Below are 144,179 nucleotides of genomic sequence, written 5' to 3' on the forward strand. Positions count from 1 at the left end.
GGCAGCATCCCCGAGGACTCCTTAGGAGCTGGGGAGCGATGCTGCCTCAAGAGGGAAGAGCGTCGGGCGGAAGCCGGCAGGGCAGTCCTGCACACGCGCGCACTCCCCAGCTGCTAAGGAGTGCTCCTTAACAGCTGGGGAGCGCGCGCATGCGCAGGACTGCCCTGCCGGCTCCCGCCAGACGCCAGCCTGCTTTTCCGGCGTATAAGACGACTGGGCGTATAAAACGACCCCCCAACTTTTGAAATGATTTTCATGGGTTAAAAAGTCGTCTTATACGCCGGAAAATACGGTACTTGATAAGCAAAGATACAAAAAAGCACAGAAATAGTAGGGAACATATTGTTGATAAACATAAAAAGAAACTGATAAATGAGATCAAAGGTTTTTTGCAACCAACCAGATGCACCTGGAAGATCCAGAATTGCTTTTCTTCTGCTAATCAATTATTTGTTTATTAAAATATATTAAAGATTGCATTCAAGTATCATCACTAGTAGCTCTTCAGGGCCAAGTCTTGCATGATTTTGGTTAATCCCCTAATCCAAGATTGAGTAACTTTGTTTTCAATGATCTGGATGGTATCTTCTTAGCTCCACCCCTTCAGGGACAATTTAACTTCTGAATGTTTTTGTGGTTAGTGGAAATTTTCCTTTTCATCATCTCACAATCAAGAACGAAAGGAAAAAAAGAAAAAAAGACAGGTTCCACAAATCAATCTAATCTATGGTTCAATAAAAATATGTTTCAACCATGATTTGTTTAATAAGTCTCAATTGGCTGGGTTCATGGATTGCATTTAGCCATAAAGATTATCTTACATGTGCTTGCCAAAATGAACTGCTCGTCAGTTTAATACGATGACTAAACCTAGGCTGGTCTATGACTGTATAAAACTTTGATTTGACTAAACCCATTAGGATATATGTGTGTGCTCATATGTAAGATGAAGAATGTGTTATTCTCTTTGACTAGATCACGGGTCGGCAACCCACGGCTCTGGAGCCGCATGCGGCTCTTTCAGCCTTCTCCTGCAGTTCCCAGCCATTTGCAGAGAGACAGAGACAGAGAGAGGCACTTGTGCTTCCCTTCTCTCTCTCTCTCTCTCTCTCTCTCTCTCTCTCTCTCTCTCTCTCTCTCTCTCTCTCTCTCTCTCTCTCTCTCTGTATATAACTCACGCTGTTCTCTGAGAAGCTGACAAGCTTATTGGGCGGGGCTCCTGCCTTTGCTGCATCTCCACAAGAAGCAGCAGAAAGCAGGGCAGGAGAGCCAGCCCAGTAAGAATGTGTGTCAGTTTGTCCAGAATAGTGTGAAGCCAGCTTGCCAGATGAGCAGAAGATCGGAGAGAGGTGGAGAGAGAGAGAGGCAGAGAAAGAGAGGGAGGCAGAGAGAGAGAGAGAGAGAGAGAGAGAGAGAGAGAGGGAGAGAGAGAGAGAGAGAGAGAGAGAACTCATGCACAGCAGCCTCTATTTCTTTTTAATTAAACTCTTCAATCAAGTTTCCCCCCCCCAATTGTGTGTGTGTGCGCACGCACATGCGCGCAGGTTTTTTTTCTCTGGGAAACGGGTCCAAGTGGCTTTTTGAGTGTTTAAGGTTGCCGACCCCTGAACTAGATTCTTGTTTTCAGTGACTTAAGGCTGATCTTTATCTCCTTGACGCTACATGGAACTTATTGGATGTATAGTATCTGCAGTCAAATGCAGCAGTACCTGGGGATTTTGATGCTAGTTCAAATCAAGTAGGATGTAGGGAAAATGTTTGCCTGAATTCCTAGAGAAATGCTGGTATCAAAGAAGTTAGTCTAAAGGAGAAATATAGGTAAGCTGATGCCTTCTAGGTATTTGATTCTTCATCCTATCATCTGCAGTCAGTGTGGCCCATGGCAAGGAACTGTGATGAGATAGAGTACTACATTTGCTAAGAATATCATCTGGCACACAGGTAGTCCTCGACTTACAACAATTCATTTAGCGACAGTTCAAAGTTACAGTGGCACTGAAAAAAGGGACATGGCCATTTTTCAGATAACTATCACAGCATCCCTATCGTCAGGTAATCAAAACTTGAATGCTTGGCAACTGGCTCATATTTATGACCATTGCAGTGACCTGGGGTCATGTGATCACCTTCTGTGACCTTCTGACAAGCAAAGTCAATGGAGAAGCCAGATTCACTGAACAACTGTGTTGCTAACTTAATGACTGCATTGATTCACTTAACAACTGTGGCAAGACTGGTGGTAAAACGGGGCAAAATTCACTTAACAAATATCTTGCTTAACAACAGGAATTTTGTGCTCCATTGTGGTCACAAGTTGAGGACTACCTGTACTGTAGGTAGGCTGATGCTCTGATTCTTTATATGGCAATAGGAGATGTAGGTCCAAATATATCTGAACTGTCCAGTTTGAGAAAAATCTCTTCTTATCACTGCACCAACCTGGCCCGCTTCCTCTTCTGGTTCAAAACCTAATGCAGGGCAAGGCATTTCAGACACTATAAATATAAAAGAGAGGATAATAGGGTGGATGATATCCTTGGAATAAGATCAGGCAATGTGTGTTCTTTTTTTTTTGCAGATGTTGGATATGGGTCAAATCAAAGAGACCAGCGGTGGAATTCAACAAATCCTTTTATATTGTGGTGCATCTTGTTGCAAGAGGCCTAGAAACTGACATCAACATCTTGATTTTTCTATAGAATTTGTCCAAGAGTTACCACCTGATTTGTTCTGATTTTGCCATTTTCAAAGAGGCATCTGTAGGAGTGCAAAAGAGCAATATGCTATACTCAGGGCTTTTTTTTATCATAGAACACTCAGAACGGCATTCCGGCACCTTTTTTTCTACAAAAAAAAAAAAAAGCTCCCTCTATTGGCTTTTGAAAGCCTATTGCAGGGATAGGCAATCTTGGCTCTTTTTTATGACTCGTGGACTTCAACTCCCAGAAATCCTGAGCCAGCCACGCTGAGGGGAAAGAGAGAGGTTTCCATGCTGAGCCATGCTGGCTCAGGAATTCTGGGAGTTGAAGTCCCTGAGTCACAAAAGAGCCAAGATTGCCTACCCTGCACTAGAGGTGCGTAACCAAAAGCCTCAGAGATATTTGCAGCCTCCAAATCACTTGAACATTACTGTAAAGCCCGTCCAGATTTTTCCACCAAAAAGTCATCTTGTTACACCATGTGAGCTAATTGCACACAACACACCGGCCTTGCAAGTCAATCATACATAAAGTTATTTCCCGTTCAAGAGCCCGACAGCCCACAGATAGAAGCTGTTCTTCAGCCTGTTGGTACGGCTGGCTATACTCCTGTATCTCCTACCCGATGGTAAAGAGGTACCGACCAGGGGGTGAGTCGTCCCTGAGAATTTTCCTCACTCTTCCAAGGCAGCGAGCCCTGGCGAGGTCATCCAGTGGTGTCAGGGGACAGCCCACGATGTTTTGTGCTGTGCTCACCACCCTCACATGGTGTAACAAGTTGGTGGATTTGTTGTCACTGTCAGTTGTGGTGGGGGCACGAAGGGAGGCTCAGCCATGTATACATGGTTGTACTTTGACAATAAAGGTTCATTCATTCATTCTTTTCTTCCGTTGTAGACAGCAGAGGGAATAGCTTTGAGGGAAAGGGGGAAGAGCTGCTACCAAAACAAAGGTCAGGTAAAAGAGAACTGAGTCTGGGCCAGAGATGTAATCTGAGAAAATATTTCAGACAAGACTCTCCTTGGTTCTCGCAATGATAAAGAGAGGGAGAGGGAACGTGCATTCAGACTTACAAGATCCTGTTATTATAATAGCTTTACAATAAAAATAGTATTGACCTATGTCAGGGGTAGGCAACCTCGGCTCTTTTATGACTCATGGACTTCAACTCCCAGAATTCCTGAGTCAGCATGGCTCAGCTTGGAAACCTCTCCTTTTCCCCTCAGCATGGCCGGCTCAGGAATTCTGGGAGTCGAAGTCCATGAGTCATAAAAGAGCCGAGGTTGCCTACCCCTGACCTATGTGATAATGGATTCCTAGTTAGTCTATGGAGATTCTCAGTCATCCAAGTCACGGTTGTCCCAAAGGTGCTTTTTCAAAAGGCAACTGGATTTTCTGTGTGTTTTTTTTCCTCTCTTGAAGAGAATACCTTTGGTTCTGACTGAATGGTGGAGAATGGAAGGATTTGATCATCTGGTTGCTAGCACCTCGAAGGGAATTGAGCTAATGGCCAATCTTCAAAGTGCTAACAACCAGATGACTGCCCAGAACGTAAATCCTTCCATTCCCCAGCGTTCAGTTAGAACTGAGGATGCTTCTTAGATGAGAAGTGAAACATCCTCAAGGGAAAAAACACAGAAAGTCCAGTTGCCTTTTGAAAAAGCGTATTTGGGATTCCTAGTCTGATTTACCTAGAAGACTGACACTCGTGGTTTTCGAGGGATGGTGCTGGATTTCTTCCAAATAGCTTTTCTAGTGTAATAAAAAGTGAACAGGAATTTCATGTCAGGAATGGGGACTGTGGGTTGTGCTCAACACCTGTCACGTTAATCTTTCTTCTTCTGTTTGATTAGGGCAGGTAAACACATCATGCTCCCTTTTCTTAAAATAGTGGTGTGCTTTGAACTTTTTTTAAAAGCTGAATACAAATTGCACTTTTCCCCACCTACCTTTTCTTCACTTTTTCCCATCAACAATTCTTGCTTTGCAGTTAGAGCTAAATATGGCAAAGCTGCTCGTTTTCCTTTCTCTCCCATTTCACTGTTTAAAATTTCAAGGGCTTGCCATTCTTTTACAAAGAAATCTGCTAAACTTGAGCAGTTCCTGTGCAGCCAAGAGCCGAGCCCTTTAGAACTTTTGCTTGCCTACACAAGTAATAACAATCCTATCTCAAGGTAGTAGCCATGATTCTTTTCTCCCCATCTATCAGTCCTCCTGGGTGAAGCAGACAGGAAACGTAAGTAGAATAAAAAATTCTACTTAATTGCAGGGCTTTTTTTGTCATAGAACGCCCAGAATGGAGTTCTGGCACCTTTTTTGGATGGAAACTTGTAGGGTAGTCATGGCAGGTTGTTTTGACGTAGGTTCCGGCACCTTTTTTTTTTTTAAACAAAAAAAGCACTGCTTAATTGTAAGGGTACATTAACAGAATCTTGCAAAGAACAAGGTAAAGGTAAAGGTAAAGGTTGCCCCGCACGTGCGTGCTAGTCGTTTCCGACTCTAGGGGCCGGTGCTCATCTCCGTTTCAAAGCCGAAGAGCCAGCGCTTGTCCGAGGACGTCTCCGTGGTCATGTGGCCGGCATGACTAGACGCCAAAGGCGCACGGAACGCTGTTACCTTCCCACCGTAGTGGTCCCTATTTTTCTACTTGCATTTTTACATGCTTTCGAACTGCTAGGTTGGCAGAAGCTGGGACGAGTAACAGGCGCTCACTCTGTTACGCGGCACTCGGGATTCGACCCGCCAAACTGCCGATCTTCTGATCGACAAGCTCAGCGTCCTAACCCACTGAGCCACCGCGTCCCTTGCAAAGAACAAGATTATGCCACAAAAGACACAAACTTCCTATCTCCACCTTCAACTACTTGTTCCATTAGGTGGGTCCTTCCTAAATTTCTTCCTCTGACCATTAAGCCACTAGAGGCTTCTGCTTCTCTTAGCTGTTTGCTTCCTAGGCAGCATCTCTATCCCTTGTTCCTGAAGGCCATTCACACATTCCATTACACTATCAGCTGCCTCGCTTCTTTATCCTAGACCAGGGGTAGGCAACCTTGGCTCTTTTATGACTTGTGGACTTCAACTCCCAGAATTCCTGAGTCAGCGTAGCTCAGCTTGGAAACCTCTCCCTTTTCCCTCAGCGTGGCTGGCTCAGGAATTCTGGGAGATGAAGTTCACGAGTCATAAAAGAGCCAAGGTTGCCTACCCCTATCCTAGACCTAGCAGCATAATATGATCCTATGATTCAGGAATGCCCCTAGGGGATGGTTAAAAAGATAAGTTGGAACACATGCAACATGCGTAAAAATTAGGCAGAGCTTGATTGCGCTGTTGCGGCTGCCATCTTGATTTTTTGTGACTACACTCTGCTACCAATTTAATGCACCATGATAGTGTCTGAAAGAACAAAAATCACAGGGGGAGGGAGATTTGGTACGTATGCACAATTTGCTACTGACAGTCACATTGCCAGGATTTTCTATATTTTTACTGATTTTATGTAAAACCATCATGGTGGTGCAGTGGTTAGAATACAGTATTGCAGGCTAACTCTGCCAACTGCCAGGAGTTCGATCCTGATCAACTTAAGGCTGACTCAGCCTTTCACCCTTCTGAGGTGGGTAAAATGAGGACCCAGATTGTTGGGGACAAGATGCTGACTCTGTAAACCGCTTCGAGAGGGCTGTCAAGCAATATGAAATGGTATATAAGTCTAAGAGCTATTGCTAGTGTTATGGGAGATGGGAAGAGCAGGAAGACCTTCCTTCCTTCCTTCCTTCTTTCCTTCCTTCCTTCCTTCCTTCCTTCCTTCCTTCCTTCCTTCCTTCCTTCCTTCCTTCCTCCATCCAAACATCCATCCAATTATTTAAACCTTATTTAACATAGCAGGAAGACAACAGTCATATGTTTTGAATTCCAAATCTCGTAATACATTGGCATTGTACTGTATATGCATGAAACTGATGTGGAGGATGGCAGTACAATGTTTTTGGATCTTTTCCACTTCCACTAGCAGGACTTTTGGCAGTTACCTCTGACAGCTGTGAAAAAGAGGATTCAGGAGATGCATGCCCCACTCCCTGGTGAATGGGTCTGGAGTTGATAGAACTGCATAAGGGATGGGATATGGCAATGCACATTTGTAGAATTGCACAATGCTACACTAGGTTCTTTGGGAATAAACCCCATTAAATATAAAAGGAGGGCTGTCCAACAATAATATGCATAGAATTGTTATCATTACAGTGTGGAATCCTATGTATGCTTAGTAGAAGTTATTGAAATCAATAGAAATAAGTAAATAAATTATTGTAATTCCTGTAAATAAGTTATTGCAGTTTCTGCCTGTTTAAATATTGCCGATAGAGGAATGAATGAATAGAGCAAGCACAAATGTTGGCTTTGCTGCAAGATGTACTCCCTAAAGATCACGGCATGAAATCTTGATCTAACCCCATTAATTTTGTGGATCTAAAATTTCCATTCCAAACCTGTTGGTCTATCTCCAAAAGAAAGCACACAAAAAAATCACCAGCATTGCCATCACTACTGCCATCAAACAGCCTGCCGAGTGAAGTGACTTGATTTCTGCAGGAGGGGAAAGTTTTTTTTTAACTGACCGGAAACTAATTCTTGGAGTAAAAGAAGCAAAAATGACAGACAACAAAAACAACAAAACACAACCCCTGGCAGCCTAACATTTTGCACTCTAATTCAGCTCCTGCTGAAAATAAGGGGGATATTTTATTTCTTAGTCTGCTCAGAAGGAAATGGACAGTTCCAGCTGGTCTGTTGTACTGACTACAGACTTTGGTCCTGGACAAATGTTTAATTTGATGCAGCTTGTCAAAACTCCAAATAAATCTTGAGTAAAAAAAAACATGTAATCAGTATGGAAAAAGTCAGATGAGAAGAATTCCATTCAAGCTATCATAAACAGCCAGTTCAGTGTTTTATACCAGAGAAAGGCCATTGCAGTCATTTAGCATACCTCTTTCCATTCAGACTGATTGAGATTAATTAATAGTCTCTAAAGGTTTCGAATGGTATGCATTTAAATCCATTATTTTAGCTTTTTTACATGTCCACCAGGCATGACAGAATCTCTCTTCCTGTTGTTCACATTTCCAATATAGATTTGAAGTATTTTTATACACAAATAAAGGTGAACGCACGTGTCCCAGGATAATGTTACAGGATCCAATCTGGGTCGGTCACCAGGACCAGAGATTTAATCTTCCAAGCTTGTTGATGTGGGGAAAATAGAAGGAAGAAAGTGTGAATTTATCATTTATAAAAAAATAAAGGTGGGATATAGATAGATGGATAGATAGATAGATAGATAGATAGATAGATAGATAGATAGATAGATAGACAGACAGACAGACAGACAGACAGACAGATTTCTCTGGTGTCATCTACCTCAAAACAAAGTTTTGAAGAGGAGTCACTTGCAACAGTTTGGAGAAATACGACTAATTTCTGTTTTGTAGAGGGTCACACTGAAAGCAAATATCAAACAGTTGTGCATTGCCTCATTTAACTGCACGGTCCTGGATGCTCTTGGGCTTAACGTCAAAACTCTTGAATATAACTGTATGTTTGAACAGCCCCACCCTGTTGAAGCAGCTGATACTTTGGGAAGTTAACTACAAGGAAACCTTATGAACAGGAACAGAAAAAGAATGGCTCGTTCCTTGAGTTAGTCACAGGACTTACCATCTGTAGTGGGCTACTGGGAAGTAAGTGTGGCATTCAGAAAGACCATGGAGAAGCCAGCAAAGTAAGTTAATGCATCTGAGATGGCAATCTGTGTTGGGAGGTTCAGAAGAGGAAGCAACCCAACCTAGCCATCTAGACGTTTTGGGAGAGACTACAGCATCCTGAATGGGAACACAGGCTTGTAATCCCCACACTTGGAGATTACAAGTATATTGGGCAAGCCTAAGTAATACTTGCAGTGTCTATGTGGCTGCCGTAAAATGCCAGTAGCAAAACAAAGGCATGCAGTTGCTATAGTTAATGAATACAAGGGTAGGTAGCTGCTTCTGAGTAACCAGCTTAGATTGAATACACTCAAGTGGTCCTGTTCTCCTGGGTACCACAAATATGTAAAACTTTAGCCCAGCTTGTGATATACAGCCACGTGATCTGTTTATGGTTTAATGTATTGTGTAAAGATAGAAAATTGGGTTGAATAAAGCAGGGTTTAATTAACTGAAAGGAAGCACGTTAGGGAGGCATAATATAAGCGGGACTTACTTCAGAATAGACCTGCATAACTGGGAGAGAGCATCAATGTAGGAGTTTTCTAAGAGGTACTTTATGGTTCCCTGATTTTAGGTTTTTAAGATTGGGTTTAGGATGTTAGAAGAATTGCTGAAGTTGATGCGCCTGTTCAACCAGTCTAGCTGTGTAAAAAATAGTAGCTTAATAGCTTTCCTCTTTTTTTATAATATATTTTATTGATTTTTTTAAAAAAACATAGTCACCTTAATATTTTTTTTCTCCACTTGGGTTAAATCATACTTCTTTGTTTTGTTAGCTTCCATCTTTAAGTCTCTATCCTCGAATTTGTGTTCAGTTACCTGTTTTATCTGCTCCTTCTCTACTGTTGTTTTCTGGGATTTTTCGTTTGTTCGTTTGTTTTTTGTTGTAAAGTTGGAGATGAATTGGTTTATATTTCCAAAGTTATTTTGGATTTCTTTGTGGTTTGAAGTCATTGTTGTTTGAATTAGTTGCAGCATATCATATATCTCCTCTTGAAGGGTATTTGTTTTTTCTTGATAAGTTCTTTCTGCAACTCTCTGATTTTCCTTTCCTCTTATTAAGGAAATTTTCCTCCATACATTAGAGGAAAGAAGCCTGTTACTTCTTTAGTTATCAAACTAAAATTCTCACCATACTTCGTTATGTTAACCAAGAATGCTGTAATGTGTCGGTCAGCAACACCTAGATCACGAGTGTCCAAACCTGGCAATTTTCAGACTTGTGGACTAAGCTGGCTGAGGAATTCTGGAGTTGAAGTCCACAAGTCTTAAAGTTGTCAATTTTGGAGACTCCTAACCTAGAGAGTTTGAGGTTCCTCATATTTAATGTCATCTGATGGCTGTGGAGTTGGGGGGAGTGGTTAGATGCACCCACAGCTTCTAATTTATCTTTAGGTTATTGCAGTGTGGATCAGAAATTAACCTGGAGAACAAGTAAACCTTTCTGAGGTTGAATATTGTCAAAAAAAAATAATAATCTAAATCTAAGAATGAGTTTTGCCACTCTGTTTTCCTGAAGAAGGGAGAGAGAAAATGTTTAACTTTTAACTTTTACCTTGCTTTATAGTCCCAATCTAAATTGCCAATTGGCATAGAAAAAAGAGGAATATTTAGACACAAGTAATATGTGCCAAGTTTGGCGTGGAATTGTCAAGAGTTTTGCATAAGGAGCTGTAGAGTGGAAAAGATCTTTCCTTCTCAGCTTATCCCGGATGATCAAAATATCTAGAGGTAGAATCTTCTTTTAATCTGATAGCCAGAATGGTGAACCCCCACTGAGACTCCAGACCTACTGGCAGAGCTAGATCTACAGGTCTTTATGGAAGGTCAGGAGGATGGGTGTAGATCTCACCTTAAGGGGCACAGTGTTCCAAATGATGGGAACCACGGCAGAAAAGGCCCTTCTCCTGAACTCTGTCAGCTGAAATTCCTTGAATAATGGGGTTGGTAGCATGCCCTTTCTGCTGGCACAGGCAGGGCAGTCCAATCCCATTGGGTGAAACGGTTCCTCACATAGCCTCTACCCATGCCATGCAGGGCTTTAAAGGTAATTATGAACACATTGAATTACACCTGGAAGCAAACTAGTAACCAATGCAGTTTGTGGAACGAGGGCTCCAAGAATTATCAGGATTTGAAGAAAAGGCATGTGAAAAGTCATGCCTCAATGGCAAAAGGCCTTACATTTTTTTGTGGGAAATGTTGGTTCCCATAAGTCTGCCTATGGAGTTTGGTTCCCTATATAAGCTCCTTTTCCTCTTTACCTAATTGTGCTGAGGGTGTGTCAGCAACTCACACTTAAAAGGTAAAGGTAAAGGTTCCCCTGCACATGCGTGCTGGTCATTTCCAACTCTAGGTACTCATCTCCGTTTCAAAGCCGAAGAGCCAGCGCTTGTCTGAGGACGTCTCCGTGGTCATGTGGCTGGCATGACTACACGCCAAAGGCGCACAGAACGCTGTTACCTTCCCCCCGCAGTGGTCCCTATTTTTCTACTTGCATTGTTACGTGCTTTCGAACTGGTAGGTTGGCAGAAGCTGGGACGAGTAACAGGTGCTCACTCTGTTACGCGGCACTCGGGATTCGACCCGCCAAACTGCCGGCCTTCTGATCGACAAGCTCAGCGTCCTAACCCACTGAGCCACCGCGTCCCTTTATACAAAATACAGCTGGTTAAAAAAAGAATGATCATGTGGCCGGCAAGACTAGACGCCAAAGGCGCACGGAACGCTGTTACCTTCCCACCATAGTGGTCCCTATTTTTCTACTTGCATTTTTACGTGCTTTCGAACTGCTAGGTTGGCAGAAGCTGGGACGAGTAACAGGCGCTCACTCTGCTGCGCGGCACTCGGGATTCAATCTGCCAAACTGCCGACCTTCTGATCGACAAGCTCAGCATCCTAACCCACTGAGCCACCGCATCCCTTTGGCTAATAGCAAATAAACAGAACTGATCGATTGAGTGAGCCAAGGATATGACTGCATGAATCATGTGATTTATAGCAATGAAAGAAGACTCTTGTCATTTAAGGCAAATTATTAACACATTTTCCTTCAGAAGGCACAGCAAAATGCAAGAAAAATAGTTGGCTTTCTTTGCTTCTCGGAGCCACTTGGGGGAGCCAGACAGTAATTTTGCAGCTGGACAATGAAAAGGCAATAGGAAAATAAATAAGAGTGCGAATATTTTGTACAGCGCTTGCTTAAAGAATGTACTTATTATGTTCTAGATATTAAATCATATGTATTGCTGCAGTTTTCAAGCTCTTGGATCTTACATTCTCCTAGTATTGCACTGGAGGATTAAATATGAAAATGGCTGGGGAATTCAGGGAGATGAAGTCCACACATTGTTCTATGTAGATCACTAGGAACCCAATAGAGGTTCAGATTTCCCAAGTAGCCTGAGTAACACTTATCAAACATTTAAGTAAATTTTGCAGAACCACCCATATTAAACACAATAGTTCCGTGCGGCAGACAAAACAACAAAAATAACATCAAAATAAAACTCAATAAAAACTTATGGCATTGTTTTTTATTGAGTTTTCTTCCATACACACACACCATCTTGGTGGGATCTAGCCTCATCCTACACCAAAGCTTATGGGAAGAACCACCTCTTCAAGGCCTGTCATAAGATAAATCTGCTGGATTCTGCTGAAGACTCCAGGAAACTGAGAAAAAAAACTGAATAAACATGCTATAGATAATAATATTTAAGGGAAGGGACTTGTAGTGTGTTTCTCATCTGTTTGCTAGGAAGTTTTATCTCCCCATTGATTTCCTGTTAAATAAGCATGAAGAAATCAAAGACATTTAACAGAAGAGAATAACAAAATAAGAGAATTGGATGGGACCTTGGAGGTCTTCTAGTCCAACCCCCTGCTCAGGCAGGAAATTCTATGCCAGCAGTCCACAACCCCCAGTACCAGGCCACGGTATGCCAGAACCAGTCCGCACAAACAAGCAAAGCCCCATCCATGGGATGCAGGCAGCACACAAAACCACGCACTCTCCGGTCCGTGGAAAAACCTTTCTCCATGGAACTGGTCCCTGGTGCCCAAAACCATCTATGCCATTTCAGGCAAATTGTTGTCTAATCTCTTCCTAAAAACTTCCAGTGTTAGAGCACCCAGAACTTCTGGAGGCAAGTTGTTCCACTGATTAATTGTTAATTGTTCTAACTGTCAGTGTCAGAATCCATTTATATCACATTCATAAATGTATGTTTAAAACATTATCTCCCCCCCCCCCATGGATTCTGCCATCTCCCGAGGAAGGAGGAGCGCATGTGGATTCAGCCTGCCTTAGGTTATTTCAAAGACCAAGGGAAACCTTTAGAACTGGGGGAACAAAAGGGGGGGTTAGAGAAGAAGGCATCTGGCCTGTGTCTCCATTTAAAGCTGTAGAGGAAGAAGGCAATAACCATAAAGATTCGAAGTTCCCTTTTTCCCACGAAAGGGATGACACGAAGTAAAATGATGGGGGGCTGACCAAATGGGGTTGAGGGAACGGGGGTTGAACCGGGAACTCTTTATAAAGTTTCAATTTGTAAAACAATACCAAGTCCTGTCTTGTATTTCCACAACCAAGCATGTCCTAGTAAAAATTCCTTTTGGACTAGAACTGACTCCAAGAGTTTTTGTTTTCCTAAGACATGGATTGGGGTGGGTCCTGACAGTCAGGGAATTTCTCCTTAGTTCTAGGTTGCTTCTTGTCCTGCCTTCAGGTGCTTTTGAAAATGACTTGACTCTCTCTTCTTTATGACAACCCCTTAGATACTGGAACACTGTTATCATTTCACCCCCTAGTCCTTCTTTTCACTAAAAAGATTTGTGCAGTGTGATTTGAAATATCTATAAACCATTCCCTTTCAGCTCTGTCTTACTCCCTAGTCTTACTCATCAGGTCGCTCACTGGAAAATCAAGAATATTGACATTTTCCCTATTGGATGAGGTAAAAACAACTACAGCAATGTCAAGAGATGGCTTATTATACAACACTTGTTTGTTAACAAATTCCTTTTGCCTTCAGTTCTTGTCTTTTCACAGCAATGCAGTGTTGCTGATGACAGATGTCTCTTCACAGTCAAAAGTGATGACAATGCCAGAGATTAGAGATGCTTGCTTGGTTTAGCCTTTACTTGATTTAGGGATGGTCTGAGATAGGTTAATAATTTAATCTACAACCTTAACCTTAAACATCTTGTGTGTGTCACGTGGTATATATATGACATGCACAAAGAAGGAAAGATAATAGTAGTCTTCAATTTCACCTCTGTTTCTCACAAGTGCGGAAGCAGAACTTCAACGCAAATTTATTGATTGATAAGTTGATATTCTGCTGTGGTTTTCCCATAAATTTTACCCAGGGGAATAGACCATAGATTTCCCTGCAGACTGGAGAATTTTAGGAGATGAAGTATTCATACATGAAGTGTCCATAATTGGAGAATACTAGACTATGTGAATGTTTCCACAGATCCTGCCGGGGCAATCTCCTATCCTAGAGTAAGTTGGAGAACCATTGACATCCCCAGCAATTTCACACAAAAATCCATCGTAAACCAAAGAGCATTTTATCTTTACATGAATGAATTCTATGCATCTTCCAAAATGGACACCTTAACTCATGGTTAGCTTATGTGGATGGAAAGACATTTCACCAACATCTCATTGTTTGCATGAGGGGAATAAAGTGATCCCCAAATACTTAGCAGAAACCATAGTGTAATAGGAAAAACCTTGAACAACAATAGTCACATAAAAGAAGTCTGAGTCTGGGCTAGAACAGTAACCCTAGTAAGTGTCCCAGACAATATATTCCTTGGTTCTCTCAAGGAGAGATGGTGGAAGCACATTCAGACTTAATGTCTATGGAGATTCTCAGTCATCCAAGTCATGGTTGTCCCACAGGTGCTTTTTCAAGAGGCAGCTGGCCTTTCTTTGTTTTTCTTTGAAGACCTTTTGCTTCTCGTCCAAAAAGCTTCTTCAGTTCTTCTTGGATGGGAAGTGAAAGGTCTTCAAAGAAAAACAAAGATAGTCCAGTTGTCTCTTGAAAAAGCACCTGTGGGCTACGTTCAGACCTATAAGGTTATACTGTAGTAACAGAATCTTAGAGAAGCACTAGCATGTATGACTCTGGTTTCCTAGTCTAGTCTACCTTGAAGGGCTGACAGATGCTGGTAACAGCGGTTTTTCGTCCTCCAACACTGTGGAGGATATGGTCCATTCTATCAAAAATGCAATTCAAAAAGAAGGAAGGGATGATATACAGATAGTCCTCGACTTATGACCACAATTGAGCCCAGCTTTTCCATTGCTAAGCAGGGCAGGGGTTAAATGAGTTGTGCCACATTTTACAACCTTTTTTGCCACAGTTGTTAAGTGGATCACTGCAGTTGTTAAGTGAATCATATGGTCGTTAAGCGAATCTGGTTTCCCCCATTGACTTTACTTGCCGGAAGCCTGCTGGGAAGTTTGCAAAGGCAGATCACATGATCCCAGGAGAGTGCAATTGTTATAAATCCATGCCAATTGCCAAGCAACCAAATTTTGATACACGTGACCTTAGGGATGCCGCAACAATCTATATATTTCATGTTTAGAACATGCATAGATATAGATATAGATATACAGGAGATATAGATATACAGGGGATATAGATATAGATAGAGAGAGATAGATATAGAGAGATATAGAGATAGAGATAGAGATATATTACCTTCCCACCGTAGTGGTCCCTATTTTTCTACTTGCATTTTTACGTGCTTTTGAACTGCTAGGTTGGCAGAAGCTGGGACAAGTAACAGGCACTCACTCTGCTACACAGCACTCGGGATTCGACCCGCCAAACTGCCGACCTTCTCATCGACAAGCTCAGTGTCCTAACCCACTGAGCCACCGCGTCCCTGAAAATTACCTACTTCCCTTATAATCACCAGAAACTCGAGGGAGACGTATTATTAAAAGAGAACCAGTTTGGTGTGGTCAGTAAGGCACCAGACTACAAACTAGGAGATTGTGACTTCTTGTCCCACCTTGGGCACAACCCAGCTAGATGACCCTGGGCCAGTCACTCTCTCTCAGCTCTAAGGAGGAGGTAAGGAGAAACCACTTCTAAGAAATCTTGCTTAAAACAAAATGCAGGGATTAATCCAGGCAATCATCAGGAGTCAAAAGCTGACTCAAATTTTTAAAAAGGGATGTTAGTGTCTAGACTATTTTTGCCTTGTTCGTTGTCTTTTAGAAAAGATAGCCTTTGGCATGAATTCGGATCTGTTCATTGTCATTCCACAGTGGGAAACCCAGAATAATGGATTTAAAGTGCAGAGGGAATCTGAAGGCTAGGGGAAAAACCAGTAATTTCCTAACAAAATGAGGCTTTTTGTCCAGAAAAAGCATGGGGTTCCTCTTTATTAGATAGCAGTCTACATCTCTGATGTTTTAGGATTTTTTTTTAACAGCTGTGTGATTCCATCTGTTAATGGAGCTTTTGAAAGAACGGAATGAGATGTCATGGTAACATTGCAATTCTCTCTGATCTTCCCCCCCAAAAAACATTCCTGCTATTAAGCAGATTAAAAATCAGTTAATTGTACAATGATGAATTAATGCCTGCCATTCATCGCCATAAATGCAGGTGAATCCCATCCTATTCTTTTATATTTTTCCTCTCTGTTTTTGCACACTGAGAGAGGTGAGTACAAAAGTTAAACAAAAATGTCTTTGTTTACAAAAGAGGTGTTCCATTAGGCGCTATGATAAATTTAAGTGGGGGCTCCACCTAGCCAGAAGTCATAAGATATTTATCATAGGCTGTGAAATTGAAAAGATTTCACATGACAAGGCGCTCCCACCAAAACCGAAAGACGAATCTCAAATTACTAATGTCCGAGGGACTCTAGATTGCATTACATCATAGTTGTGCAACATCTTTTACCTTCTGGAAAATGGTGTCTATCTTTATCAAAGTACATGTTATTGATTAAGAAATTCTACGTTGATGCTTCAGTATAAACCCTGAATGCTTAATCTAACAGGAAAGAAAGAAAGGCGATAGGATCTGCTAAGTTATTAGAGCCAGACATGGTATTTATTCCGGTATGCAAAGAGAGAGAAGATATAGCAATAAAGAATCAGAACTGGGAAATGTGACAGCTCTGAGAATAAGAGTATTAAAACTTTTTCTTTTTTTAAAGTATTTGTTTGCATTGCTTTTAAAATAATATAAAAATAAAAAGAACAAAGCATTAAATAGTTATTACGCCAAAAATACATACGAATATTATTCAGGCACATATATATGTATTTGTAATGCACTTAAATAACGATCATTCTTTTTTTAACCAGCTGTATTTTGTATAAAGGGACGCGGTGGCTCAGTGGGTTAGGACGCTGAGCTTTTCGATCAGAAGGTCGGCAGTTTGGCGGGTCGAATCCCAAGTGCCGCGGAGCAGAATGAGCGCCTGTTACTCGTCCCAGCTTCTGCTAACCTAGCAGTTCGAAAGCACGTAAAAATGCAAGTAGAAAAATAGGGACCACTGGTGGGAAGGTAACAGCATTCCGTGCGCCTTTGGCGTCTAGTCATGCCGGCCACATGACCACGGAGACGTCCTCGGACAAGCGCTGGCTCTTCGGCTTTGAAATGGAGATGAGCACCGGCCCCTAGAGTCAGAAACAACTAGCACACATGTGTGGGGGAACCTTTACCTTTACCTTTTTAGGTAATTTTCTTGGCATAATGCAAAAGTGGTTTGTCCTTGCCTCCTTGCTAAGACTGAGAGATAGTGACTGATCCAAGGTGATCTTGTTGGCCTCGTGCTTCAGATGGGACTAGAATTCAGTTTCCTGATTTCTAGCCTGTTACCTTAAGTCAGGGCTCTTCAAACTTGGCAAGTTGAAGACTTGTGGACTTCAACTCCCACAATTCCTCAGCTGGCTGGGGAATTCTGGGAGCTGACATCCATACGTCTTCAAGTTGCCAAGTTTGGAGGACCTCTGACTTAACCAGTTCATCAAAGTGGCTCTTTGATACTAAACACCAGGGTCAGTAACAATATTGGTAACACATTAGACATTAAAATACTGCCCCTTTATTTTGTTTTGGGAGCTGGGTAGCTTTGGGGCGCCAGACCTGATGCTTAAAATTTCTTGGAGTAGAAGCTAAAGGAAAGAAGGAGGCTTTTATCTAATGTCTGTTTGTTTGTTTTTTTTACAGTTTTTATAAACATATTACAGGCTGGTAGGTTGTAACATGCTCTGATTAGAAAAGCAGAAATAGAAATAAATAAAAATCATTTGATTATTGGAGAAGGAATCTAGCTACGATGAAAAAGGTTTTGCTAAATAAATAGTATTTATTTATGCTCTGTGGGAATATCATTCTATTGCTACTTCCAAATCAGTTCAGAAAAGTAAAAACCAGTAAACCACGTCTAATTTGCTCAGGCTTCAGCTTAGTTTGATGTGTGAATCCAGTCCTTGTGATCAGTTGCACTAACCACGGTTAAAATAAAACATAGTTTGGAGCAGTGCATAATCAGAAGCATTTTTGGAGCCAGTCTTTTCATGATGATGATGTTATTCATTCATTTAGTCACGTCTGACTTTCGGCAATTCTGTAGGCCAGGTCTCTCCATATCTTCCGATCTAGTTCTTTGACTTGTTCTGTGCTCTGGCTGGTGTCAGCTTTGATGGTGTCCAGCCACCATGTTCTTTTGCAGCCTGGTTTTCTTTTATTGCTAACTCTAATAATTGCTTTCTCCATTGAATTCCCCCGCATGACATGGCCAAAGTAAGTGAGATGCAGTTCTGTGATTTGGCCTTCCAGGGACATATCTGGTGTTATGCTTGTTAGTCACCTTTGCTATCCAAGTCTTCCCTTATTATATTTTTAATGTTTGAAGAAGGGAAGCTTCCAGCTGAACCAACCTGAGGAAGCCTGCTGTTTGCACAAGAAGCAGGTTAAACTTGTAGTGAGGTGTTCTTGGATCTGGCTAACCCTTCACTATGAAGCAGAGCTGTCTCAAATGCAGATATATATTAAGGAGAGAACAGATGTAAAAGACAAGGCCAGAAAGACAACCATTCACAAGGAAGATGGAGTCATCAGGAAACAGCCCCCAACCCCACAGGTAAATTTGAGAATTATTCAGTGATTCCTTAGTTATACTAACTTCTTCATAGCTGTGTGCAGCTAATGATAATTACAGCCCACTGGGTAATTATTTAGGACTAAGCTTCATCAAATAGAGATAAACTTGCTTTCAAGTAAGCAGGTGATGAATCTGGAGGTCTTTTAACCAAATAATGTGCTTGATTTGTTTTGGGATGTGGGAATTCAACTGTTGTGTCTTTTATTATTATAAAACTTTTATTCATAAAACATGAAACTCAGTCAACTGAACACTCAAATTGACTGGCACTAATGGTTGACACGGGCTGCTGCCAGCATCCTAGGTATCACTCAGGTATTGTTGTTGTTGTTGTTGTTGTTGTTGCTGTTATTATTATTATTATTATTATTATTATTATTATTATTATTATTATTATTATTATCAGAATTCAATAGTAATCATTCAACAAAAACATGTTGTCTGAGTATCTTATTCACTAATATACATTAAATTCCTAATCCCTAAATCTTTTCTCTAACCATTGATAAAATAGGTCCCAACTTTGAAAATATTGTTTCTTCTTTTTCTTTCAACCTTAAAGTAAGTCTGTCCATTTCCGCACAGTGTAGTATTTTTTATTATTATTACTTCTTCTTTTGGTGGTATTTCTTCCAGTATTGTGCAAATATAATTCTTGCCACTGTTATCACATGTAGAATCAAATACGCACTTTGCTTATCACGTTTTTTCTGGCATTATACCTAGTAAAAAAAATTTCTCTAACATTTGTTTCTCTAACATTTTTTTTAACCAAGTATGGATTGTTGTCTAATATCTCCTTGCTTTAACACATGTCCACCACATATGATAATAAGTACCTGTTTGTGTTTACATTTCCAACATTTCTCTGACATATTTTTAATAATGGTGCATTTCTAATTTTGGAAGTACCTTTTGGAAGTATTTATGTATTTTATTTTTTCCATACCATAAAAAAGGATGCTAACAAAGTTGCAGGTCATGTCCCTCCAAGAATACCAATCTTTTATTTCTAAGAGTTATCCATTCTTTTATCCATGTTAAAATTGATGCTTGATAATATAAAACCCAATCTGGCAAGCCAAAACCTCCGTTTCCCTTGGCTTCTTGTAACATTTTCAATTTAATTCTAGCTTTCTTTCCTTGTCAGATAATTTTTTTAACTAGAGAGTTTAAATCTCTTTACAATGCCTTGGTAAGGCCACATGTGGAATACTGCATCCAGTTTTGGTCACCACGATGTAAAAAAGATGTTGAGACTCAAGAAAGAGTACAGAGAAGAGCAACAAAGATGATTAGGGGACTGGAGGCTAAAACATATAAGGAACGGTTGCTGGAACTGGGTATGTCTAAGAGAAGGGTGAGGGGTGACATGATAGCAGTGTTCCAATATCTCAGGGGCTGCCACAAAGAAGAGGGAGTCAAGCTATTCTCCAAAGCACCTGAAGGCAGGACAAGAAGCAACGGATGGAAACTAATCAAGGAGAGAAGCAGCTAAGGACAAACTTCCTGACAGTTAGAACAATTAACCAGTGGAACAACTTGCTTCCAGAAGCGGTGAATGCTCCAACACTGGAAGTTTTTAAGAAGAGACTGGACAGCCATTTGTCTGAAATGGTATAGGGTTTCCTGCCTGAGCAGGGGGTTGGACTAGATGACCTCCAAGGTCCCTTCCAACTTTGTTGTTGTTGTTGTTGTTGTTGTTGTTGTTGTTGTTATCTTCAAAGAATTTTTTCTCCAGTATTTTGGGTAATATATTCATTTTCACCATAGCAATTCTTCCTAACATCGACAGTTGCAGATTCTTCCATTTTTCCAAATCAAGCTTTATTTGATTTAACAATTTAATGTAGTTATCTTCTTTTATTGTTGAACATCTTGCTGTCAAATATATTCCCAAGTATTTGACATTTTTGACTATTTGAAATTCTATTTTTTTCTAATAATTGCTTTTTTTGTTTATCTGTAAGATTTTTAACTATCATTTTAGTTTTTTCTCTATTTATCTTTAATCCTGCTATCTCTCCAAATTCCAACAGTCTAGGAATCATCTCTAAAGGTTCCTCTAGAATGAATACCAAATCATCTACAACTTTGTAAGTTTCACCTTTTATTTGAGGGAACACCTGCTGCCGGCATCAAATGCCCTTCGCCCAGTGCGCTCCCACAGGGAGGGTCTGCTCAGGGTTCCGCCGGTGAGAGATTGCTGGCGGGTGACACCCAGGGATAGGGCCTTTTCAGTGGGAGCGCCTGCCCTCTGGAACCAGCTGCCGGTGGAGCTGAGAACTGCCCCTGACCTCCGATCATTCCGCAGGGGCCTGAAGACCTGGCTCTTCGAGCTCTCGGGTCCAGGCTGAGGAGAAATTTTTAATTGGGGTTTTAATTGTGTACAGGGTCAATTTAATATTTTTTAATTTGGTTTTAATTTTTGTATGTTGGATTTTAATTCCCTGTAAACTGCCCTGAGTCCTCAGGGAAAGGGCGGTATATAAATGTAACTAAATAAATAAATAACTAAATAAATTTTCAAATGTTTAATTTCTGGATCTTGCCTAATGTTTCTATTTAAAACTTCCAAAGTTAAGATAAATAGCAGTGGGGATAATGGACATCCTTGTCTTGTGCCTTTTCATTTATCAAAATTCTCTGTGTAATCCCCATTTATAATCACCTTTGCTGTTTGTTTCTGATATATTGTCTGAATCATATTTATAAAGTTTTGACCAAAGTCCATTGTTTTTAGTTGTTGAATCATAAATTGCCAAGAAACATTATCAAATGCCTTTTGGGCATCTAAAAATCCTAATGCCAGTTGTTTCCCTGGATGGAGTTCATAATATTCCAATATATCTAGTATTACCTTCAAATTATTTTTTATTTGTCTCTTTGGCAAAAATCCGTTTTGATCTGGGTGTATAAATTCAGTCAAAAATCTTTTCAGTCTCTCAGCTATTATTGAAGTGAAGATTTTGTAGTCCACATTCAGTAGTGATATCGGTCTATAGTTTTTATCTAGATCAAATCTGAGTCCTCTTTTGGTATCAAAGTAACATTTGCTTCTGTCCATGTATTTGGGAGTTTTGCCTCCAATAAAAGTTTGTTACGTATATTTTTCAATGGTAAACTTAATGTATCTTGCAAACATTTATAAAACTCTGCCGGGAGTCCATCTGGTCCAGGTGTGTTTTCATTTTTTTGGTCTTTTTATTGCCTCTGTCAGTTCATCATTGTTATTTTTTTCATTTAACATAGTCTTGAAGTTTTCTGGAATTTTTGGTAAATTATTTTCTTCCATATATTGAGATTTTCTCCCATGGAGTTTCTTCCTTAACATATAGTTTCTCATAGTATTCTTTAATTATCTTTTTATTGGTTCATTTTTAAATTGTAAACCGCCTTTTTCATCTACTAAATTGTTTATCAATTTTTTTCTCCTTCTGTTTTTTAAGTTTATAAGCTAACCATCTTCCTGGTTTGTTTGCATTTTCAAAAATGTTTTACTTTGCCAATTTGTCTGATTCTATTAAATTTAATTTATGTTTTATTATTTCCATTTGTCTTTTCAATATTTTCTTTTGTGGGTTTATTTGTAGTTCAAGTTCTAATTTTTTAAATTCTTCTCTTAACAACTGACATTGTTGTTTCTTTTCTTTATTTTTTTCACCATGTATGTTATTGCTATGCTTAGAAAATAGGCTTTGGCTGTATCCCATACATTTTCTAATGTTGTATCTTCTTTTTTTATTTTCTTTGAAGAAACATTCCATTTCTTTTGTTGCTAAGTCTATAAATTCTTCCTCTTTTAATATAGATTGATTCAAAGTGCATCTTAATATTTTCTGCATTCCTTTCCTCACCATTTTTAAAGGATTAAAGTACCTAATTCTATTTCAATTTCCTACATATTAACCCTTAATTCAGGCACCATCCAAATCATATCAGTTCTGGACCAAGATTTATGACTATTAAAATAATTTTCCTGGGTTCATTTCTCTCCAAATATCTTGTACACCAATTTCCTCCAATCATATTAAAAAAAATCTTAGGTAATCTTTTTCTTCCTTGTTTCCCTGATTTACTGCTTTTATAATCTAATGTCCCATCTACTATTGCATTGAAATCCCCAATTAAGCATATATTTTGATATTCCATTTCTACTAATTTTCTGTGAAGGTTTTAATAAAATTCTTGTTTGTTATTTGGTGCATATACTGCTACCAAAAGTATCTGTTTTTGATTTAAAAATATGTCTACCATTAGTATTCTTCCTTCTTCATCTGCATAAATCATTTTGGAATATTTTGCCTCTTTAACATATATAACTACTACTGTACTTTTTTGTTGTTGAGCTGATGTGTAATAAAGTTTTCCAAGTTTTGGATTTTCCAAAAATTTATGATTTTTTTTATGTGTGCCTCTTGCAAACAAATTATATCAATGTTTCATTTCTGTAGTTGTTTGAAAATTCTTTTTTCTTTTTGATGGGGAATTCAATCCATTTATATTCACTGAAAAAAATCTGTTTTCCTTCTCAATTTTGATTTACTTATATTTAGGTCTTGTTGATCTCGTAATGCTCTGCTCTCTTACTGTTCCCTCATCTTCTTGATTCATCTTTTCTTTTTCATCTTCCACTTGTGTAATTGCTTCCTCTATTGTTTGTTCTGTCTGTCTCTGGCTTTTTCCATCCTCTTGTTGATATTGTATTCTTTCTCCCAGAAATGCTCTACTGTATATCTTTCATCAAAATCCTCTGCCTTCCACACTGAATCCAGTCGATATCTTGTATTATTTCAATTGATTAAAATCCCTTCTGGCATCAGCCGTCTAAAATTTACTCCTTTTGCAAGCAACTTTGTAGTCAAGAAATGATATTGTCTTCCAGTATCCCTTATTCTCTTGGGAATCTGTTTCAGCACTACTATTTCTTTATCTTTATGTTGTAATGGATTATCTCTAACTCTTCTTAATATCTCATCTCTTGTTGTTTTCTTCATAAATCTTACATGGACTTCTCTGGGCAATTTGTGTTTCCACGCATAACTTGAATTCATTTTAAATATTTCATCCACTTCTTGCTGAATCTCCAATTTCTTTCAATTTTTAGGGCCTGTGCTAATAGATTGATAATCACTTCCGCTATATCTTCCTCTTTATCTTCTGGTATGTTCTGCAGTCTCAAATAGTGTACAGCTTTCTCCATTTCCAAAGCAGCAACCTCTTCTTCTAAGTTTTGATTTGCTTGTTCTAATCTTTCATTCTCTGTCATTAGTGCTTCAATTTCCCCCCCCAGCATCTTCTGATTGATCTTCCACCTTCTGAATTCTTTGTTCATTTTTAAGAATCATTTATTGATGAACCTCACATTGTGTCTTTATGTCAAGCCTTTGTTCGTTTAGTTTATCAAAATTGGTTTTTGTTTCTTGATGATTCTTCTGCATCATTTCTTGCATTAGTTGTAAAGTCGTGTGCATCTCTTTTTGGAGATTGTTTGCCTTCTCTCGTTGTAACATTGCTTCAATAGATCCCTGATTTGCTGGACTAGATGTTCCAGAAGAGGGTGCAGAAGCAGGTTTGGGTTTTTTTTTGTAATTTTAGTGAGGTTTGGTGCATTCATTGTTCAATCAGGCAAATTTTGTAAATCCACAGGGAGAAGAGAAAAAAAGGGAAAAAAAAGAAACAAGCCAATTGCTTTAGGCCAGACATGTCAAACACAAGGCCCGGGGGCCGGATCCGGCCCGCGAAGTGGTTTCATGCGGCCCGCGAAGCCATCCTGGAAACAGTGATGGAACGGCCCCCACTGCCTTGGCCCACAGACCCTCCTTCTGCCAGAGACCCTCAAATCTGTCCCACTCCTGCCCAGGCCCCCATAGGCACCCTTGATGCGAACGATGTAGAGCTGGCCACGCCCACCCAGTAGGCCATACGCACTCTAGCCACGCCCATCCAGTAGTCCACGCCCACCCTGGTCATACCCACCCGGCCCCTTGAGGGCAACCGCAATGCTGATGCGGCCCTCAATGAAATTGAGTTTGACACCCCTGCTTTAGGCTATAATCCAATTTTAGAAAAAAAAATCCCACTACTTTAGGCTATAATCCAACTTTAAAAAGGAGCCAACTGCTTTAGGCTGCAATCCAAGTTTTAAAAAGGGTCAACTGCTTTAAGCTATAATCCAGCAAAAAAAAAAACACAACTGCATAAGTCTAATTCAGATATTTCTGTCAGTTCAAAGATATTTAAAAAAAGAACAACACCCTGTCTCTAAACAGTTTCTATAATAGTTATGTCTAGAGTTAAAAGATGTAGTTAAAAAATATTTGTTGTTTCTTTTGTAGAGTAACAGAATGTTCTTTGTTTAGCACAGGTGTTGTTTCAAGGTCATCACTCTTCTAATTCTTTCTGTATCCTTGTAGTGTCTTCCTTCACCACTAGATGTCCTCATTAATTGTAGTGTCTCTATCCAGTAATAAAACCTTTATTTAAAATGCTCTTTCACAACAAAGTAAAAAAATCTTCCCAAATCAAAAAAGATAGCCAACAAAAGATTATCATTTTTTTTCAATCGGTCTCAAATCTTTACTGCATGTTTTTTAATATTCCTTAATTTTGTTCCCCCGTTTCATATTTCTCGCAGCTTTTAACTCTCTTCTTCCCAAGTCTTCCTGGGATTTTCACTATTAAAAATTATCTAATTCACTGTTAAAAATTATCTAATTATCTAATTCTAAGTTATATTTTAAAAGTCCATAGGGAAGAGAAATAAAGAACAATCTTACCCAGATCAAACACACTGCTGACAGTCAGCTGTTCGGCGGTGCTGCCGCAGCTCTTCATTTCTTCCCTGGCTTTCTATGGCTTGGACTGTCTATGTATTTGCTGGCAGCCTTTCTCCCACCTGTTTAAAGAGTTTCCTCAGTCCGTTTGGGCCAACCGTCGTTGGCTTCAAAATCCCAAGGTTTCCCTTCTTCCTCATTGCCTCTGCAGGGCAACTTTCCAACCTCTCTGGGTCTCCAGACGAAGCGAAATCAGACTAGGAAACTGGAGCTCCGATTTCTTTCATCCATGTCGCCATGACACCCGGGGTGAACTCCTATTGTGTCTTTTAAATTATGATTTATCACTAGCATTTTGGTGAACCAGTAATTGAAATTTACTTAATAAACCATGGTTTTAAAAAATAATAGTTAACATGTGAATACAGTCTTACTACTTTATGGATTTAATAATCTATTTTCTCAAATAACTCATTCCAGTTATGTGCTTAATTTTTGAGCTGCCCAATAAGACTGGGTTGATTTAATCTTATATAGGGGTTGGACTTATTTTTATATATACAGTATATGCAGGAATATATTCTGAATTAGTAAATATCTGAACTTTTCAATTTACCTGACTGAGTTACTTGAAAAACAATCTCTACATCTTGCTAACATTTACTAAAATTTCAGAATGTATTTTTTTTCCTTAAATGATGTTGATTTTAAACATGTAAATTAGCTATCTAAATATTTAGATAAATACATGCTCTTGGTCATAAGGAATCTTTTTCTTGTCAAGTGATTATTTAAGAAATTGTGACTTTTACTGTATTCAAACTTCAACTTCCTGGAATAATTGGTGGAAATACAAATTAAATAGGGCTGTTCTACTCAATGCAGGTTTCAGGATTTTGATCTGTAGAATGTTTTTTTGGATGAAGGAGGACAGTGAGAAAAACATCTGGTTTGTTCACCAATAAGCTTTGTTCTAATGTAACTAATTTTCCGCATAATGACATGCTATTGCATTCAACAGTTCATTCTTGGACTACCATTTTGCTTCCTTTTGGAAACATCCTTAATCCCCAAGTGACCACAGATAGTCCTCAATTTACAACCTTTAATGTAGTGACCGTTCAAAGTTACAACAGCACTGAAAAAAGTGACATGATCATTTTTTCACACTTACGACTGATGCAGCATTCCCCACAGTCACATGGTCCAAATTGGGACGCTTAGCAAATAGCATGTATTTATGGCGGTTGAAGTGTCCTGGGGTCTTGCGATAACCTACATGGGGCTGCCCTTGAGATCCACTCGGAAGCTTCAACTGGTGCAAAGTGCAGCGGCACGGACACTCTTGGGAGCCTCCCGATACTCCCATATCACACCTCTCCTCCGTGCGCTGCACTGGCTTCCAGTTGCCTTCCGTGTGAAGTTCAAGGTGCTAACAATGACATACAAAGCCCTACATGGCATGGGTCCGGACTACCTACGGGAGCACCTTCTGCCAATGTCAGCACCCCACCGTCCTGTGCGCTCCCACAGAGAGGGCCTCCTCAGGGTGCCACCGCTCAAGGAATGTCGGCTGGTGGCCCCCAGGGGGAGGGCATTCTCAGTGGGTGCGCCAGCCCTCTGGAACAGCTTGCCAACCGAAATCCGGATGGCCCCCGACCTCCGCACCTTCCGGCGCGACTTAAAAACTTACCTGTTCCAGCAGTCCGGCCTGGCCTGATAGCTCTAATTGGGGTCCCAGTTTGTTTTTACTATTGTTTTTTCACTATTGTTCAATCCGTATACCTACCTTATTCTGTACACCGCCCCGAGTCCCTCGGGAGAAGGGCGGTTTATAAAAACAAATAAATAAATAAATAAAATAAATAAAACCTTCTGCATCATTCTGACTAGCAAAGTCAGGGAGGAAGTATAATTCATTTAACAACCATGTCACTAATTTAGCAATTGCAATGATTCACTTAACAAAGGGGGAGGAAAGGTCATAAAACGGGGCAAAACTCACTTAACAACTGTCTTGCTTAGCAACGGAAATTTCGGGCTTAATTGTGGTCATAAGTTGAGGACTACCTGTAATGAATTCACTAGGCTAAGTATTTTCTACATACTTTGAATTTATGAGCTCTAGGAACTTTTAAAAATAAATGCTGCCGTTTTCTAAAAGCAGTATTTAACATTACTAAAATTAAAGAAACACGCTTTCCAAGACATAGCTATATATTTTTCTGCTTGATTTATTTTTCTTTTTATAGTCAGCAAAACCATACGGTAATCCTGAAGTATATAGGTGATGGAATGGATGCAATATTTTTCAGTCACAGCAACTTTAAGATGTATGGACTTCAATTCCACAGTTCCCCAGCTCTCACTGAGATTAAAAAAAACACCAGACTAGAGAATTTATCTAAAAGGCACATGCATTGTTTGGGACTACTGCTAGAAATCCACAATCGGCTGATTTTTTCCAGTTGGAGAGAGTCAGATTTTTCTTTGCAACATAACGAAGCATTTGGAAGAAGTTTTATTCATATTAAACCTTGCTTCCAGTACACAGTTGGAAGCAATAATGCAAGATACAGCCAGAATAATGAAAACGATTCCGATCTGAATATAGTCATTAAAAGCAGCTTAAAAAATACCTAGAGATTGCAAATTCTCTTTACAGTAAGCTTTTGCAGATATCCCAGCAATATTAATCCATTACTCTTTGATTGACTTTTGATTAAATTGAGCAAGATATTGAACAAAAACTGGGTTTGAGGTATTTGAGCGTTTTCCTCAGGAAAATTAAGAGAGGTGTGGGAAAGTGTTTCAAACTCGTTCTCTTTACAGTAAGCTTTTGCAGATATCCCAGCAATATTAATCCATTACTCTTTGATTGACTTTTGATTAAATTGAGCAAGATATTGAACAAAAAACTGGGTTTGAGGTATTTGAGCGTTTTCCTCAGGAAAATTAAGGGAGGTGTGGGAAAGTGTTTCAAACTCGTTCTCCCAAGCCTTGGAGTAGGGTGTTGTGGGCACCTGTGTATGCTTAAGGTTTATCCTTTATTTCTCCTTCTGTATGTACACGACCTGTTCTTCTATTCTATTATTTCCTCCTTTTTAAAGGCTAAGTTGCCAAGTGGGATGGTGCCTAAATTATATAAATTAAAGTAAATAAATAAATAGAAGCGGAGAGAGCGATTCCTGCTTCTGTGCTGCTTCTGTTTCAGCTTCTCTATTTTTAATCATCGGGAAATGCTCTTCATATTTTTACAACATTAGGAACAACTGCTCAGCCACCGGCTGTTCTAGTGCTTGGGAACTGAGATGTTTGGATGGATGCGTGTGTTCTAACCCGCCTTGCCTACCCTACAAGGTTCCATCCAAAAAAGGTGCCGGAACTCCGTTCTGAGCGTTCTATGACAAAAAAAGGCCTGGTTCTAACTGTTTTGCACAGACGTGCCATTTGTTCTGCAGATGTGCTTTCAGTTGCCTCGGAAGCAAAATGCTCAGCTGGGTAGCTCTCAATATATTTGGGAATCAGAACTTTCTATCAGCAAGATGCTGGTTTCGTTCCCTGCGGTTTTTGCTGACATGTTCATGATACATCATGGAGGGCAACTCCACATGGATTCTGTCATACCATTGAGGGGGTTCTATGATTTTTTTAAAAAAAATGCATAAGGATTAACTGGAAAACATTCCTTAAACTCATGCTGTGAGCCCACAGGAAGAGTGAATGTAACTAAAACTTGCTTGCCAGTTCCTGATTCAAAAGAGGTCAAGATTAAACTATACCAGATAAATGCACAGGTATTGAACAAGTGGTACCTGGCTGAATGAGAGGGTTCTTGGAGTCCTAGTGGACAATCATTTAAATATGAGCCAGCAGTGTGCTGCAGCTGCCAAAAAAAAAAAAATAAATGCCAACACTCTTGGCTGCATTAACAGAGGGTAGAATCAAGATTGTACCAGTTTATAATGCCTTGTTAAGGCCATACTTGGAATATTGCATTCTGTTTTGGTCGCCATGATACAAAAAAAGACGTTGAGACTTTAAAAAGACTGCAGATACAGTAGATGATTTTGTATCAATCTATAAATCCTTCCATTCCCTACCATCCTGTCAAAGCTGAAGAAGCTTCTTGGATGAGAAGCGAAATGTCTTCAAAGTAAAACAAGAAAGTCCAGTTACCTTCGGGGCAAGAAACACTGTTGTGATCAAATAAATAGAACAAGGTGGTAGTGCAAAAAAAAAAAAAACACCAACAACTGCTGTTGGGTTCATATATCACACTAAAATATCTTTTCTCAAATTCTTCCAGGTGTGAGTTCTGGGAATTGAAGTCCACCTGTCTGGAAATTGCCCAGGTTGAGAAGCATGGCACTAATTCACAACCAACACTTTGGATTAGTCAAATTAGCCAGATTTGAAATGGTTTATTATTTGACCCTATTATTTTATAGTGGCATTGGTATGTGTATGGTGATAATCACTGGTGGGTGTGACCAAGTGATCAAATCTATCTCCATTTTACATATGTGCAATGTCACTTAAAAAAGAGAGACATGTTGATCACCCAGCTGTGTCTGCCATGTTACAGTCAATACCTATCACAGGGGATGATCCTAGTTATATCAGGACACGAATTAAGGATGGGATCTGTGCCCATTGGTAGCTAAGTTTTCTTCTTCAAAACTCTATGGAATTATTTTTTGTGCACATACTTTCTTGCCTAACTGCAGTACCTTTAAACAAATGTAAAGCATGCCACCTGTGCAATGTTTGTTTGTTTTCTGGGTGTGGATTCTAATATAGTCAGAAGAATACCATCCTCACTCCGAAGGAATGGTAGTCAGGGTCTATGAGAATTCGCTGTGGCCAACTCGCCACAGGAAAACTCGTTGCTGGACAAAAGTTACACTAATAACAAAGAAATGGCGGAGTAGAATCATTAAAGAAAGGATGCAAAAGGAGGGACAGAATGAAATGTAATTGACAAAAATTAAAATATTTTTAAAATTTATTTTAAATAATTAAATAGAATTGTTACATTGTTTTGCAGTGAGTTGTCCCATGGCAAGTTGGCTGTGGCGAGTTGGCCATGGCGAGTTGGCCGTAACAAATTGGTTGTGGCAAGTTGTCCCATTCCCTGGTGTTCTGTACCAGCCTGCTACCGGCCCTGCAGATAAGGCAGGGACAACCCCTTTTACAAGAAGGCAAGAGGCTGGAACTAAGCCTGCCAAATTTATTAACATAAAAACATAAACAGAGCAAAGAGAGCAAACACGAACCATGAAACAGGAACTATTCAAGCGGTTGCCTTCAGCAAACCAGCCCTCCCACGCATTCCCCTTTTATACAGTTCAGGGAGTGGCTTCTCTCTGCCTCCTTCCGAGGTGCCCCATTGCCTTCCTCTGTTTACTCCTGATTGACTGCCTCCTGCGTCGGGCGTCCTTGAACAGGGCCAGCTGTGGGTCATCTTCATCCACGCTGTCAGGCTCACACAGCTGGGTCTGCGTCGTGACCAGGTGGGAGGGGCCTGGCTGAGGGCTCTCATCAGCAAGCTCTCCAACCTCCTCAGCAAGCTCTCCAACACCCCCTCCTCTTCCTCTGAGTCGTCCGACCCAAATGCCGAACCCACAGGCTGACCCTGAATCACAGCACCTGGTAGTGGTGGTGGTGGTGCCACCAGCAGCTTTGGGAGAACCACAAGTTTAGCAGATAATAAAACAAAAGAAACATTAAAGAAAAAGAATTCTAGGGTGTGGAAGGGTCAGAAATAGCGTAGCAAAGACTGACTTTCCTTAAGAAGAAAGGAACACTGAGTAAAAATCGAAGAATGCCAGGGAAAAATAGAAGATAAAGAGTGGAAGTAGAATAGAATAGCATCTTGAATGAGGCAGCCTGGAATACTGTTGAAAGAATTAAAAGTTTTGTTTTGATACTTATCTCCTCCTCCTCCTCCTTCTCCTCCTCCTCCTCCTCCTCCTCCTCCTCCTCCTCCTCCTCCTCCTCCTCCTCACTATTATTTGCAGAAAAGGATTGTTCGCTGGAATAAAGATGAAGATGAAGAGAAAAGCAGACAAGGGATTAGTCATTGCAAACAAGGGAGCAACGGGTAAGCCTATCTAGTTTGAGATGATGTCATCTAATATCCAAATATTGCAGGGCAATTGCTTCCTTGAGACATCGGGTTTTATGTGCATAGTAAAGAGCATGATAACATGCTACCTTTGTCCAGGAAAACCTGAACTCTGAACTTAGGTCTCTTTTAAAGGGAAGATTTTTCAAGCATCAATAGCACAAGGTCAATAGATTATTATTTTTTGTTTGTGAGTTACAAGGTTGGTGCCATTTTCCATGCTGATTCACTATTGTCTAGAGCAGGAGATTTGAAAACTCAGAGCCTTCATTTATTATTTATTTATTTCCTTTTATTATTTTTTATCAATAATTCAAGGTGGCAAACATAAACTGTACTCTTTCCTCCAGCTATATTCCCCACTACGACAACCCTGTGAGGTGGGTTGAGCTGACAGAGAGTGACTGGCTTCAAGTCACCCAGCCGCCTTTCATGACTAAGGCAGGATTAGAACTCACAGGCTTCTGCCTTCTAGCCTGGTGCCTCAACCACTAGACCAAATTGGTTCTCAGTTGAGACTCTTCTCACCCATTGAGAAGATTTGCTTAGAGCATTTCTCCAATGCAGAGAAATTTCTAGAGCAGGGGTCACCAACCCCGGTCGGTGGAGCAGTAGTGGGCGTTGGCATGCCAGCAACCAATCCGCACAAACAAGGAAAGCCCCATCCTTGGGATGCAGGCAGCACACAAAACCACACATTCTCTGGTCTGTGGAAAAACCTTTCTCCACAGAAGCGGTCCCTGGTGTCCAAAAGGTTGGGGACCTCTGTTCTAGAGCATTTCTCTAGTGAAGAGGTAGGGAACTATGGGCCCTTTATGACTTGTGGACTTCAACTCCCAGAATTCCTGAGTCAGATGGTTGGCTCAGGAATTCTGGGAGTTGAAGTCCACAAGTCATAAAAGGGGCATAGTTTCCTAACCCCCTGCTCTAGTGGATTAGCAGAGTTTTAGATCAGAGGTGGATAAATATGTGATGGCTTGAGACTTTAATTAACATTTTTGGATGTCCAGAAACCACAATGGTCAAGATATGGATGCAAAATCCAGAAATCTTTAGACCTTTAAAGGGAAGAGAAAGAACAAAAGGGTTTGGCTTTTTGCTTAGAATATTAAACCTATTTTAGGGCCTACTACACTATTGAGCATTGCTTACCCAAAATGGCAGGAAATTTTTAACTTTTAGCAGCTTTGATCAGAGAAGATTCTCATAATTTGAAACAAATCAACTTTCTTGGCCACATAAGTTATAATGGATTATTGCTTTAAATCTCAAAGGTCCTCACTACATTTATCTACCTGTTTTTTTCTTCTTTGGGGATTTGTATTTTAGGGAGAGGAAGGAGAAAACTAATGTACAGTTATAAATCTAAACCAAAGCTAGCCATCAAGAGGCCTGATTAACTTGTCCACAATTTCCAATTTCCCTTTTAATTATGAGCAGATAAATAAGCAAAACGTCACACAGCACTTCATTATTAACCTTGTTAGGCAGGCATTTCAAACAAAGTAATGAAGTAGAATTCATATTATCAAAGCAACATTATATTGGATTAGAGTTCCAGTAGGATAGTCCATATACGTATTAGGTAGTCCTCGACTTCTGATCACAACTGAGCCCAAAATTTCCATTGCTAAGCAACACAGTTGTTAAGTGAGTTTTGCCCCATTTTACATCCTTTCTTGACACAGTTGTTAAGTGAATCACTGCAGTTGTTAACTTGATAACCCGGGTGTTAAGTGAACCTGGCTTCCCCATCGATTTTGCTTGTCAGAATATCGCAAAAGGAGATTACGTGAACACACACACACACATATATATATAAGATATATATATATCTTTCTTCCACAGAGGAGCAGATATCTGAACATTTACAGCATGCAGTTGTGAGTGGTCAAGATGGTGAACTAGAAGATATGCTGAATGATGAATCTGACTCCATCTGTAACTCTGGAGTTTCAGCGTCTTGGAGTAAAAGGTATATAGGTCAAAAAAAAAAATCTTTTCCCTTGCTAAATACTCCTGTCTCTTGTTGATCTAGCCAAAGACTGGAAACCATGGAATTTGTCACTTTTCTCCATCATCTGGCATTAACCCTTAGCAGGTTGAGAGTTGGAGTGCTTAAGTGTAAAACCAATATGCTTAAGTGGAAGCTCTTTGCGGATAATGACATGGAGGAGGAGGCAGAATCTATGTCAACAAAATGTTGCCATCTGAAGGCAAACTTGCATCAGATGAAAAAGTGGGAAGGAATAGTTCAACAATCGTGATTTAACCTTTAATCTTGTCTATTGAAAGCAAGTTGCTGACTTGGGTCAAAAATTGAATCCACCTTCTAGGTCCATGTGACAGTTGAAGCTACAAAGTACACGAACAGCGGCATTTTTCATATATGTGAGACTGATAGTTATATTTGATATCATGTAAGAACTCTTGTCAGTTTGGCAAGCAGGCGACCTCAACATTCCCAGTGTTATATCCTGCTCTTTGGGCTGATAACAGTGTCTTTGTGGTTAATATTTAAACATAAAGCAAATTTTGAATAAGTGACTATGGCTGTGCGATTGGTACAAATTGAGTTCCAAAAAGGTGCTTTTCAGCACATATGGGCATGAACGCAGCACCTGCCTGCTTTCCTGGAAAAGATGCAGCTGCTTTAAGGAGTTACAGAGGCTATGCTTGCATTCCCAGATTCCCACATACTTCCAACGTATTTCCAAACTATTGTCCAGTTCTACAGATGTCCTAGCTCAGGGATCCCCAAACCCCAGCAGCAGCCTATGGCCTGCCAGGAACTGGGCCGCGCAAGGGAGCGAAGCCCCATCTGTGCATGTGCAGGATCCAGGCAGCATGTGAAACCACATAGCCCTGGTCCATGGAAAAAACACCCTCCACAGAAACAGTTACTGGAAAGGTTGGGGGCTGCTATCCTAGCAAAATATTGGGAAGACCCGTCACCATTGTTATGGCCAATGAATGGGGAAGAATGGAAAGTATTCCCTTGTCAGAAAAGTATTCTCTTAAGAGTAACTGAGCAGACAGGGATGAACATTACTCAAAGCTTCTGAGTAAGGCAGATAGTTTATTCATTCATTCATTCATCTGGGTATCCAAGGCACATCTCAGGATACTAAAGAAAGGAAATCTACATTGATCATGTGCTGTCCAATTGTTGTCAATTTTTTAGCAACTACGAAGATAAATCTTGTCCAGGATAATTTGTCCTCAACATAGTCTCTCAAGGTCTCCAACAGTGTACCAGTTGCTACTATTATTTAGTCTATTCACCAGAAGCACAGGTAAATGCATATATTCCCAACAGACTCTTCCATTTCAGGCGAATCAACGTTGCAGATAGTCCTTGACTTATGATCACAATGGGGCCCAAAATTTCCATTGTTAAGCAAGACTGTTGTTAAGTGAGTTACACTTCAGAACCAACCCACAGTCTATTACAGCCACATGGCATTACTGTGTGGCACACCAGCCAACTAAAGCCTCCAAAACCTCTTAGGTAAGCCAAAAGGCCCAGTAGACCAAGAAGAAAAAAACAAAGACATCTACAACATACTACGTAAGGACGATAACAGCTACTCTGTAGGACAGTCAGGCAGAAGACTATCAGAGCACATCCATGAACACCAACTAGTAGTCAGAAAACACCATGCAAGCTCCTAAATCTCATCACACATGGACAGACTCAACTGTCTTCAACTGTGAAATTGTGACCGTCCTAGATCAGGCTAAATCCAAAAATACTAAGGAGTTCCAGAAATTTGGCATTCACCAAAATCAGCCATCAATAAATGCATAAAAACAAACCATATTTGCACACTCCAAAGAGACAATAAAAAGCGAATAAGGAAACAAAAAGACCAGAGCACATTATCTCTAGCAGCCAACACCCAGATAAGCAGGAATTAATACCCAGCAATCAATCAAGCAGTAAACAATGCCCTAATCAAGGAATTACCAAGGAAAAAAAACACACATTCCCAACAACAAAGTGCTCTATTTAAACAGGCTGCAAATTCCACTCTGATGTTACTTAATTGGGTAATGAATTACCTGCATGCAAACAACCAAGTTCAGAGAGTACCAAGGCTGCAACCCTGAGCTACATATATATATTCACTTCTATGGGAATTTTTACTTGGATGACGTACGTTCAGAATGTCCATGATATTTTCAAAAAATCATCTCTTTTCCATTATCCCATTCAGTACTGTGCTGAATGCAAGTATCACTAACCTACTAATTCCTACTTTCATATATACCCACAATGGCATAGATGACACCAATTTATAATTTTTCAACATGCATTTTAGCTTTTCCATCCATAATTAAACCTTTCTGTTTTCTCAGTTGATATGGGAGGGAGGTAGGGAGGGAAGGAAGGAAGGAAGGAAGGAAGGAAGGAAGGAAGGAAGGAAGGAAGGAAGGAAGGAAACATTTTTCTAGTTTTCCATGAAGGTCTGATTTATAAAACATTTTAGCCTAGAATAGTATGTTATGCAAACTCAGTCACTGCAGATTTCACATATGAAAATATACTAAACACTCATTCTAAGACAGTGAAATGTTTGGGCTGCCTGGTTTTAAAAACAGAAATCCTTCTAGCATTTGGCTGCTAGAATGGATGCTACTAGAAAAAGACTAACAGAGCACTCTATTGTTTGTCTTTCATAGTAAATCATGTTGAGGATGATGGTGCCTTTAATACAGAAGGTCATCTAGATGCACCATGTATAGTAGTGATTGATTGCCATTTTCTCCAAAGCTGATTAAAATTCTCCAACTGACTGAACATAGGACTTTTTGGATGCTGAAACCTGACATTATTATGAAATGATGGTTTCTCTCCAATGTTGTATAACATATGCAGCCATCAAACCTCATAATTGCTGGTATTATTTAATGCCCTGTACATCAGGCTCCCAAGGGTTCAGAAAGAGGTTGTTCCTAACTCTTTAGGGAATGAACTTGAAAACATAGTTTTGACTTTGGCTTGGCATTTTGAGTGAACTGAACATTACGCTTTTTGCTATACACGAACCAAGCCAAATTTGGTTCTCCTAACAACCTTTCTTAGAAGAATATATGTGAATCAGGGCCATAAGTGCTTTAATTCTGAAACTTGGATCATTGCCTATGTTCTAAAAGTTCTCTGAATAACTTGCAATTTTAAGTAAGCCCTCTGTCTAAATATGGAAATGGGCAACTTAAATCATATTAGACTTGTTAACCATGTAAAGTGTAGCTTCTGAAGACTGACTCCTGTCATTATCTTCTGAAATGGAAACAGAGCCAAGCTGCAGTTGAAGATCCATGAATCGGAAATGAAAACGCAGAATTATCAGGTAAAGTACAAATTGATGCCCAGTGCCTTTGGTCAAGGACCTGAACATCCTTTTCGATTTTGTAGGAGAAGGAATGGCAGAACCTTGGGGGGGGGAGTGAAAAAGAGGGATTGGCCTAGAATCCCTACGTAGCTACAAAGAAACTAAGCCTAAACCCCTTGAGTGCTGTTGACCTTTATCTAACTCTGACCAGATACAGAGTGTTAGTTGAGAAGATTCCTGCGCATAGGCTTTCAGCAATAAAGCAGCCCAATTGAACCTTCGCATGTGCACCTGGTCTTTCCTGCCTGACAGATTCTGAGTCAAATTTGCATTGCATTCTTGCAGATTGCCATAACCATCATCGAAGCACGGCAGCTCGTTGGAGAGAATATAGATCCGGTGGTGATTATAGAAATTGGGGATGAAAAGAAGCAGACTACAGTCAAAGAAGGAACCAATACACCGTTTTATAATGAAGTATGTAAACTGAGCTGAGTGGTTAGAAAACACAGATGTCCCAGCTGGTTTGCTTTTTGGTTTTTTTTTGTATTTTTAGTAAAATGAATAAGATGGTTAAAAGGCCAGCTGTGTCACCCGTTGGAGGGTTTTTCCCCATTTGGGGGTATACGTACCTACATTAGAGTGATATGGGGAAGAATACATCTGTAAGTGAGTCTGGAATTATGGTTGTAAGTCATGTCAGTCATTAAGCAGGTCACCATGTGACCATACTTGATTTTATGAATTTTTTTACAATTGTTGTTAAGCAAACACCTTGGTCGTTAAGCAAAGACTGCAGTCATTAAGTGCATCTATTATCTACAATAGGCATTTTTTTTTGGCAGAAATTAGAATGAAAGACCAGTTTCCAGCAAAAAAGGTCATATGTGACCATGGGGATGGGGAGTAGCGCTCCAAACTTTAAATCTGGATTGTACAAAGCTCTGGGAAGGTACACTGTAATTTTGAACGACACTAAGCAGACGGTTATAAGTTGAGGACTACCTGCACATTCTAAGATATCTTGCAAATGAACATGTAGCTTAAGCATGCTATGAATGTTTGTTGGAGTTGCCTAGTAGTTTCACTAAACTTTAGTTCCCAGATTTTTTTCCTTTAGGAGAAGGACTTATAATTTAATTTAGGGTTCAAGTGAAAAATATATATCAGGAATCAGAAATCAATTCTGCAATTATTATGATTCAAAGCTGATAACAATACAAAATTGCCTCTCAAATGGATGAGAAACACAGTGATGGAGAAGTTGAAATTATTATTTTTCCTTTTATGTTATTCTTTCATGTTACCCTTTGCTGGAAAATTTAAAGATATGAGCTCTAAAGATACTCTTCTAAATTCTGTTATACTTATTGTTTGGGTTTTTTTTTCCTTCTCAGTATTTTCTCTTTGATTTCATTGGGCCTCAAGTTCATCTGTTTGACAAAATTATCAACATCTCTGTAAGTATATATACATCTTGGGCAGACAATTACTGTAATTTGTTGTTTAAAAATCTAAGGAACAAACTTGGTTGTGTAGGAGAGAGATGGCTTGTACTTGTAAAAATTAAAAACTGACTGGATGACTTTATGTTAATAAGAGGCTTATGCATTTTTGAACACAGCCTCTTTAACTTTATTTCTAATTGGAACAATCTATTTTCTTCTCAGATTTATTTTCTGTTGGGTTCCTGTATTTTACGTATATTATGCATTTAAATCAGCATTTAAATTTGGGCTGTCAAGGTCAGGCCCACTTTATAGGAAATAAGACAACTTCACAACCAACATCCAAAATTTATGCCTCTTCCTGACATGGACACTGTTGTAACTAATTTGTTTGCACAATCAAAGGGACTGGAGCTGTTAACTGATTGATTGATTGATTCTACTGCACTGATAGAAAATATGAACAATCCGATTCCTTTTAGTGGTCCCTGTGTCATGGAATCAGGAGTGTCTGCAGGGTGCAGTCAAAAAGCCACAATGATGAGATCAAAGCTCTGCCTATTGTTGATGTAACAAATGGATGGCACTTTGATTGCACCAACACAGATATCATTGTGACTTTTTTGACCATGTTCTATCCTGCAGACACTTCTGCACAGAATGAATTACGGCAATGGATTAAAATGACAAGAAAGGGTAAAATGCAGAGGGATATGCAGGATTAAAAGCTCCCGCCAAAATAAAAGAAGAGTTGAATTATATTAATTATGAACAAAATTTCCAAGTCTCCCAGTATCTTGTTATTTCTTCATATCTGTGGAACATGTTGCACCAAATTTGCTATTTTAAAAAATGTTTGTATTTAAAGATATATCCATTTGGATAGATATTTCCCCAAGCACCTTTTTATTTGGAGATATTTTATATGTGGTTTTTACAGTCATTTTTTCCAAAATAGAGTGCAATTTATACATTAATTTTATGGATACTTGGATATTTGGACAGACTTTTTCCTAATTACTAATTGACCCTAATTGAATGGCATTGAGATTTTTTTTAAAAAAAAATTCAACTGTTTTGTTTCTACAATTGCCTGGAAAATATGAAATTAGTTAAATTCAAATTCAGTTTATTTTCTGTCATCCCTATACTATAGAATGATTAACAGACAGGCCCAAGAATATTTATTCCAAAGGTAAATAACTGCTCTGGTTCTTCTGCCTTTGGAAAGTTTAAATGTCAGAGAAGGAACATTTCTGGAGTATAAACTTTCATATAATAAAAATGTTTATACTCCAGAAATGTAACTTCTGTGGTTAAAGTTGCTTTAGTGATTAAGGTAGCATATTAGATAATAATAATAATAATAATAATAATAATAATAATAATAATAATAATAATAATAATAATAAGTTGGAAGGGACCTTGGAGGTCATCTAGTCCAACCCCCTGCTAAGGCAGGAAACTCTATACCATTTCAGACAGATAAACAGATCAGAGAGAGAGAGAGAGAGAGAGAGAGAGAGAGAGAGAGAGAGAGAGAGAGAGAGAGAGATAGGTAGGTGGACAAACATTTTACATGTCTTCCTTGGCAGGTTATGCATAACAAACTTATAAGAAGTGTATTGATTGGCTCCTTCAAAGTAGATTTGGGAACCGTTTACAACGAACCAGGTAAGCAAGCTACTTTCAGCAATTTCTCTTTTTGTTAAACAGTTTTTTTCTCCTTAACTTGTTGGACCTTGAGGCTAATTCACTTAACTTGCAATTAAAACAAAAAGCAAGCAGACCAATCCACTTCTGGATTGTGTAGATATTGCATATTTACTGCCCATATTGAATCATCTATATTAAGGTTACCCCTGAGAGTGGACAAATTTGGATCACAACTTCTGCTGTGTTAGAAGTTTGAAAATTGGCACCAACCTGATGTAAGAAAGGACAAGATCCAGAGGCAGAATATTTGAATACATTGCCATTAACCTAAAGGTGATCATAATCCTTCAGAAATAGAATTACAAAGATTGCTTTCATCGAGCTGGAGTTCATAAACAAGATTTAATATTATTTCTTGACTTCTGGGGGTGATATGTGAATTGAAGATGTCTCCGTGAAAGTGGAGGCAATGACTGCAGTAAAGATCAAGAAACCGGTGAATACTGTACACTGCTTCAAATCTCTCCCGGATAATGGTAAAACAGGAGATCGCCCACATGTGGTCCGGATGACTTCTCTTGGAGAGAAAGCCACAGGACAGTGATTTTCCATGGAATTGAGTGCCTCTTGCAACCTTTTAAAAACACAAAATTCTCAAGTCACGCTTTCTAATTGCTTGTAGGAATTGCTTAATAACTATGTTAAAGCTATTAGTATTTATCTTCAAATCTGAATAATAGATTAATTATAAGCTTAAGTACTTACCAAATTTGAAATAAACAGCTAAAGTCTAAACAAAATTTTGATGCAAGAAAGTTATAAATGGGTTAAAAATCCAGATAAATTTGGAACATTGACTTTACTGATAAGATTTTATATTTAGAAATAAATAGCTTCTGATGGGAAACAGACGTCTTTTGGCTGTGTTAGATTAATTATTTTATGATTTTTTTTTAGAAAGTAGACACTAAATGGGACTAACAATTCTAAGCTGGAGCAAAAATCGCAAGCCTGTTGTTGATGCTGGGGACTTACACAATGACCCAAAATGTTTCAACTTCAGAAATGTTAAAAGAGATCATTGAACAATGGAGTTAGTGACTACAGTACCAACACTTGTCAGTAATGATGTCTGGAGATGGATAGACTATGTCTCAAAGATGTTAGTTAAGGAATGACAAGACAGAGAAAGTACTGAAAGTGGAACTTGATGTGGAACAAATTTTATCCAAAAAGCCAGAAAAAGTACTGAAAGTGGACTTTGCTTGTTACGTGATGCCCGGACATTGCAACCGTCATAAATACCTACCAGTAGCCAAGTGTCTGAATTTTCATCACGTGATCAAAATGGTCGTCACTTTTTTCAATGCCTTTGTAATGGTCACTAAACAAACGATTGTTTAGTCGAGATCTGTACAAGTAGTCCTCAATTTACAACAGTTCATTTAGCGATCGTTCAACATTACAAGTGCAGAGGGAAAAAAATGACTTATGACCGTTTTTCACACTTGCAACCATGGCAGCATCTCCTGGCGTCACATGATCAAAATTCAGACACTTGGCAACTGACTCATATTTATGACAGTTGCAGTGTCCCAGACGCTTGTGAACACCTTTTGCGACCTTCTGACAAGCAAAGTCAATGGAGAAACCAGATTCACTTAACAACTGTGTTACTAACTTCACAGCCGCAGTGATTCACTTAGTAACCGTGGCAAGAAAGGTCGCAAAATGGGGCGAAAGACACGTATTAACTGTCTCCCTTAGCAATAGAACTTTGGGTCTCAATACTGCTAAGCTTGTAAGCCGCCCTGAGTCTTCGGAGAAGGGCGGGATATAAATGTAATAAAAATAAAAAATTAAAAAATAAAATAAAATAAATAATAGTGGTCGTAAGTTGAGGGTTGCTGTATTGCTATTAGCAGGGGTCTCAAAACCTCTACTGGGCACTGTTCTCTTTGTATGTTTTTCCAGGACATCAATTCTGTGACAAATGGGCCGTTCTCACAAATCCAGCTGACATTAGAACAGGAGTCAAGGGATACCTGAAATGTGATATCAGCGTGGCGGGGAAAGGAGACACGGTCCAACCAACTCAGAAAGGAAGCGATGCCGAAGAGCAGATAGAGAAGTATAATGTCACTTTCCTCCTTCTCTGGCTGGCCCTTGGGGTCAATATAAAGAAGCAGCGGCCGTGCAAAATAATCCTGCAGGAATAACGGGGGTCTTAGTGATGCTTGACAAAGTCTCTCTCACAGCTTTGTCGGTTTGCTTTTGATTAAAGAGCACCTTGGGAAACAGCACTCTTAACTGCTGCAGAATTTCTAGGGATTTTATGGAGAGAAGCTTTTTGATTTACTTTAGGTTTGAAATGTAGTAAATGCAGTGACGCGGTGGCTCAAAAGGGACGCGGTGGCTCAGTGGGTTAGGACGCTGAGCTTGTCGATCGGAAGGTCGGCAGTTTGGCGGGTCGAATCCCGAGTGCCGCGTAGCAGAGTGAGCGCCTGTTACTCGTCCCAGCTTCTGCCAACCTAGCAGTTCGAAAGCACGTAAAAATGCAAGTAGAAAAATAGGGACCACTCCGGTGGGAAGGTAACAGCGTTCTGTGCGCCTTTGGCATCTAGTCATGCCGGCCACATGACCACGGAGACGTCCTCGGACAAGCGCTGGCTCTTCGGCTTTGAAACGGAGATGAGCACCGGCCCCTAGAGTCGGAAACGACTAGCACGAATGTGCGGGGGAACCTTTACCTTTAAATGCAGTGAAGATTCCATTAAGCTACTGAATTAAAGTCACTGGATCGTTCTTTGCCTAGTTAATAAATTTCTTCCTACCTCCAGAGTCCCCCAGTCAGCACTGTGCAGTCCACACATCTTAAAAGTTGCCAAGGTTGAGAAACACCGTGCTAAAGACACCATTTACATACACAAGTAATGGTGGCGAGGCATTAATGCAATCAAAAGGCAAACCAGGGCCTTTTATCCGAATTATCAGCCAAAATGCTGGAGATGTGGAGATGAAGATGCAACATATTTTCACATATGGTGGACTTGTAAAAAGGTTAAGGCTTTTTGGATAAAAATTTGGTGGAATATGCAGAAGATTTTTAAGCAAAGGATAAAGTTTTGTCCGCAACTTTTTTTGTTGGGAATAATTACAGATGCTACAGTTGTGGACATTAAGTTGATGTTAAATTTAATCACGGCAGCAAGACTTTTGATAGGTCAGTATTGGAAGAAAGAGGAACTGCCGACCGTAGAAGAGTGGACTTTAAAGGTCTCCGACCTGGCAGAGATGGCGAAGATTTCGGCCTATTTGAACGATCACTCGCAAGAACGTTATATTATGGAATGGAGAAAATGGATTGAGTTTATCCAGAACAAGTATAGGGTTAAGAAGTTTCATGTAGCATTTGAATGAGTCTTCTTTCTTTTTTTCTTTTTCTATTTTAGTTTTTCTATATATATTTAATATTACTAAGGTTTGTCTTATCCTATATAAGCTAGAGAGTGATGGATTTTAGAGTTTATGGTTGCTAGTATATGGTTGTTTATGATTGTTTTTTTTATATATATCTTGTATTTAGGTCTGGGAAGTCGGGGGGGGGAGGGGGGGAGGGGGGAGAGGTAGGGGGGGAGGGAGGAGGGAGGGGGAGGGGGGATTCTTAAAGAAAAATTGTATGTTAAAACTATTCAATGAAAAGGCAAACCAGGGCCCTCCGTTCAAATTATGACTATAACTTGAAAGAGTTTAAATTCCTTCCAGTGCAGATCCATCCTGGCTCTCATGCTTGCTGTTTAAATTTAAATTTAAAATGCCTCCAATCTAGCCAGGAATGATCAATAATATCTCAGAACGGGACTGAAAATGAAATGCATGATACATACTTGAGCATCTTTATTTGCAGAGGTGGGAAACTGTTCAAAATTGAGAAATTTGGGTGGCAAATTTGGACAGCTTTGGGCTGCAGCCAAGGGTTTGTTAAGCATTGAGTTGCTTTGATGCATGCAACCATTTCTGTGGAATTTCTTCTTTGAGTTTTCTTCAGAGGTTAGCTCATCTGTTCCTTTTTTTTTCTTCCATTCCCCCCCCCCCCATCCGTTTTCAGAAACCTTTTGATTCCAAAGGGATTTCCATCAGAAAGACCTTGGGCTCGATTTTACGTGAGAATCTACAAAGCTGAGGAGCTTCCGAAAATGAACTCTAGCATCATGGCCAATGTCACAAAAGCGTTCATAGGCGATAGTAAGGACCTGGTGGATCCATATGTGGTTGTCATGTTTGCAGGTCAAAGGGTAAGTAGCCACTGCAGGGGTTGCATTGCCTGTGGTCAGTTGGTCTGCTACAACCTTTTGTTTTTCCTGTTGTCTCCTAACAGCTAAAATGCATAACATTTTAACTTAGCTGTCAGGAACTTTGAGTGAGCAGAGTTATGTTAGCAATCTCAGCAATTTATGCCTTTGTTGTTCAGTGTTTGTATACTGCTACTATCTGGTGCATAATAAAGGGAAAACCACAACATGGTCAGTTTCCCCCCCACACACTTTTTAAATTTGAATTAATATCAATATTAATCAGCATAATAACCAATCATACTATAGGCTAGGTGTCCATTCAAAAGAGGCTGAATGATCATCTCTCAGAAATGTACTACTAGGTCAGAGAAGGAAGAGAAGGACTAGGGGGGACATGATAGAGAAGGACTAGGGGGGACATGATAGCAGTGTTCCAATATCTCAGGGGCCGCCACAAACAAGAGGGAGTCAAGCTATTCTCCAAAGCGCCCGAAGGCAGGACAAGAAGCAACGGATGGAAACTAATCAAGGAGAGAAGCAACCTAGAACTAAGGAGAAATTTCCTGACAGTTAGAACAATTAACCAGTGGAACAACCTGCCTCCAGAAGCTGTGAATGCTCCAACACTGGAAGTTTTTAAGAAGAGACTGGCCAGCCATTTCTCTGAAATGGTATAGGGTTTCCTGCCTGAGCAGGGGGTTGGACTGGATGACCTCCAAGGTCCCTTCCAACTTTACTATTATGATTATAACATTTCATCTGATCTCCAGAATTTCTGGAATTACAGAAGGTTTGGGGCCAAATGTACCTCAATAGTGGTGGTGGGACCCTCAACCCACCCTAAATATTCAGACAGGACAGATAGAATCCATGTGACTCCTGATACATCCTGGTGCCATACTGTATATAGGGCTTTATTTGTAATAATCAGCATTTTGAATTGGGCCTGGAAGCCTCTTGGACACCACTTCAGCAGTCTCAGAATGGGTGTCATCTACTGTATCCAGTTCTAGCTCCAGCTTTGACTTGTCTTCAAGGGCTGCTGCATCAAGGACACATTGCAGTAGTTCAAGCATGTGGTGATGAAGGCATCCTCCTGACTGCCTCCCCCTGTTTCTTTTTCACTTTGCTTAATGAAAGTTTAGCAGGTAACTCCTGTGAACTTCATAGAAAACTAAGAGGTTTGCTTATACATTTTTTTCAGAATTCAGTTCTGTAGAAGGAAGAAGAAAATTGCTATGGAGTGAATGGAGGGTTCTACCAAAATGCCTGTCCCATTTGTACAAAAGACTTTTTGGGACTTACAGTAGATTTCCTTCTTCATCACTCCCAGTAGGATCCCATGTAGATTTCTCCCTTTGGGTAGAATAGCACTGGGGGTTTCTGCTATTTCTCATGAATATCAGAATCCAGAAGGAAGTGATATGTTAGAGTTGGGGTCCCCAACCCCCGGGCCATGGCCCACTACTGGACTGTGGCCTATTCGGAACTGGGCTCCATGAGTGGAAGACCGGCATGCACACATGTGCATGCAGCTCGACGTGCGTGAGTGACGGTACAGTGCACGTGCACGCACAGGCCAACTTGCGCTATTTGAGCTGGGTACCTATGCGTGTGCCCTCTGGCCTGCCACTCACACAAGTCAAGCTGCACGTGTGTGTGTGTGTACCAGCCCGCTGCTTGCGCAGCCCAGTTCCCCAGTTGGCCCACCAAGCCACAAAGTTGAGGACCACTGCATTAGAGGATGTTGTTCCCAGCTAGAGTAGAAAGGGCATTTGGTGGTGACCTCCTTCAACCAACCTCTTTTGTTTTAGGGGCGAACCACAGTGCAAAAAACCTGTGCTGATCCTGTGTGGCATGAACAGATTATCTTTAAAGAAATGTTTCCCCCATTGTGTCGGAGAGTCAAAATCCAAGTATGGGATGAAGGCAGCATGAATGATGTGGCTTTGGCAACTCATTTCATAGACATGAAGAAGATCTCAAATGAGCAAGATGGTGATAAAGGTAAAGAGACAAATACTTCTCTGGTTAAAAACAAACAAACTCAGGCTGGTGGAAATTGTGGATGATCTTGGGGAATGAGGGGAAGAGATGGTGTCTAGGAAACAATCAGAGAAGAGAAGCAGGAGCCCCGAATGGTTTAATGGTTAGAGAAAGAAACTTAGGGTTGTTGTTGTTAGTTGTGAAGTCGTGTCCGACCCATCGCGACCCCATGGACAACGTTCCTCCAGGCCTTCCTGTCCTCTACCATCTTCTGGAGTCCATTCAGGCTCACGCCTACTGCTTCAGTGACTCCATCCAGCCACCTCATTCTCTGTCGTCCCCTTCTTCTATTGCCCTCAACCTTTCCCAGCATTAGGCTCTTCTCTAGTGAGTCCTTCCTTCTCATTAGGTGCCCAAAGTATTTGAGTTTTAGCTTCAGGATCTGGCCTTCTCAAGAGCAGTCAGGGTTGATCTCCTCTAGGACTAGGAACGGTTTGATCGCCTTGCAGTCCAAGGGACTCGCAGGAGTCTTCTCCAGCACCAGAGTTCAAAGGCCTCAATTCTTTGGCGCTCAGCCTTTCTTATGGTCGTTAAAAGTGACAGCAGGAAGTTTGTACATTCAGATTTCCAAGATCCCAATAATAGAGCCTCACAATAAAGCAGAATTAGCACACCTTTTGTGTTTCCTGAGCCATGGTGGCGCAGTAGTTAGAATGCTGTTCCTGTTTGGTTTATCTAATAAGGCTGACATTTATCCTTTTTTTTAGCCACTTCTATTTTATTATAATGCTACATTGACAGCATCTTGCAATGTACATTTCTCTCCCCCCACCACATACACACACATCTCTTTTACAGCCTGAGAAACTAAGGAAGGTCTCTTCCAAACATCTTGCCATGCCTACTATCCAGGCTATGCTATCTCTTATCTGATCATTCCTTAGGCAGCGTTTCTTGTCCCATTCTTTCAAGATCTTTCCCACATACCATGATGGGAAGGGCATGTCATCAATCATACAGTGGCTGACATCTCTCCCTTCATCCTCCAGAATTGATGAAGGTTTGAAGAAATTGGTTTATTTCCTCCAATTGGGATATAAACCCAACAAAGAGAAGAACTGTCATCTATCTATCCAGAGCCCATACTTATAGCATCTTGATTTTTGTCATCAACTTCATCTGGATATACGGTGATATACCTCGGCCAGAGGTAGGTAACCTCAGCTCTTTTATGGACTTCAACTCCCAGAACTCCTGAGCCAGCATGGCTCAGCTTGGAAACCTCTCCCTTTCCCCTCAGCATGGCTGGCTCAGGAATTCTGGGAGTTGAAGTCCATGAGTCATAAAAGAGCCGAGGTTGCCTACCCCTGACCTAGGCATAGTCAGATGTGATTACCTGGGAATTTCAGAATCTGTACCTCTTTTATTTGCATTTTTAATCTAAGAAAGTGGAAGGGTGAGGGAGAGTCCATCAGAAAAAGGAGAGAGTTGGGAAGAAAGATATATATTGTACTTTCCCAGTGGAGCAAGAGATTTCAAGAGATTGAGGTTCTAGAAGAAATGCCATCTACAACATTCCTTTGATGTCTTACAGTGTTTTAGGACAGGCTTTTCAACTTTTTCACCCACTGTATCACTATTAGCATATGGCAACATCCGAGTACCACCAGTCGCCTAGCAAGGTGTCAAAAACTTGATGACCCAAAAAAAAAAAGGAAAAAAGTGATGAAGTACAGGTAGTCCTTGACTTACAACAGTTCGCTTAGTGACTGTTCGAAGTTACAATGGTAATGAAAAAAGTGTCCCCCAAGCCACAGCTGAGCAAGACACCTGTCTGCCCTCCCAGCAGCGCTCTTCCTCCTGTCCGAGGTTTTCATTGTTGTGAGCATTTCTGTTGAGGATTGGCAGCAGGGGTGGGGTGGGGGTGTGTTGTTGTTGTTGTTGTTGTTATTCCCCCCCCCCATCCCCCCGTCTGTTGAGTGGTTGCAGCAGGTTTTGGTCACTTCCCATGACCCTGGGATACTGTGACCGTGCCAAGCATCTGAATGTAAATCACAAGACCCTGGAGATGCTGCAACATTCCAGCTGATTGGCACTTCTTCTGGGCTCAGCAGAAGCATCAGGATCAGCGCCAAGCTGCAGCTGGAGCCTGGCGCTGATCCTGGTGCTTCTGCTGAGCCCTGACAGCCCTGCAGCTTCAGTCATCTCTCGCTTAGGCTTGTGCAGTGCTGCCACCGGTTCAGCTCATTCCTCTCCCCCACTACCACTTGTCTAGGATGGTCGCGTACCACCTGCCAGGTGCCAATGTACCACAGGTGGTACCCGTACCACTGGTTGAAAAGCCCTGTTGTAGGAAGCAATTCTTTTCTTGACATGTGGCATGCATAGTAGTTAAAGAATATATTATTTCTTCTTACAAGATAGATTGAATTGCCCAACACAGTCATACCTACACTTTTCCCTCCAAAGGAAAAAAAGATGGTACCCAAATATATGCATAGTGCCTTACCTGTTATTTTAGTTCACTACATTACACATATCTAAAATTGTAAAAAAAAAAAAGCTATCCAAGAACTTAGTTTTCAGGCAGACTCCTTTTACTGGAACTTCTTTTCATGGAAATCAAACTCTCTTGCTTTCCTAAACTGGGTTTGGATAAAGCACAAATTAACCACACACACACACACACACACACACACACACACCCCATTCATTTACAATTGTATAAGTCACCTATAACTTCTAGGCAAGGCTTTAATTTACTGGTGTAGATTTACTAGCAAATAAGTACATCAATCTGTAAGACAGGCAGCAAACCACTGTGCCGGCTCAAAAGTGTATTTGGTATGCAACTAAACATGCCTGCTTGTGTTAGGCATATTTGTTTTTCTCATGCTTCATTAGGCTTCTCTTTGTGGGACGTGTCTCCTTTTTCAGGTTTCCTGCCTACTTTTGGACCTGCTTGGATCAATCTTTATGGTTCACCCAGAAACCACAGCTTGATGGATGACTACCAGGAGCTCAACGAAGGCTATGGGGAAGGTGTCTCTTTTAGGGGACGTCTCCGAATTGAGCTTGTAGTGGAAATCCTCTCTGGTGCGGCCCAGGAATCAAAGTTCTCAAAGCTCTTCAAGGATGTGAAACAGCCATCTAAGGACAAAGATTCTAAAAGTTCAAAAGGGACCGGAAAAGACAAAGGGGCAGAAGATGGCAAGTCATCTTCCTCTTCAGATAAAACAAATTCAACAGATGCGGAAGTGGAAGCTTTTGATGTGCCCCCTGAGGTAAATAACTAAAATCTGGATCTGCTTTACTAGATGAATCCCCAGATGTAGGGCGGGCCTTATTTTGGATGACCCAGCTCCTACTGAAAGGTTGGACATTTTTTCCAGAATTTTCCGTTTCCTCAACACACAACAGTTTCAGCAGGTTTGGGTTAGAGGTACTTTTGCATTCAGAAACAATGATAACACAGTATAGTAATAATAATAATAATAATAATAATAATAATAATAATAATAATAATAATAATAATAATAATAATAATAATAATAATAATAATAATAATTTTATTTGTATACCGCCCTTCTCCCGAAGGACTCAGGGCGGTGAACAGAGCAATACATGTTAAAAGACAAGAATACAAAAATTAAAAGAGATTAAACAAGATGCCCAAGAACTATAACAATAAGTTAAAATACATAAAAAGCAATAAAATCCAAACCCATCACCCATCAGGCCAGGCCGGCTTGTTCGAACAGGTAGGTCTTTAGGTCGCGCCAGAAGGAGCGAAGGTCGGGCGCCATCCGGAGCTCAACCGGAAAATGGTTCCATAAATCCGGCGCGCCCACAGTATGACCTCTGAAGGCTTTATTCCAAGGCAGGATAAGAAGATAACACAATCATATAACCCAAATCAGTAGTCAAAGCTATTCAGTAATAGTACAGAATATAATAAGACAAAGAAAGAGCTTATGACTCTTCTGGCAGGGAACCCCCAAAGAGATGAGGTTACTTCAAAGCTAGCAAACGTGGAGCATAGGCCCTGAAGCATAATTAAGCACATTTGCTTCTCACTGGTGTCTTTTCACTGGATTTTACCAGTGACAAGAGGATAGGTATTTGTCTTGGAATATGTTGCCTTCATGTCAGGAATGAGCTTGTTAAATTTGAGGAATCTTTATTTATATCAGGTGGTGATGACACCATATGAAAGTTAATCTGTTTCTCGAGGTTATTTGGACTGAAGATGAGAAAGATCATCCTGCTCTACAAATCAGAACAAAGGAGTAGGCAAAATAAAGTATAACCCAGTGAAATTAATGTTTGCTTAATTGTGCACTACATATTCAACTATTACATGAGAACACCAAGAAAGAGGTATGCAATTCTTCCTCTGATGGAGCCCCCAGCACTGCAGAAGGTTCATGTAGAAGGCATACGTTCTTAACTCTCTTTAAGTTTGTTCTGGGTCTGTATCCACATACAAATTTCTCTAAAGACAGAGACCAATGGAGTTGGTCTTCTGTTTGCTTCTCCAAAGGGCAGAACAAGAAGTAACGAGTGGAAGATCAATAAAGAGAGATCCAACTTAGAATTAAGGATAAAATTTCCTGACAGTAAGAACAATTAACAAGTGGTATGGCTTACCTCCAGAAGTTGTGGGTGTTCCGGGTGAGATTCAAGGTTTTGGTAATGGTCTTTAAGTCCCTACATGGCATGGGTCCGGAGTACCTCGGGGACCACCTGCTGCCGGCGTCAACTTCCCTCCGCCCTGTGCGTTCCCACAGAGAGGGCCTCCTCGGGGTGCCTCCGGTCAGAGAATGTCCGCTGGTGGCCCCCAGGGGGAGGGCCTTCTCTGTGGGCGCTCCGGCTTTATGGAACCAGCTGCCGGTCGAGGTCCGGACGGCACCGGACCTTCGCTCCTTCCGACGCGGTCTGAAGACCCATTTATTTGAACAAGCTGGCCTGGCCTGATGGGGGATGTTAGGGTTTTTAATGGGGTTTTTATACTGTTATTGTTTTTATCTGGGCAATTATTTAATTCCTTTTATGTGCCCTGTTCACCGCCCTGAGTCCTTCGGGAGAAGGGCGGTATACAAATTTAATAAAAGTAAAGTAAAGTAAAGTAAAGTTCCATCATTCCAGGTTTTCAAGAAGAGACGGGACAGCTGTAATAATATAGTCTCCTGCTTGAGCAGGGGATTGGACTAGAAGACCTCCAAGGTCCCTTCCAACTCTAGAATAGAATAGAATAGAACAGATCTCTTTATATAGAATAGAATAGAATAGAATAGAATAGAATAGAATAGAATAGAATAGAATAGAATAGAATAGAATAGAATAGAATAGAATAGAATAGAATAGAATAGAATAGAGCTGGAAGGGAACTTTGAGGTCTTCTAGTCCAGCCCCTGCTCAAGCAGGAGAACCTATACCATCTCAGACAGGTGAATGTCCAGTCTCCTCTTAAAAATCTCCAGTGATGGAGCGCCCACGATTTCTGGAGGCCAGCTGTTCCACTGGTTGATTGTCCTCACTGTCAGGAAGTTTCTCCTCAATTCCAGGTTGTTTCTCTCTTTGATCAGTTTCCAACCATTGTTTCTTGTCCTGCCCTCTGGTGCTTTGGTGAATAACCTGACCTCTTCTGCCTTGTGGCAGCCCCTCAGATACTAGAACACTTCAATCATGTCTCCCCTAATTCTTCTTTTCTTACATGCAGTGTCAACCTTGGGACGGTAGGAAGTGTCAGGAGCCTGTTATCTCCTTGGTGCTCTTATATTTATATCTGGTCTTTCTGCATATTAAAGCAGAGACATTTTAAGGGGGAAAAATCAACAGTTTTATGACTGAGACTCAAGGCAAATGACGTGTGAATGGGTAAAGTGGCACTGATGAAAAGAATTTTTTTATTTTTTTATTTTAATTCCATTTATATCCCGCCCTTCTCCGAAGACTCAGGGCGGCTTACAAGCTTAGCAGTATGTGGAACCTCTGTGGTTGGTAGCACTGTGTGGCAAGATATTTCATCCACATGACTGAGGTGGGGCTTGCAAGCTTGTTCTTAAGAATCCTCTGCTTTTTAGAGAAGGTTTTGAACATGAGAAGGCAGAAGGGCTGCAAGGTCAGAGAAAATTGCTTCTCCCAGTTCAACTGATGGAAGTAATTTGATAACTTATCCAAAGTCTTCTAAACTCTGAGCCCTGCATCGTTTACTGTTTAGAGCTGAAAAGTATAATTAAACAGGGTTATCACAAACACACACATTATTTAACATTGATTTCATCCCATATGTGCTTAGGTATGAATAAAAAAAATCAGTAATTTATGTTGGTGGTCAGTCTTTTAGCAGCATTTTTTATCTACCTCCCATACAGCTGTCTTGTATCTTATGGAATTGCCTATAAGCAAAAAATGTTGAATGCATAATCATCAGGGCAAAGATTGGTATTTACTGAATATTTGTTTTAGTATAAAATAATATACCATTTGTCTGAAATGGTATAGGGCTGTTGTGACTCAGGGCCAGCCTGTGGGTCCGACAGCCGGCTCCGATGTATCGGATGACTCAGATGTGGGGGAGGAGGGAAACGAACCGGCTGATGATGATTTGGAGGCTTTGCAGAGTCCTCAGCCGGGGACCTCTTCTCAGCTGCGTGAGCCCGAGAGTGCGGAGGAAGATGACCCACAGCTGGCCCTGTTCAAGGACGCCCGACGCAGGAGGCAGTCGAGCAGGAACAAACAAAGAAAGGCTGTGAGACTCCTCGGGAGGAGGCACAGGGAGACCACGCCCTGAGCTCTCTATAAAAGGAGTGTTTGGGGAGGGGCTGGTTGCTGAAAGCAACTTTTCCGCTTGAGAAGACAAGCTCTTGTGTTTTTGTTAACTGCGTAATTAAATCTTGGCAGATGCCTTTTAGCCTTGGAAGCTCTCCAGTCTCTTCTTCTTAAATAGGGGTTTGCCTTTACAAGGCCAGAAGAGGGCTGGTTCAGAACAAGGGCTTCCTGCCTCAGCACGGGTGTCAAGCTCACAATGTCATGTGACGTGTCGTAACGTATCGTGACTTTTTCCCCATTGCTGGCAATTGGGTGGGCGCGGTTTTAGCGTGATGCATCCGGCCCATGGGCTGGACGTTTGACACCCCTGGACTAGAAGACTACTTAACCAACTGTTAAGTAGTTCTACCATCTGATGCCACTGGCCATATTCAAATGAAATTCATATCTAAATTCTGCCTGAATCATGACAATTACTTGAAAATTTAGATTTCTGTTCTTTTGTAAGGTTAGATTAGAACCAAATTATCTAAGAAATGAGGTAATTGAGACATTACCTCCATGGAGGTAATGTCTCAATTACCTCAATTCTTAGATAATTCAATTCTATGAATTCCATGGAGATAATGTTTAAATAATGATATGTAATATTGTACAATATGATCTATTAAATCTTTAGACCATCCAGTAGACATCTGGTCACTGACTGTATAAAAGATTTGATCAATTGATCCTTAAAATAACAGAATTGGAAGGGATCTTGGATGTCTTCTAGTCCAACCCCCTGCTCAGGCAGGAAACCCTATAACATTTCAGACAAATGGCTTTCCAGTCTCTTCTTAAAAACTTCCAGAGTTGGAGCATTCACAACTTCTGGAGGCAGTTTGTTCCAATGATTAATTGTTCTAACTGTCAGGAAATTTCTCCTTAATTCTAGGTTGCTTCTCTCCTTGATTAGTTTCCATCCGTTGCTTCTTGTCCTGCCTTCGGGTGCTTTGGAGAATAGCTTGACTCCTTCTTCTTTGTGGCAGCCCCTGAGATATTGGAACACTGCTATCATGTCAGCCCTTGTCCTTCTCTTCTCTTAAACTAGACATACCTAATTCCAACAACTGTTCCTTATATGTTTTAGCCTCCAGTCCCCTGATCAATCCAATATAGCAAGATTTTCAACTCATTGGAAAATTTGAAAACATGTTATAAGTACTTTCGTAGTGGATTTGGCAAGTACCAAAATATCTGAATTTCCACATGGCTGTGGCCACTAACTATTTTAATTTCTAAGGAGGGTTCTAAGGTTTAGCAGTAACCAGAGGCATTGTTAAAAATATAGTCATTTAAAATTCAGTTATTTTAAAGTAGATTTCCTTTGTTATGTTTTTATTAGATTCATGAAGAACAACTTGAGGAATTCCTTCTCTTTGGGGCATTTTTTGAAGCAACAATGATTGATAGGAAGATTGGAGATAAACCCATAAGCTTCGAAGTATCTGTTGGTAATGTGTATAAAATTCTAGTCCGCATAGAAATTCTGCAGGCTGATGTTGCTGTTGACCATTTGATTTGGCTGTTCTTTGAAATAACTTTACCTAGTATGGAAAGTGTGTACTAACATCATGAAAAGACCACATCAGGTTGCTCGATTCAGGGCTAGTATCAAACTTCAGGAAAAATCCAACATGTCTTTTAATTGCAAGAAAAATCTTCCTTCCTTCAAATTACATCAGTTGTTATCTCAAGATAATAAGCCTATATTATCAGCTTGGGTGTAGAGAAGAAATCCTTTTAGGTGAATAAGTCTAAGTCTAATATTGACTGAAACATGAGGCCTGGGAGAGGCTGAATATGTCAGAACCTCGTCAGTGTATTTGTGTACTGTAGTTAAGAGCAAGCTCTTATCCTGTTTCTCCACCCTCTTAAGAAAGATTAAGGGACAGACTTTTCCATTACTCATGTTGACAAGTACAGATAGTCCTCGACTTATGACCACGACTGAGCCTTGAATTTATATTGCTAAGTGACAAAATTTGCTAAGTGAGTTTTGCCCCATTTGACGACATTTTTGCTACATTTGTTAAGACTGAATCGCTGCAGTTAAGTTAGTAACACGGTTGTTAAGAGAATCTGGCTTCTCCATTGACTTTGCCTATCAGAAGGTCACAAAAGATGGCCTCATGACCTTGGGGCACAGCAACGGTCATAAGTGTGAACCGGTTGCCAAGCATCTGAATTTTGATCACATGATCATGGGGATGCTACAAAGGTTGTAACTGTGAAAAACAGGGCTGTCACTTTTTTCAGTGCCGTCGTAACTTTGAATGGTCACTAAATGAACTTTGGTAAGTCGAGGACTACCGCACTATATTTCTCAACTGGATATTATTCCATAGGATCAAAGAGTTGGTAGGACTATAGTCCAAACCATCAGGATACCAAGGGGAAGGTTGTAGACAGGGATTTTCCAAAGACTGGGGATATAGTAGAATCACACACGTGATTTGCTATAGGGATCCCATATAGGATCCCTGTCTGAAGCCTGGACTGTAGGAGATCTCTCGAAAGTTATGTGAATGAAGAATTGTTGGACCTGCTCCAAAGTTCTCATGTTCCAAGGAACTATCTTCATTTATCATCAAATTCAATAGATGCTGCTTTGATTGCCACTCTAGCTGCTATAGAAAGACTCCGGAATATCCAGTTGAAAACAGACATGAAAACACAATAAGATCACTTTAAACAACAACAACAACTTTGTTATGTTTTTCTTAAGCATTTGGGTACCTGAGGAGCTACAAAATTAGTGCTGTTGGAGGGAGATGTTCTGTGAAATCCTGCAGAATTTTAAGAATTTGAAATCTTTTATGATACCTGCTCATTAGCACCAGATGTCTGCTATTGTAAATGAATTTCTGGCTTTTAATTTTAGGTCCTAGTCTAATTTTTATCTTTCTCGTTTTGCCATCCCAACAAGTAGGGTTTTTTTTGTCCCTGTAGGGAACTTTGGAAATGTGATTGATGGGGTGTCAACTGGGGCCAGGGGGAAAAAGAAGACCCATGAAGGAGAAGAGGAAGAAGGCGCCCCTTTGTTGCAAGAAGAAGAATCACTTGGCATTGCAATGCCTCTGATATCTACCACGTCTCCTGAAAAGCCATTAATTACGGAAGGAAACAGGTAGATTCCTTCTCTTGCTCCATTTAACTCGGACTCTTCAAATAACCAATGGGTTGACATACTGTATCTTTGAGCCAGGCTCAAGCATGGATTGTTGACTAAACCACTGCTAATAAGGTTTGCATATACTACTAACTCCAATGACATGGGTTGCAAAAACATCAAACTTTGACTCCCCATAAGTACCCAAATTACTTAAGGGAGATGTTAACAACTTTTTGGGATGTTCTAAACCAGGGGTCTTCAAATTTGGCCCTTTTATGACTTGTGGACCAACTCCCAGAATTCCTCAGCCAGGCGTGCTGGCTGAGGAACTCTGGGAGTTGAAGTCCACAACTCATAAAAGGGCCAAGTTTGAAGACCCCTGTTCTAAACTGTGATGGGATTAGAGGCTAGTGAAGTGACTCTGTCAAGAGGAAAAATCAAGAATAAAAGTCCAAAAAGTCAACCTGGAATCCACAACTCTTCCCTTCTTTAAATGTGGTACATGTAAAAAAATGGATAAGTCTTCTATTGGCTGGTCCTGGCCATCCTCTTAACTTTTTTGAGCTGTGAACATAACGTATTGCCAAAATAATTTACTGGAACATCTGTAAAAATTATCATGAAAATGAAAATGTGGTGGGAACACAGAGTTGAAAAAGCAGAGAAAATTAGCAGGTTAAAATATTATAGGATTTCCAAATATGGGCTGATAAAAGCTTTGACTCCTAACATGCCAGACTGAAAAGAAGAAAGTGTGGATAATTGATGTGGTGATACCAGGAAACAATAGAATAAAAGACAAAGAATTGGACAAAATCACAAAGTAGCAAGATCTGAAAATCTAAGTTGGAAGGTTTCAACATAAACCAGCCCTGGTGATCCCTGTGGTTATCGGTACACTAGGTGCCATACCAAAAGGCCTTGGATAGAAAACCTGCACATTGATAAAATTTCCATCTGTCAATAACAAATGCCACACTGCTTGGATCTGCACACATGCTATGCTGATACATTGCAACATCCTAGGGCAGGCATGTCAAACTCGCGACGTCACGTGACATCGCGCGATGTATCGGAACTTTTTCCCATTGCCGAAAATGGGATGGGTGCGGTTTCTCCGTGACGCTCCGGCCTGCGGGCCGGCAGTTTGACACCCCTGTCCTAGGGTCTTGAAAAGAATTCAATGTGAATGAAGCTGACATTGACTAAAGAACTGGCAGCTGTGATTTCACATTGTTGTGTGCAATACAAGTAATACAAATAGGAAAGGGATTCACAGCTGGGCCATCACATTTCATTTTGCCTTATTTTGTGCCAGTACAAGGCTACAGGAGAACACTAACTCAGCAATAGGAAAAGGCCCAGTGTTAAAATATTTTTTTTTTGGGGGGGGGTTGTGTGTCTCAGCATGCAAAGTGTTCTAGTTGTCTAGTTGACCCTACCAAAATCATCTCCTAAAGGCATCTTTGTCAATCCAATTCAGCTTCCTTCCACTTAAAAAAAAATAAAAACTAAATGCAGGATTCGTCTAACAAATGCTCTCATCTCAACTACTTATTATGTAACAGCTCTTTCTGGAAATTTGGGGATTTATCTCTGTGCACTGTGATGCACCTGGTGCATTTTAATTAGTCAAGGAAGGCTAAGGATTAGCAGTCTAGAAACACTCAGGTATTTGAAAGGGAAGCATCTGAAAGAGAAGCTGTTGAACAGGTGGGAAATGTTGCAACTGAAAAAAGGGCTGCCTTGAAAATTTTGTCCCCAGAGAACAAGCTGAAAGCACCAGTTTTGGAATGAACTCACGCCTCTCTAAGGAGTTGAAGTCCACAAGTCATAAAAGGGCCAAATTTGAAGACCCTGGTCTAAAGGTTGGATGTGAGGATTTCCCCCCCCCCGCTCCCCAGATCTAGGCTAGACCAGGAAATAAAAACCAAACCATTGCATATTACTGCCAAGGAAACTAACATAGCTGTTTCCATGAAGTCATCAAGAGTTAAGCTCAGATCAAAAGAGAACATGTACTTTTCAATGCAGGGAAAGCAACTGGCTATGTATTTTCCTGTTTGGGTCTTCTGTAGGACCCTCAAACTGTTTCATAAGTCAAAAGATGAGAAGAAAACTTTCCCATCTTACTACCTGGTATGATGGATGGATGGATGGATGGATGGATGGATTTTATTTGATTTTATTATATTTGTATATCGCCCTTCTCCCGAAGGACTCAGGGCGGTGAACAGGGCACATATAAAAAATACAGGATACAAAAATTTAAAAGAATTAAATAGTAGCCCAGCTAAAACAATCAATAACAATATAAAAATCCCCATTAAAACCCCAACATATCCCCCATCAGGCCAGGCCAGCTTGTTCAAATAGATGGGTCTTCAGACTGCGTCAGAAGGAGCGGAGGTCAGGTGCCATCCGGAGCTCGACCGGCAGCTGATTGCATAAAGCCGGAGCGCCCACAGAGAAGGCCCTCCCCCTGGGGGCCACCAGCCGACATTCTCTGACCAGAGGCACCCTGAGGAGGCCCTCTCTGTCGGAACGCACAGGGCGGAAGGAAGTTGACGCCGGCAGCAGGTGGTCCCTGAGGTACTCCGGACCCATGCCATGTAGGGTCTTAAAAACCATTACCAGAACCTTGAATCTGATGGATGGATGGAGAGAGAGAGAGAGAGAGAGAGAGAGAGAGAGAGAGAGAGAGAGAGAAATTGGATATCTGGGAATCCCAAAGAGCAGTTCGACCAGGACTTAGCAGCACCAATGATTCAAATAATTCATTAATCAATTCATAATTGAATTAGATGTCATTTTTAAAAACAGATATCTTTTTAAAAACAGGTAATTTTTAATGACTACTAACAGATGCTAGACCTACCTGGCCTTCTATGTCAGACATGTTAAACTCGCAATGTCATGTGACGTTGCACAACGTATCGGGATGGTTTTGCCATGGTCGGCAATGGGATGGGTGCGGCTTCTGCATGATGCATTCGGCCCCCCTGTTCTATGTGATGTCCCTTGGAAAGGGGATCTCAATATACCAATGAGCTTTCTTCTCTTTCAACAGAAACTACCTATACTTGCCTTATGGTGAGAAAAAGCCTTGTGTCTACATCAAGAGCTTTTGGGGGAATCAAACCTTTAGGTTGTATTTATCAAATACCCTGGAAAAAATGGGAGATCTCTTGGTAAGTTTGGAATAAGGCTGATGATTGAGCTGCATGCAGAAAATGTGTCTTTGTGAAACTGTTTGCAATCGATCGATCAACTCAATTTTATGTCCTGTAAGCCGCCTTGAGTCGCCATATGTCAGTAGGTGGCAATATATATTTTCTAAATAAATAAATAAAGAAGAGAAACAAGAGTTTCTGCCCTATCAGCATGAACATCTGGGGCATCAACACCCCAATCAACAACTCAAAAGCCACACACAACCAAGCACCACATAAATACTATGCATAGAATAGCCCAAAGCACACATTCCAGTAGAGGATGGGCCCCAGTATGAATCCAAAAGCTCAGAAGACTAAATCTGTGGTCCTGGTGACCGACCCAGATTGGATTTCGCAATATTATCCTGTGACACACATATTCACCTTCATTTGTGAATATTTTCCTTTTACATTCTGTCAAATACGTGTTTCCTTTCTTAAACTTACAGCAAACTGCATTATTTAGGGTTTAGCAGATGTTTCTTTATCTGCAGCTAAACAATGAGCATTTTTTTCTTCCCTATACATGTGCTTTCCTACATGTACGTTTTCCTTTGTTACATGAAAGAGTCGCTTATGTATCCTGACAGAAACCAGTTACTACTGTCTTTCCTTATTATAAACGTATAAAAATATTCTGACAACAATACGTATCTAAAGCATCGATGGCTATCTGGAATGATTTTAATGCCCTTCATGATATTGCTCTTTCCTTTATCTTTCAGGAAGAAGGTTTAGAGCAAGTGAAAGATCTAATTAAAGTTTCTGAGATTGCATCAGAAGAGAAAATAAAGTCGACTCTGGTTGATTTTGTCAAGCAAAGTAGGTAAGAATACTCAGGGAATAAACCTGTCACAATAGTCACAGGTGGTTGATAGGAACTGGTGATATTTGGAAAAAAACTTACACTTTCTTAACCATGCAGAGAAGAGCCAGTTTCAGTGGTGGGATTCAGCCAGTTCGCACCAGTTTGGCAGAACCGGTAGCTAGTTTTTTGTTGCCCATGCCCAGAATGGACTTCCGGAAGTGGCATCCACACAGAGAACCGGTTGTTCACATATTTGAATCCCACCACTGGCCAGTTTGGTATACAGTAGTGGTTAAAAGCACCAGGCTAAAACTGGGAGACAGTGAGTTCTAGTTCTGCCTGAAGCATGAAGCCAGCTGGGTGACCTTGGGCCAGTTACTTCTCTCAACCCTATGAAGAAGGCAAGGGCAAAACTACTTTTGAAACTCTGCTGGTTTTTTCTCCAGGCAGTTGCCAGGAGTCAACACCGACACACACCGACACACAAACAAATCATGAAGAGTTGATTTCTAACATACTGTATGTCTACACTTATTTTGACTCTGCCCCACATCAGTTTGTGACTTATTTTTAAACAAAACATATACAAAAATAATTTTTCCTTGTGATTAATTTTGCACAGAATAATCTTCTGTACCTACCTGGTTTTACACTTTGTGTTCACCTGATCTTAAAACAGGGGTCTTTTGATCAATATTTATATATTCTACTAAGAGCTCTTTTGTAAAAAGGTTGAATCATAAGCAGGTTTTATTTTGCATATAAGTGAGGGAAATGTGACCCAGCTTGAAAACGAAAACTGATCAAAATCTTTGAGCACAACAGCTAAATCAGAATTGCTTGCTTTTTTCATATTCGGTAAGTGTAAAAGTTATTAGGTAAAGGTAAAGGTTCCCCCGCAGATGCGTGCTAGTCGTTTCTGACTCTAGGGGCCGGTGCTCATCTCCGTTTCAAAGCTGAAGAGCCAGCGCTTGTCCGAGGACGTCTCCGTGTTCATGTGGCCGGCATGACTAGACGCCAAAGGCGCACGGAACGCTGTTACCTTCCCACCGTAGTGGTCCCTATTTTTCTACTTGCATTTTTACGTGCTTTCGAACTGCTAGGTTGGTTATTACTGGCTTTGATTCCAACTTTATGCCAATTGGTTTTTTTTCCTTTGTAAAATTACCTGAAGTTCATTACTAGATACAGGTAATCCTTGACTTATGACCACAATTAAGCCCAACATTTTTGTTGTTAAGTGAGTCATTTGTTAAGTGAATTTTGCTCCATTTTACAAACTTTCTTGCCATAATTGTTAAGTGAATCACTGCAGTTCATAAGTTAGTAACCCGGCTGTTAGGTGAAACAGGTTTCCCCATTGACTTTGCTTGTCAGAAGGTTGCAAAAGGTGAACACCTGATCTTGGGACACAGCAACAGTCATAAGTATGAACCAGTCACCAAACATCTGAAGTTTGATCACATGATCATGGGGATGCTGCAACGGTTGTCAGTGGGAAAAGCGGTCATGTCACTTTTTTGGAGTGCTGTTGTAACTTTGAACAGTCACTAAATGAATTGTTGTAAATCAAGGACTACCTGTAATCTAGCAAGCTTTTGAATCTGCCAGAAGGATGTATCACTGATGGGAAGTATTCACTAACAATCCTTGTAAATCAATACTGAATGCAAGGTTAACATAGTTATACATGTTTGTTTAAACTTCCGTTGGATGCAGTAATGGAGGTGCAAAATAACAACCTGTTCACCCAACAAAGTAATCTCCTTTGGAATATTAACACGGAAATTGTGTTTCTGAATCTTCATGTTTTTTATAAATACAAATGATAACTCTGTTTTAATACTGTGCTCTAAATTAACATTCTTAGTGTATCCTGCCTCTCCTGGTTTGTCAGATTAACATACATCCCAGTAGAAGCGCTATTTTTGTTTGTTTGTTTTAGAAATGTTCTTTTATTGCCTCTAAAGCTTCTTTTGTGCATCCACAGGGCCTTTATCACAAATGCTGAAAAAAAGCCCAAACTGATGAATCGTACAGCTTTGGATAAAAAGAGATTGAAACTGTGCCAGCAAGAACTGGTAGGTGAATTATTATTATTATTATTTTTAATCCCACTTATATCCTTCTCCGAAGACTCAGGGCGGCTTACAATTTAAGCACAAATCAATGTGCTTAGCAGTAGCCTTCATTCTATGTATATGCCTGCTTATTAGGGTTTCACACACACCCTAAGCGGCATTATTACAAAGTCAGCTTAATTGCCCCCAACAATCTGGGTCCTCATTTTACCTACCTCGGAAGGATGGAAGGCTGAGTCAACCTTGAGCCTGGTGGGATGCGAACCTGCACTAATTGCAGGCAGCTGGTGTTACTTAAGGAGGCATTAGCCCACTGCTCCACCAAGGATTGATTGTGTTGTTGTGGGAATGAATTAGAAATCTACTGCACCAATTGACTGGCATTACGTTTGTGCTAAGCGCTGCTTGGTTTAACTATAATTTAATGAATAAACTGAATAAACAGTTGCAAGATCCAATCTGAGTTGGTCAACGGGACCAAAGGTTTATTTTTCTGAGCTTTCAGACTTGTGCTGGCCATCAATCGCTGGCCATCAACATACCAATCAACCAATAAGATGATAAGATAAGATAAGATAAGATAAGATAAGATGATAAGATAAGATGATAAGATAAGATAAGATAAGATAAGATAAGATAAGATAAGATAACCTTTATTGTTATTTTTTTTTACTGTGGGCACAACGGCACACATCAATAATGAAATTTAGGTTTTGTTTTTTTAATTATATTTTTATACCGCCCTTCTCCCAAAGGACTCAGGGCAGTGTACAGGGCAATAAATATAAAAACGAAATACAAAAGTTAAAAAACAATTAAATATTATGCCCAGATTTAAAACAGTAATTAAAAGACATATTAAAACCCCAACCCTAACCCATCAAACCAGGTCAGATTGCTCGAATAGATAAGTTTTTAGATCGCGCCGGAAGGAGCGGAGGTCGGGGGCCATCCGGAGCTCAACCAGCAAGCGGTTCCACAGGTCTGGCGCACCCACAGAGAACGCCCTCCCCCTGGGGGCCACCAATCGGCATTCTTTGATCGGAGGCACCCTGAGGAGGCCCTCTCTGTGGGAGCGCACTGGACGGAGGGAAGTTGCCCTTTCTCAAAGTGGAATACATACATGACACACACCTAAACATACTATATACAACATATGTATAGATCCACACTCCTACCTAACAAATAAATATTAAATACTGTCTATCTTGAATATATAACAGAAGGAGGAAGCTTTAGAGTTCACAAGGTTCATACTATATGGAACAAAGCTGAGGCTGAATCTGGATGTTCTGCTACGGATACCATGAAGCCCCCTCCTCCCAAAAGGTAACAAGGAAAACAGGTCGTGAAGAGGATGTGTAGTGTCCCACATAATCTTATGGACCTTGCTCAACCACCACATAAGTCACCGCATAAGGCACCGCATAAATATGACACATAGAATAGCTCCAAGCACACATTCTGCTAGAGAGAAGTTCCTTGAAGATGGGCTCCAGCACAAGTCTGAAAGTTCACAAGTATAAATATCTGGCCCCAGCCACTGACCCAGATTGGATCTTGTATCCTGGAACACATATATTTGTCCTCATTCATGAATTAACGGCTCCATCACACGGCAGGCTGGGAATAGGGCAAGCCATGACCAGAATGGCTGGGTTTCCACAAAACATAATGGCAAAGACATTACAATGGCTTGTACGATCTCTAACTCCCATGGAATTCAATCACCTGTGAAATGCTAAGTGTGGCCATCATCCAGCCTGATGTACAGCATTGGTCCAATTCTGCTCACTTGAGCCAGATCTGAAGGAGAAATGTGGGATTATGCTAAAAGAAAATGACAAATGGAAAGATCATTGCAGGTATTTTTGTTGTAAATAATTTATTCACCACTAGTGACACACTGTCATTTAAAACTAAAACCACAGATTGCTTGAAACCTGGGTAGGGGGAGATTTTAGTTACATGCAGTCCTTGACTTACAACCATTCAAGTAGTAACCATTTGAAGTGACTTATAACCATCCTCATGGTCACATGATCAAAACTGGGCACATGACAACTGGCATGTATTTACAACAGTTGTAGGATCTGAGGATCATGTGATCGCCATTTCAGACCTTCCAAGATGGCTTCTGACAAGCAAAGTCAATCGAGGAAGCCAAATTCTCTTAATGACCACATAATTCACTTAACAATCATGGCAACAAAGATCTCATGTTGTCACTGGCACCATCACAGGCCAATTCTTTCCATTGGGGAGAATTTAGGAGGAAGTGTTAAGAAAATGCCCACTTAACAACTCGTCCCCTTTGTCCTCTGAACCTCTGCAATTGGAAAAATTAGTTTAACTTCCAGGGATTGGAACTGGAAAACAAATCTATGAATTTTGCAGTTCCCCACAAAGGTCTTAGAATTCTAGGTTACTTTGACACTGCAAATTAGAGCAGGGCTCCCCAAACTATGGGCTGTGGCCCGGGACTGGGCTGTGGGGTCTTGGCCAGCAGGCTGCGGAAGTGGCTGGACGGTGCATGTACGCGTGGGCGCGCATTTCCCCCCCCACTCACGCTAGTGTCTGCGGCCCATTTGCACATGCGCGAAGGGGGCTGCTAGCCCGGGATGGGTTGCGTGGCCCGTTTGTGCATGCAGAAAGGGGCCGCTAGCCTCCGCGATGAGTGCACGGCTATTCATCCATGCGCACAGCACCAGCGCATGCCGCATGTGTGAATGGGGCTGCTAGTGCAATGCCAGGGTGCGTAGCCCCATGCGTGCACGCGTGTACACACACACCAATTTTGAAGCTGCTTTGGTCCGCAAGCCCGGAAAGGTTGGAGACCTCTGAATTAGAGCATTTGCATCCCCTGGAATTGAGTGGATCCTTGAACTAATCAGTTGTTTGAGGATGGAGGTTCGAAAGATTTCCCTAAATTCTGCTGGAGATGTTACCTAGCCTGGTGATGAAACCTTCGGAAACCAACCCACAAACTCGGAGAACGAACTTCCACCCGAGCTATAGATATTTGCCACTCCTGCAAACCAGTTGTTTCTCTGTGTTTTTACAGGAAGCCATGTCGAAGGATGCTAAAGGGATTCTCCAGCAGCAAAAAAAGAAGATTTCACTAGATGAAATGATGCGTGAAACACAAAGCTTTATAGAGAGGATTCGGTTCTTAGTCGACGAGGTAACTGCTCAAGTTTCCTTTCTTGACCCACTTGACGTTCAAAAGCAACACCCTACTTTATGCCTTAGAAATGACTTATGATAGCTAATATTTTCTGAGACCGGGATATTCCTTGGAAAATGCTATGGCCTTCTCCAGTGTAAAGAATAAACGCATAACTAATTAGACAATACTAAGAAGCAGCACCAATAAATATGCTTCTTGACCTCTCCATTGGGATTGGAAGCTATGGTCAAGATTCACTTTATAAGAGGAAATATAATATCTTCCTAGCCTATATCCTAATATTTGTATTTTTGAAAGAACTCCTCTGTCTGTGTGTGTGTGTTTGCGTGTGTGTGTGTGTGTGTGTTGTCTACAAAAACTTGTATACTTGTTGTGATGTATACATTTGGACCCCTTCATGGATTACTGCCTTGTCGTGGCGAAGGGGCTTGCGTAATTCAATGAAGCTATGAGCTATGCCGTGCAGGGCCACCCAAGACGGACAGGTCATAGCAGAGAGTTCTGACAAAACGTGATCCACTGGAGAAGGAAATGGCAAACCACTCCAGTATCTTTGCCATGAAAACCCTATGGACAGTACCAAAAGGCAAAACGATATGACGCTGGAAGATGAGCCCCTCAGGTCGGAAGGCGTCCAATATGCTACTGGGGAAGAGCAGAGGGCTAGTACTAGTAGCGCCAGAAAGAATGAAGCGACTGGGCCAAAGCCGAAAGGACGCTCAGCTGTGGATGTGTCTGGTGGTGAAAGGAAAGTCCGATGCTGTAAAGATTTTTTCTCCATAGGAACCTGGAATGTAAGATCCATGAATCAAGGAAAGTTGGACGTGGTCAAACAAGAGATGACAAGACTGAACATCGACATCTTAGGTATCAGCGAACTAAAATGGACAGGAATGGGTGAATTTAATTCAGATGACCATCAGGTATACTACTGCGGGCAAGAATCCCTCAGAAGAAATGGAGTAGCCTTCATAGTCAATAAAAGAGTAGGAAAAGCAATACTGGGATACAATCCTCAAAATGACAGAATGATCTCAGTTCGAATCCAAGGCAAACCATTCAATATCACAGTAGTCCAAGTCTATGCCCCAACCACCAGTGCTGAAGAGGAAGAAATTGACCGGTTCTATGAAGCCCTACAGCACCTTATAGAACTAACACCCAAAAATGATGTCCTTATCATCATGGGGGATTGGAATGCTAAAGTAGGAAGCCAAAAGATAACTGGAATAACAGGCAAGTTTGGCCTTGGAGTACAAAATGAAGCAGGGCACAGGCTGATAGAATTTTGTCAAGAGAATACAATGGTCATAGCAAACACTCTTTTCCAACAACCCAAGAGACGGCTCTACACATGGACATCACCAGACGGTCAACACAGAAATCAGATTGACTATATGCTCTGCAGCCAAAGATGGAGAAGCTCTATACAGTCAGTAAAAACAAGACCAGGAGCTGACTGTGGCTCAGACCATGAGCTTCTCCTTGCAAAGTTTAGGCTTAAACTGAAGAAAGTAGGGAAAAGCACTAGGCCACTCAGGTATGAATTGAATCATATCCCTGTTGAATATACAGTAGAGGTGACAAATAGATTTAAGGAATTAGATCTGATAGACAGAGTGCCTGAAGAACTATGGACAGAGGTTCGCGACATTGTACAACAGGTAGCAACCAAAACCATCCCAAAGAAAAAGAAATGCAAGAAAGCAAAATGGCTGTCTGAGGAAGCTTTGCAAATAGCTGAGGAAAGGAGGGAAGCGAAAGGCAAGGGAGAAAAACATAGATATGCCCAATTGAATGCAGAATTCCAGAGAATAGCTAGAAGAGATAAGAATGCCTTCTTAAATGAACAGTGCAAAGAAATAGAAGAAAACAATAGAATAGGGAGGACCAGAGATCTTTTCAAGAAAATTGGAGAGATGAAGGGAACGTTTAATGCAAAAATGGGCATGATAAGGGACCAAAATGGCAGGGACCTAACAGAGGCAGAAGAGATTAAGAAGAGGTGGCAAAATTACACAGAAGAACTATACAAGAATGAGCTTAACGTCCCAGATAATCACAATGAGGTGGTCACTGACCTCGAGCCAGACATCCTAGAATGTGAAGTAAAGTGGGCCTTAGAAAAGCTGAGCAACAACAAAGCTAGTGGAGGTGACAGTATTCCAGCTGAGCTATTCAAAATCTTAAAAGACAATGCAGTAAAAGTGCTACACTCAATTTGCCAGCAAATTTGGAAAACTCAACAGTGGCCACAGGATTGGAAAAGATCAGTTTACATTCCAATTCCAAAGAAAGGCAGTGCCAAAGAATGTTCAAACTATCGCACCATTGCACTCATTTCTCATGCTAGTAAAGTCATGCTTAAAATCCTACAAGCTAGACTTCAGCAGTATGTGGATCGAGAACTACCAGAAGTACAGGCAGGATTTCGAAGAGGCAGAGGAACTAGAGATCAAATTGCCAACATACGCTGGATCATGGAGAAAGCTAGGGAATTCCAGAAAAACATCTACTTCTGCTTCATTGACTATGCTAAAGCCTTTGATTGTGTGGATCATAACAAACTGTGGCAAGTTCTTAAAGAGATGGGAGTACCAGACCATCTTATTTGTCTCTTGAGAAACCTATATGCGGGTCAAGAAGCAACAGTGAGAACTGGACATGGAACCACTGATTGGTTCAAAATTGGGAAAGGAGTCCGGCAAGGCTGTATACTGTCGCCCTGCCTATTTAACTTATATGCAGAGCACATCATGAGAAAGGCAGGGCTAGATGAATCAAAAGTTGGAATTAAGATTGCCGGAAGAAATATCAACAACCTAAGATACGCAGATGATACCACTCTAATGGCAGAAAGTGAAGAAGAACTAAAGAGCCTCTTGTTGCGGGTGAAGAAGGAGAGTGCAAAACTTGGGTTGAAACTTAACATTAAGAAAACCAAGATCATGGCATCTGGCCCTCTCAATTCCTGGCAAATAGATGGGGAAGAAATGGAGGTAGTGACAGATTTTATTTTCCTGGGCTCCAAGATCACTGCAGATGGGGACTGTAGCCAAGAAATTAAAAGACGCTTGCTCCTTGGGAGGAAAGCCATGGCAAATCTAGACAGCACACTAAAAAGCAGAGACATCACCCTGTCAACAAAAGTGTGTATAGTCAAGGCTATGGTCTTCCCAGTTGCAATGTATGGCAGTGAAAGTTGGACCATAAGAAAGGCTGAGCGCCAAAGAATTGAGGCCTTTGAACTATGGTGCTGGAGAAGACTCCTGCGAGTCCCTTGGACTGCAAAGCGATCAAACCGGTCAGTCCTAGAGGAGATCAATCCCGACTGCTCTTTAGAAGGCCAGATCCTGAAGCTAAAACTCAAATACTTTGGCCACCTAATGAGAAGGAAAGACTCACTGGAGAAAAGCCTAATGCTGGGAAAGATCGAGGGCAATAGAAGAAGGGGACGACAGAGAATGAGGTGGCTGGATGGAGTCACTGAAGCAGTAGGCTTGAGCTTAAATGGACTCCAGAAGATGGTAGAGGACAGGAAGGCCTGGAGGAACATTGTCCATAGGGTCGCGATGGGTCGGACACGACTTCGCAGCTAACAACAACAACAACAAATACATTTGGACTGAGGACATTCAATCTCACTCCCTACCCAAATTAGTCAGCTGATATCTGAATGTAATTTTCTCTATGCTATACTGAATGCTTGTGAGTCTTTAGCAAGATAGCCTGTAAGTATTGGGGTTATTTTTTTTTCATGGTTGGTTTTTCATGGTTACCCAATTCTGATGTATAAACATGAATTGTGAAAAGTAGACTTATTTGTTTGTTTGTTTTCTACAACCCTCCCCCCCTTTTTAAAAATTCTTTTTACATGGGCATAGGGTCTTAAAACCCTCTATTATCACCATAGATTTAAACACAAACACACCCAAAGAAATCACACTCTCCCCTGTATGGAATTGACAGTTTCAAAGAAGAAGCACAGGACTGGAATGAAGGATTCATTTTCTTCAGTCCAATCTATTTAATGATCTCAAACTGGGTAGGATCAGCATGTACTTAGGCTGCAAAAAATAAAAGCTGAAGGTTAGTGTTGAAAAAAAAAGTCTTCATCAGGGTCCAGTCCAAGCTGGGAATAAACAAAATGGAGACTGCTTTAGAAAGAAAGATGTAGTTTATTGAAGAGCAAAGCCAGACACAAGCATGGCTCTGGTAAAGCTGACCACAATTAGCTGGGAGTTATGGGTTTTTATACCTTCTGGGGCTCTTGAGGTTGTTACCTGTTCCTGTTTGAGGCTTTGTATTTCCTGTGTCATGTATTTTGACCTGTGCCCTTTTGGTATTGGTGGGTTAATCCTATTATATCTTTAGAGTTTGGGTGGGGTATGTAGATTTTAGGGGTCTTTGTCTTCCTAATCTCATCAGCTTCCTGGCTCCAACCTTCCTGAATGGATTATTACATCTGCATTTCTAAAAGCTGGTTTCTGCTGAGTTTTCTGGCTGGAGGGAGGGAGAAGTTTCTGCCTTTTTAAGATCTTCTCCATTATTCCTTTGGAGAAATATATTCTGCCTTTTTAATATTCCCCCAAATATTTCTTTCTCTGGATTCTTCCCACATTAGAGATCAAAATATGCAATAAATAAACCCTCAAATCTGAACTCTGAGTTCCATAAAGAAGGTATAATATTGTTGCCTAAAGAGAGGCTGAAAATATTTTTTGTGATTACATGCTATGCCTGCATTTTCATTTTGAAATAAGAGCTTGGTGTGTTTAACAGAGCCTTTGATCATCTATTTGTATTTTTTTAAGCTGCTGCTGGTTCAAAAAAAGATTCTGCAGGCTGTATCCCTGCCTTAAGTTAAAGCTGTAAATGTTCTTCTTTTTAAGCCTCAACATACAGTGCCCGATATCTTCATCTGGATGCTTAGCAACAACAAAAGAATCGCCTATACAAGAATCCCAGCCAAAGACGTGCTGTATTCCCCTATGAAGGAGCAGCGGGGCAAACATTGCGGGAAGATTAAAACCCACTTCTTGAAAGTAAGGCTGAAAAGAAGTAAAATAATGTTGATGCTGCCTAAGTCTTACTGGACCTTTACCAGGTTGCCAGGGTTCTTTGTGAAGCTGCTGAATCTCTCAGACCAGTTTCCCAGAGAGAAAAAGTATTGTCAACCCTGAGGGGTATGCCAGGTCATTATTGCAGGGTCCTTGGTGTTCTCCGAGCTTGGTTGTTTTCTTGCAGCACTGATAAGGTTACCTAGTTGGGTAATGAAATGTCTGCAAGAAAACAACCAAGGGCCCCACAATTCAACCCTGAGTTGCAAATATTCTCTTCTAGTGTTTATGGAGATTCTCAATCATTCGGGTCACAGTTGTCCCAATGATGCTTTTTCAAAAGGTAACTTTATAAACCTATTATAGGCATCATACACTATAGTATTTTAGTGACAGCTTTTGTATTTTTCCTTTTTTTCTGCAGAGTGGAATTCTCTCTCCTCTCCTCTCCTCTCCTCTCCTCTCCTCTCCTCTCCTCTCCTCTCCTCTCCTCTCCTCTCCTCTCCTCTCCTCTCCTCTCCATCTAAACATCTCCCCTATCATTGAGATTGATATTCTCGGGGCTGACACTATTTCTAGATTGATCTATTGATCCATCGTTCTACAGTACAGATGTATTTTGCCATTGTTTTCCTCTATACTACTTTTTCAACTTCTGGTCTGGCTGCAGCCCTAGGATGTCTTGATAGACACCTTCCAAGTACTGTCCCAGCTGGATCCTGCTTAGCTTCTCATGATCAACAGACATCATTTAGATGGTGCTACCAGTGGGGTATTACGAAAAAATACGGTTAGAAATATCATTGGTGATTTGATATTTTAATTTTTTTTCTTTAGTTGCCAGGAAAAAGACCCCCAGGTTGGAACGTCCATGGAAAAGTTGACACTTATCTCTGGCTTAGTTCTGCTCACTATGCTCATGCTATGATGGAAAACTTACCTGCTGGATATGAAACAGAAGCACCTTTGGCAGAAAGTACAGGATCCCATCCTACTCCCTACCCTGTCAGTCTGATCTACAAAAGTGAGACACAGTTTTTATTTGGGTACCAGCAAATTATCTAATGTATGAGGGCTCCTTGGTGCTCTCAGAGCTTGCTTGTTTTCTTGCAGAAATTTCACTACCCAAACGAGGTAACATCATCAGTGCTAATAAGGAGTGCTGTTTGCTGCCAGTTTATATTCTAGTGCAGGGGTGTCAAACTCAATTCCATTGAGGGCAGCATCAGCATTGCGGTTGCCCTCAAGGGGCCGGGTGGGTATGGCCTGGGTGGGCATGGCCTACTGGGTGGGTGTGGCTAGAGTGTGTATGGCCTACTGGGTGGGCATGGTCAGCTCTACATCGTTCGCATCAAGGGTGCCTATGGGGGCCTGGGCAGGAGTGGGACATATCTGAGGGTCTCTGGCAGAAGGAGGGTCTCTGGGCCAGGGCCAAGGCAGTGGGGGCCGTTCCCTCACTGTTTCCAGGATGGCTTCGCGGGCCGCATGAAACCACTTCGCGGGCCGGATCCGGCCCCCGGGCCTTGTGTTTGACATGTCTGTTCTAGTGGCTTGTCTGTCACACTGACAGCAAACGGCACTCCTTACTAGCACCGATGATGGGTGATGAAATGTCTGCAAGAAAACAAGCAGGCTCAGAGAGCACCAAGAGCCCCCCTCATATCAATCCTGAGCTTCAAATCTTATCCTTTATTAGTATCTAATGTATATTGTGCAGTTGCTGCTTACAGATTTATGTGCTTCTTCGAATCTTAAAAAAAAATATAATTAAAATTTAAAACTTATCCTCTGTTTTTTTATTTATTTGTTTTTAATTTTAATCCCGTTTATATCCCGCCCTTCTCCAAAGACTCAGGGCGGCTTACAATTTAAGCACAAACCAATGTGCTTAGCAATAGCCTTCATTCTATGTATATGCCTACTTATTAGGGCTTTCACACACACCCTAAGCGGCATTATTACAAAGTCAGCTTAATTGCCCCCAACAATCTGGGTCCTCATTTTACCTACCTCGGAAGGATGGAAGGATGAATCAACCTTGAGCCTGGTGGGATGCGAACCTGCACTAATTGCAGGCAGCTGGTGTTACTTAAGGAGGCATTAGCCCACTGCTCCACCAAGGCTCTATATTTTATCTTTTGCAGAAGATAAAACCTGGAGTTGGTTTCAAAGAAAATTGATGGAATTTTCCTGATTATATGTGCTGTTCAACAAGAACATACTATCTTTGAGGCAGTCATTTTTGATAGAGAAAATTAAACAGAAGCCATACATTGGATTATAGGACTATATAAACCCCTTCTATTAGAAAGTGAGGATTAGTATAATCCTGACCAATTGCCCCATCCATTTTGTTTATAAAGTATCTGACATGAATTTACCCATCTAATCTGGGACAAATCAGGATTCAACATAATTTTCAGCATGTACGAGCGATTGGGGCTTTGGACTTTTTATTCTCAGAGCAAAAATATCCTGAGTGTTAAGCTGTGCGACCATAGAGATTTTCTTAAATAAATTATACCTGCCCTGCTTAAAACAGGGCATTTTGAAGCACATCTTCAAACTGTGAATGTTCTCATGGTCAGCCCAAGAAGTGCTGAAAAAGAAGATGCAGAGAATCCCATACTACCCATCTGTTGTTGGGGAAGGAGTGAAAGAAAAAGCGAAAAATATACAATCTCAGTGGGTGGCTCAGTGGGTTAGGACACTGAGCTTGTTGATCAGAAGGTCCGCAGTTTGGCGGGTTGAATCCCGAGTGCCGCGTAACAGAGTGAGCGCCTGTTACTCGTCCCAGCTTCTGCCAACCTAGCAGTTGGAAAGCACCTAAAAATGCAAGTAGAAAAATAGGGACCACTCCGGTGGGAAGGTAACAGCGTTCCGTGCGCCTTTGGCGTCTAGTCATGCCAGCCACATGACCACAGAGACGTCCTCGGACAAGCGCTGGCTCTTCGGCTTTGAAACGGAGATGAGCACCGGCCCCTAGAGTCGGAAACAACTAGCACGCATGTGCGGGGGAACCTTTACCTTTACCTATACAATCTCAAACCTGAGCTGGATTTTTTTTCTGGGAAACACAAAGAACCAGGGTATTTTCCAGCTAGTGTTGATCCCACAATGAATCAGCTAGAAGAAAAACGATGCAACCTGTTCCATGTTCTTTTATATCCCCTTTTTCCTACCATGTTTCTATCCCACTCCTGGCCTTCCCTAAGTGATATTCATAACTTTCTCCATTATCTGCTTGCAGCCAAGAATACTTTTCAGTTGAGAGCTCACATGTATCAAGCAAGAGGACTAATTGCAGCTGACAGCAGCGGCCTATCCGATCCTTTTGCTAAAGTGACTTTTGTTTCCCACTGCCAGACCACAAAGGTAAGGGAAAATGAGAATGATTAATGTACTTAGAGAAGGGTGTCCAACTTTTAGCATTTTACAATATGTGGCCTTCAACTCCCAGAACTGAGGCTTGCTGGCTGGGGAATTCTGGGAGTTGAAGTCCACATATCTTAAAATTCCAGAGGTTGGGAAACACTGACATAGAGGAACAAGGTCACGATAAGCTTGATGTCATTAGACAACGCAACCCAGAAGAAATCCTTTTGCAGGTGTGATCAGGTGTAGGAAAAACCGTTCTGTAAATTGTTGGCTGAATGATCAAAAGTGCCAAGAGCTTAATTTAAAAAACTATATATTTTAGAAATGTGCAAGGCCAACCAATTCTATAGTGATTCTGGGTGGCAGGCAATAAAGATAGACATATAATATAAAAACCCAAACATTGGAAGAAAACAAACTCTTTAAAGAGAATCAAAGGACCTGGTACCTGTTTTAACCTTTTTAACCTGCTTTAACCATGGTCATTTGAACATATTATGTTGACAACTATTGCCAAATTTGTTTGGACAATATCAGGTTATTACCAGAATAAACTGTAATATCTTCTTGCAAGCACTACTATTATTAATATACTAGTTTTCCCTTCTCCTTTAGATCATTCAACAAACTTTGTCTCCTACTTGGAATCAGATGTTGCTTTTTAATAATATTCAGCTTCACGGCGATGCCAAGGAAATTGTTGAATTCCCTCCTGTAATCATTGTGGAACTCTATGATGATGATGCTGTGGTAAAGATAATTCCCCATACTTATATACATTTTTTTTTAAAAAAAGATCTGTTGGTCAATATAATGAGTTGCAGAGGCTTTTTAAAAAAATAGTTTTGAAACCATCCCAATGTTATGAACAAGGTGCAAGTGATATACTGTATAGAAGGTGAGGTTGTTCTGGAAAAAAATATTCTACTTCTATCAATATGGTGAAAGAACTGAGTAAAATTGATTTGTTATCTTGTTATCCCTAGGAATCAACAATGTTGGATGTAATATACTGTATGCTAGTTTTTTTAAAAAAAATCTAGAAGGACAAGGAAGAAACATATTTTTAGATCCCCAGGCCCCAATTTTACATGACTTTGGTGTCCCCATTCAAATCCTTCCAAATCTTATGAAAGGGCTATATGGAATATGATTTCAACCAACTCTCATTGGGATCTCATAAAGAGATCCTGAAGTCTCAATAAAGGAGAATATATGTAGCTCAAGAATGAAATGAGTGGTTATTTGTGCAGTCTGAGCTTCATTGTTTTCTTGCAGACATTTCATTACCCAAACTAGGCAACATCATCAGTGCAGTGGTGGTGTTACCTAGTTTGGGTAATAACACATCTAAGCATCAAGAACCTTTCATCCAGTGGTGGGATTCATATATGTGAACAACTGGTTCTCTGTGTGGATGCAGCTTCTGGAAGTCCATTCTGGGCCTGGGCAACAAAAATTAGCTACCAGTTCTGCCAAAGTAAGGGACGCGGTGGCTCAGTGGGTTAGGACGCTGAGCTTGTCGATCAGAAGGTCGGCAGTTTGGCGGGTCGAATCCCGAGTGCCACATAACAGAGTGAGCGCCTGTTACTCGTCCCAGCTTCTGCCAACCTAGCAGTTTGAAAGCACGTAAAAATGCAAGTAGAAAAATAGAGACCACTACAGTGGGAAGGTAACAGCCTTCCGTGCGCCTTTGGCGTCTAGTCATGCCGGCCACATGACCACAGAGACGTCCTCGGACAAACGCTGGCTCTTCGGCTTTGAAACGGAGATGATCACCGGCCCCTAGAGTTGGAAACGACTAGCACGCATGTGCGGGGGAACCTTTACCTTTACTCTGCCAAAGTGGTTGAAACCGGCTAAATCCTACACTGCCTTCATCCTGAAGTCTCATTGGAATTTCTGCAAGATTCCTGGATTCTTATCTGAGATCTTAATAAATTGTTGGCACCTGAAGGTACCAGGGGTCTTATGAATGTTAAGCATCATAGACAAATATTTTAATTTGGGTGGTGGGTTCCAGGTGTTACTTTGCGGGAAATGGATGCTTATCTTGCCAAATGGGCAATGCATAGGATATCAGAATTTAATGGGCTCTGGTGGGCTAATTACATACTTTATCTTGACTAAGAGAATATTGACATGATGCCCATTCTTGCTTCTGAAATATCATCAAGGGCTTAATTTATTTCATTAAATGATGGCTCACTTGTCATTTAATCTCTGTTATTGATTATGTGCCATTAAATCAGTGTTGACTCTTAGCAGCCATATGGATATGGATGATCTTTCCCCAGCTTGGACCTTCAGATCTTCTAACACTGCTGGAACTGTCGTTTTGTACATCCATCAGTGTATTTCTAAGCCACTTACCACTGATTGATTGAAGCCACTTAGAAGTACTAAGCTAGACAAACACAAACAGATAAATGAAAGTGTAGGATCTTTTGTTTCTACTGAATCTGGATAGTTAATATTGCTGCACTGCTAGTAACTCCTTTGCTTATTCCAATGATTGCAAACATGAATTTGGAGGATCAGCAGAACGTGAACATAAATGGCATTTTGTATTTTTTTTCTTTTTAAACATATAGGGAAAATCAGAATATATTGGTGCAACTGTGGCCGCTCCAGTAACTAGGCTGGTGGAGGACAAATATGAGCCTCCAAAACTTAGTTACCACCCTCTGTACTGTGGCAGTCTTTCAGGAGGGGATCTGCTTGCTGCATTTGAGCTACTTCAGGTGAGTTTTGAATAATTTCATTTTTAAAGGAATTAAAATGGGATTCAATTCCATTCAAAGTTGAATCCAGTTCAATTAAAGATGGGTTCAGCTTTACTCTGTCTCATTAATATGCACCACCAGTGACTCCCAGTGACCACATAGATAGATCTATATAGTTTCCAGTAAGAATGCTCTTCATGTAGAAATACTTTAGAGGAAGATTTTATTTGAATTAAAGTTGGGGGGGAAGGACTGTTAGTTCCAAGGAGAATTTCAGGATATTTTTTCCAGAGTGCTTTTAACAGCATCAGAGCTGAACAGTAACATATGTTTTTGTTCTATAGGTCCCTGATTCTGGCCCAGAAAACCTTCCACCTCTTGATCCTCCAGATGCCAGCCTAATCTATCCAGTCCCAACCAATATACGACCTATATTAAGTAAATATAGAGTAGAAGTAAGTTAAGATAAACAACTGCCTAATGACCCTCTGAGCCCTTGTCTACTGCATGTAAATGTGCTGATGTTATGTCTGGATATTTTCCCTCAAGTGCAGGTTTTCACATTGTTTTTATGAGCATTTCCTTCCTTCCTTCTCCTTCTCCTTCTCCTTCTCCTTCTCCTTCTCCTTCTCCTTCTCCTTCTCCTTCTTCTCCTTCTCTAAGCATCTTGGAAGGTCCCTTTCTTGTTAACTAATGAATTAATTAACACAATCCAGGGCCAGTTGCTTTATGCTTTATAAGCTGCTCCAAAGCAAAACAGAACTAGAAATTCAGGTTAATGAGGGCGGATATGATATTGTTGCCATTACGGAAACATGGTGGGACGAAACCCACAAATGGAACACACAGCTAGAGGGATTTGAATTATTTAAAAGAAACAGACCAAATAAAAGAGGAGGTGGAGTTGCCCCCTATATAAGGAATAACTACATCTCTACAGAAATAGAGCACAACAATAATGAAAACTGTAAACTTGAATGCATTTGGGTCAATATAAAAAAGGGGGGGAATGACATTGCCATAGGTGTATACTATAGGCCACCCAACCAAACAGAGGAAATAGATGAACTTTTTGCTAGTCAGCTAACTAAGGTATGTAAGAAGCACATCACAATAGTAATGGGGGACTTTAACTACCCTGACAACAACTGGGAGACAAACTCTGCACCAAGTGGAAGATCAAACAGATTCCTGACAAACCTAGCAGACAACTTTGTCTCCCAAAAAGTAGAGAAGGGAACTAGGGGATTAGCCATTTTGGATCTAATTCTCACTAATAGAGATGAAATGATAGAAGGTGTTGAAGCCACAGGAACCTTGGGAGGAAGTGATCATGCAATATTGGAATTCAACATTATGGAAGCACAAGCAATGGAACACAGTCAAACTAGAGTCTTGGACTTTAAGAGAGCTAATTTCAATAAACTTAGAGAGGGCTTGGGAAGGATTCCATGGATGAGAATCCTCAAGGGGAAAACAACTCCAGAAACTTGGGAAATTTTGAAAAGTGAGATAATAAAAGCCCAGTCTAGTACAATACCAATGAAGAGGAAAAATAACAGCTCTCAAAAGAAACCAGCATGGTTGCATAAAGAACTCTCTGACAAATAGAAAGATAAAAAGGATAAGTATAGAAAGTGGAAAGAGGGGCACATAACTAAGTCAGAATATCAGCAAATAGCCCGTGCCTGCAAAGATGAAGTGAGGGAAGCTAAGGCTCAAAATGAACTAAGGCTTGCGACCAAAGTCAACAATAACAAAAAAAAGCTTCTTTCAACATGTAAAAAACAAGAAATAAGTGAAGGAAATGATTGGTCCATTAGTGGGTGAAAGTGGCAAGAAGGTGACAAGCAACAGGGAGAGAGCAGAACTATTTAACTTGTTTTTTTGCATCTGCCTTTACACAAAGGGAAAAAACAGACCAACCTATCAAAAATAGTGCCATAAAAAACAGAATAGAAACACAAGTTAACAAATCCTTCCTCTAAATCAGGGCTTTTCAACCTTTTCACCCATTGTACCACTTTTAGGATATGGCAACATCCGAGTACCACCAGTCGCCTAGCAAGGTGTGAAAAACTTGATGACCAAAAAAAAAAAGGAAAAAAGTGATGAAGTATAGGTAGTCCTTGACTTACAAAAGTTCGCTTAGTGACTGTTTAAAGTTACAATGGCACTGAAACAAGCCCCCCCCAGCCACAGCCGAGCAAGACACCTGCCTGCCCGTCCAGCAGCACTCTTCCTCCTGTCCAAGGTTTTCATTGTTGTGAGCATTTCTGTTGAGGATTGGCAGCAGAGGTGGGGTGGGGGGGTTAATTTTTATTTTTCCCCCTCTGCTGGGTGGTTGCATCAGGTTTTGGTCACTTCACATGACCCTGGGACACTGTGACCATCATAAATATGAATCAGTTGCCAAGCATCTGAATGTAAATCACGAGACCCTGGAGATGCTGCAACATTCCAGCTGATCGGCGCTTCTTCTGGGCTCAGCAGACACGCCGGGATCAACGCTGAGCTCCAGCTGGAGCCTAGCGCTGATCCTGGCACTTTCAATGAGCCCTGACAGCCCCAACAAAGCACCGATCCTGGTGCTTCCGCTGAGCCCTGACAGCCCTGCAGCTCCAGGTGTCTCTCACTCAGGCTTGTGCAGTGCTGCCACCGGTTCAGCTCATTCCCCTCCCCCGCTACCACTTTTCTAGGATGGTCATGGACCACCTGCCAGGTGCCAATGTACCACAGGTGATACCCATACCACTGGTTGAAAAGCCCTGCTCTAAAGGGTTGTTGTGTTTAATACATTCATCCCTGAAGTGAGTTCGGTAGAAGTCACATATTATTCCTTTTCCTGCTGCAGGTTCTATTCTGGGGTCTTCGGGAATTGAAGAAAGTGCAGTTTCTCTCTGTTGATCGTCCCCAAGTGTACATTGAATGTGCCAGTAAAGGAGTGAAATCCTGTGTGATCCAGAGCTACAAAAGAAATCCCAATTTTAATACCCTGACAGACTGGTTTGAAGTGGTACGTGCATACAAATCTCTGCTAACTATATTCATCTTTGCACTTTTTGTCCTTTGCTTAAAATAATGCATTAGAGTTAGACAGAATTTCACAAGAATAATTCATTTATCTAGCATAATGCAACCCATAAGAGATGTGAGCTTCAGGTTTGATTTAGTTCTGAAGGGCAGTGGGTGACTTTGAACAAATCATTTAGCTTATAGCTGCCTTGTTGTAGTGGAATGTAGACTGGATTCCCAGGTGGGAGGAGCTGCATTCCAGAGGACAAAGTGGCTGGGAAGCTTAGATAGTTTTGTCAGAACAGAGTTAAAATGGCCCCTCCCTGGCAATTCTTAGAGTATATTTTTGGTGAGGCAAATAGTTGCTTTAGTTTAGCAAGATTTCTGTCTAAAGGTGAGGAACATTAAGGGAAATGGCTCAGAAATAATTCCAAATGTTTATCTTGGCTCTTGGGGCCTGGCACTTACAATGTGGTTGAAATCAGAGAATACAATCAGATTGTGAGTTTCTTTTCACTTTTAAAATGTCATTTCATTTTTAAAATGGCGTTAAGCAGATCAGCTACCATTCTTGTGGGACAGCTGATAACCAGCATTTAGAAGTGCAATACTATTCATACTCTAATGCTGGCTGCACAGGAGAGGGGAAATTCTTACCATATTGTTTTAAGAAACTATGACCAGAAAGAAAATAAAGGAAGGCTAACTTCGCAAACTCCTTTTGCATTATTTCTCCACTAACTTTAATTGCACCCTGTGCACTTCACATATCTAGCAGCATCTGGCATATAATTTAAAGAAAAAATACTACAGGATTGTTGATTACATCATTAAGATCATAGGCTTTTTGGACTTTAAATTAGGCATAGGAAGAAAGGGAGAGAAATGCAATTAAAATGATGTTTTAAATGAAAAAAAATAGCTTGGGTAACAAAGAAAGAAAACCTGCTGAATCTGATTTTGTTTGATTGCTTATTTATCAATCTGTTTCATTTCATTTCATTTCTACTTGTCTAAGAATGTTTTTTTTAATTACTGAAAATTCATGCACATTTTTTGCACATTTATTATTTATATGTGCTTCCCCCCATATTATCATATACTTATTTTAGTAAGATATTTGCATAATGTATATATCTTGCTGTGCACTTTATGAGCTGTGAAGTTCATTATAACATTTAGACAAGTATGATTTTGAAGTTTTAATTATCTTAATTTGTGGGCAGTTTCAGAAGTGTCAGCTCAACACGCTCACAGTGTAACGATAATCAAAGAATTTATGTTTTATGAGAAATTAATCAGATAGACTTATCAAATTGTGTCTAATATAAAAGTCTATCCACCGTAGCACATTATCCAAGTTTGGAAGGAACAAATTATGACAAGTCTCTTGTTCCAAGGTTCTTGTGAATCAATAAATGGATTTAGACTTCAAACGTGACTTTAATTAAAATGAAAATAAAGGTGAATCTAATAACTGGAATTTATTAGGTGCAAGATCTGAGGCTTGTTGTTTTTAAATCACAAAATGTCTGAAATTAAATGGGATTTTACTGAGGAGTTTAGGTTAGGTTATTTTTTTTAAGAGAAACATTTGCAGTTATCTTAAACCCAGTAGATTTTAATCTTTGTGACATTTAATGGGATTCTTCAAAGGACCAATGACATGTTGGAAATAGATGATGAAAGGGTATAAAACACCAGTGGCCTTTCTACCAAGTATAAGACATGAAATTTAAAGAAATCCAGCCTTTGTAAAAAAAATTGGAAGACAAACTGCAAATCATCTCAAGTAAATTACAGAAATCCAATCACCAGAGGATTTTCTTGTAGGATTTGATAGAAAACTCATTTCCAGTTAGAACTAAATGTGCAGAAAGCAAATGATGAAAAATGCCATTTGAGAAGATAAGAAAAGATCTAACTGGTTCTCTTGTGTTTTTCCATTGTTAGGAATTGCCCGAAAATGAACTTCTGCATCCTCCACTAACCATCTGTGTGGTTGACTGGAGAGCCTTTGGCCGTAGTACTCTAGTTGGGACCCACACTGTTAACTGCCTTAAGCAGTTTCTGTATAAGCCCAAGGAACCTCTTGTTTCCTTAGCCAAAGAAGCTGACATCATAGAAGTGGACAAAGGTAAGTCATGCCAAAAGTCCAGTCAGAATCCACTGTTGGAAAGAAAAATCTTCAGGTATAGTCCAAGCCAGGAATAAGAAAATGGAGACTGCTTTAGGAAAGAAGGTCCAGTTTATTGAGTTGCAGAACCCACAGCAGCATATGGTTCTGGGGCAACTGACCAACTGATGTGATGAGTACAAGGATTTTTATACAGTTTGACAGCATTTCGTAAATTGGAGGCTTGCTTTGTGTACTTTTGTTATTAGATTTGTTTAACTTGTTTCACAAAGGTTAGCAAAATAGTTACTTCCTTGTCAAACAAATGTGATTAATTTTACCCCTGTTGGGGGAAAAAAGTCTTCATCATGGTTCAGTCCAAGCTGGGAATAAACATGGTGACTGCTTTAGGAAGGAGGTTGCAGTTTATTGGAAGAGGAGAGCTAGACAGGAAGATGGCTCTGGCAGAAAAAGAGAGTGAGCACATGTAGGGAGTGGGTTTTTATATGCTCTGGAGCCTTTTGTTTGGAGTTGTTTCCTGTTCCTGTTTTGAGGCTTTGTATTTCCTGTGTCATGTATTTTGACCTATGTCCCTTTGGCATCTGTGAGTTAATCCTATTATTTATTTATTATTTATTAATTTAATTTATATATATACCACCTCCCGAAGGACTCAGGGCGGTGAACAGGGCAATACATAATAAAAAACAAGATACAAAAATTAAAAAGTAATTAAACAGCAATGCCCGTAATAAATTAATACAGATTAAAAAAGTTAAGATCAATTTATAAAACCCAACCCCATCCCATCAGGCCAGGCCAGCTTGTTCAAAAAGGTAGGTTTTAAGATCGCGCCGGAAGGAGCGGAGATCAGGCGCCATCCGGAGCTCAACCGGAAGATGGTTCCATAAATCCGGCGCGCCCACAGAGAATGCCCTCCCCCTGGGGGCCACCAGTCAGCATTCTTTGACCGGTGGCACCCTGAGGAGGCCCTCTCTGTGGGAGCGTACTGGGCAGAGGGAAGTTGACGCCGGCCGCAGGGGCTCCCCAAGGTATTCCGGACCCATGCCATGTAGGGCTTTGTAGGTCATTACTAACACCTTGAATCTCACCTGGAATACAACTGGAAATCAATGCAGCTTGTGGAGCAGAGGTGTGACATGGGAGTGTCGGGAAACTCCCAACACAACTCTCGCAGCTGCATTCTGTACCAGTTGGAGCCTCTGAGTGGTCTTCAAGGGTAGCCCCATGTAGAGAGCGTTGCAGTAGTCAAGATGAGAGGTCAGGAGCGCGTGAGTGACCATACGTAGGGCATCCCGGTCTAGATAGGGCCGCAACTGGTGCACCAGGCGAACCTGGGCGAAGGCCCCACTATGTCCTGTTTTAGACTTTGGGTGGGGTATGTAGATTTTAGGTGTCTTTGTCTTCTTAATCTTCTAGCTTCCAACCTTCCTGGATTATTTACATCTGCATTTCTATAGAGCTGGTTTCTGCTTGGGGGAGGGAGACCTGGGGCTATTAAGAAAAACTGGGCATGCTTTTCTGCCTATTCAAGATCCTTTGAGGAAATATATTTTTCTGCCCTTTTAATATTTCCTTCTCTGGGGGGGGGGCTGACTTCCCACACCCCCTTATCTTTAGTTTGTCTATTACCTCCATTGAGCTCTCTTTGTGAATCAATAGGCTTGATTCAATGTTTCTGCTTTTCGCTATAGCCAGGGATTTCATGAGTGAAACGTTGTTTCTGTGTTTCTTTTCCTGAGTTTTATTCTTGTGATTTGGGGGGGGGGCATAGTAAAAAGGATTGGGGGTGTGTGTGCGTTCTTACCACACCACCCTCTTTTCTTTTCATAGAGCCGTGAAGATGCCAGGCCTTGGAGACCAAGCTGCTCCTGTAATTAATGGTTCTTTTTGTGACATCTATTTTAGCAGGATTTATTGATTAATATTTCATTGTTAAATTTTAATGTTTGATTTATATTGTTGAGCTGAGCAGCATGGAAGGGTAGTGGTGGTGGTGGTGGTGGTATATGGGTCTGATAAGGGTAATCCTATAGGTCCTTTCTCTGTAGGCTTCTCTTTGTCATCCTCTGGCATCTGCCATCTCCCTCAGCCTTCTTCTACAACTGCCTACCCCTCACACTCACCCATTTCTTCAGAGCAACCTTATGCTCAACAGGCATTGAGCTTGCAGTCTTGTGAGTAAGCCTGCTGCTCTGGCTTACTCACAAGAAGGCCGGTGTTCTTCCTTTACCTCATCCACATCTTCCATTACAATTGCAGAAGTGGCTGGCCATTGACTGCTTCCTAGTGTGACCGGCCCATGGTCACCCAGCTGGCTTCTTGCCTGAAGCAGGACTAGAACTCACAGTCTCCCAGTTCCTAGCCCAATGCCTTAACCATTACCTAAACTGGCTCCTGTGTCATTAATTTGTTTTTCTTTGCATTTAAGCTTTATCCCATAATTTCACAGTGTGAAATAAGGCCTCTGGTTCCCAGGCTGTACCTCATTGATTAACCTACCTGCATGAAAGACTAGTCAGAAAGCTTAAAGGTTTGTCTACCTCTGATCTAAGAGATGTACTGTTGTACAGCCACTTATATGGGAGAACCAGCCACAATATCCTGAGTCTCAGGTTCTCCATTTGGAGTTCGGTTTGGGGGAAAAAAAATCACTGCTCAAGATCAGAGAGGCAGTTTACGTTCGAAGGAGTATTAATTTCAGATTAGGCGCAGAAATGTTGGAACAGGAAGCAAGCATCTGATAGATGCCCTGGGTCACCACCCCACCCCCACCCCCATTTTTTTCAATAACAGCCAAAATGGGCATTTAGAATCATATCTACTTTAGGCTGATTTGCATAATATACTTTTATTAATTTATGAACTATAGTATTTGTATTTAAGACAGGAATTATTGAGTTTAGAGAGGAAGTTGAACCAGTTTAGTCCCATACAGTTTTGGTACCTGGCTCAATAGTAGTTTACTGTGAGAAGGATCTCCGAGTCCTAGTGGACAATCACTTAGATATGAGCCAGCAGTGTGCTGCAGCTGCCAAAAAAGCCAACACAGTGCTAGGCTGCATTAACAGAGGGACAGAATCAAGATCACGTGAAGTATCAATACCATTTTACAACGCCTTGGTAAGGCTACACTTGGAATACTGCATCCAGTTTTGGTCACCACGATGTAAATAAGATGTTGAGATTCTAGAAAGAGTGCAGTGAAGAGCAACAAATTATTAGGGGACCGGAGGCTAAAACGTATAAAGAACAGTTGCTGGAATTGGGTACGTCTAGTTTAATGAAGAGAAGAGCGAGGGGTGACATGTTAGCTGTGTTCCAATATCTAAGGGTTTGCCACAAAGAACAGGAGGTCAACCTATCCTCCAAAGGATAGGTTGGAGGCAGGACAAGAAGCAATGGATGGAAACTAATCAAGGAAAGAAGCAACCTAGAACTAAGGAGAAATTTCCTGATACTTAGAACAATTAATCGGTGGAACAAATCTGCCTCCAGAAGCAGTGAATGCTCCAACTCTGGAAGTTTTTAAGAAGATATTGGACAACTATTTGTCTAAAATAGTGTAAGTTTTCCTGCCTGAGTAGGGGGTTGGACTAGAAGACCTCCAAGGTCCCTTCCAACTCTGTTATTCTGTACAGCTGATAAGACTTTCATATTTAGAACATTGAACAGGTGGTCTTTCTTGTTCACTTTTATATATTAACGTCTTTCCAGCTTCACCTGCCGTAGCAGATGTTCCACCACAACCTCAGACAAGTGATGATCACATTTATGTTGATGTTGAACATGGTGAGCCTCATTTAGCCATCCCAAAAACAGAGACGGCAGCAGTTACTATTCCCCTACCAGCTCTTTTACCACCGGCTCCTTCACGGAAATCTTCATTGGCCTCTTCCTCTAGACCTTCAAAAGATGAGAGACTAAAAGTAGGTAACATTCAATTTTGGAGCTTTTTGCATTTCCCACTAGACAGTGCATTCTCTTCTATATTATTAAACAAGGTGCAAAAAAATATACCAGGCTGAAAGACACATACAGATAGTCCTCGACTTATGACTGCAACTGTGCCCAAAATTTATGTTGCCAAGTGAAACAGTTGCGAAGTGAATTTTGCCCCGTTGGATGACCTTTCTGTTAAATTAATAACACGGTTGTTAAGTGAATCAGTCTCCCCATTGACTTTGCTTGTCGAAAGGTCTCAAAAGGTGATCACATGTTCCCGGGACACTGCAACCGTCATAAATATGACCCAGTTGCCAAGCCTCCGAATTTTGATCACGTGACCATAGGAATACTGCAACAATTTTAACTTTGTAACTTTGAATGGTCACTAAACGAACTAGCGTAAGTTGAGGACTACCTGTATTACAAGTAGGGATGTTTTCTTCTGAGCTCATAAAACATATTTGTATGTGAGACAGATCCTTATGTTCTATTTATTTATTCATCACATTTATATGGCTGCCCATCTCGCACAAATTGTTCTGTTATTATTTACCGTTTGCAGAGAACATGACAGAAGGGAAGTAAACATATACAGACAATCCACCTAATTACAGGTAGCCCTCGACTTACCACAACTGAGCCCAAATTTTTTTGTTGCTGAGTGAGACATTTGTTAAGTCAGTTTTGCTCCATTTTACGACCTCTCTTGCCTCAGTTGTTAAGTGAACCACTGCGGTTGATTAGTTGGTGAAGCTGGCTTCCCCATTGACTTTGCTTATCAGAAGGTCACAAAAGGGACCACACGACCTTGGGACACAGCAGCGGTCATAAATGTGAACCAGTTGGCAAGCATCTGAATTTTGATCATGTGATGATGGGGAATGCTGCCAAGGTCATAACTGTGAAAAACAGTCATAACTGATGCTGTAACATTGAATGGTCACTCTAGACCAGGGGTCTTCAAACTTGGCCCTTTTATGACTTGTGGACTTCAACTCCCAGAATTCCTCAGCCAGGCACACTGGCTGAAGAATTCTGGGAGTTGAAGTCCACAAGTCGTAAAAGGGCCAAGTTTGAAGACCCCTGCTCTAGACTCTAGAAAGAGTACAGAGAAGAGCAACAAAGATGATTAGGGGACTGGAGGCTAAAACATATAAGGAACGGTTGCTGGAATTGGGTATGTGTAGTTTAATGAAGAGAAGGGCGAGGGGTGACAGGATAGCAGTGTTCCAATATCTCAGGGGCTCCACAAAGAAGAGGGAGTCAAGCTATTCTCCAAAGTGCCCGAAGGCAGGACAAGAAGCAACAAATGGAAACTAACCAAGGAGAAAAGCAACTTAAAACTAAGGAGAAACTTCCTGACAGTTAGAACAATTAACCAGTGGAACAACCTGCCTCCAGAAGCAGTGAATGCTCCAACACTGGAAGTTTTTAAGAAGAGACCGGACAGCCATTTGTCTGAAATGGTATAGGGTTTCCTGCCTGAGCAGGGGGTTGGACTAGATGACCTCCAAGGTCCCTTCCAACTTTTCATTATTATTATTATTGTTTTTGTTTTTGTTTTCGTTGTTTTTGTTGTTGTTGTTATATGAACTTTTGTAAGTTGAGGACTGCCTATATATGCAAAAGTTCTACGGGGGTATGGCGGTGGCTTCATAACTGGATGTCCAATTCAGCTATCCAGGCAATCACCTTTGGCATTGCTTCAGGCAAATCTTCTGCGGAACCAGAGAATGCATGTTGTGAACAATCTTGCACAATGTGCTCAATAGTTTGTATATCAGTACCGCAATCACAACAAGGGGAATCTTTCCATCCCCACTGATACAGGGCAGAGGCACATCTTCCAGCATCACACCGTATTACGTTCGTAGCTTTTCTTAAACTACCCTCGACAATGCTAAATGAGTGACAACGATCAGATGCAGCCGTACTGCCCTTTTGGGCCTCGTCACCATGACACACAGAAATGCATAAACTCAAATAGACTGTATCTATATGACTGTGGCACTATAATGTCACATTATTATACCCTAAAGGCTATGGATAAGGAAGCTATTTTGTATAGTTGTTTGGGGGAGCATAAGCTAGGAGGAGTATCCATGCTGAAAATTGTTATACAGTTTAATGCTATCGCTCAGATAGGCCTGATTTGAAAAAAAGAGGGGGAAACCCCAGAAAGACCACAAAAGTAAAATGTACATATTTCTTTAAAAAAATAATCTCATCTTTACTATTTTTATATATAACTCAAGATGTTGAACACCGGCTAATATAGGTAGTCTTCAACTTATGGCCACAATTGAGTCCAACATTTATGTTACTAAGTGAAATATAAGTAAGTTTTGCCCCATACTTTTCTTGCCACTGTTGTTAGGTGAATCATTGCAGTTGTTAAGTTAGTAACCTGGTTGTTAAGTGAATCTGGCTTCCCCATTGACTTTGCTTGTCAGAAGGCCGCAAAGGGGGATCACCTGACCCCAGGACCCAGCAACGGTCATAAATGAGTCAGCTGCCAAGCATCTGAATTTTGATCATGTGACCATGGGGATGCTTGCAACGCTTGTGTGAAAAACGGTCATAAGTCACTTTTTCATTGCCGTTGTAACTTTGAACGGTTTGAACTAAATGAACTGCGGTAACTTGAAGACTACCTATATTTTTTGTCCTCCTATGTCTCCCACTAAAACAGCCCTACAAGGTGGGTTAGGCTGAGAGAGAGTGACTGGATCAAAGTCATCCATTGCCTTTCATACCTAAAAGAGGACTAGAACTAACAGTCTCCTGGTTTCTAGACTGGTGCTTTAACCATTAGACTAGATCATATTGGCCTATGATTCATCATTCTAGAAGAGATCCAGTTTTAAAACATCCGTATTTTGTATTTCTTTGTCATAGACATTTGTGTAAATTGGAAACGTTTGTTAGGAATTGCTGTGTTGCTATAATTAAAAATAGATGCAAAACTACATTTTTGTAAAAACAATTACTCCCAGCAAAAGTCATTCTTCCCTGTAACTTTTTTTAAGGACCGCACAAAATCAATTTACCGCTCTACCAAGAGGAAAAAAAGAACTCTTGCTGATGAATCTGCTGAAAATGTCATTGACTGGTGGTCAAAGTATTATGCTTCGGTAGAAAAAGCACAAAAGGTAGGCAAATTCATAATGCACATTTTAATCTATGTCTCTATGTAATATACATTTTTTTAGGGTTAAAGTTAAAGAATAGCTCCTTTCCAGGAGTTTGCAGCAAAGAAAAGTATTCCTAATTAAATCCTGAACTCATTGGTAGCTTCACATTGCAGTAAACAAGGACATACATTCAATTTTGCAGCTACTAAGATGGTTGGACGAGCAGGCACAAAAACAGACAGGGAAGTGATTGAAATCTGGGAAATGGGTCCCTTGTCAGTCAACAGGAGTCCTGATTTACCACCAGTTTATTAAGTACCTAGAAGACTAGGGCTAATCAGCAGAAGCCAAGGACAGCCAATGACTTAATAGCCAGCCATCAACACCCCAATCAACATCTAAAAAGCCACATACAACAGGCACACAGAACCCACACACACTCTGCTAGAGAAAGGTTCCCTGAAGATTGACTCCAGCATGAATCTGAAAGCTCGGAAAACAAAATCTCTGGTTCTGGTGACCGATCCAGATTGGATCCTGCGACATTATCCTGCGACATGTATATTTGCCTTCATTCCTAATTAAATAATTAAATAAGAGAAAGTAAATATATTGAAGCTGGATTGCAGTTAAGTAACGTGTTCTGTATTTTCATAGTTATCTAAACTTTTCAATTTATTTCAAAAGGCAAAAGTCTTAGATTTCAATGATGGAAAACCAGGAACATGTAAGTAAATATTTATGTTTTTATCAATAATGTTTTTCATAGTAAAGGGTAACAGTCCATTCTCTCAAAAATACTCATACTCAGTCAATATTGCAATATATTCTAAGTTATCTGTTTGCCTACAGAATATCTCTTTCCCTAGAAAAGGAACTTTTGATCCCACTGAAAATCTTACTTGTAGAAGGAGAAAGAAAAGTCCATTATCATGGCAGTTCTTCTTTATTCCTGTCACCTGCTGTATACTGTCCCATAGGGTATCAGTGGAGATTCTCAAACATCCTGGTCATGGTTGTCCCAAAGGTGCTTTTTCAAAAGGCAACTGGACTTGGTTTTTCAGAACTGAAGAAGCTTCTTGGATGAGAAGCAAAATGTCTTCAAGGAAAAACAAAGTCCAGTTGCCCTTTGAAGAAGCAGTTTTGGGAGTCCCATGGGTCATTTAGAGTTCCTTAGATCCGCTGAAACAGATAGATAGAGAACACAGGACTACTGGAATGCAAAAGAATTTTACCTTAAGTATGTTGGAAGCAAATGTGGATGGTCTACAGCAGCGGTGTCCAACCTTGGCAAACTGAAGACCCAGTGGACTTCAACACCCAGAATTCCCCAGCCATCATGCTAACAAGATTCAGAAGTTTAGCACATTTCAGAAAAGTCTCTATGTAGATATCAAAAGGCATACTTAAGGCATCTCCACATAGAAGGAGATTCTGAGTGACAAAGGAAATGTTTTTTTTCCAAGATCCTTCTTCCTGGAGAAGTTGCCACCTATGTATTCATTCTTACGTACTACAATTTCATAGATGGAATTCATGGCTACAGAAAACAGGCTGGGGGTTATAGACCCTCTTTTTGCATTCACATGGTATGTGAGGCTATTTGGCCATCCCTCTCATAGAGCTTTCTAACTTAGGAAGGGTAATGTTTGTTTTTCCCTCCCTCTGATTGTGCTTTGATGTACACCTCTGTAGTCACTTCTGGCGAAGAAAAAATGGAGAAATACTGGGTATTCATTATCTACTTTGGCCCTAAATCTGAAAAATTAATCTAAAGTTCTAGCGTAAATGAGCAGAGAGAGGGATTGCAGGAAAGGAGTGGGTTAAATCAAGCTATATACAGTATAGCACACAGGTCTGCAACCCGCGGCTCCGGAGCCGCATGTGGCTCTTTCAGCCATCTCCTGCGGCTCCCAGTCCTCTGCCATGTGCAGTCCAAAAAACAAAAAAGTGGGACTAAAAAAGTTCAACCAATCAATTCAAATATGCAGGGTAGGTGCATATCTCGCCTTGGCTCCACTCTTCAGTCAAACCCTGTTCTGCGCATGTGCGCATGTACGTGCATGCGCACACATTTTTTGCGGCTCCCAGTTTTTCCTTTTGTGAGGGAACCGGTTCTGAGTGGCTCTTTCACTGTTTCAAGTTGCTGACCCCTGGTATAGCATCTTGGAGAAGTTTTATTAAGAAGATGGTGCCTTGGCACATAATCTTATTTTTTGTATTTTTGTTATTAGCTGGGAAGCTGGTGAAGGTGAGTGGAATGATAATCATTACATCACTGACACAGCAGAGCCTCTGGGAGATTTAATTATGCAGGTTATTTGCATTTGCCCCCAAGTGAAGTCTTTTAATCAGTTAGCCAAATTATACAGAGTTGTTCTTTCTAATTCTATATTCATGTTCAGTATAATTTTGCCTTCATTTTGAATGGAGTTCTGCTGTTTAGCAGCCTATATGTTATGGTATGTGGGAAAGATCTTGGAGAGCGGGCAAAGAGATAATGCCTAGGGCACGGGTAGGCAACCTCGGCTCTATTATGACTCATGGACTTCAACTCCCAGAATTCCTGAGCCAGCCATGCTGACTCAGGAATTCTGGGAGTTGAAGTCCATGAGTCATAAAAGAGCCGAGGTTGCCTACCCCTGGCCTAGGGAATGCTCAGATAAGAGAGGGCATAGCCCACAGCTGTATAATAGATGGAGAAAGAGATTCAGAAGGGACCCTTCTCAGGCTGTAAAGGAAACAGCTTGAGATTTGTACCTTCAGACCTGCAAGATTCTGTTAAGATTGATAGCTTTACAATAAAGTAGAATTAGGTCATCTTGTCACGTTTCCTGTTTGTCTACCTGGAAACACTGACACCATGTGCCATTGTTCCTCCTGTTGTCTTGGTAAAGACAGAACAGGCCTTCATAGAAATTATGGCCCTAGGCATCAGATGTTGGCTTGGAATATCTGAATGCTGGTATGAAGGAATCTGAAATATTTTGCCAGACCTAAAATCAAAGGCTGTTTAAATAGCGGGGTTATTTATGAAGAGCTATTTCAATCAAAAAGGAGTGTGAAAAACAAAGGAGTATGGTGTGAAGAGTGTGAATGCTATGCCGGTGAAAATATGGAAATGTACAGCACAGGTGGGCCTGAACATAAGCAAAACTGGAGCCGGGTTTTTTTGGCATTAGTTAGCTGAGCTTACAGCAGGGATCTCCTAACCTGGCAACTTTAAGACTGGTGGACTTCCACAAGTTGCCAGGTTCGAAGTCTTCTAGCTTACAGTGACGAAACTGGAGCACAGTGAAGGTCCTCGTTGGCTTCCACTGTACTTGACAAAAGCCATATATAAAGCAGTTCCAGCTTGTGTCACTATATTGTGGACAGCCAGTCCTGTGGCCAAAAAAAAAAATCTCCAGTACTTCAGGCATACCTCAAAAAGCTGGCTTATTTAGGAGCTGAGAGACAGAAGGAAGAAGGAAAGCAATGGGACAACAATCCCAATCCTAGTTTGGGTAATGAAACGTCTGCAAGAAAACAACCAAGCTCAGAAAGCACCAAGGGCCCCTCATTTCAACCCTGAGCTACAAATATTCTCCTTTATTGGAACCTTTGTGCTGGCATTCTGACCTACTCAAAATGGGGAGCCCTCATATCATGGATATTGCATGGGAGGGGCACCGTGGCACAAGAGCGGCCATGATGGATCTTGTGGCCAATCAAAAGAAGTCCACATTTTGGAAAGAATACTAGTGTTGGTGTTCCCAGCTCTTTCCTCTAAGGCCCAAGCTTGCTTCCAACCATTCCAGTGTACTTATTATCTTTTTTTCTGAGGGTGTGACTCAGAAAGCCCAATTTTTATTTTTGAAATTTACTTAGCTGGGACCTTGGAGTGTTATGGTGCAGGAAACTTGATGTCAGGACCCACCCCAAACCACGTCTTAGGAAGACTCTTGGAGCCAAATCTAGTCCAAAAGGAATCTTTACTATGACATGCTTGGTTGTAGGAATACAAGACAGGACTTAATATTGTTCTACAAACTAAAACCTTATAAAGAGTTCCTGGTTCAACCCCCCCCCTTAACCCCATTTGGTCAGTCCCCCATCATTTACCTTGTATCATCCCTCTCGTGGGAAAAAGGAACTTAGGACCTTTTATGTTTATTGCTCTCTTCCTAGACACAAGCCAGATGCTACCTGCCCTAAACCTCCCTTTTGTTCCCCCAGTTCAAAAGGCTTCTCTTTTCCTTTGAAATGCCTAATACAGGCTCAATACACATTCGTTCCCTCCTCCTCGGAAGATGGCAGAATCCAGGAACAACGTTTTAAACATACATTTATGAATATGATATAAATGGATCTGACACTTGACTTTTGCTGAGCGGCTTGTGGCCGTCTATATTTTTTAAATCTACAAAGTAAATAGGATGGGATAGTGAGCCTGTATAGGTCTCAGAAGACGATTCTGGGGACCAGCATTTTACTTAGTCCCGCAATGAGTCTTTCCAAGTAGGTCAGATGTTTAAAAATGTCGATAGGAGAGAATATTTGAAGCTCAGGGTTGAACAGTCGGGCCCTTGGTGCTCTCTGAGCTTACTTGTATGACTGTAGAACCGAACGTTGGAGAGTCCCAAGGACCCTGCTGTTTAAAGATAGCCCTGAAAACCAAATCAATTATATTGAAACTCACGGGCGTTAAGAGTGGGCTAAAAAAAATATATCAAAATCCAGGCATTTGTGGTGCAATCGAATCCTCTCCAGCTAGCCGTGGTGATCACCTTGTTTTCAGCCCTGCCCGTCAGACCTGCCATCCTGCTGCACCAGTCCTGCTTAAACAGATGCCAGACTGCCATAAAAAATGGGTGGAGGGGAGGGAGCTGAGGGGTGGGATAAAAGGGGGAAGGATAGAGGAAAGGAAAGTGAAAGTCTTCGTGCAGGCTGCTCCAAGGTCACCGAATGGAATGCAACACCTGCTGGCCCACGCAGCTGGGGACTGTTACCAAAATAATTAGTTTAAATACTATTAGACACTCACCAATAACCAGGGCAGGGCTGGGACCTAAAGGGGAATGTTAACTATATGCTTTGGGCTCGAAACACCAGATTTGGCTTTGCTACTTTCAGTGCTTTTTTTGTAAAAGAAAAAGGTGCCGGAACTCACACATGTCATACAACCCGCCTTGCCTACCCTACAAGGTTCCATCCAAAAAAGGTGCCGGAACTCCATTCTGAGCATTCTATGACAAAAAAAGCCCTGGCTACATTGTAGCCAATTGGCTCTAGTAAAGTATATTTTCTATGCCCATGGGTCCAAGAGTCCTTCTTTGATAATGGTCTAAGGGGGGGTGGGGGGGCAGCTGACAATCTTACCCCTTAGAATGCCCAAGGTTAAACTTAATGACGGCTTTAATGATGATTCTGTAGCGCGCGCCCCACTCCCAAGATGGGATATTAGAGAATGCCATGTTTTCAGGACAATGTTTACAGTCATTTATGTGGTGAGGTTGCCAGCGTCAGTTGCACTTTCAGTGATAGTAGCCTTGAGTTTCATCCTGGGCGCAGAAATATAATGGGAGCAAACAGAAACTTTGAGTTGCCCGTCTAACCGGAATTTTGTCTGGATTTGTACAGTCCATAGTACCTAGCAGTTCTATTTTTGACAGAGCCATTCCAACCACAATAACTGTACTTGCATTTATATAGCAAAGGACACGACAAACTCTGTAAGCTTTAGCACTGAAGATGAGCCAGATAAAAAGAAGAAGGAGAAACTGCTGAAAGCCCAAGTGAAAGAGGTGTCTCCCAGGCTAGCCACCATGGAGGTAAAGTTAATTATGATACATTCAGGTCTGAGAATATTTCATATTCATACTGCTTTCATTTGGAAAACTGAAATCCCAGTTTGGAACTCTAGCACAATGTTTGTGGAATGCGGGACAGATGGTAAAGTTAATTATGATACATTCAGGTCTGAGAATATTTCATATTCATACTGCTTTCATTTGGAAAACTGAAATCCCAGTTTGGAACTCTAGCACAACTGTTTGTGGAATGCGGGACAGATGGTGTGAAATGAAACCAGCTCTAATTCTGCACTCCTATAGGAGAAGGCCTGGCAGAACCCAGGGGAGGAGTTAAAAGAGGAATCTGCCTAGAATCACTATGTAGCCACAAGCAGACTAAGTACAATCTCCCTTGAATTTCTTTCACCCTTATCTAACTCCAAACAAGTGTTAACTGTTATTTGAGAAGATTCCCGTGGATAGATGTTTTAGCAATCAGTTTAATTGGACCTTCATGTGTGGACCTGATCTTCCATGCCTGATAACCCTTCTGAATAAAATGGGGCACATAAAAACAGATCTTCTGGATCAAAAAAAGATTTATATTATGAAAGCAAGAATGTACATCTTATTTTGTGTCAATGATTGTTTCAAATTTCGGAATATGGAAGCTTGTTTAACAAAACTGACAGGAAACATCATTAAATATGCTTTATACAGTGCGCTGCTACACTGAAAGGTGTTGGTCTGTTTATTTGATAAATTTATGAACTACAGGTAGCCTTTGAGTTACAACTGTTCATTTAGTGACCATTCTAAGTTACAACGGTACTGAAGAAAGTGATGCATGACCGTTTTTCACACTTATGACCATTGCAGCATCCCCATTGTCATGTGAAAAAAATTCAAACTCTTGGCAACTGACTCGCATTTATGACGGCTGCAGTGTCCCAAGGTCATGTGATCACCTTTTGTGACCTATTGACTAGCAAAGTCAATGGGGAAGCAAGATTCACTTACTGTAACAACTGTATTACTGACTTAACAATTGCAGTGATTCACTTAACAACTGTGGCAAGAAAGGTTGTAAAATGGGGCAAAACTCATTTAACAAATGTCTCACTTAGCAACAGAAATTTTGGGCTCAATTGTGGTCATAAGTCAAGGACTACCGGTATAGCGTAATTCAGATTCTCAGGGCATATAAGAACGTTTATATAAGAAATATAAAAGAAAAAGAGTAATAAAAGCCATGTATTCCTAAAATATAGTAACAAAATAGCAAAAAAAGAAATGGGAAAAAACAGAATACATGCAAATTAAATACATTAATAGAGAAAAGGGGAAAAAACTGTCCTTTTTTTCCTTAGTAATGAATTTTGGTCCATTTCCCACCCCTTCCCCCCAAGGTCTATGAGGGTGATTTGGAGAGTGAGTTCGACAATTTTGAAGACTGGGTAAAAACATTTGAACTCTTTCGAGGCAAAATTACTGAGGAAGATCATACTGATTTTGAAGACAGGATTGTCGGGAAATTTAAGGTATGGTTAAAGACGGACGAAATATATGTGTGATATGTCAAGGATCAGTGTTTTACAAATGTTCATGTCACTCATTAGGCTGTGTACTGCTTCAATCTTCCCAGTGTGCAAACATAGATGGCCTTATCTACATAGATTGACAGTCCTGCTTTCCCCCAAAATCAAGTCGGCTCTGTTCCTCAATGATCTTTGCTGGCTGAGGAATTCTGGGAGTTGAAGTCCACACATCTTGCTGAGTTGCTGAGGCTGAGGAACAGTGACTTACTGTATATGTAAATATTGAGAAGTGGACAGAGGGGTATATTGATAAATAAGCCAAACTCCTCACAATGCTGCAGCAAAACGAGGTCAAATATTTTGTAGCTCTTCACTGATTGACAAATAAAGATAATTCTCAGAACAAAAGTGGGTAACCTATATAAGTGATTGAACAATTTGGGGAGTGTTAAGGCTGCCATAGATTGCTTACAAAGTAGATAAGATTAAATAAAATATGTTGAAAATTTTCCAAGTTTTGAGTTTTTAGAGTGGCCTTGATTTTCCCTCCTTCTTTCCTTCCTTCCCTCCCTCCCTTTTCCTATTTGGACTCTAAGTCATCTTAAGCTTACAGTACATCAAGTTTAAGCCATACTATTTTACGAAATACACCATTGTTCTCAACCCTAGCAACTTTAAGATGTGTAGATTTCAATTCCCAGAATTCCCCAGCCAGCATGAATGACAAACCATCCAAAGTCCACACATCTTAAATTTGCTTAATTTTTTACTTTGGCAAGTCAACAAAAATACAGCACTGGCCTGTTGTTCTAAGATTGTTAATCTTATAATTGCCAGACTAAGGTAAGCAACCTAACAGCAGATAAACAAATCTGAAAATCTGAACGTTCATTGCAGAGTTGCTTCCACATCTGTTTCATTCCTTTTAATACTAGACTTAAAATAACAATGCCGAGATATCGCCAGAAGTGACTAAAATATTAAATAAGATCGTCCTTTACAAGAAATGAAAGAAGAGCACCAACACAATATTAAGGGGGAATAATTTCAAAAATGATTGGGGTTTTTTTGTCTGCATTTCCTGAGGTTACTTGACATGAGTAATTTAGCCATGTTACATATATTTACCAAAGGGCTGCTTCTGCATATACAAAACTCCTGAAGACTGTTCCTCAGGCGACGGAGGTTCCCCCAGAATTCTGCAAGGCCTACCCCCAAATCAGTCAGTGAATGTTCTAATCAGAGTATACATTGTGGCGGTAAGTATCCCTTTAAACTCCTGTCAAATTCTTCTTTTAAGTTAAAAAAAAGATTCCATGGTTCCAGTGCAAAAAAGAATTCCAAAATTACGAAGATGTAAAGACATATAAAGAGCAAATAAGTTGCACATCTACTTGTAGGAGGAGTGGCAGACCTTGGGGGTGGAGTTAAAAGAGGGATCAATCTAGAATCCCTATGTTGTCACAACCGAACTAAATTCAACTTCCTTTGAATTCCGCTGATCTTCATCTAACGCCACTGCTGTCAGTTGAGTAGATTTCTGTGCCTAGGCATGATTAGCAATAAATCAGTTTAATTGGACCTTCATGTGTGGATCTGATTTTCTGCACCTGACATGTGCTGGCTGAGGAATTCTGGGAGTTAAAGTTCACCCATCTTAAAGTTATCAAGGTTGTGAAATACTATTTTAGAGTGATGGAGAGATTGCGCAAGAATACCACGCGCGTGCACACACACACAAACAAACACACATCTCTTCTGCCAGCTCTTGCTCAGAACAGATTGCTCAAAACAGAAGCAAGAGCAAATTGAAAATAATCCTCAGCCTCTAGAAAACCAGTAGGAAAACAGAAGCTTCTCTTATAATGGGAATATATTTGGGAAAGTCAGATTTAGTCTCATTTTTTATTTTAAATTAGAACATTTTCCTCTTACTCAATGGGGAAACACTGGAAATCTTGTATAAATGGTAGAATTGGGAGGAGTTCAGATCTGAAGGAGAAGAACGGAAAAGGACCAGTCAGTCACTCCTTAAACTGCACGACTTTTTCTGAGTTTGCACATCTGCCCTTCATAGATGCAGCATGACCCTGGAAAAAGAAAAAAATGTGGTTTATCTTGTTTATGTATTCTACTTGTGTGCTGCCAAATCAATAGAGACGTTGTTTCAGGGTGAGGGAGAGTAAAAGGAAGGGCAGGCCGCAGTGTGCCTCTTTTGTTGCCCTTGTATGATTGGTGCCCTCAGAGCCCACCTTGGTTCACAGAATCATAGAATCCTAGGGCTGGAAGGGACCTTGGAGGTCTTCAGGTCCAACCCTTGCCGAAGGCTTTTCTTTGAAAACCATCTTTAATCTACAGAAGAGCATTTATTAAATAATATTTTTCCCATTTTTTTGCAGGCGTTTAATCTTAGTCCTGCTGATCCTGATGGTAAATCTGATCCTTATATTGTGCTGAAATTGGGGAAAACAGAAATTAAGGACCGAGACAAATATATTCCAAAGCAATTAAATCCCATTTTTGGGCGGTGAGTTCGTTAAATGTGCATAGTGTTTCACGATCAATGAGTTTACTTTTGATATTTTTCTTCCCTTCAGTTGTATTTATTAAATGTTGAAATGTCACAGTTTGTAAATCTTGGTTCTCAAAAACTATGTGTACTATCTAATCCATAGTTATCTATGCAGAGAGAGGTATAATTGGCAAGATGTTGAATGTGTTATGATACAAGTCTCACCCTTTTGGGTGTACATCTTAATAGCTGTCTACCTTTGTGATTATTTTGACACAATGGCATAATGACAAATCATTTGAATATCTGTTAAGTCTAAAGTGATATTCTCTTAAGAATATCTCTTAAGTTTAAAGTCACTCTTCTGTAATTAAAATATTTGTTTTTCTTATGCAACTTTCTGCATTAGATATATCCTATGCTTGCAACAGGGATGCGGTGGCTCAGTAGGTTAGGACGCTGAGCTTGTCGATCAGAAGGTCGGCAGTTTGGCGGGTCGAATCCCAAGTGCCGCGTAACAGAGTGAGTGCCTGTTACTTGTCCCAGCTTCTGCCAACTTAACAGTTCAAAAGCACATAAAAATGCAAGTAGAAAAATAGGGACCACTACAGTGGGAAGGTAACAGCGTTCCGTGCATCTTTGGCGTCTAGTCATGCCGGCCACATGACCATGGAGACGTCCTCAGACAAGTGCTGGCTCTTTGGCTTTGAAACAGAGATGAGCAGTGGCCCCTAGAGTTGGAAACAACTAGCACGCATGTGCGGGGGAACCTTTACCTTTTATGCTTGCAACACATTGCAGAATTATTAGTTTGGTCTAGAGATTACTTCACTCCTCTTGTAGGTTAGAGTGGCAACGCCCAACCTTTTGGGCACAGGGGACCATTCTGTGGAAGGCGGTTTTTCCATGGAACGGGGGAGCATGGATTTGCTCACTGCTTCACTTGCTTACGCAGCCTGTTCCTGGCAGGTGACAGACCAGTGTTGGTCCACGGCCCGGGGGTTGGGGACCCCTGGATTGGAGGAAGAGTAAATGCTTGTACAATAACAACAGCAGGACCCATGGTTGCATTTGAATCAGTGCATTCTGATACAAGAATGCACTGATTCTTGTATCACCATCTCTTATGTGATTTTAATATGCTCCATTAATAATAGTTACATGGCTTTATTGATACATAAAACAAACAATTTTCCATGCACAGAAATGCTGTTAAGAGGCATGACATCAGGAATTCAGAGAGATGGCTTACATGATTCAATCATATTTTCAGTAATTTTTGGTAAGAAAACAAGAGTGTTTCCATGTTAAATCACCCAGAATAAAAATGCCAAAGGACTTCCAGTTCCACCCTGTAGTGATCCAGCTGAGGGATCGTGAGGCTCCACACCCCACGGCTGATTTCGCCCTGCCAGGGGACCCTAAAAGAGTCAAAAGTCACCCAGGAAAGATGACAAAGAAGGAGGGGTGCCCTGATGATCGCAGAATGATGGCGCTCAATCTGCTTGATCTGGGGGAAGCCCTCCAACCTGACAGGAGAAAGGCTAGCTGCACATCAGTGTCTAGCTCAAGCTACAAGCAGCCGAAGTACAAAAGCACAAACCAGAACAACGGTGAACAGTGTGCTTGAAACTGGGTGAGAATATCAATCTTCTCTTTTCTATTTTGTAACTGATTCCCTGGAAAAAATCCCCAAAGCAAGAAATCCTCCAAAAGTGAGGGAGGGGACTAAATGGAATGGTAAATTACCTTCTAAGGGGGAAAGAAATATACTGGAATGAAATTACTAACATTATAGTCTGGATAAATCTGAAAATTAAGAAAACTGTTAAGACTTTATACCCTAAAGAGTGTTAATGAATTTATAAAAAAATAAAACATTTTTTTTAAAAGTTGGAAAATAAATAACTACTGACATCTAGTGGAGAATCAGAGTAACTCAGAGTAACAGTAACTCTGACTCAGAAACTGGCAAAACGCCCAGAAACAAAGAATAACCTGGTCCCTTGAACTTTAATAATCTTCAGCCAAATAGAAAACAGCTGAGAACAAAGAAAGAAAATATACTGGGCAATTTATAAGCTTAAAAATGTATGCAGAAGAAGAAAGCTTTAACTGTTGTCTAAGCTCAAGAATTGTTTGCAGAAAAAGAAAAAAATTGACTTCTGGCTAATCTTCCAGGGGGGCAACTTACTAGAAGGCTTCAAGGTGGCTAAACACTCTGGATTACAATTCTGACTGGTTGATAACTGACCCCTGAATAGAAGAATTGTTATAAATACTGCTTTCATTGATACCTTGACAACTGGAAACTCATTGGATTAAAAAACTATATATAAAGATAAAAACTAAATAAGATTTGGTGGTTGGATTTTGAGATTGGCTGACTCAATAAGGCTAACTACAGAGACTATGGAATTGGTGAAAGATTATTTGGAGGGGGGAGACGAAATGGAAATTGCATATTTATCTAAAAGAGACAGGAAACCACACCAATTATTCCCTTCTGAAAGATTTAGCCTGGAACATCAGAGATCTGCAGGAATAATACTCCAAGATGAGACAAGTACTTTTCAGGAAGAAATGTACGCAATGCTACAACAGATTCAAATGACAAAAGTTTCAAACCACAATGAGATCAAAAACAACTTTGATGGCATAAATGAGCACATCTTCAACCTAAACTTAGAATTAAAAAACTCTCAGAAAATGATGATAAAGAATGAACAAACAAATTAGATAACAGAACACAAACTAGAAAAAAGTGACTTAAATAGGGAAGCTACAAATGAAGAGAATTATAACTTAACACAAACAGAAAAAAATCTACAAGATTTTACTACAACAATGAAAATGGAAAAAATATTTTATCTGACAAGACTTCAAAACAAATTCGGGGGAAAGAAAGAAGATTTAACAAAATGGATTATAGAGCTGCCAGGAAAATCATCAGAGTCTGGGAGACAAAAAGTGTACATCCTACTCAACCTATCCTTTACACTCCCAGGAACACCTACAAAAATACAGGAACTTCCTGGCGAGTGGAATATATTAACTTGGAAAGCTGTTTGGCAAAAGAAGAAGGCTAGAGTTAGACTTAAGAGATCTGATTCGACTTACCAGATGGAGTACTACATGACTAAACATTTGTTTGAATATGGTTAAAAGAATAGATAATTTTGGATATAAAGGGGCCCTATAGTAAGAGGGATAAGAGATATAAGTAGTATAGTATTTTTTATAATATATAAAATGTTAAAATACTGGGATGAGGTATGTGAATGGAAAGTTTAGACATTTAAAGGTACCGGTAATTAAATTTGAGAGAATTATGACTGAGAAGAAGGATTTGAATACCGAGGGGAAAGTAAGCTTAAATAAGATTTTTGAAAACAGGACATATAGTGACTCAACAAGATGACTTTTATAATTATAGTTGAAATATAAGCCACTCAGAAAAGATGTTATATGTGGATGTTAGAGGTATAAGACATATAAGTAGTATGGTATCTTTATAATATATGAAATATGAAAATATTGGGAAGGGGCATGTAAATGAAAAGTTTGGATACTTAGGTAATTAATTTTGAGAAAACTATGACTGATAAGAACGGTTTGAATACTGAGGGGAAATCAAGTTTAAATAAGAATTTTGAAAACAGGACACATAGTGACCTAACAAGATGACTTTTACAAATACAATTGAACATAAATTAACTAGAAAAGATGTTATATGTGGATGTCATTGTTATCTGTACAAACACAGTATTGAAAATATTACATTTATCTAATGTTGACAAAGGAGAATACCATTGGAAGAAGGGAAGATCAAGGAAACATACTATTAAATAATATATTGATCATGGAATTATAGAAATTAATTATTATTGGTTGTTTTTTCAAATATACAAACCCAGACAACACGCTGTTTACTAAACACTAAAGATTGTTATTGCAAAAAACCAATGAAATATATATATATATATTTAAAGTTGAATGCCTGCCACGCTTCATAATCTTTTTCAAATTTGTAAAGTTTAATTTAGAGGCTGAAAGGTAATAATTCTCCAGGAAGAGCATGACCCCACCTAAATAAATTCCAAACAACCTTGATTAATAAGAGTCAGTCCTCACAAGAAATGTTTAGATGAACCAACACTTTGGAAAAGAGAGCCCAAAGAAGGAAAATGGATGTTATGAGACCATATTTAAAGCCAGCATTGTAAATATTGTCACTAAGCTTCCAAACAATGTTCTTTGGTCTTTGTAGTCTTTGCCAACCTGGTAGCCATCATAGTGAGTGGGATTGTATTCCCATGAATTCCCTAGTTTTCTGGGGGTTCAATTCTGGGTGCAGGATATGGGCATTTCCACAAACATACGGATTCCCTTTATTTAAAGTGTAGACTTCTGCAGAGTATTAAGCCATGTATAGTCAACCTCAGCAGGTAAAAGCACCTGACTAAGGTGATCTAGATTTGGTATAGGAATCAGGCCAGATCTTTGGATGGAAGACTGCTGGGGGATCCCAAAACTGTAGCCTAGACTGGGAAGTAAAAAAAATAAATAAATCCCAGAGGAAGATAACTATCATCAAGAAAACTACATGAATGTGTCCAGTGCTTTTTTTGTAAAAGAAAAAGGTGCCGGAACTCACACATGTCATACAACCCGCCTTGCCTACCCTACAAGGTTCCATCCAAAAAAGGTGCCGGAACTCCGTTCTGAGCGTTCTATGAGAAAAAAAAGCCCTGAATGTGTCCATAAAGAAAACTCAGAGATTTTATTGCTGTCTGTGCTAAAAATAGAGATGTCTATAATTACTTTGCCAACCGGTGTGACTAAGCTTGAAGAGTTCCACCTGTTAATTTTCATCTGGTTACCTTGCTTAATTTGTTGCTTCTTCTTTCTTATATTTTCCTTGAATGATACTATCCGGTTGTTTTGTGTTGTTGATTAGTTATCCCTTTGTGGCGATACCAGCTAGGGTTTTCCAAGAAAAATTGAACTAACGTAAATGAAGCCCATCATAAATGGAAACTTTGAATGCAATTATTTTTTTTCCTCCATCTTTTCTAGAGGCTGCTTTCTAGTGCGTTCTTCCCATCTGAATGTCCATCAGCCTCCATTAAAACAAACTTCCCTCCCCTCTCTGTAGGATAACTTGGGAAAACCACACCTAATATAATTCTTCACATGGACGTACACTGTTAGCTAATATGGTAACGTCACCTCCACTCTACATCACTAACGACCTGTCTTGATTTTAGTGAGTCTTGTTCTTAAGTATGCTCAGGATTGCAGTCCAATGGTTATTGAATGTGACATTATTTTTTAAAATCTTTTTGCATTAGGTCATTTGAAATTCAGGCAACTTTCCCTAAAGAATCCTTGCTTTCGGTCCTGATCTATGACCATGATTTGATCGGTTCAGATGACCTCATTGGAGAAACTAAAATTGACCTAGAAAACCGCTTCTACAGCAGGCACAGAGCTACTTGTGGATTACAAAGCCAATATGAAATGTAAGGTCCCTCTAGGACATTCAGTCTAGGAAGTAACTGATGGATATGGAAATTATGCAGGTTCAGAAACTTCTAGAGGAAACTAGAGGTTGCTGAGGGTGTAAATGTTTGTGTAAGTTTTGTACAGTGTGGCAGAGCTAATTTTGACACACGCTTTGAAATGAGCTTCTTTCTCAGCTTCTTCTCTCTCTATAATCCTCTCCTCTCCTTGAAATTTTAGTGAAGGATACAATGCTTGGAGAGACGCACTCAAACCAACTGAAATCTTGAGCAGGTTATGCAAAGATAACAAACTGAATGGGCCAATCATGCAACCTGGAAAGATACAAATAGGGAACAAGATCTTTACCGGACAGACTGTCTTTCAAGGAGATGAAAATGGTAACTACATTGGCACAGTCATAATTATTACCCACATCAACAATACTCAGAGTATATCCCAAGTGGAACAGTGTTTTTGCCACTATCTAAAAATATTGGGTGGTGCATTATTATTTTCATTAGTACCGTTTATTAATAATAACTTATTGCCAATTAGCTTGCAGATCTAAGCAATGGTGGTTGATTTAAAAGGCTAGGCAGAGTCAGACTGGGCTGGTACTTTTGTCAAGGACCTTCAGCAATCCCAGGATTGTGAATGAAAAATTGAAAACCTGTGGGAGCCTGTGGTAAATTAGCATCATCCTGCAGATCTGAAAAGCCATATGGACATTGCAGTGAATAAACCAGGAGTCGTGTTAAACTAAAAATGCATGCAGGCATATGCACCATTTTTTTCATAAGGAAAATCATGCATTTTCCAGTCTTACTGGAAAGATATTACTTTCCAGAGTAAGGGACGGAATAAACTTAGATACTTTCCAGAGTAAAGGTGGAATTTAACGTGGGTCAAATTAAATCTGATTTATCTGATTGTTTTAAAGGCAAGGACCAAGCTGCTCACTCATGCTGGTATCCCATTTTTTTGTTTTCTTTACTTACTATTTAGTAAAGTTCCTTCTAGGCAATATCTTCAATTTAACTCAAATAGGAACATTTGTTTTTTATATACCACATTAATATAGCATCTTCAGAAGTCCAAACTCTGCTTAGATTCCAAGCTGCCACCAGTTGAGACCTCCTTCATCGTAAGAGTGTAATTACTCACTGTGTTAATTGATGCAATGATATTAATCAGTACATTAACCTTCTAACTCAGGCCTGTCTGTTCATTTTTATACTATTCTTCCTTGTTCAGAGGGGGAATCAGTGGAATCATATGAACACCTTGCTTTGAAAGTTTTGCGTTCCTGGAATGAAATTCCAGAGGTTGGATGTAAGTTGGTGCCTGACCATATTGAGACAAGACCTCTTTATCACAAAGATAAGCCTGGCATGGAACAGGTAAATGCTGCTACATCTTTGATAGATGGCAAAAAGTAAGCTTTGCTTATTATATTACTTTCAATAGTAGACAATATATGTAACTCAGGATTGAACTGTTGGTTTCTGAGTTTGGTTATTTTCCTGCTGATGTTTTGTTATTAGGAAAAATAGAAGATTTGCAGAATGCATCCATGAATGTCACCCGGTAGTCAGAAAAAATAATGAAAAATCCTTAATCTCTCAACACCTAGATAAATTAAACCACAACTACAACTAGGGAAATGGTTAACATTTAAGGTCAAGCCAAATCCAAAAATGGTAGGGTATTCTTAGGAATTTGGAATTCTGACAAATCAGCCATCAACAGATACACAGAGATAAACCCCATCTACATATCATTTCTAAGATACAACCCCAAATCAAGGGGAAAAAAAGCAGTTTGGAGCATATTCTTCTTCATAGCAAACATCCAGATAAGCAGGAAACTGCACCAGGAAAGAAACAATAGAAGCAAAAATCCAACAATGTGAAAATTATATACTAAGACTTGCAAGGCAAGCTAGCATACATTTTATATATAAAATGAAGAGAAGGACGAGGGGGGACATGATAGCTGTGTTCCAATATCTCAGGGGTTGCCAGAAAGAAGAAGGAGCCAAGCTATTCTCCAAAGCATCTGAAGGCAGGACAAGAAGCAACGGATGGAAACTAGTCAAGGAGAGAAGCAACCTAGAACTAAGGAGAAATTTCCTGACAGTTAGAACAATTAATCAGCGGAACAACCTGCCTCCAGAAGTGGTGAATGCTCCAACACTGGAGGTTTTTAAGAAGAGACTGGACAGCCATTTGCCTGAAATGGTATAAGGTTTCCTGCCTGAGCAGGGGGTTGGACTAGATGACCTCCAAGGTCCCTCCCAACTTTATTATTATTATTATTATTATTATTATTATTATTATTATTATTATTATTATTATTATTATTATTATTATTATTTACTAGCCAGTATATATACTGTATATTACTTCACTCTCCTATGCACTGATGATGTTACCTAGCTTGGTAATGAAACATCTGCAGGAAAGTCATTTCGAGTTTAGAAAACACAAGAATCCAACATCTTAATGTTGTTAGTTAAAAGTGTAATGGAGTTGGAATTTGAAGTGTACTTCCATGATTTGAAGAGAATATGATTCAGTAGAGGAAGTCTGAGCAAACCTTTCTCAATCAACAGCTGCATTCCTTCAGAGATAGCTGTCAGAATCGTGTGTTAATGATGGTTAATGATTGAAGCAGAAAGAGACAGGGCCAGAGTGAAGACCATGCGTCCTCTTTCTGGCATCTTTTTTTCCCCTTTCCTCTGTCAAATCCCCTTTTCCTTCATCTATTCTCTTTCTGGATCCCTCTTCTCAGTCACTTGCAAGGCTGCTTTTGAAATTAGATCAAGAGACTCATAAAATAAGGGAAGTGCCATAGATTCAGAGCGATCAGCTTTGAGACTGCAGAGAGGATGTGCAAGGCAATTCTTCCCAGGTCTTGTGCGAAAGGGAGACAAGTTGAATGGAATGATATTATTTCTTGGCTAGTTTAGAATCTTATTTCCTGTGTTGTGTTTTCTCTTCTAAAGGGCCGTGTGCAGATGTGGGTGGATATATTTCCTAAAGATATGCCTCTTCCGGGCCCTCCTGTTGATATTTCACCTAGAAAACCCAAAGGGTAATTTATGATACATGCATTTCTTCTTCAGCTTCAAGTAGACATTTGCTAATGTCCTGCATCTTTCATAAGGCAGCAATTCCTGTTGGAGGGAAAAAATCCCTCAAGCTGAGCTGGTCCCCTTGCTATTATAGTAGCATATCCATCTATTTTTTGTGACACAAAATGAAGAGAGTTTGCCACGACAACTTTAGAGGATTTTCCTTTTTGCTTCCAAACCCTGAAATTTGCTTTCCTGTTCAAGTACAAATCAACCTTTGTAATTTTAAAGAGCAGACAAGGTTAGTTAAATAGCTCCTTAGCCAGCAAGAAATTCCAGGGTTTTTTTGACAGGGATCTGAATGTCCTTTTCACTTTAAAAGTGTCCGCCATTTTCTAACCCTCATTTGCGCTTGCTGTCCTTAACTGACATTGTTTCGTCTAGCAGAATTCCTTGAAGAACTCCTGCATTGTTAAGAGGAGTTCCTGCTCTTTCTAGTAAAATAACCATTGCAGGTTTTTAGCTTGGCAGAAATGCTTCCCAGATCAACAAATATTTTTTCTGCATCATGAGCATTGATCCCTATTTCAAGTTTGTTTTTACACTAGTAGCAAACTATCATCTGTTTTTAGCTATATTATTTTCTATTGTGTTGTCGCCAGAATTATTAAAACCAATTTGCTGCTATCTAAGTTAGAGTTAAGGCTTTCTGAAAAGAACTTTGCTTATTTGTTTATTGGCCCTTTTTTACTATTATAAATATGCAAACGTATCAGCTTAGGTGTTGCAACCTGAAGAAATTTGGCAATGCTTATTTAATACAATTTCAGATAACAAGTGCCATTATCAAATTGACTGTTCAGAAGGAGCATGTGATGAATAGGAACCAGACATAACATCCAAAGAAAATTCAGACCTCATTTAAAAAGTTTTGAGAGGAGCTTGGGTAAATGATTAATTAGGGAGTGAAATAATTTTATAAAAATATATATCAACTTTGCTTAGTTTTAACATTGATTTGGTTTTTAAAAAACATACACAGCTCTCTATGAATGAAGTTAATTAAGTCATTTTTTTAAAAAAAAATCTTCATAGCATGTAATTTGCACCAAAGGTTTTAATTTAAATTTGGTCTCTTTAAGAAGCAGGATCTATACAGTATTTAATAATGCAAAATTATTGTATACTTCGGTCTAGCCTTTAGTTCATAGAAGCTATGTTGTAGTGAATTTAAGCACGGGATATAGCATGTTCAATAAATAGAGAGCCAGTTTGGTCTAGACCAGGGGTAGGCAACCTCAGCTCTTTTATGACTCATGGACTTCAACTCCCAGAATTCCTGAGCCAGCCAAGCTGGCTCAGGAATTCTGGGAGTTGAAGTCCATGAGTCATAAAAGAGCCGAGGTTGCCTACCCCTGGTCTAGACACTAGTGGTTTAAGCCTTAAGGCACCAGGCTAGAAATTGGGAGACTGTAACTTCTAGTCCGGCCTTGGCCATGAAAGCCAGATGGCCACAACTTTCCCCAACCCCAAAGGCCTGTGAAGACTTGAATGTTATCTCTGTCATTTCAATGTAAGAATCTTTTAACCAATCATCAGAATTATCAGAATCCTGATCAACAATATGACCAGAGTGAGGGATTATAAATTACCATTCTCCCTGTGTGACTTTATATTCCATTAACTTGTGACTTTTCCCAATTTATTTTCTCTCCCTCCTCCTCAGTTACGAACTAAGAGTAATAATCTGGAATACTGAAGATGTCATTCTGGAGGATGAAAATATCTTCACAGGACAAAAATCAAGTGACATCTATGTAAAAGGGTATGTCTGCTTATACCCTTTTGGGGTATGTGGCTTGCAGATCACATCAATTATTTAGCATGGGGGAAATTAATTTTTGATCAAAGCCATTCATCAGTCTGGAGTCCCTGCCAGGTTTGCTGGGAACATGGCATTTTATAGCATGGCAATGAGATGTTTTACAGCAATAACTCTGGAAATTCAGCTTCCACTTAGAATTCAAAAGGCATAGAACTGATAAGGGTTAGGACTAAAATTCAAAAGTAATTGAGAATTCATATGTAGTCTCAGAATGTAGTTGCAGTTGCAGATAATTTAATCAGTTTGCACTTTTGTATAATTCTATCACCCAACATTTATAAACAAGTTAAAAGGTAGCTTCCTTTGAATTTTGCTTACCTCTATGCAGATACTGTTTGTTTTCTTTTGCAAATCTATGGAAGTGGTTTTTCCATTGCTTTCTTTCTGGATTTTTAAAAATGTCTGCGCCTGAAGTTTCAAAGTCAACCGAGTGAACCCTAACCCATTAAAAAGCACAATTAAAAGTCACTTTAAATGATTATGAAATCTGGTAGCCCTTTGAGGATTCCAGAAATACTGCTTTATTGCTGAAGCACATAGGAGCAAACCTTTGAAAATCTATGCAAAATCTTCACTGCCCCTTTGTAAAGACAACACTGTCAAAAAAGGAACTGTTCTGAGTCTCTTCCTCACATTTCCTACTGTCCCAGGGCTGAGTAACTGTTTCTCTTTCTCTTGGCTCTCTCAATTCTAGTTTATCATTGATTTATGTTTTTAAAATGGTAAGTAACAGGGGCACAGACAATGTTAAGTAATATAGCCATAAAGTAAAAGGTAAAGGTTCCCCCGCACATGCGTGCTAGTTGTTTCCAACTCTAGGGGGCCGGTGCTCATCTCTGTTTCAAAGTCGAAGAGCCAGCGCTTGTCCGAGGACGTCTCCGTGGTCATGTGGCCGGCATGACTAGACGCCAAAGGTGCACAGAACGCCGTTACCTTCCCACCGGAGTGGTCCCTATTTTTCTACTTGCATTTTTATGTGCTTTCGAACTGCTAGGTTGGCAGAAGCTGGGACGAGTAACAGGCGCTTACTCTGTTACGCGGCACTCGGGATTCGACCCGCCAAACTGCCAACCTTCCGATTGACAAACTCAGTGTCCTAGCACACTGAGCCACCGCATCCCTATAATATGGCCATGGGTATAGACAATTTTCCTTCCAGAAAAGCTGAAGGTGTCACTGAATCTGGCATTTGTAAGATCTCTTCTGTGTATTGGGCACAAAATGTTAGTAAAGTATTTGGCTGTTTGTTTATTTATTGGAAGTTATTATTTCCTCAATTCCAACAAACTCTTGCAAAGTCTCCCTGGTATGCCTACTGTATAGATTTTGGGAGCAAAGTTAAGTTCTTTGGGGAACATCCACGGAGTATCAAGGTGTGTAAAAAAAGGTCAGGGTTTGATTGAATAGTTATGGCTGCCATCTTGACTTTCTTAGCATGTACTCTCTAGCTCCCCTGCCCTTGCAGATATCCCTCGGTCCTTTCTTAGGTCAAGATCAAAACTCTGGCTACTGTGCAATACTATTAGGAACCTCTATGGCTAGACCAGAAGAGAACTCTGGAAGTTGAAGTTCACATATCTTAAAGTTGTCAAGGTTGGGAAGCTCTAGGCCAGGGGTAGGCAACCTCGGCTCTTTTATGACTCATGGACTTCAACTCCCAGAATTCCTGAGCCAGTCCATGAGTCATAAAAGAGCCGAGGTTGCCTACCCATGCTCTAGGCTATTTCAGTTCAGGAAAGAATCTATTGATACACAAGCCAAATACAAGATAGAAGTCATCAACTGATTCCTAGGAACATCCCCAAAGTGGAAATTTGTGTGTTCAGAGAAGTCCTAACTTGATCAGAATCTGTTGAAGATGCCAAGTCAAGTAGGACTTCCAAGATCAAAAACAGCATTTTGAATTGTACTTGGAAGCTGACAGGAAGCCAGCAGAGAGCTTGAAGAACAAAAGTCCTGCGTTCGTGTCAGCTTTTACCCCATCAAAGTGTCCTAAGACACTTGGTTTTGATGCCAATGATCTGACTACTTTGTGGATCGCAAATTCCCATTTCACTTTGTCATTCTCCCCACACTCATCACAGATGGTTGAAAGGCCTCGAAGAGGATGGACAGGAGACAGATGTCCATTACAACTCCTTGACGGGAGAAGGGAATTTCAACTGGCGCTTTGTGTTTCCCTTCCGCTATCTCCCACCTGAAAAACAAATGGTTGTCTGCAAGAGGGAGAGCATATTTTCCTTGGAAAAGACAGAACGCAAAATGCCTCCAGTACTGCTCCTCCAAGTGTGGGACTTTGAACGACTGTCTTCTGATGACTTTCTGGGTAAGAAGGGCTGGGACACTGAATGGGCACCACAATTACACATCTCCTCCTCTCCAACAGGACCTGGGTGATATTCCAGAAGTGGAATTTTCTCATGAAACCCCATACACTCTTCAAAGCCCCACCACTTCCACCTGCCAGCCTTTTTTCCTTTGTCAGTAATGGGAAGGAACCATTGCTCTCCCTTCCTTTCTGAGTTGGAGGAAACATTCCTGTCTCTGAGCAATAGCAACAAGCACTTAGACTTATCAATAGCAACAGCACTTAGACTTATATACTGCTTCACAGTGCTGTGTAGCCCTCTCTAAGCACTTTACAGAGTCAGCACACGGTCCCCAACAATCTGGGGTCCTCATTTCACCAGCCTTGGAAGGATGGAAGGCTGAGTCAACCTTAAGCCGGAAAGATCGAACTCCTGGCAGTGGGCAGAGTCAGCCCACAATACTGTATTCTAACTACTGCGCCGTCACTCATGGCAACCGGACTTCTTTCCAGAATAACAGAATAAAAGAGTTGGAAGGGACGTTGGAGGTCTTCTAGTCCAACCCGCTGCTCAGGCAGGAAACCCGGCCTATACCATTTCAGACAAGCGGTTGTCCAATCTCTTCTTAAAAACTTCCAGCGTTGGAACATCCACAATTTCCTTTTGGTTTGAAATGTTTTGCTGCTTTGCCCCCAAGTAGTTTCTTCAGTTTGAGCAAGTTGATTAGGGGGATCCCATATATGTCCTCTAGTGTGGACATTCTCAGGGTGGATCCAGGGCGGTTTCATTTCTCACCTAATCTGAATAGGTGAGTAGGCAGAGAGTCGTTAAGTGTTTTTCCTCCTAAATTCCTCTCTTAGGCAGGTCATTAAATGTGATCTCCCTGATGAATGTGTGAAGCGGTCATGATCTTCCTGGGGACTGAAGCAAGAGCAGCATAAAAAGTGGGGGGGGGCAGATTGTGTCTGAGACCTCCACATTTATTGAGGAATGGGTTTTTCCACTTTGGCATAAATGGATTCCTTCCCTTCTCTTTCAACCCATCTATCTCCCCTCTCCAAAACGTGAGCCTTATTGTGCTTGAAAGAATGTCTTTTTGCTTTTCCTTTTAATTTTTAATTGTTACTTTATTCCTGAGTGAAGATTAATTCGTGTAAATAGTCAAGAAGTTCAGGGTTTTTTTTAAAAAAAAAAGAAAACCGTCTAGAAAAGTTCTTTAATGCATAGAATCCAGATTGCTACACTATGGGTGGATTGTTCTAAAGACGCAACTTGACTGAACTGTGATGCAAAATAGGTTGCTGCCTTATATTGGGGCGGAATGCTTATCCATCCTTGTTGTGTTCATAACAGGTGGTAGTTGCTTTCCCGGGTTTCTGAAGGAAATCTGAATCTCATTTCAACTTGGGAACTTTTTTTTTAATTTTTATTTTAATTTAATTCCATTTATATCCCGCCCTTCTCCGAAGACTCAGGGCGGCTTACAAGCTTAGCAGTAGCCTTCATTCTATGTATATGCCTGCTTATTAGGGCTTTCACACACACACCCCCAAGCGGCATTATTACAAAGTCAGCTTAATTGCCCCCAACAATCTGGGTCCTCATTTTACCTACCTCGGAAGGATGGAAGGCTGAGTCAACCTTGAGCCTGGTGGGATGCGAACCTGCACTAATTGCAGGCAGCTGGTGTTACTTAAGGAGGCCTTAGCCCACTGCTCCACCAAGGCTCATCTAATGGATGAAGAATGGAGAAGGTCACACTAACTTATTTTGCAGACGACTTCTGTAAACACACATCCAAGCTTTTCCTTCTCTAATCACTGTAACAACCAGGGCTTTTTTCCTCATAGAACGCTCAGAACGGGGTTCCGGCACCTTTTTTGGATGGAACCTTATAGGGTAGGCAAGGCAGGTTGTATAACATGTGTGAGTTCCGGCACCTTTTTCTTTTACAAAAAAAGCACTGGTAACAACGATAGAAATGTTGAATAGGTTTTACTCTTCTGAAGTACTTGGAGCTTAGCCAAGAGCAGAGAGTTGATCTCGGAAAGTTATGCGGCCCATTAAGTGTTTGATTAATGTAGAATTTTATTCTGTGGTTCACAGGCTCTCTTGAAATGAACTTGAACGGCTTTCCTCAAGCGGCCAAATCTGCCAAGCATTGTGACATAAGCATGATAACAGAAACGGAGAAGAACAAAATTTCCATATTTCAGCAGAAGCGGGTCAGAGGTTGGTGGCCTTTCAGCAAAGCTGGACAACTCACGGTAGGTAAACAAACCAACAACAACAACAACAAAAAACCCCATTAAGGTTCAAATGTCTTAAGGGTGGAAAGCATTTCATGCATGATGAATCCAAGTGGTCTTGGACTGTTTTCAGGCTTCAGTCTCCCCCACCCCCCTTAATTTCTTTCTTCCTGCATCATCCCAGGTGTTACAAAGATTGCAATCCACTCATTTGCTCTGGATTTAGTTCCACACAGACTGGTTATAGTGATTCTCTCTCTCTCTCTCTCTCTCTCTCTCTCTCTCTCTCTCTCTCTCTCTCTCTCTCTCTCTCTCTCTGTGTGTGTGTGTGTGTGTGTGTGTGTGTGCGCGTTTGTAAAATTTATTGGCTGCCCAGCTTTCCACAGGGCAACTCTGGGTGGCTTACAATCTTAAAAAGATAAAAAGTATACAAATATTAAAAGACACAAATAAAATACTGTACGGTAGAGGTATAGGGCCACCTTGTCTGGAACACTACAGGTGCACTGGTAGCTACAGCAGTTTCTCCAACCAGTCCCACCACCATCCCTCACCTATTCCACATCACATATTAAGAGATAAGATAACCTTTATTTTTTACTATGAACACACTGGCCCACATGTGCTGTCAAAAGAAAGTATATATCTACCCATAAACATACATACCATACATATACACATGATAGATAGATAGATAGATAGATAGATAGATAGATAGATAGATAGATAGATAGATAGATAGATAGATGGATGGATGGATGGATGGATGGATGGATGGATGGATGGATGGATAGATAGATAGATAGATAGATAGATAGATAGATAGATAGATAGATACAAAGAAAGAGCACCAAGGATTTCTAACTACCTCTTGGTATGGTAGCTAGAGGTAAAGGCTTCCCAGGACTAACAAACATTTCCCAAAACTTATTCTAGAGGCCAGTGCTAACATGCCAGAGGGCTGTCAGACCTTCAAGAAAAGCCACAGTCAAAAAACAGACAGGACAGGTGGGCTGTTTTGAGTTAGAATATTTTAATTTAATTTAATTTATTAATATTTCTATACCGCCCTTCTCCCTGAGGACTCAGGGCGGTGTACAGGGCAAGAATAAAACACAGAAATGTACAAAAATTAAAAGATAATTAAATGCATGCCCGATTAAAATACAATAAATACATAGTAAAAACCCCAATAAAAATGATAAAAAAAACCCACCAATCCCCCCTCAGGCCAGGCCGGCTTGCTCGAACAAGTATGTTTTCAGATCGCGGCGAAAGGAGCGCAGATCGGGCGCCGTCCGGAGCTCAACCGGTAACTGGTTCCATAGCTCCGGGGCGCCCACAGAGAAGGATCTCCCCCTGGGGTCCACGAGACGGCATTCTCTGACCGGTGGCACCCTGAGGAGGCCCTCTCTGTGGGAACGCACAGGGCGCAGGGAGCTTGATGCCGGCAGCAGATGTTCCCTGAGGTACTCCGGCCCCATGCCATGGAGGGCTTTGAACACCATTACTAGCACCTTGAATCTCACCCGGCATATCCAAATCTTGAAAGTCTGTCCAAACTTTTTCCCCTGTCTCAACTTGTACCAAGCAAAATCACGATGGGATTATTTTGATTTTCTTGATCACATTGTCCTCTTTCACGGGACTACTTTTTTTTTTTGCAAGTTCTCGATGTAATTTTCATTTATACCATCCTTATCCTTATCATTGATTTGTGCTTTAAATTGTAAGCTGCCCTGAGTCTTCGGAGAAGGGCAGGATATAAATGGAATTAAAATAAATAAATAAAAATAAATAAAAATAAATAAAAATTTCTTTACAGGTACATAGTGACTGAGTTCTGAGCCAGGCTAGGAAAAAAAGAGAACCTGACTTTCACAACTTGGATGTTTTCTAAACTTTAAAAAAATACAATTGCACTGGTTTTGACAAAATAATAGTAAAATAAAATAAAATAAAAATGAAATAATAAAATGAAATAATAAAACGAGATAAGATAAAATAATAAAAGACAGTCTTAACTGAAAGCCCAATCTTATCATAAAGCAGGGATAAATCCCGAGGGATGGACTTAGATTACAATTCATTCTGTTTTAAAATCTCACTAACTGTATTCTCATAAATATTCTAAATTGGCACTGTTTTGAGTTACTTTGTGGCTGAAGCCAGCTTATTGGGTAACAATTCACTGTCTTGTGCAAACTTTGAGGGGGGGAAAAAGACTTAATTCAGAAAAGAGGTTAAGGGGTTAACCTATATTAATTCAGCCACTGACATTTTATGCAACTGCTGGCTTCAGTGTTTTGATTGAGATTGTTCCTCCTCTACTCAGCACTGACTAAATTTCAATTAGAAGAAAAGATTTATAGCAGATGACACAGCCATAATTAATCCAGACACATTGTGCCCCTGAGGCACGGTGAGAGCCTGAAAGAAAATGTCATTTTCTAAGACATCTTTCCTGTGTAAGTATACTGTAATTTTCCACCAGATTCACTGCAAACAGATACAATAGGTCCTGTAGATGCTTTTTCAAAAGGCGACTGGACTTCATTTTTCCTTGAAGACGTTTCGCTTCTCACCCAAGACGCTTCTTCAGTTCTGACTGAATGGGAGAGAATGGAAGGATTTATATTCCTCGCAGTCATCTGGTCGTTAGCCCTCTTTCTGAGAGTCACTGAGGTCACTTGGAAGTTTATCTTTGCCCTCAGGGTCACCTGAATAGTGCAAATGGGTGTGGAACCTCCTTGGAATTGTTGAAAGGGTTGTGTTTTAAACAGGAGATAGTTGGTGTTGTATCCCTCCCCCTCTGTTGAGAGAGGGCTGTTCAGTCTTAATGTAGATGTCCTCTTTGAGCCCTCTTTCAAACCAGTGGTCCTCTCTTGTCCAAAAGTGTGAACTTTGCTGTCTTCAAAGGCAGATGGACTGCTGAATTTTGTCCTGATGGATTCGTTCTCTTATGTTGTGCCATGCGTTTGTGAAGTGGTTGTTCTGTTTCTCAAACGTACAGATCTGTATATGTCTCACTGCATTGTACTGCATATATCACATTATTCAGTTTTATTCTGTCTGGGTGTTGTATCCTTGGGGTGGACAAGCTTCTGCCTTAGTGTATTTTGGGGTTTAAAGTGTGTATGCATATTGTGTCGGTTGGTCCTGAGCTTTTTCGGACATTCCTGCAACGTATGGAATGAATCTCCATAGACTCAGATATAATAGGATGTTATGGTCAGGAATGTGTAGTTCTGTGGATCGCCAGACTTCCAAGAGATTGGAAGAGTTTGAACTGCCGGATATTAAAAACAGAACATTATCCCTTTACGTCAATGTTTCTCAACCTTGACAACTTTAACTGGCTGGGGAATTCTGGGAGTGGAAGTCCACAGCTCTTAAAGTTGCTAAGTTGGGCTGGTGAAATATCAGAAGTCAGGAACTACAATAGCCAGGTGACAAATCCTCAGGTTGCTAGAATGTGGGAATTCCAGCATTTTGCCTAAAAGAGATAAAATTGCAGATAGTGGATCAGCACCGTTTTCCAAGAATTGATAGTCCTATTCATTTTCAGTTTTAGCTTCTGAAATCTCATCATTGAGACATAAACCCGAAGCCACAACCACATCCTTTTAATGCCACTATAACCGGATAAACTATTAACCACATCCTTTTAGTACCACAGTAAGCAGATAATGTATTTTGAGGAGTTTTGAGTGCTCAATGCACTGCAGAGAACATAAAATTGAAATCTGCATGGATGGTGCAACAAATACAGGTCATCCTCCGCTTATAACAGTTCATTTAGTAACTGTTTGAAGTTACAATGGCACTGGGAAAAGTGACATGATTGTTTTTCACACTTACGACCATTGAAACATCCCAGTGGTCATGTGATCAAAATTCGGACGCTTGGCAACTGGCTTGTATTTATGGCAGTTGCAGTGTCCTGGGGTCAGCTGATCCCCTTTTGCGACCTTCTAATCAGCAAAGTCAATGGGGAAGCCAGATTCACTTAACAACCGTGTTACTAGCTTAACAACTGCAATGATTCACTTAATAACTGGCAAGAAAGGTCGTACAATGGGGCAAAACTCACTTAACTGAGTCTCACTTAGCAACAGAAATGTTGGCTCAGTTGTGGCCATAACTTGAGGACTACCTGTATAAGAACTGGGGAAGTTCGAAGCTATCTTCACGCACGTGCTAAATCAGAACAGAACAGAACAACAGAGTTGGAAGGGACCTTGGGGGTCTTCTATCCCAGAGGCCCCCAACCTTCTGGGCACCAGGGACCAGTGGAGAGAGGTTTTTCCGCAGACCGGGGGAGGGACGTGGTTTTGTGTGCTGCCTGCATCCTACAGAGGTGGCTTTGCTTATTTGTGCGGACCGGTTGCTGGCATGTTGCAGCCCAGTACCGGTCCACAGACTGTGGGTTGGGGACCCCTGTTCTATCCAACCCACTGTTGAAGCAGAAGACCCCGTATCATTTATGGAGGGCTGAAACTGGATAGGGAAGAGGGCTCAAAATACATTTCTTCCTTCTTGGCCTCAGAGCGTTGCTGGCAGATTTGAGGCAGAATCCTTCTGAGGGAGCCTAATAAAGAAAAAATTCCTAATATTCACCAGAACACCAGTATGGCTTTTTTCCAGACCTGCTGGCAACACATCGAGGCTGGGCAGAGGAAGTTAGGACAGGCAGTCCTTGACTTAAAACCATTTGTTTAGCAATGCTTCAAAGTTAACAACAGTACTGAAAAAAGGACTTACAACCTTCTTTTCACACAACTATTGCAGCATCCCCATGGTCAGGAGATCAAAATTTGGATGTTTGGCAACTGGCATGTATTTTATCACGGTTGCGGTGTCCCAAGGTCATGTGATCTCCTTTTGTGACCTCCTGCCAAGCAAAGTCAATGGGGAAGCCAGATTCACTTAACAGCCGTGTTACTCACTTAATAACTGCAGCGATTCACTGAACAACTGTGGCAAGGGAGGTCTTAAAATGGGGCAAAACTCACTTAACAAATGTCTCACTTAGCAACAGAAATGTTGGGCTCGATTGCAGTCGTAAGTCACAAAAGGTGATCACATGACCCTGGGACATTTGCAACCATCATAAGTTCATTCCAGTTGCCAAGTGTACAAATTTTGATCATGTGATCATAGGGATGCTACGGTGAAAATTCTTTAATGATTAAAGCATTCATTAGGAGATCTTTAAATATTTTGGACCAAAAGTTCATCTCCTTTTCAATCCAGGGCAAAGTGGAAGCTGAATTTCATTTAGTGACAGCCGAAGAGGCTGAAAAAAATCCAGTCGGCAAAGCTCGGAAGGAACCAGAACCTTTGGAAAAACCGAAGTAAGTGGCACAAGTTATCCCAGGTTTATCATACCTGGAATAGGTGATGAAATGAACTTCTAACTTTATGTCCATTCTGAAGCCTCCCATCCTTCAGGTTTGTCCTTGACCAAGTGCCACCTTTTATAATATGTTTATCGGACACAGAATGCTAAATCAGGATAAATGAGAAACAAAGCCATTACCATGATTTATTATGGTATATAAGTTTAATAAATATAAATATAATATATAAATATTTAATCTCCTCATCGGGACATTAGAAAGATGGCTGTTTTCCAAGAATGCTGACCATCTGCCTTACATATAGATTCAGTTGTGCAGCTATTCCTTGGAAAGACCCTAGGAAGTGAGCAGAGTTGTAGGAACAGGTGGGCAAGCAAGAGAAAGAATGATTACTCACAATTATTAATTTCCCATATAAATACACCTGCTCGGATATTCTGAAACTCTTTCTTCCCAGCCTGGCTGCAGGGTTCCAAAAATAAGCTAAAGCGGGGGAGATGTTTGAGGTGTGCTTGACAACGTGTTTGCCTAGATAGAATCTATATTCTCAAATGGAATTTATCCACTCGTGAATCACATGCAGAAGAGGACCTATAGGGCTTAAGAGTTAAGTACTACTAATACAGGGAGTGCTTTTACAGTTTTGGTACTGTAATCAGTACCGTAATCCACTCGGGCATCAAAAACCATCATCTGTGCCTCCCTTATCGTGGTGCAATGTGAGAAACGGCTATTCTAAGAGCTTTACCACCATAAAAATCATCAGTGAATTGGTAACTAAGTTTGAACTAGTAGCTTCCATTCCTCACTGTTCAGAATAATTATTTCATTGTGTAATTCTTTCTCTCCATCAACTAGCCTCCAGGTATAATTTTGTACATGCAACAAAATGTAGTGCGTGCAACATTGCAGTATAATATTGTGTGAAAGAGATATATACTCAGGCCCCTATACCAATCACAATATATGTTATTAATTAATATTTCGGAGAAAATAGAACGTGCTTAGTAGAAGGGATGCATCAAACAAGCAAGGTAGTGTTTAGAACAAACTGTCAACCAATTTGAGCATTTAATATGATTTATATAATAAATTGTTTATGAGGCTTGGCTTTTCGTGTACTTTGTCTATATGTGTGTTTAGTACACACACACACACACACAGAGAGAGACAAAATTTTCAGCTGAAGAGGGAGATGATAATATACTCACTTTATACATATTTACTAAGTTTTCTCTTCATTTCTTTCCCTTTCTAGCCGGCCTGACACATCCTTCTCCTGGTTTGTGAATCCGTTCAAGTGTTTGTATTATCTCATCTGGAGAAATTATAAGAAATACATCATTATTGGGCTAATCCTAATTATTTTAGCTATCTTCTTAGTACTCTTCTTCTATACACTGCCTGGAGCCATCAGTCGTAGGATTGTTATAGGAAGAGTTTAGAATCCCTCAGCCATGCAATTTATTAAAATCAAAGTAAATAAAAAGCTGGCTTTTATTCATGCTCAAAACATCCTCTGACTCAGGGGTGTCCAACCAGGACAACTTTAAGATTTGTGGACTTCAACTCCCAGAATCCCCCAGCCATGCTTGAAGTCTACAAGCCTTAAAGTTGCCAAGGTTGGACACCCGTGCTCTAATTTTTTATTTCAAGATATTTCTGATACATATCTCAAGAAGTAAAATGTCAAAGTAAACAAAGAATAGAATTGTATTGAAGTACAGTCCAGCTGTGTAGAAAAAAATTATCAACAGCTAAAGGAGCATGTCGGCTTTGAATACTAAACATTTCTGTCTCAGATTAACAAACAGACTAGTTTTATGAAGATCATAATGTTAGATATTATCATTCGTTGGGATAGGTGGCTTTTTATCTTTAAAAAACAATCTATTCAAATTGTGCAATTGTTTTTCTTCACAAATTTCCCTAACTTATAAAGCTTTTATATACAAAGACTCTGTCACAAGCAGTTGTTAACATAAATTGTTTTTAATGCAAATTCTAATGTAAATTTCCCTCATGTTATTTGTGTTATGTATGGATTTTTTAAAATGTGAATGTCTCTGATGTAAAATTAATACAGCTTTATATGAATATAAATATATGTGGGTTTTGTGTGTGGAGAAGATAGAAGGATGTCCACAAAGAGGTTCAAAAAAATCAAAATGGAGGCTCATGAAAAGAGGCGTGGGTTCGATTGTTCAGCTGCATCTGCCATCTTGACTTTGACCCAACCTGCTGATGCCCCTGGAAAGACAGTTGCTAACAGTCACCATTCAGAATAAAATACAGAATAACAGAGTTGGAAGGGACCTTAGAGGTCTTCTAGTCCAACCCCCTGCTCAAGCAGGAGACTCTATACAGTACCTGAATGTCTATGGAGATTCTCAGACATCCAGGTCATGATTGTCCCAAAGGTGCTTTTTCAGAAGGCAACTGGACTTTCTTGTTTTTCTTTGAAGACATTTCGCTTCTCATCCAAGAAGCTTCTTCAGCTCTGACTGGATGGTGGGAAATGGAAGGATTTATATTTCTTGCCGAGAGATAGTTATTTGCATTCTTTTAGAGCAGGGGTGTCAAACTGCCGGCCCACAGGCCAGATGCATCATCCCGAAGCCACACCCAGCCCATTGCCGGCAATGGCAAAACAGTCTCGATACATCTCGCGCCGTCATGTGACATTGTGAGTTTGACATGTCTGTTTTAGAGACTAGCTGAGGCACTTTGGAGGTTTACTTGTGTCCTCGGGGTCGCCTGAGTAGTGCAAATACTGTATGTGTGGAGTGTCCTGAAAAAGCACTTTTGGGAGACCCTCAGTGGTGGGATTCAAATATGCGAACAACCAGTTCTCTGTGTGGATGCCGCTTTCAGAAGTCCATTCTGGGCCTGGGCAACAAAGAATTAGCTACCAGTTTTGCCGAACTGGTACGAACTGGCTGAATCCCACCACTGGAGACCCTGTACCAATCTGGATAAATAGCTGTCCAATCTCTTCTTTAAAACCTGCAGTGATGAAGCCCCCACAACTTCTGAAGGTAAACTCTTCCACTGGTTGATTGTTCTCACTGACAAGAAATTTCTCCTCAGTTCTAGGTTGCTTTTTTCCTTGGTTAGTTTCCATCCGTTGCTTCTTGCCCTGCCTTCAGGTGCTCTGGAAAATAGCTTGACTCCCTCTTCTTTCTGGCAGTCCCTTAGATATTGGAACACTGCTATCATGTCACCCCTAGCCCTTCTTTTCACTAGATATACCCAGTTCCTGCAACCATTCTTCATATGTTTTAGCTCCAGTTCCCCCAATCATCTTTGTATCAATAATGCAAAGGACGAGGAAATAAGCCAGAGGCCTATCTCTCTAGGCCACCTTTCCCTTGTGCAATGCTAAGTGAGAGACAGTTAAGTCAGTTTTGTCCCATTTTACAAGCTTCCTTGCCACAGTTGTTTAGTAAATCACTGCAGTTGTTAAATTAGTAACCCGGTTGTTAAGTAAATCTGGCTTCCCCATTGACTTTGTTTGTCAGAAGGTCACCAAAGGAGATCACATGACCCCGGGACACTGCAACACTCACCAATACATGCCAGTTGCCAAGCATTTGAATTTTGATCACATAACCACGGGGATGCCGCAATAGTCGTAAGTGTGAACACCAGTCTAGGGCAAGCTAGTCTAGAGAAAAGAAGGAGCAGGCGTGACATGATAACATTGTGCCAATATTTGAGGGGCTGCCACAAAGAAGAGGGGGAGTCAACCTATTTTCCAAGGTGCCAGAAGGCAAGACAAGGAACAATGGATGGAAACTGATCATGGAGAGAAGCAGCCTAGAACTAAGGAGAAACTTCCTAACAGTGAGAACAATTAATCAGTGGAAGGGCTTGCCTTCGGAAGCTGTGGATGCTTCATCACTAGAAGCTTTCAAGAAGAGATTGGATGGCCACTTGTCTGAAATGGTATAGGGTCTCTTGCTTGAGCAGGGGGTTGGACTAGAAGACCTCCAAGGTCCCTTCCAACTCTATTATGTTGTATTCTGTGTTCTAAATGCTCCCCAGTATCTCTCAGCTATTTTTTACAACAGCCCACACTTGTCCTCATGACATCTGCAAGAACTCGTGAGCTAAACTCTCTCTCTCTCTCTCCTGCTTAACACTGGGAGAGTGCCAAAACTGGAATGCCAGCTGTTCCACCCATCTCTTGTCTTTGGCTGATAATTGCTTACGCAGTGAAGAAAACAAGCAGGCATCTTGAAGTCATGCTTGAAAACCAGCTTGTGCAAAGATACAGGGTTGTTGGTCTGACTTAGGGCACGGAAAAAGAGGAACCAAGGAATGGTTGGAGCACAGGGGAAATTATCTTCCCTTCGGGAACAACAGAATTTGGGAACAGCCCTGTTATATATTCGGTTTGGTCGCAGTGAACGAGACGCAGGCATTCAAACAAGAACAAGGTTTATTGAAGTAAAACAGTAAAACAGGAACAGAAGCAAAACAGTAGCTATTTATACGGTTGGCCACTAGGTGGCAACCAATAGATTTGAAGGAACCCATTCCAGCCCCAAATCTACCAATGATAGCCCTGGAGACAGCAAGTCTGGCCTAGGCAGTAACCGTTACACACACACACACACACACACACACACACACATACACAACACACACCATTGAGCAATCGTTAATGCAGCAATTGAACAGACACATAAATCTGCACAAGCAAAAACCCCAATACATTACAAGCCCCAGATTCTGAGGACCTCCAGTGTTGCAGAATGAGAAAATGATTTCCCTTAAATTGCAACTGAGCCAAAAGCAAATTGCACCAGCTGCTTTGCAGCAAATAACAGCATTTGATCGCAGCCCTAATGCAGCATCTGGGTCAAAGCTTTGTGTGAAAGTTTGCCAAATTAAGAAATTAAACCTTGGGGCCGAACCACAAAAGGTGTAAAGTATGAATAAGATAGTCTACTACTATTACCATTTAATATCAGGAACATGAATCGCAGTTCTTAGTTCTTCTCTGAACAATCTCCCAAGGAGATTGTCTTCACCTTGGCTCTTTATGTCTGGGAATAAAGTGAACAGATGGTAGATGTGACCTTGGAGAGCTTGCAGTTTATTGTTTTTATTTTACTTTCTACTTTCGATTCTCCTGATTGTGGCAACTTTGTAGCAATTTGTCTTTATCTATTTTAATCATTCAGTGAAATCTGGTTACTATTACCTGATGGAGGGTTAAAATAAGCTGGTGCTCAGTAATAGAGGTTTAATACTGGGGAAGGGGGAGGAGGAAGGGGAAGGGGGAGGGAGGAATTTAAATTTAATTCTATTTCTATCTAATTCATATGAGTCTATAATTCTGTGATTCTAAAATTCAACACTTACCTATAGACATGGCTGTCAGCCATACTGTCCATGTTTGCCCGCCATGCTTAAATGCATAGGGAACCTAACCATAGTTTATGAAATTAAGTTTGGATAGCACTGAATCATGAACAGACTACAAGGGTGGGCATTACACCAGGGGACCCCAACCCGCGGTCCATGGACCGGTACTGGGCCATGCCGTGCCAGCAACCAGACTGCACAAACAAGCAAAACCCCATCCGCAGGATGCAAGCAGCACACAAAACCACGCCCCTTCCAGTCCATGGAAAAATCTCTCTCCACATAACTGCTCCCTGGTGCCCAAAAGTCTGGATGGGGAGGAACAGACTTCAACTCAACCCCGACAAGACTGAGTGGCTTTGCATATCTTCATCCCGGGTTTATTCGGACATTCCACCTCTGGCTATGGGGGGTGAACTATTACCCCCCGTAGATAGGGCTCGCAACTTGGGAGTCCTCCTAGATTCACGGCTCGCCTTAGAAGACCACATAGGAGCTGTGACTAGGGGGGCCTTCGCCCAGGTTCGCCTGGTGCGCCAGTTGCGGCCCTATCTTAGCCGGGATGATTTGTGCACGGTCACTCATGCGCTCGTGTCCTCTCGTCTGGACTACTGCAACGCTCTCTACATGGGGCTGCCCTTGAGGACCACCCGGAAGCTCCAACTGGTACAGAATGCAGCCGCGAGAGTGGTGTTGGGAGTTTCCCGATACTCCCACGTTACACCTCTGCTCCGTGAGCTGCATTGGTTGCCAGTTGTCTTCCGGGTGAGATTCAAGGTACTGGTAACGGTGTTTAAAGCACTCCATGGCATGGGGCCGGAGTACCTCAGGGAACATCTGCTGCCGGCATCAAGCTCCCTGCGCCCTGTGCGTTCCCACAGAGAGGGCCTCCTCAGGGTGCCACCGATCAGAGAATGTCGATTGGTGGCCCCCAGGGGGAGATCCTTCTCTGTGGGCGCTCCGGAGCTGTGGAATCAGCTACCGGTAGAGCTCCGGATGGCGCCCGACCTTCGCTCCTTTCGTCGCGATCTCAAGACATTTTTGTTTGTACAAGCTGGCCTAGCCTGATGGGGATCGGTGGGGTTGTTTTATCTTTGGTCTTTTAATTGTACCTCTATTGTTTTTAATTAGGGCAATTGTTTAATCTCCTTTTAATGTTTGTATTTGCTATTTTATTCTGCCCTGTGAACCGCCCTGAGTCCTCAGGGAGAAGGGCGGTATATAAATGTTATTAAAAAAAAAAAAAAAAAAGGATGGGGACCTCTGTTTTACACAACATGCTTAGCTACTTTGTGTTGTGCCAAGCTAGCTCCTAGATGCATCCATTCCAGTATGGACAATCTGAGCAGATACACATTTATTTTTTCCTTGAACTTTCTACATCTTCTCCTTCCTATTGCTTTAGTCACCATCTCTCTCACCATGCTATTATCACAAAATATGGGTTGTGTGTATCAGATAAGAAGCAAAATGGGCATAGGAGAGAGTGGGGAGAGGTGAGGGGCGAGAGATAACTCGCTGTCTTGAATCAGGATGAGACACTGTACTGGGGCCAGACTTTTTTGGGTGAAGAACCGTGGCCAGTAGGTGGTGCTGTCTCTTTAGCTTAGACTGGCTCGCAAGGACATCCAGTCTTCCCAACCTGGTGACCTCTAGGTGTGTGGGACTACAGGCAGGGGTAGGATTCAAATATGTGAAGAACAGGTTCTCTGCGTGGATGCCACTTCCGGAAGTCCGTTCTAGGCCTGGGCAACAAAAAATTAGCTACCGGTTCTGCCGAACTGGTGCGAACCGGTTGAATCCCACCCACTGACTACAGGTAGTCCTCAAGTTACAACCACAATTGCAACTGGGACTTCTATCGCTAAGTGTGTATGGGGGGTATTATTAAGTGAGCCATGTCTGATTTTACAGCATTTTTTGCTGTAATTGTTAAGCGAATCACTGTGGTTAAGTGAATTAATCAATCAGAATAGAGCTGGAAGGAACCTTGGAGGTCTTCTAGTCCAGCCCCCTACCCTTTCAGACAGGTGGATGTCCAGTCTCTTCTTAAAAACCTCCGGTGATGGAGCTCCCACAACTTCTGAAGGCAAGCAGTTGCACTGGTTAATTGTCCTCACTGTCAGGAAGTTTCTCCTTAAGTCCAGGTTGCTTTTCTCATTAAGCAAATCTGGCTTCCCCCTTTGGCTTCGCTTGTTGGAAGGCATCTAGGAAGGTCAGGAATGGTGACCATGTGACCCTGGGATACTGCAATGTTTGTAAATACATGTCAGTTGCCAAGTGCCTGAATTTCCCCATTTATACGTATACATCCGAATTAGACTGTGTTGTTTCTCTGTGTCGTATATGTGGGCATATGCCTAATTTTTGTCATGTTTATATATATTTGAGGTGGTTACCCTTTGAGAGCTGAATGAAATGAAATTTCATTTTAATGTATGCTGATTAGTGTACATTCAACATGGCAATATTCTATTCTATTGTTTTCTTTTCTTTTCTACTCTACTCTACTCTTCTATTCTATTCTATTCTATTCTATTCTATTCTATTCTTTTATTTTCTACTCTACTCTTCTATTCTATTCTATTCTATTCTATTCTATTCTATTCTATTTCTATTCTATTCTATTCTATTCTATTCTATTCTATTCTATTCTATTCTATTCTTTTATTTTCTACTCTACTCTTCTATTCTATTCTATTCTATTCTATTCTATTCTATTCTATTCTATTCTATTCTATTCTATTCTATTCTATTCTATTCTATTCTAATTATAATTCCATTCCATTCCATTCCATTCCATTCCATTCCATTTTCTGTTCTAATTTCTACTCTACTCTACTCTACTCTACTCTACTCTACTCTACTCTACTCTACTCTACTCTACTCTACTCTACTCTACTCTATTCCATTCTATTCCATTCCATTCCATTCCATTCCATTCCATTCCATTCCATTCTCTGTTCTAATTTCTACTCTACTCTACTCTACTCTACTCTACTCTACTCTACTCTACTCTATTCTATTCTATTCTATTCTATTCTATTCTATTCTATTCTATTCTATTCTATTCTATGACATTCTTTTGATTGGTGGACTATAGTGATGCTACAATGGTTATAAGTGCAAGGGGTGGACATGTCACTTATTTCAACATTGTCATAACTCTGAATCATTCAATGAAAGGTTGTAAGTTGAGGACTACCTGTACATTGTCTATCATGAGCTATTCTTGCACATAGGCCTTTGTTCAAGTTTCATCCCAGGCGAGTAATTCAAACTACCATCTTTATATAAACTATAAACTATAAACTACCATCTTGTTTGCAGTCAATGACACAAATATTTGAGGAGAGCTTTTTTCTTTTTTAAAAGCTATTTTTCATCAACAAGAATAAAATACAAAACAGAAAAATGAATGCCCAACACTAACAACTAGGGGGAAAAATGGCGTACAAAAAAGGGAAAAGGAAAAAACTCCAAATATCAAATTGATCTAACATTAAACATAAAGAATCCACCCCGGCTGGATGCTGAAAACTAAAAACTTTTTTTAAAAAAAACCCTAATAAGTTCTCCCTCCCTTATATAACGGGTCTACAAATAGTTATAAGCTTGAGGAAAGCTTTTTTCTAAATTGTTTCTAGAAATGGGAAATATTATCCCCAAAGTTGTATGTGGCTATCATTCCCTGATTGATTTATACAATTTTTCACTTGTAAATTGCAAAACAAGGGAAACTCTTGGGAGGTTAATGCTAATAAAATGCCCAAATACATATTAAATAAATGGTTGTTAAAAGCTAAAAAGAGCTAGTTTGGTGTAGTGCTTAAAGGCTCTAGGCTAGAAATCAAGAGACAATGAGTTCTAGTCCAGCCTTAACATGAAACCAACTGGATGACTGTGGGCCAGTCAGTTTCTCTCACTCCTAGGAAGAAGGCAATGGCAAACCACTTCTAAAACACAAATGATGGTCAGGAAAACTGTCAATAATCTGTTGAATTTAATTACGGCAGCAAGACTTTTAGTAGGGCAATATTGGAAGAAGGAAGAACTGCCGACTATAGAAGAATGGACTTTAAAAGTTTCCAACCTGGCGGAAATGGCAAAGATCTCAGCATATTTGAAAGACCATTCGCAACAACGATATATCGTGGAGTGGAAAAAATGGATTGATTACATCCAGAATAAATATGGGACTAAAAAGTTTCACTTAGCATTTGAATAAGTATTGATGTGATATTTATATTGCTTGTAGTTATTTTATAAGAGTTAAAGTGCGATAGATTTAATAGTTTACTGTTGTTTGCATATGGTAGATTATGATTGTCTCTATTTTTATACCTTGTATTTAGCTCTGGGAAGTCGGGGAGGGGGGAGGGGAGGGAGGGAGGTGTTGGGGAGGGTTGGGAAGAGGGGAGGGGGTTGGGAGGGGTTGTTTTTTTTTGTTATAAATAAAATGTACTGTAAAACTTTTCAATAAAAAAAAAGAAAACTGTCAAGAATCCAGAACTGACTCAAGAAAACAAAAACCTCACATCTCCAAATCATGGCAAAAGAAAATCATAGAAACAAATCCAATAGAATAAACTAGATGGTATCATTTTACATTTAAATTCCTCCTCAACAGTTCTGGCTTTAGTAATTTCCTGAAGCCTGATGAAGTAGAATCATCTCACATTTCAGGGGATGAAGATTTCACAGCACTGGTGCCAGCCTATGCCTTACCTCACTGAAATGAGGGATTATAAACATATTCTCCCCAAAATTCCACTTCAATGGGCAAAAAATATATTTCTTTCGTGCCTTCGAGCCCGCTGCTATTAAATACTGTTATGACATTTAAAAAGATTTGTGTCTCCTACTTATTAACTCTGTCAATAGGTTCATTTACATATATTATTTTTTACCATGCTTTACTTTCTTACTCTTTTTAAAAAATCTTTTTCCTATTTTTATTCTTCAATCATTTTATAGGTATTGTAAATCAATCAATCAATCAATCAATCAATGCTTTTAGTAATATGAGACAGAGTTTGGGGCTTGTAAATATTGCTTCCTGCCTGCCTGCCTGCATCATTTCCACGGATACACCCTTTTTTCTGCTCTAGGGATCTAGCAGAGGAATGGGAAGGTTTAAGAGCCTATCAAACCAAAACTATCTGTGATTTGTTCCCTGGAAATCCAATTGGAGCAGTGCAGGCATACTTGAAGCCTGTTGTTTCTCCACCAGTGACCGCTCAATCCCTTGATCTCTTCAACAGTGAATCACTTCAAAAATCAGACTGTCTCTGCCCAAAGGCAGACCAATCTTTTTGCCCGACAACCCTGGGACACCCAGCCAGCAGACCATTCATCTGCAACTGGGAAAAGAAATATCAGCAGTGCTGGAAAAAAGTAATATTCCATTCATTTCAAAGCCAGGTCAGCAGAGATTCAAATAAATGCTGCATCAGCCAGAAACTTTGGACAAAATGCTGTTTATCAATGCCTCTGAAGCGGTACTAACTGAAGCACTTGATCTGTCAACTTCAAAATATTTCAGTACCTGCTGAGTTTTAAAGGTTTACAAGTATTTTAAATGGGAAAAGCACCTCTTGAATCATCTTAATTTTTTCTAAGTTAAGAGCAGCCAAGGCAAATGCAGAATAAGACCGCTAATATTATTATATGTCCTGGTTTACAAATAGATTCATTTTCCACATTCCAAAAAAAGTCAGTGTTAAGAATTTACTTATACCTTGTGGCATTGCTTCTGTGCGCTCCATTAGCATAAAATATATATTTCCTTCTATTGGTGCAGGAATACAGTATACTCGTTATTGTTTCTGTCTGAGGCATTCAGCCAAGCTCTAATGGTGGAAAGCAAGTCGAAGGCTAAAATATCATTACGTTTACAACTACATTAAAAGTTCAGCTGCTATGGAGATAAACAGAATAAGATAACAAAATTCAACTGTGGGAAGAATCCAGAGAAAGGGAGTATTAAAAGGGCAGAATATATTTCACCAAAGGAATAATGGAGAAGATAAAAAAAAAGACAAAAACCAGCCCCAGCCCCTCTCCCCCAAGCAGAAAATTCAGCAGAGGCCAGCTTTTAGAAATGCAAATTCCATATTCCTTTCAGAAAGGTTTGAGCCTTCCAGCTAGAAACTGAAGAATTTAGGAAGACAAAGACCCCTAAAATCTATATAAAAGGTAAAGGGTAAAGGTTCCCCTGCACATGCGTGTTAGTCGTTTCCAACTCTAGGGGCCGGTGCTCATCTCCGTTTCAAAGCTGAAGAGCTAGCGTTTGTCCGAGGACGTCTCCGTGGTCATGTGGCCGGCATGACTAGACGCCAAAGGCGCACGGAACGCTGTTACCTTCCCACCGTAGTGGTCCCTATTTTTCTACTTGCATTTTTTACGTGCTTTCGAACTGCTAGGTTGGCAGAAGCTGGGACAAGTAACAGGCGCTCACTCTGTTACGCGGCACTCGGGATTCGACCCGCCAAACTGCCGACCTTCTGATCGACAAGCTCAGCATCCTAACCCACTTAGCCACACCGCGTCCCTAACATGAAAATAGAAGCCATTAATTCCTTAGAATCTGCAGAATTGCTTTAAAAGGCTGACTGAACAATACTGTATTTTGTTACTAAGAAGACACTGCAGGAATCCATATTTTCATAAATGTATGTTACAGTATAATAAATATGAAGAACAGAGTTGTAATAATGACCGAGAACTATTAGCTCAAATTTCTTAGCTCAGCGTCCTAACCCACTGAGCCACCGCGTCCCTCTAAAATCTATATACCCCCACCCAAATTCTAAGGACAGGAAACATAATAGGATTAACCCACCAACACCAAAAGGGCACACTCAGACTCAAGTCAAAGTACATGACACAGGAAATACAAAGCCTCAAACAGGAAGAACTCCAAACAAAAGCTCAAGGAGGTATAAAAACCCACCACTCTCAACTACATGTGGTCAGCTTTCCCAGAGCCATGCTTCTGTCTGGCTTTGCTCTTCAATAAACTGCAACCTTCTTTCTAAAGCAGTCTCCATTTTGTTTATTCCCAGCTTGGACTGGACCCCGATGAAGATTTTCTTTCAACACAACATATACCTGGAAGTAATAAATATTCCTCATTCCCCCAAATAACTTACATTAAAAGGAAAATATCTTCTAAGATTTAGTGATAGTACAATAAAGGAGGCAGATGAAATTGTTTCTAATCTTTTGCAAGAGAGAGTTATTGGAAATTTGGGGTCTGCTTTCCTTTGGGTTAATAGTGACAGTCATCCTAAAGTTTTATGATTTAGCCTAGAAGGCAAAAGGTTGATGGCTCAGTAAAGGGACGACCATCACATTTGTCTAAAAAAGGAGGCAATGAGACAGGCATTTCAAGAGCAGATCTTCCTTCTTTCATTCACTCATTGATTACTTTCTGACTTATCACCAGAATTTTCTCCTCATTTTCTCCTATTTTCCTGCTCATCGATGGCTACTTAGGCTACTAACCAGTGAGCACGCAGAAAATCATAATTAAAACACACTATAAAATATAAGGGACGCGGTGGCTCAGTGGGTTAGGACGCTGAGCCTGTCGAACAGAAGGTCGGCAGTTTGGCGGGTCAAATCCCGAGTGCCGCGTAACAGAGTGAGCGCCTGTTACTCGTCCCAGCTTCTGCCAACCTAGCAGTTCGAAAGCATGTAAAAATGCAAGTAGAAAAATAGGGACCACTACGGTGGGAAGGTAACAGCGTTCCGTGCGCCTTTGGCGTCTAGTCATGCCGGCCACATGACCACGGAGACGTCCTCGGACAAGCGCTGGCTCTTCGGCTTTGAAACGGAGATGAGCACCGGCCCCTAGAGTCGGAAACGACTAGCACGCATGTGCGGGGGAACCTTTACCTTTACCTTTACCTTTATAAAATATAATGAAAAACACACTATAAAACAACAAAAGCATTTTTTCCCCTGTCTCTCTCTGGTCTCTTACCCTACCATTGCGACACTGAGCACTTGAAAGCAGCCTTACCATAGGACAGAGGTCCCCAACGCTTTGGGCACCAGGGATCGGTTATGTGGAGAGAGGTTTTTCCATGGACTGGAAGGGGCATGGTTTTGTGTGCTGCCTGCATCCCGCAGATGAGGCTTTCCTTATTTGTGCGGCCTGGTTGCTGGCATGCCACAGCCCGGTACCTGGGGGTTGGGGACCCCTGCCATAGGAGACTTCATGTCATGTAACAGTGAAGACAATGTTTCTCAACCTTGGCAATTTAAAGACATGTGGACTTCAACTCAAATTGAAGTTCGCATGTCTTCAAGTTGTTAAAGTTGAGAAACATTGGGTTAAGTCAGGGGTAGGCAACCTTGGCTCTTTTATGACTCATGGACTCCAACTCATGGCTGGCTCAGGAATTCTGGGAGTTGAAGTCCATGAATCATAAAACAGCCAAGGTTGCCTACCCCTGGGTTAAGTAATGGACTAGAAATGGGGAGGTCCTGGTTCAGGTTCATCATTGATTTTGGAAGCTTATTTTGACCCACTCATTTTATCTCAGTCCTATTGTAAAGAAAAACAGAAAAATTATGTGATACAATAGCTGTTAGCAAAACATGATTTAAATCCAAGAAGAAAGCATCTTACATCTGTTTCCTCTACCCCATCTGCTGTCTTTCTTTTGCTTCTGCATTAGCATAAGATATATCATACTGCTTTTATCTGTTATGTAAATCCATAACAAGTAGAAATCAATGTTATTGGTTTCTATTTCTAGTAGCAACTACACTGACTTTGCTGGGAATGTCACAGGGCATCCTTGCCATTGGACATAACTTGACTATAACTCCCTATGCCCGTGGTGGTGAACCTATGGCACGTGTGCCACAGGTGGCACACAGAGCCCTCTCTACGGCCACATGCCCCACATGCCCCAGTCCTAGGCCTTCAGCTGGGTTTTAAAAAACTTTTTCACTTTAGGCCTCCACCACCATGTGGGGGGAAAAAGGTTCAATCAATCAATCAATTTCAACTTCTTGAGGGGAAAAAAAGATCTCACAAATTTGGAATTGATTGTTTGAACTTTTTAGTCCCATCCAGTCTGCTGTTACCACTGCAGCTACACCCACCCAATGGGCCACACCCCCGGTGCCCAACGATACATAAGTGGGTTTTGGGCTGCAGTTTGGGCACTCGGTCTGTAAAAGGTTTGCCATCACTGCAGCCTATGCCATCTTTCAGAAATATAATACTGATCACGATATTTTTAATCGGTTTGATATGGTCAGATAAGTCTGAGCATATCAGGTCCATTAAAATATCATTGTCGTAACCAGCATCAACCCTTTCTCTACCTGATTCTAAGTGCTATTACTATTGATATATAGAATTTGCTTCCACAAAATGAGTAAAACTCCTTAGCCTAAACATCTCTAAAATCAGGTAGAGAAAGGGTTGATGCTGGTTACGACAATGATATTGACAATTCACACTCATGGGCTGGTAGGAATCAGATGAAGGCAATATTGGGGACACACAGCAGAAAAAAGATATGTTTTCATTGAGGTTAGATATACCGGAAAAAGCTATCTAAATATAAATTAGAAATAGAGAAAGCTTCATGGATGTTGTGAGATCTTGTGCTGGGATGTCAGCTGGTAAAATACAAGAGTACTAACATCTGGAAAAAATTTAAAGTTACATTTGCATTTCAAGGCAATAGTTATATCTATTTATCATCTCTCTACCATCTCTACCATCATCATCAACCCTATCAACCTATCTTTTAATCAATCAATGGATCCATCACTACTGAATAAAAATCATTTTGCCCGATGTAGGTATATTTAAAATTTTTCCAAATCAGGGAATTGTGCATGACTTATACGAAAGAGTTAAAAGTGTTTTAAAATGAGAAAAACCAACAGTTTGGACAATTTAATTTTCTCTCTTCTGTAGGTCAGCTCTTGCTGGAAGCAGCCATCCATAACGAATAAACCTGCAGCAATCATTCCAGGGTCTGGAATGTTGTGTGTGGCATTTTCATTTGCAGTTTTGAAAGTAACATTTTCTAATGCCCATTATCTTCAAAGGGAAAACTGCTGGCAGCAAACTGTCACTGTTTTCCATACCTCGAAAACTGTCAATTAAAATGAAATCATCTGTCGATAAAAACGGCATTTTTTAAAAAATAATAATTAAAATGGTTTATATACCTAATATAACTTAAGGGATGAAAGCCTTCAAGAAATGTTGGTTTTGATCCAGCAATGGAGATGTGTGTATGCAAGCATTTTTTAAATCAATCACCTGGGACTTATCAGTACTGCCTGGTTGCATCCTCCCTAAAATAGGCCCGTGGCCATTTTGGGAAGGCAAGAATAATTGATGTGGCTCCAGTGGTGGGATTCAAATATGTGAACAACCGGTTCTCTGTTTGGCTGCCACTTCTGGAAGTCCATTCTGGGCCTGGGCAACAAAAAGTTAGCTACCGGTTCTGCCAAACTGGTATGAACCGGCTGAATCCCACCACTGTTTGACTCTATATTTGCCCTGTTTTTGTCACAACTGCAATTTCCGGCTATGTTCTTTGCTAAAGTTTTAAAGTACTCTTGCTCCCTTATCTTGCCTTGAGTATTCTTGTCTGTTTGGATTGGTGTGTTTTCCTTTATTACAGGTCAACTCCAACAACTCATTAGTTGCTTTGCAGAGGCAGAACATCCCCTATTGATAATTAGCATAGTTTCTTCCATATTTGTTGTGATTCAGGGTCAGCCTGTGGGTTCGGCAGTTGGGTCAGACGATTCAGAGGAGGAGGAGGGGGGTATTGGAGAGCCTCCAGAGGACAGCCCAGAGGCTCCGCAGAGCCCTCAGCCAGGCCCCTCCCATCTGGTCATGATGCAGACCCAGCTGTGTGAGCCTGACAGCGTGGATGAAGATGACCCACAGCTGGCCCTGTTCAAGGACGCCCGATGCAGGAGGCAGTCAATCAGGAGTAAACAGAGGAAGGCAATGGGGCACCTCGGAAGGAGGCAGAGAGAAGCCACGCCTTGAACTGTTTAAAAGGGGAATGTGTGGGAGGGCTGGTTTGCTGAAGGCAACCGTTTGAATAGCTCCTGTTTCATGGTTCGTGTTTCTGTCTGCTCTGTTTGCTCTGTTTTATGTTAATAAATTTGGCAGGCTTAGTTCCAGCCTCTTGCCATTTTGTAAAGGGATTGTCCCTGCCTTTTCTGCAGGGCCGTAGTAGGCTGGTACAGAACAATATTTAACATACTTTGTTAGTAAGTAGAAGGTTGCTGGTTCAAAAACGTGGCACTGTTTTGTTTTGTGGGTTGGTTTATTTTTTTAGGAAAATAACAATATTGTATTTCTGAATTAGCTACATTTCCCTGGGCTTCAGGAGTGCACTACTTCCTCAATTTCATTCTCATCTCCCGTGTAACCCAATGAATTAATTAGATAGTTCATTAGTTTTGTATAGACCACTTAAAGTTTATAAGTTCATCTCTCCACGCAGATACTTTAGACAACAAAGGTACAGCTGTCACAGATTTGTGGCATGGATCAAAATCTGTCCTTCTTTTCTTTCACTTTTTATTTCATCTCTCCTAATATAGGTAATCCTTGATTAGCAACCACAGTTGGGACCAGCAACTCAGCCATTAAATGAAACGATCGCTAAGTGAAACTGCAACTGTGTTTACGATCTTACTTCGGCTTTCTTTTGCTTTTAAACCCTGCCAAGGCTGTAAATGCAAGGACTGCTTGTAAATTAGATCTTCATCTCCACTGTAACTGTGAATGGTTGCTTAACAAGGGAGTCACTAATTGAGTCCTGCAGTTATAATTACACTGCATTTTCTAGAGTTTTCTGAAAGGAGGGCTCTTTATTTTTTATTTATTTTATTTTAATTCCATTTATATCCCGCCCTTCTCCGAAGACTCAGGGCGGCTTACATGCTTAGCAGTAGACTTCATTCTATGTATATGCCTGCTTATTAGGGCTTTCACACACACACCCAAGCGGCATTATTACAAAGTCAGCTTAATTGCCCCCAACAATCTGGGTCCTCATTTTACCTGCCTCGGAAGGATGGAAGGCTGAGTCAACCTTGAGCCTGGTGGGACTCGAACCTGCACTAATTGCAGGCAGCTGGTGTTACTTAAGGAGGCATTAGCCCACTGCTCCACCAAGGCTCTTTATCCCGATGACAGCTCTGTAAACTTTCTGCATTACTCTTCCTTGAAGTTAGAAAGTGAATTTAGGATAAATCTTTATTTTTTTTATATAAATGTCTCATTAATTTCAATTTTTTACAATTATAAGTACTTAATAATCAACTCGGTGTCTGGGTTCCTTTGTCATTCAGTGGTACATATTAAGTTTCACTCAAAATATCCAATATTACACCATCCAGTATTTCCATGGTATTCTCTTCTTCCAATAATGACCATTTTTCCACACTATACAAATATAAATCTTACTGCTATTAATGCCTATACAATTAAATATAAACATCTTCATCACAAGTTTCTAATGTTATAAAGGTAAAAGGTAAAGGTTCCCCCGCACATGTGTGCTAGTCGTTTCCGACTCTAGGGGCCGATGCTCATCTCCGTTTCAAAGCCGAAGAGCCAGTGTTTGTCCGAGGACATCTCCGTGGTCATGTGGCCGGCATGACTAGATGCCAAAGGCGCACGGAACACTGTTACCTTCCCACCATAGTGGTCCCTATTTTTCTACTTGCATTTTTACGTGCTTTCATCAGTTTATAATATCTTTTCTAGCTGAAACATATCTCAAATGTATTTATTAGAATAGAATTGTAGAGGGAAAAGTCTTCATCAGGATTCAGTCCAAGCCGGGAATAAACAAGATGGTGACTGATTTAGAAAGAAGGTTGCAGTTTATTGAAGAGGAGAGCCAGACAGGAAGATGGCTCTGGAAGAAAAGAGAGAGAGACATGTGGGGAGTGGGTTTTTATACCCTCTGGGGCTTTTGTTTGGAGTTGTTTCCTGTTTCTGTTTAAGGCTTTGTATTTCCTGTGTCATGTATTCTGACCTTTGGCATCTGTGGGTTAATCCTATTATGTCCTGTCTCAGAGTTTGGGTGGGGTATGTAGATTTTAGGTGTCTTTGTCTTCCTAAGCTTCTAGCTGGGGGCCTCCAACCTTCCTGGATTATTTACATCTGCATTTCTACAGAGCAGGTTTCTGCTTGGGGGAGGGAGACTTGGGGTTATTTAAAAACTGGGCATGCTTTTCTGCCTCTTTAAGATCCTTTGGGGAAATATATTTTTCTGCCCTTTAATATTTTCTTCTCTGGGGGACTGACGAATGGAATGGAATGGAATGGAATGGAATAGAGCTGGAAGGGACCTTGGAGGTCTTCTAGTCCAGCCCCCTGCTCAAGCAGGTGAACCTATACCATCTCAGACAGGTGATTGTTTAGTCTCTTCTTAAAAATCTACAGAAAATAATACTGAAACCACCATTGTCAATTAAACCATGGATGGAAAACATGAGCTTTCTACATTTCCCTTCTGAAAAACAAAATATAATAAACAAGTAAATAGGATAGCTCAAAATATTCACAACGTGCCTAGTTTTGTTCGTTGTACAAGAGATGGGGAAATCTGTCACCTTGTTTTGAAACAATATAATTAACATTAATGATTTGTAAAGCTTAGCATTTAAAGAACAAAGGGTACGATTATACATTCAGTGCAGCTGCAAAGGTGATTGGGGGCCCTTTGCAGGCTTTTGTTTTGCTTTGTCTTCTTACAATAAGACCTTCTGAGAAGTAGGAGGGCTCATAAACACAGGCTCACCGTGGTGGGCTCGTTGTATATTTCTGACAATTTTAATAAATGCAAGGGCAGTTTTCTGAGCCATGCTTGTAGTTAACACATACTTCCCCTAGAGATAAGCAGGCAGGCTGCTGTGTTGAGAATTGTGACCCAAGAAATCTGGAAGGCAGGGAAAGTGGGTCAAATGCTTGCTTCCAAAGGAATTTGCATCTGAAGCTATAAGATATTCTTGGAATTTAGTTTTCTCAAGGTAAATTCCAGTTCTCTGATGTGTCAATTATAATATTTATTTATTTATTTATTTATTTATTTATTTAATTTCTATACCACCCTTCTCCCGAAGGACTCAGGGCGGTGTACAGGGCAATAAAATGCAATAAAAATACAATATACAAAAGTTAAGATAAGAATTAAATAAAAAAGCCCAATTGCAATAAAAGATAATTAAAAATTACAATTAAAATACCCCAAACCCATCAGACCAGGCCGGCCTGTTCAAATAGGTGAGTTTTCAGGTCACGGTGGAAGGAGCGAAGGTCAGGAGCCGTCCGGAGCTCAACCGGTAAATGATTCCAAAGGGTTGGCACGCCCACAGAGAATGCCCTCTCCCTGGGGGCCGCAAGCCAACACTCTCTGACCGACGGCACCCTGAGGAGGCCCTCTCTGTGGGAGCGCACTGGACGAAGGGAAGTTGACGCCGGCAGCAGATGCTCCCGTAAGTAATCCGGACCCATGCCATTTAGGGCTTTATAGGTCATCACCAGCACCTTGAATCTCACCCGGAGGGCAACTGGAAGCCAATGCAGCTCGCGGAGTAGAGGTGTTACATGAGAGTATCGGGAGACCCCCAACACAACTCGCGCGGCCGCATTCTGCACCAGTTGAAGCCTCCGAGTGGTCCTCAAGGGCAGCCCCATGTACAGAGCATTGCAGTAGTCTAAAAGAGAGGTCACGAGCGCAGTATTATATAAAATATAGCACTTGAATTGTGAACTGCTTCCTACCAACTCTTTTCCTTGTTCTGTTACATTCAGGGCCTTCCTGAATGTAATTGATACGACTGTATTGTCAGTCCTACAAATAATTTAAAATGTGCATATGCATAAATTGTAATTTAGATTTTTGGCATGAGAAAATACATATTGTGCCATTAAGTTACAGTCCTGCTCAACTGCTTTCCAATGTTTTCATCTTCATCTTAGAATGTCAGGAAAAAAAGGCTAATTTTTCTCTCTTTTCTTGGCAAGTTATTAGTAGACCAAATGACTGGGAACCAATTCCATCCGAATGTTCTTCTTTGAAACCAATTCCAAGCCAGATCTTGGCGGTAAGAGCAAATTCTACAACATTCTTGGCTTCTTAGCAATATAAAGTGGAGAGGGAAGCTTATTGAATGCAATTAATCAACTTGAACCGGATTTTTTTTTTTAATCCCATTTATATCCCGCCCTTCTCCGAAGACTCAGGGCAGCTTACAAGCTTAGCAGTAGCCTTCATTCTATGTATATGCCTGCTTATTAGGGCTTTCACTCACACCCCAAGCGGCATTATTACAAAGTCAGCTTAATTTCCCCCAACAATCTGGGTCCTCATTTTACCTACCTCAGAAGGATGGAAAGCTGAGTCAACCTTGAGCCTGGTGGGACTCGAACCTGCACTAATTGCAGGCAGCTGGTGTTACTTAAGGAGGCATTAGCCCACTGCTCCACCAAGGCCAGGACCACCGTTCACCATTCATCTTACAGAACCAGAATCTTCAGTTAATGTAAGATGGTGCCCACGCATGGGGAGCTGATGTGACGGACAACATTGAAGCCACTGTTTCACATGAAGGAGGGAGAATATTCCAGAAAAGGTGAGGGGGGGGACTAGGGGTGACACGATAGCAGTGTTCCAATATCTAAGGGACTGCCACAAAGAAGAGGGGGGTGTCAATCTATTCTCTGCACCACCTGGAGGTAGGACAAGAAACAATGGATGGAAACTAACCAAGGAGAGAAGCAACCTAGAACTAAGGAGAAATTTCCTGCCAGTGAGAACAACTAACCAATGGAACAACCTGCCTCCAGAAGTTGTGGATGCTCTATCCATCACTGGAGTTTTTTGAGAAAGAGACTGGGCAGCCGTTTGTCTCAAATGGTATAAGGTCTCCTGTTGGAACTGGGGGTTGGACTAGAAGACCTCCAAGGTCCCTTCCAACTCTGTTATTCTGTTATTCTATTCTTTATTGTGTGCAAGTAATAAATACCTGAACTGTGACAGAATTTTTCCCTCTTGTTAATTCCAAAAACACTTTAAAATGTTTACAGGGAAACTTTTAAATAAAAAAGAACAGTTTGCAAAAGCCAAAGAGCATTGAAAGAGCAGCTCCATTTGTTATACTAGGGTAGAAAATGAAATATTATTTCAGAAATTGGAAACAATGTCTTTCTCCAAGCAGATATTTCACAGAAATAGAAAGAAATTTGCCACTGCTTTTCAATGCTGTGGTTTTGTGTTTTTCTTTTTTTTTTCTCAAGATGACTAGCCAAGTGGTTGGCGATTACATTAGTTTTGCTGGAGCCCATAAGCAACAAAACAAATTGCACTTTCCTTGACTTAAAATCTACTGGAAGTTCATTCTGGAAGAAACTGAAATGGTCTCTGATCTTCCAGTATAAAAGATGGTTTCATTTTGTTATGAAGTAAAGTGTTTCTGTAGGAAATTGCCCCATTACTTTCAAGTGGATTAAGAGACTTTAAGACAGAACCTTTGTGACTGAATTGAGGAAATAAGAGATATATGGGAAAATGGCATCCCTTGATAATCAGTCTGAAAGCATAAAATTCAAGATATGCAAATCCTATTACATTATTACCATGTTTTAAATAGAGAAGGGTTGACTCCACTGAAGACCAAATGAATGGAACATATAGAAATAAAATGTATGTATATTCATCTATACCCTTTAAAAATCCTTTACTGATTGCTGAAATTTAATGAAATGCTTTGCTAAAAATAGATGTAGCGATCTCTGCTTTCTTTAAGCTTTGCAAAATTATATGTGAATTCCACACCTCTAAACTACCACTGACAATATCAGTTCTAAAGAAGGAGAGTTTATTTTTAGCTCACAAATCCTGAAGAACCAAGTAATAATAACTGCATTCTAGTAGGATGTGGGAGAGGCTGTAAAATTCTTATCTCAGAGGAAAAAAATATCATTTTTTTCCAGAGAGAAAATCCTGACATTCAGAGGAAGACCTCATCTTTGATACCTCTATTTCTTTATTAGGTAAAGGTAAAGGTTCCCTCGCACATGCGTGCTAGTCGTTTCCAACTCTAGGGGCCGGTGCTCATCTCTGTTTCAAAGCCGAAGAGCCAGCGCTTAGTCCAAGGACGACTCTGTGGTCATGTGGCCGGCATGACTAGACGCCAAAGGCGCACGGAACGCTGTTACCTTCCCACCCGAGTGGTCCCTATTTTTCTACTTGCATTTTTATGTGCTTTCGAACTGCTAGGTTGGCAGAAGCTGGGATGAGTAACAGGCGCTCACTCTGCTACGCAGCACTCGGGATTCGACCCGCCAAACTGCCGACCATCTGATCGACAAGCTCAGCGTCCTAACCCACTGAGCCACCGTATCCCTTTATTATGATGATGATATAAAAATGTGGAAAAACAGCTGCCAGTTATTTAGTTGGTTTTGGTCTTCAAATACTTTGGGTTCTTCCCAAGAACCTAGGAAGAGGGAGGCAAGCTATTCTCCAAAGCGCCTGAAGGCAGGACAAGAAGCAACGGATGGAAACTAATCAAGGAGAGAAGCAACCTAGAACTAAGGAGAAAGTTCCTGACAGTTAGAGTTAACCAGTGGAACAACCTGTCTCCAAAAGCTGTGAATGCTCCAACACTAGAAGTTTTTAAGAAGAGACTGGACAGCCATTTGTCTGAAATGGTATAGGGTTTCCTGCCTGAGCAGGGGGTTGGACTAGATGACCTCCAAGGTCCCCTCCAACTTTACTATTATAGTTATTATGTATCGGACTAATATATGTACAGATCTAAGAAAAGTGGCCTTTTGTACCTGACAGATGGCAATTTTGTCAATGCACAGACTTTCTAAGTGCTGTCCAAGATTTTTGGGCATGGTATCCAGTTGCCAATAACCCCTGGGACCACCATGGGCGGTTTATGTGATCATCTTTCAATTTTGATTTTTCAGGTCTTGATGCTCTTGTCTTCTGCAATTCTTTGTCATCTGTTTTAATATGTATTGCCATATCTGTTTTCCACACTTCCTTCTTTTCAACCACAGCTAAATCAATTGTGTTAATCAATTGTACCTATCACCACTGCTATCCTCTGGTCCTTGTCTACTACCACAATGTCTGGTTGATTGGCCAGCAGCTGTTTGTACAGTGCATTGGAAGACTCACAAAATCTTAGCCCTCTTAATCTCCACAACCTTCCTAATCTCTCATCTGAACTTGAGAGGGTCTAGACAAATGTTTCTGCATACAGCATTCACAGCTTTCACAGCTTCTGGAGGCAGGTTGTTCCACTGGTTCATTGTTCTAACTGTCAGAAAATTTCTCTTTAGTTCTAGGTTGCTTCTCTCTTTGGTTAGTTTCTGTCTGTTGCTTCTTGTCCTGCCTTCAGGCACTTTGGAGAATAGCTTGACTCCGTCTTCTTTGTGGCAGCCCCTGAGATACTGCAACACTGCTATCATGTCACCCCTTAGTCCTTCTCATACTCAATTCCAGCAACCGTTCCTTATATGTTTTAGCCTCCAGTCCCCTGATCATCTTTGTACTCTTTCTAGAGTCTCAACATCTTTTTTATATCGTGATGGCCAAATCTGGTAAGTGTGGCCTTACCAACCAAAGCATTGTAAAGTGGTATTAACACTTCATGTGATCTTGATTCTATCCCTCTATTAATGCAGCCTAGCACTGTCTTGGCTAGCACAATGCTAGCTGTTTAGTGATTCAGTGTATGCTCTTCCTGCCTGCATTTTACACCCTGCCACTATGTGTTCAGACTGTCTCCAAGGCCTCTCAGCATAGTCCGCACCTCGGATCCTGTCTAATGTGGTTGACTGGTCTTGTGCTGCAATGATCAGTGCTGTCATTTAGTCCAGCCTGTGGTAGGATTTCCCAATGTCTGCCACCTCAGTTATCTGTTGATGCAGAGGTCTGGTGTCGCCACGACACTTCTTCTGTGTGATCTTCCTCCCATGTCTGGTGCTGTCTGAGGCATTCTCTCAGCAGCTCATCTTTGGGTGACATCTTATCAATGTACACCTGGATGCTCTAGGTTTCATCCAAGACAGTGGCTTTGTGTGTGTGTGTGTACATACAACAACATGGAAAGAGGCTAGCTAGATGAAAAGGTTTCCATCTTGTAAAATACACGCCAGAGGTTTTGGGAAATAAAGAACCTTTTATTAATCTCCCATTTAATGTGAGGTGTACCTAGGCACACAAACACCCATTGCTTACACAAGTAAGGCCGTGAGCACTTGCGCATGTGGGCTGTGAGTGCCCGCAACGCTCACGGTGATGCTCACACAAGTGGGGCCATAAACGCCTATGACGATACTCATACAAGTGGGGCTGTGAATACCTGCGACGCTAGCGGTGACACTTGTGCAAGTGGGGCTGCAAGCACCCGTGAAGCTTGTGGCGATGCTCACACAAGTGGGCCTGTGCATGCATGCACACATGTGCACCTGCCAGCCACTCACGTGGCCTGGTGGCCAATTGCGCACAGCCCAATAGTGGGCCACAGCCCACGGGTTGGGGACCCCTGCCCTAGAGCCTGAACATAAGAACTAAGGAACATACTACGTGAAGTACTAATGAACATAAAGCCAGGTGCTATCATCATGTGGAACTGAGTCTCTTTTATCTCCAGAATTGGGCAGAGGCTA

The 144,179-nt window shown here is 40.7% G+C and overlaps 1 protein-coding gene and 1 long non-coding RNA gene across 4 annotated transcripts; one reads left to right on the top strand and one right to left on the bottom strand.

The window, feature by feature from the left end:
* Nucleotides 1-454: 454 nt before the first annotated feature.
* On the bottom strand, nt 455-25,454 carry LOC310639111. The gene is made up of 3 exons (XR_014492239.1): nt 25,402-25,454; nt 2,440-2,495; nt 455-663 (listed from the first exon to the last, which is right to left on the bottom strand). It is a non-coding gene; the product is annotated as an uncharacterized lncRNA (long non-coding RNA).
* On the top strand, nt 18,337-121,192 carry FER1L6 (fer-1 like family member 6). Of its 3 annotated transcripts, XM_083360546.1 has the most exons (42): nt 18,337-18,601; nt 20,662-20,718; nt 31,422-31,504; nt 33,377-33,503; nt 36,831-36,885; nt 37,213-37,344; nt 38,265-38,327; nt 39,911-39,989; nt 41,946-42,102; nt 44,080-44,266; nt 46,081-46,273; nt 49,190-49,536; nt 54,414-54,522; nt 56,021-56,198; nt 59,254-59,374; nt 60,124-60,224; nt 62,197-62,287; nt 65,352-65,471; nt 70,370-70,522; nt 71,375-71,561; nt 73,788-73,912; nt 74,531-74,665; nt 76,510-76,659; nt 76,986-77,096; nt 79,496-79,657; nt 81,610-81,793; nt 85,511-85,722; nt 88,771-88,893; nt 89,563-89,602; nt 94,570-94,688; nt 96,059-96,190; nt 97,321-97,446; nt 98,587-98,714; nt 104,054-104,224; nt 104,445-104,605; nt 105,462-105,607; nt 107,215-107,303; nt 109,010-109,108; nt 111,253-111,494; nt 113,584-113,744; nt 118,983-119,083; nt 120,348-121,192. In XM_083360546.1, exons 1-42 carry the CDS (start codon nt 18,567-18,569, stop codon nt 120,532-120,534), a joined length of 5,679 nt encoding a protein of 1,892 aa, XP_083216672.1. In that variant the 5' UTR covers nt 18,337-18,566; the 3' UTR covers nt 120,535-121,192. The 3 variants fall into 3 exon arrangements, with proteins under 3 accessions (XP_083216672.1, XP_083216674.1, XP_083216673.1); XM_083360548.1 differs by lacking the exon at nt 76,986-77,096; XM_083360547.1 differs by lacking the exon at nt 20,662-20,718.
* Nucleotides 121,193-144,179: the final 22,987 nt, after the last annotated feature.

The sequence above is a fragment of the Vipera ursinii genome (assembly GCF_947247035.1).
Source record: "Vipera ursinii genome assembly, chromosome: 3".
Classification (NCBI taxonomy): Eukaryota; Metazoa; Chordata; class Lepidosauria; order Squamata; family Viperidae; genus Vipera; species Vipera ursinii.

Bases quoted from the DNA above. Each gene is read 5' to 3' on its own strand.
- FER1L6 (XM_083360546.1), top strand. From the start codon at position 18,567: ATGGAGTCATCAGGAAACAGCCCCCAACCCCACAG. The intron at 37,345-38,264 runs GTATGTAAACTG...TTTCCTTCTCAG, and splicing joins ATACACCGTTTTATAATGAA to TATTTTCTCTTTGATTTCAT. The intron at 89,603-94,569 runs GTAAGTAAATAT...GCATTTATATAG, and splicing joins TGATGGAAAACCAGGAACAT to CAAAGGACACGACAAACTCT.